A 140,924-nucleotide genomic window follows, 5' to 3' on the forward strand; every position below is an offset into this window, starting at 1 on the left:
TAGTAAATAGATGTAATATTGGCCTTTTAATTTATTAAATGGATGTAACAATATATTTGAATGTTACATGTAAGTAAATATATTATCAGTCATTACACCCGGTTTTTCCAAATGCAATGATCTACCAAGTTTTTCTTCGCATGGTTTTGTTCTCTAAGGAATGCAATCTATGAGTTGCCTTTTGCTCCGATCCCAAAAAAGAGATTATTGGATAAATTATTTTTGTGAAGCTAAGTTGCTACATGGTTGATGTAATATTATGATAAACATTTCTACTCAGCCTTTTCTTCCTGCACATTTTTCTTCATTTAGTTTCATAACCACTACTTAAACACAATAAATTGGTGATTATACCCATTTTGGCATTGGTAATAGCCGACAAAGTTCAACTAGAAACGAATTGAAGATTATCCTTACTTGAAGAGAATTGAAAGTGGTCTAGTGGCTAAGGTTGATGCCCCCAATAAGTAGGCTTATTAATCGGACCATTTGAGTCGGACTTAAACGAAACCATCCTTGACTCATATGGTAAGTGTCACTTTCGGATATCAAGTTATAAGTTTTGAGTTGATAAATGCGAAATTCATAATGATCAACGGTCAATACATCTTGCTTGTACTAAAATTTGTTCTTCTGAATCTTTTGACATAATTTTGTATATTTAATATTTCTTGTATATATCAATATATTATATATTTAGATTCAATGAAAGGTTAGTCTCATCGAACTTTATCTCAAACCAGATGAGTTGAGTTTACCGATAAGGTCTTGGGTTCATAACCCTTTTATTTCTTCTCTGCTTCTTAAATCTCACTCCTTTTCTATTAAAAAAAATAAAAATAAAACAAAAGAATTGAAGGAGTTCTCCAAATATAAGCAAACAACGGCTTAGTTTCCAACCATGTAAAAACAAAAGTTAAAAAATTTCAACGGACACCTTGAAGGTAGTTGCTCTACGTAATTTATCGCTACCATAATATATTCAACAACCCTCTAATTTGAGTCATTTTTCCAATTTAATTTTACTTGTCCAAAGATTCACTTTTGGACGTCTGATTATGGTAGTGTTTTGAAAATGGACTAGGCCGATCAGTTTTTTAGGCTGGTTGAACCACAAACTGGCCATTCTTCTAGTTCGGTTCAATAGTTAATCTAAAAATTCAATCAAATCGATTAAACTCGATCAAAAATCGAATGAACTGGTAAAAATTGAGAGGGTCAACAGAATTTCGCTACAAATGAGGTTGAAGTCAAATCGATTAAATCGCAAATGGAAAGCTCTTTTGATCGCTCCTCAGTTCGGGTTTAAAAACATTTACGGGTATCCGAAGTGCACCCACAAGACAAACTCGCAACAATTTACTTGCATGGATATCGCTACGACCATAATAGCATATGCGTGCAATAGATATAAAATTGTCGTGACTTCATCAAATCCTCTTAATGCTTCACCACTTGAAGGCTAATCAAACGATAAATTTTGCACAACAGTCCAAAACTAAGAGTTTTTGAAGAGTGTGGGATACTCTCTCATATTTTCCATTGGCAATTTCTTCTCGAACCACGTCATGATTAATTCATCGCTCAGTCTTTTCCCTTCGATTTCCACATAATCAACGATGTCACGTTCACAAGTACGAATTTTCACTTTCAAATAAAAAGCAAAATTTTCTAGTTTTGCACGCCACCTTCCCCCCCCCCCCCCCCCCCCCAAAAAAAATGGTCCATAGAACAAATTATCCATGTGCAAGAACACCATTTTAGTGAACTTTTGAATGGAAATGTTATCTTTGACATCTGACCAGTCAATCTATGGGCAGAATTATTAATATCCCCAAGTTCAGGAAGCAAACTGTAAATAACCATGTTTTTATGTGTGTGTGTGTGTCTCTATTCTAATGTCACCAGTATTTGTTCCTATATTATTTCTGAGCATTGGCTCATTGTAGTTAGAAAATAAAAATAAAAAAAAAAAGAAAAAAATTGGGATCAGGGTCAGCATACACGTGTCAACACAAATTTGCAAGATTAGATACCCAGAACCTTTTTATCTGCTGGGGCTGCAGGAGAGGAGAAGTTGTAGATCTCAGCCAGCTAATTGTTGCTATCACCTCAGGGTCCCATTAGACACAGCCAAATCCAATACCCGAATGCCGCTTGTAAAGCAGTGCTGATGTCTCCCTCGTTGTCATAAAAGCAGCACCAACCAGCAAATCCTATACTAGCCCCGTTGAATTTTGTCGGGTCTACTGCCCTCAATCATCGACTTCTTCTCGAAGGAAAGAATTCGGATTTTCTATCCCACTTCCTTCCTGTCTTACTAATTTCAATTTTTATTCTTCGTTTTCTTGCTTTAAACGGAGACATGCATATTCAAAGTATTTTACGCGTTGGCTTTGCAAGTAAAATTATGCAAGACGACGATAAAGTAAAGTGTTTGGATTGCATTTTTTATGAAAAAATTACTATAGTGATTTGATGTATGTGAGAAAAAAATGTAATAGAAAAATATGATCACGAAAAACGACGTAATTTTTCGACGAAAAATTGCAATCCAGACAAGGCAAATTTGAAATACGTTTCGGCGTATGACGTTACAAGGAGTGAGATAGAGGGCCGGAGATGATTGACGGTTGAGACGAGAATTGGAAAAGAGGAGAAATATTTGTTATGAGATGAGTACTATTACACGGCATTGAGAGAGTGAGTGGGACTACATTAAGGACTGGGACAGGTTCTTCCCCCTTTCCTCCTGCTGGCTCTGATAGAGATATTCTGGAGGAATAATTTGTTTTCTGATTGAAATCTGATATCCCTTCTTCCTTTCCTGAACAAGTGAAGCATCACAAACAACAATCAGTTTGTAGCTGTACAACATTTCCCCAGGTGGGCTTTTTTTGCTTCTTTCTTATTCTTCTATTTATTTCTAGTGTACTTGAGTAAAGGGTATCTGAGCACTTGATTTGCCAAATTTTCTATCTGTGTTTGTTCCTTTTTTAATCATTTGTTGATTCAACAAACTTTGTAATCAATCATTATCTTAATCTTAGTCTCTCTCTCTCTCTCCTCTCCCTCTGTGTGTTTGACTTTCACAGACACAGGCATATAATATATGCCTTCACAATATGGTACCACTAGTTAGCTGTGTTGCATGTTTTGAATGATGTTGTTAATCTTGCTTCTTTTGGTAAGTCTGCACTACTAACTCATCTATCATTTCTAATTTCCTTAAGTGGAATGATTAAGTAGTATAGTAGTAGTAGTAGTACTTAGTTAATTATTGTTTCTTGATTGTGGTCTGACCCTCAGCTGTTTTATATTCATTTCTTGACTTCAATTTGTCCTGCTCTTTCTTGCTTATTAGCTGTAATTTGGAGCCATGAATCCTTGCTTTCCGGATTGGAATTTTGGGGTTGAATTCCCAGAGCCCATTCTGAAGAACAAGCCCCTGGGGTAATTACTAATCAATTCTTCAAAACTCTGCATGCTTGGAGCTGATTAATTCAAGAAAGTTGTTTCTCTAACATGAGTTTGTGAAGTTGCTAACAGTGCTTTAGTATACTGCAGAATGGACAATGAGCTAGTGGAGCTGTTGTGGGAAAATGGACAAATTGTGCTGCACCCTCAATCTCATCATCACCACCATCCAAAACCAGGGACTGCTGATCAACAAGAGAATCAATCTAGGCAGGTTGACAAACACAACCATGATCAATCAGTGAGCAGAGGCAGTACAGGGGGTGGCTCTTGTCAAAATCAGGTTACTAGTTTGATTCAAGATACTGAGACAGTCTCTTGGATTGATGATCCCTTTGACAAGGAATTCACCTCTGACTTCTTATCTGAATTTCCAATCTCCAATCCAGTTGAGCAAGGTCCACATGAGGATGATAAGTTTAAAAAATTTGGCATATCACAAGACCTCCACAACCATCCTGTCCAGTTACCCAATGATAAACCTTCTGATGTCATCAACTCATTGCCTCCAGGATTTCACAACTTTGATTCTGCTCAGCCCAATCATTCCCATTTACCAAGAGCTGCTAACGCTCCTTTGTCTGCCAAGGCAGATTTGAGATCCTCAAGTGATGGAGTTAGCAATAGGACTTTGGGAGGTGAAGCTAGAGAGTATTCTTCCGCCAAGACGGTTGGCACCAGCCACTGCGGCAGCAATCTAGTAGTAAATGATACTGATACAAGCCGAGTTTCGAGTGGTGGGATTGCTAATCATAGAGGTTTTTCAGGAGCTATGGCCAAGGATCATCGTGTTGGGAAAATGAGCTCTCAAAGCGACGGACTTCAAACAGATCAGACAGAGGAAACAGCAATTACATCATCTTCTTCTGATGGATCTGAGACTAGTTTTGGGAGAACATGTAACCAATCAACTGGTACCAATTCTCATAAGAGGAAAAGCAGAGATGCAGAAGATTCAGAGTGCCAAAGTAAGGTAAGCAAGCTGTGTCAATTTTTTAACTGTATTTCTTCAGCCTAAAGGCCTTCTTTATATGGTTAAAGATCAATACCAAGTCGTCTTGCATTCATACTCCAGGCCGCTGAATTGGAGTCAGCTGCCAGAAAGAAACCAGCAGTAAAATCTGGGAGTTCACGCAAAAGCCGTGCTGCTGAAGTCCATAATCTCTCTGAGAGGGTAGGTTACACCAGTCCATGGCTTTGCTCCATATGCAATGACCTGAATATATTCTAGAAAACACTTACAGAATGTTAATATCTTTTCTTCAGAGACGGAGAGACAGGATCAACGAGAAGATGAGGGCTTTGCAGGAGCTTCTTCCCAAGTCTAACAAGGTCTGAAGATTCTTCTTTCTACTTTATATGGTTTCTGCTGATTCGTGCAATTTCTGGCAGCTTGATTAACTATGTCTTATCTACCTTAAACTTACCTCTAATAGTTTCATCGGCAAAGATTCATGGGGCATTAATTAGGCTGAAGAAACAAGATATGCTTCGGCTTTTCTAAAATTGCATTAAGAAGTTATTTCTAAACAAGAAGTTTAACTTTTGCGATCTGTATTTTAAAGTATGCTATATACCAAAGGATGCACCTGAAACTAGCTTTTAATCTTGAAAAAAAGCTACGACTAACAACTGAGCTGTGAACTTGAGAAGTGCATTATGAAGTACAACTGCACAGGGCACAAAATCTGTATCAAGTTTGAACTAGGTGGTGCAGTAATGACATCCTAGAATAAAATTAGTCCTAATAGCTACTTTCTTTTCATTGAACAATGAATGTAAGGCGTGCCAAACAAGATGAGAGAATTTTCTCTCACAGTCGAGCACTTCATCCCTTAATTTTAGTTTCTACAGATTTCTTATGCTTCCAATTTGCCTCATCTTTTCCAGACAGATAAAGCATCGATGCTAGATGAAGCTATAGAATACATGAAATCCCTTCAGCTACAACTTCAGGTATGCAAAATTGCAGCATATATATAGCAGAAGCACATTTAATAGTCAATCACTGCACACTCAAGCTACTACTCTGTGGTCATGGTTTGATCAGATGATGTGGATGGGAAGTGGAATGGCACCAATGATGTTTCCTGGTGTCCAACACTACATGCCCCGCTTAGGGATGGGAATAGGCCCACTGGCAATGCCTTCCATTCACAGCCAGATGCATCTCCCAAGGCTGCCGCTGCTTGATCAAGCGACAATACCAAATCAAGCTGCACTATGCCACCAGACCACAATGTTCAATCCCATGAATTATCATGCTCAGTTGCAGAATTCCAAATTATCTGAGCAATATGCCAATTACATGGCATTCCACCCTCTGCAGAATGCATCACAGGTTTTATTACATTCTTCTTTAACTCTTGCTCGTTAACTGAAGCATTTGGGTTGCGCAATGCTACAATGCTCAGTATCACGTATCAACAGGATATCTGTGACGGCTCATATGCTGTTGTTTTGTGGCATTGCAGCAGTTAAACGTTTTCGGCTTCGGTTCCAACACAGCACAGCAACATAATCACTCGTTAGCCCCATCTGGCAACTCAAATGGACCCTCTGTAGGATGAGCTGCAGCTGATAATGCTAACTCCGGAGCAGGAAATACATTAATTATGCTGATGGATTGGTGACCATTACATATGAATATGTACAGATTAGGTCTACATAGATTCGAACACTGAAGCTGGGAGATATTTGCTCATCGCATGATTTATTGAAGAATGAGAAAATGCCTCTCTATGTTTCTTTCTTGTTCATTTTCCCCCTCCAATTACATCAATCTATTCAAGGTCCAAGAGGAAAGTTACTTCATGGTTTGCAATATTCAAAGTAGTTGTAACAAGTGCGTACAAAACTCAATTTAACATCGCCATTGGAGCAGTGTTAGCATTTTCCACCCTTGTACATTGTCCTTCCTTCAATATCTCTCGAATGCCTGACAACCAAGTTCACAGGGTTCTCCACTTTCACTTCAGTTTTCAGGAGCAAGACTTGGCTAAGGTTGTTAATACGTAATAACGATATGTTACTACTTAGTAGTATAAAAGTTGAATTACAATTTTGGTCCCCATATTTAGGGTCTGGACCAAGATGTTCCCTTTTATTTTACGCCAAGCAGGCTTTAGTCCCTTGTCTTTGAAAATTGAACAAATTGAATTCACCAATGATTGACTGGACAAAACCAAGATCATGTTCCCAATCTTTGTAAATGCAAGACTAATTAATAGTAATCAGATATTAATTTGAGCAATCAACTAACAAATAGACCCATTAATTGCGCCACCTGAGAATGACCTTTTTTTTCCGTTTTTTTTTTTTAATTTAGCATTATCTCATTCTAAATAAAATTAGAGAAAGGAATTTTCCTGAAAAATGAGCTTCAACATCATCTCTCTTTTTTTTTTTTTTTTTGTAAATACAATTAACTAGACACAATGCCTTAATTACCAAACGGTTCAGCTAATTTTTGCAGGTTGTATAAAAATATCCTTGCCAAGAAATTCTGATAATTTTCTTAATATTATTTGTATGCACGTTGAAAATTGAAATAGATAGATCTCCCTACAATTCAAGTTGCAAAAGCGTAAATAGATATTCCCACCGTTCAAGTTGCGAAAGACAGATCCACTTTCATTCCATGTTTGCCACTATACCCATTTTCTTTCCATGATTGCTTATCTTTCCCATTTCCCACTTGCATGTGAGATTTTATTTTTGCATCTCCATTAATGACCACACAGGTTTTCTTTAGTTGTATTGACATCTCAACTTCAATGACCAAAGCATATTAGGAGAATAAGGTTAAGTTGATATGCTTGTTGAGACTTCAGGAATTAGAGATGCTGCATTTAAATTTCTTTTCTGTCTCTCCACTTCTTAAATTCCACGTTTCTTCTACTAGAAAAAAGTATAAAAAAGAAAATATAGATTTGCTTAAAGTATAATTGTATAAGAAAAAAAGGGGGCACTTAAACGTAACCTTATATATATATATATATCTATTTGAGCAAAAAGAATTCGATCATTGAAATAAATTAGGAATGAGAAGTGGAAAGTGCAAATACCTCAAATATTCTAGTAATGATTCTGTCATGCAAAGCCCCGTTTGGCAAGTAAGTTTTTTGGGTGTTTGTCTAAAATTTTACTGCAGATTACTGTAGAAGTTTTTTAAAAAAAAATTTTGAAGTGTGTAAATTTTTGAATATTTTGAAATGCATAGTTTAAAAACTGTAAGAAGTTTTTGAGGTTACTGTAGTTAAAGTTTTTAAAAAACTTGTAGCAGGCAAACTTAGCAAAAAACTCAAGTACCAAAGTACATTTTCCTTTTCGATCTGACTTTATTTTTAATTTTTGGTCCGACATATTGGTCTTGTATTCAAATTATTAAATTGATGTATATGAAGAAAGTGGCTTTATCACCAACAGTGAGATTCCAGACAAGAATGTGCATTGTCTATGTTAAACAAATAACAATGGGTTCCACAAATGGATATGGAACTCAAATGGATAACACATTCAATATCAGGCATCATTAGCCACTCATATATGGTGGGGCACTGCCAAAACTCTTGAGACTGTGTACATCCTTTCCTTCCATCTCATTGTTGATGTTGAAAGGTAGAAGGACAATTTTCTTGTTCAGCTCTTTGTGTTTTTTTTTTTTTTTGAATAAATAGGTGACAGATATGGATGTTTCAAGACGGCCATCCCAATTACGAAAACATGTATTTAATGTGCTTTGATCCGATGACAGTTTCCCTATATGTGATAAGATAGCAAAAGTGGAATAATTCTCAAGTGAATCATTCTAGCATAAGTTTGTTAAAGTAATTCTTATATATACTAACAGTAATTGTACTGATTCAGCTGATTGTATGACATATATATATACATATACATACATAATTGGAATTTTAAATTCGAATTTACATTAGTGGCATGCATCCAAATCTATCAATATATGCATTGTCAGTGTATAGAAAAATAATATAATGTACTAATGTAACGTATATATTTCATTGAGAGATAGAATCTTTAGGTACGTAGATGAGTAAAATGTATAACTATGAAAGATAGGTATAGTATGGACAAAGTAATCATACATTTTTTAGTAGTAATGATTGGCTACTAAAACTTAAGATACATTTTTAGTAGTGATGGTGAATTTGGATTCAAGAGTGGAATTCAAATGAATGAGCTTGAAATCAATAGATTTGAGATACATGCTGATTCATGTAAATTGTTTGGCTAAAAGAAAAACCCAAAATAGATAAAAATTTACAATTGACGAAATAATTGGGACGAAATAATTGGGTAAAAAATGAAAATGTTAGGGCCGGATTCATATCAAATTTTGCAAATTTCTTTTTCATTTTTTGCAGCTTCTGTTCTCTTTTCCTCCAGCAACAGCACTGGCCACGGTCACTAGCAGATGTAAAGGATTTTTTTTTTTTTTTTTTTTGGTGAGAATCCAATTGAAATCACTTTAAAACATTAACAACTTATGTAATTGAAGAAATTAAATTTTGCCCCATCAGAAGATTTCAAAAATCCTTTCACATCCCCTTAAAATATTCAGCACACACTTATATTCTTGTAAATTCTAGACTTTGAGGCCCCAAATTTCAACTTTTGGTTCCACCCCTATACATGGTAATAAAATTTACTCTCTCAGATACAAAATTTTGTATACACTTGAGAGTTTTACACAATACACAATGGGACAAATACCCAAATCTATTTCTTGATTTGGTTTGTCTACTACTTTATTGGCGGATGTGACTCGACAACGAGGACAAAACCCTATCTAATATTCTATGTTCCTTGCACTCGAGATCAATGGTTGAGGGAAGAGATGTAGAGAGGGGTTTGAGTGTAAGATTTTGAAATGAGCCAATTTGGATGGACATGAAACACACAATTATGTAGACCATTAGAATTTCTCCAACTATGGGACGCATTTCAAATCTAAATTCGTCCTAAATAATCCCAATGATACGAAGAGTTTTGATGAAGGATTTAAAATCCAAATTCTTCGATCCGAGCGCAGCCTAAAATTAATTTAGGCATTAAAAGTTTGGAATTAAATTGAGGGCACAGTTTTCACCAATTCCACTAGCCCCACGATTAATTTTGATGACAATGAAAGAGCAAGAAGCTCATCCTCCAAATCATCATCTTAGGAGCGCTTGGTTCAAGCCTAAAAATTGGAATTATAATTGGAATCACGTCCAAAAATTCAGTATCGAGTTTGATCAAGAGTATAATTACACTGACTAGTGTTTGGTATATATTTATCAGGTTTTGAAATCAACTTATTTTTATTTTCTTATCTTAATTTTTTTCTTCTTTCCCTTTTCCTACTTCCTTCTTCTCAGCCCTTAAGTATTCATGCTTCACCAATTTCTCTTGAACCACCACCTGATCAATTTCAACGAAAGAGCAAGAAGGTCATCCTCCAAATCATCATCTTTTTTTATGGCTTTTGCTGATGAATGGAATCGCAAAGCTCATCATGGCTGATTTTACCAATAAGCTAAAACATGAATACTACAATTCATCAATACCCCTTATTGAGCCTTTGTCATTCATTTACAGACCCCCCAACTCTTCTGACAAATGCAGACAGTGGCCGTCTAACTTGTATAATTACTCTTACACCCCCTCTATTTTCATATACTATGTGAAACTTGAAAAAAAAATTATTTAAGCCAAAAATAGCCACTAAATATCCTTAAAGTTGCATTCATCATAGAAGAAGAACGAACAGTTTTTGTCATGGTGAATCATATATACATCCCCATTTTTCCACTCAATTATTATCAAGAATTACTATTTCCCTCCGTTTTTTTTAAAAAAAAAATTTCCCCTAGTTATCTCAACAATTCTTCATTTATAACCAAAATTGATTATCTTAATTTTCATGATAGGCAGGCAAAGTATAAAAACATGGAGAGGTGATCACTAATATAATTCAAGTAAAACCAAGTTGTTACTCTCATTTTGCTGATGTTAAAGCATCATGGTCTTCAACCAATTAAGTGCTTCATAAAATACGCAGACATGTTCCACAACATCTATACTATAGAAGATCAGTGTATTGATAGATGGATAATCTGACTTACCTGATTTGCATGTAGGAAGATGTCGGGCATTTCTTGATCTTCCTCCATGAATAGATTATCGGAATCAGATTCTATCTGTGTCATCTTCTTTCTCTCGTGCAAGTTGCAAATCGAAAGAACAAAATAAATATACAGGCCAAGGGAAACTAAAGAAGGATATGTAATAGCTTGTCGTGAAATAAATTGCATGCCGGAGATATGGTGAGACTCCAAATGCAAGCAAAACCACAGGATGTACGAGGTGGTTCAGTTAAGTGCAGTTCGGATCCTCTATGCCACTGTCCGATGTCAAATTCAGTATAAAAGTGACACTGAATTACCACTGAAAAAGTAGCACTGAGGATCCCGTGTGAGTTAAGTGCGCTTCCTATACCTTTTCTTGAACTGCATTTTACAAGTTCCACAAACTCCATATCAGGAACTAACATGTGAAAAGAATGTGAAATTCTTAGAATGGCAATCCTTTAATTTTATAGAATAACACAAAAGTTCATCCTGGAAACATCAGTTAATGTTGATTTGCTTACAGAAAATTTTTCTCAGTGACAAGTTGTGGTGGAGATTAAGAGTTAAGACAACGCTCACAAAATGATCCTTCTGACCGCAGGAATAGCTCTAGGTGGATTTAACTGTTATTGCTGGGCTCTCATTCTTGTTTGGATTGCGGTTTATTTGTCAAAATATATTTACTTACGTCATCATTACAATTTCCAACACACCTTTTTATCTTTTCAATTACCTTTTTATCTCACATACATCACATCACAAAAAATGTTACAGTAAAAATATCTCTAATAATTCACAATCCAAACAACAGTTTGATATGCAATTAGATATATAAATAAGAAAAAGCTTATGCAATTCTTACTTGCAAATGGTAGCCTCTTGTTTTAACTGGATCTGCTAACAACATCATACTTCTTGTGCAATCATAAAAACCAAAAAGAAACGGAAAATAAAAAGATGTTAACACATGCATTAAGAATTTTAAGGTTCGGCTAAATTAATACTAACTATTAAACAGTATAAACAGTGTTTGGATTGAAAGCAAGAGAAGGAAAAGACTGGACTATAATGAAAAATAAAGAAAAGGAAACTAAAGGAATGTGGATTTCGTTCATTTTATTTGAATTAAATACGGTGAAAGATATTGGTTGGATTGGGGAAGAAAAAGAAAGAAAAATTAATATCATGTGTATAATTTAACAATGCCTAATTTGTAAACATATTTTAGCATCTTACCTTCCTTTAGTCTCCATTCTTTTTATATTCATCTTTTGTGTTATCGGGAAAATATGCAAGATAATAATATGCCAAAATGAACCAAACAATTTTTGCTTGCTCATTTTGGATTTTGGGGGGGGGGGGGGGGGGGGGCGGAGGGGATTACAAAAACCCCAAACTATAAAAGGAACGCTTTGTAAATAATAGCAAACTTCTTAAATATAGTTAAAAATTTCAGATATAATTAAATAAAAGAAAGCTGTGCTTTGGTGATAGAGTGGTATGGAGATTATGTTGAAGACAAATTAAATTAGTGATAAACACGAGTAGGAATAAAATTAGAACATAATTTTAGTTTCTTCCAAATTTAACTATACCTGATATGCACATAAAATTAAGTCAACTTGAAAATGAAAAAAACTAAAAATTTTAACATCAAAAACAAAACTTTTCTTTAGAAAAACTAAAATTTTTTAGAAAGTAATACTAAACCACCATAAAAAGGAAAAAATTTAAATTAGAACATCAAAAACAAACCATTCTCTCTAAAAGGTAAAATAATTGAAAATTATAACATAAAAAGTGAAGGCTTCTGTCTAGAAAAATTAAAAGTTTTTGAGTTATTGAATGTTGTAACTCAAGGGAATTTTGTAGCTCAGGGGTTTGTTATTTATAAGTTAGAAGTGTTAGTTTTTTATGTAGTAATTTTTAATTTTCTCCTTTTTATGTCGACCTAATGTCATTTTTTCAAAAAGTTTTTAAATATTTTTTCAAGAGAGAAGTGATTATTTTTTATGTTATAATTTTTAAATTTTTTTTATTGAATTAATGTCATGTGCATTTTAAGTATAGCTAGATTTGGAAGAAATTGAAGTGATATTCAAATTATATCCCTAAAATCTATTTTTAACTATCATTTTGGGACTAATTTGCCTTGTTTTTTTCAATATGAGGGAGTTACTTGCTTCATTTTAGTAGGGACAAAAAAAAATTTTTTTTGCCAAAATGTGAAGGACGAAACATATCATTTTCCCCTTAATGTTTAACTGCATTTCATTGCCATTTTGGCATAATTATTTTGATATTTTGTTTTTCTAGTATTACTAATTCGTTGATAGAACACTCTAGCATACTTACATATATGAAAGTGTAATTCCTCGACTTGATCATGCTTAGGAATATAATCAACATATTTTTTGTCACAAGAATTTTGCTCCCAAACAAAATTTCATATCAATAGTTGTTTAATTAATTTCTTCAACGCAAATGTGCATTTTTTTCTTTTCTTTTTTTTTTTGTATGAAACATTATAAACTTTACAATTTCCCGGTCTTAAGTACACATACAAACCCATATTGTGTGTTTCTGCCTCTTAAAAACATGTACATGTATGTTGAGAATAAGTGCCAGGCTATGATGGGTAGAACTAGGAGAGACCAGTATGGGATTTTCTTGAAAACTGACTCTCCAACCTCTTTATAATTGAGCATATTCTAATAGATATATGACCAACGATTAGAAGCGGTCAAGAAGATTCTGCTAGAAAAATTTTGAGTCTCTCTAATCTGAATATCTGCAAATCCAAAATTTATAGGAACAACTTTTTTTTTTAAGGGTAAAAAACAAAAAAGTCCCCCGTGGTTAACCTAATACACAGAAAAGTCTCCCATGGTTTCAAAATATACAACATGACCCCTCATGCTTTGAACTAAATTGTAAAGGTGACGGAATCCGTTAAACTTAACGGAAATGGACGAAATGACCAAAATGCACTGATATAATTAAGCAAAAGACAGCTCAAAAAATCATTTGTTTTATTCTCTAAGTAGAGAGAATTGAGGGTTAAGGGGTAGAATAGGTATATTTGATAAAAATTAGGTATAAAAAAAAAATTTTAGGTTCCAATAAGTCATTTCCGTTTAGTTTAACGGATTCCGTCACCTTTATAATTTAGTTCAAAGTATGAGGTGTCGTATTGTACATTTTGAAATCATAGGGGGCTTTTCTGTGTATTAGGCTTACCACATGGGCTTTTTTATTTTTTACCCTTTTTTTAAATAAAAGTACTTATATTGAACTGTGTGCCAAGAATTTATGATGGTTCGTCTAAAAAATGGTTTGGCATTCCACATTTATTTGAAAATGGCAAAACCAAGGTAAATATATCCCTTCATTAAATAATTGCCTCATCCATCTATGTGGAAATAAATGCTCAAAATAAATAAATACAGGTGTCTAAAAGGGGAAAAAAAAGACTCAATTGGAAAAGTTGCACTAAAATATAATTTCAAAGTTTCTAAATCCTAAATTAGCTTGTCCCCTAAAAATCTTGAGGTAATTTGAGGGCCAAACTTTCAATCAATCTCTACTTGCCCTTCAATTTCTGTTGATGTTAATGAAAGAGCAAGTGAGTTGGCTTCTTGAAGCTGAAAGCCTACAAATTCAAGGTTGCTGCTTAATCTATAGCTGTTGGTATGGCCAATCTATTATTCAACTGTTGACCTTCTTTCCATCATCCTTTTTGCTAGTCAATGAAAATGACCGCGGACTGGAGAGTCAATATGCCCTTTGCACTAGTTTTAGCTTAGCCTCTAAACTTGGCGATATGCAGCAGTGGAGGAGAAAAAATGTACTGGTAACAAAAGGGCTGTGGTTGGTCAGTACTGGTGACATTACATTCTGATTCTTTAGCTTTACGATTTATGCAAGAGAAGTTTTCCCTAATTTCTTCTGTGGCGACGCCATATCGTAGTTTTTTGGCTGGTAAAAATTTGAACATGTTCTGTTCTGACAAGAACTAACAAGCAGCACTCTTCTCTTGCTGAAACATCCCTCACAGGGTTGTAACTTGAAAGCAATACAATTTACACCCCCTTAATCAAGCATGACATCCTGTTAACCTTAGTCAACCTGATTCAAATGATATGAACAATTTATATTCACCATGAAATCCAACTACATGATATTTCTTATGTTTCAAAAGTTGGCCTAGATTTAATTGTGCATTTGCCTTTCAATGGGTTAGAACTCGCTCAATTTAAGATCTTATGTTCGTTGCCTGAAATCTTCAACATAACAAGAATACGAAGAGGTGGGGATTATTGTTCAGTGACACTAACATATGTTAGGAACAATACAGGTCTCTCTACGGGTCTGGGTGCAGGACTAATATTGGCAGCAATTGGATTTTTACTTTACAAACGACATCAGCTAGCGCATCAAGGAGGCAAAGGATCGGCTTGCTCGGGAGCGTGAAGAGATTCTCATTTCTGGCGGTGGCAAATATGCAAAAATATTTAGTGGGAAAGAAATAAAGAAGGCAACAAACAACTTCTCAAGGGACCGTCTTCTTGGTGTAGCTAGGAGGCTATGGCGAAGTGTACAGAGGCATCCTTGCAGATGGAACGGTTGTTGCTATCAAATGTGCCAAGCTAGGGAACACTGAAGGGACTGACCATGTTCTTAATGAGGTCAGAATACTTTGTCAGGTCAATCACAAGAGTCTGGTAGGCCTCCTTGGATGCTGTGTTGGGCTCGAGCAACCGTTGATGGTTTATGAATATGTCCCAAATGGAACCCTTCTCGATCATTTACAAGGTTTGAACAGGAAACCCCTAGCGTGGACTGCTCGTCTCAACGTTGCTCACGCGACTGCTGAGGGGCTTGCTTACCTCCATTTCTCTGCAGTTCCTCCAATTTATCACCGTGACGTCAGGTCTAGTAACATTCATGGTTCAAAGTCGCGATCGCGGTCGCGGTTGCGATCGCGGCCTGGACCGTTTCACATCAGTTTCTGCATATCAGTCGCGGTCTCGGCGAGAAGCGAATTTTTGAAATATTTAATATTTTAAAAATTATAAAAAAAATATGATAAACAAAAATAATTAAAAATTAGTAAAAATAATAAAAATTCAAATTGATTCGGAATGACTCGGAGTGACTCAGCCGGTTCAACTTTTCATGGTGACGTCTCGACCAGTCACGTATCTTGGAAACGTTTCGTTGCAGTCTCGTTTCAAACTAGGCCGAGACGAAGACGACTCGGCCGAGTCTTCGAAATATGGTAACATTTTGCTTGACGACAAGCTAAATGCAAAGGTTTCAGATTTTGGGTTATCTCGTATAGCTCATACGGATCTAAGCCACATATCAACGTGTGCACAGGGAACTCTCGGATATCTCGACCCTGAGTGCTACAGGAACTATCAGTTGACGGATATATAAGAGTGATGTCTGCAGCTTCGGCGTCGTGCTGTTGGAGCTCTTGACATCTCAGAAGGCAATAGATTTTAATAGACCGGAAGATGATGTAAACCTGGCAGTCTATGTGCAGAGGTTGGTGGACGAGGAGAAATAATGGATGCAGTTGATCCAATCTTGAAGCAGGGGGGCAAGCGCCTTGGAGCTTGTTAAATGGGTGGGCTTGTTGTTGGAGAGCCTGGGCCGGCCTGTGAAAGGCCGCCATTGGAGAAGACGCGATGGCCCAGGATAATTGCATTCTACTAATCGGAGTGGCTGGGGGAAATTTGGATTGCGTCGGATATGGGCATCGTTGCATTTGATTCAATGGAGTATCATCGTCTTTGAGGGTCAATGTCAATTTCTTACAATTAGTTGGTGATCAATGGCCCGATGAATTTTATCTCAATTTGTCTTTCCTCCATTTAGCCGTATATGTACCGCTAATACATATAAGATTTACTCAAAATTTAAATATATTTCTTAAAAATATAAGAAAAAATCGTTCAAAACGTCCCTCACATTTTGTAAAATAATTTTTTTCGTCTCTCACTTTTAAAAATATAATTTTACGTCCCTTACAACTTCGCATTGGTCAAATTTGGTCCCTACTTAGGTTTCCTACTAGTTTTTTATCGGAACGCACCACGTGCCTTGCACATAATCATATTTTAATGGCAAAATTATCAAATAAAATTTGATATAATTCGATTCATAATCCCTCACATTTCATAAAATAAATTTTTTCGTCTCTTACATTTCAATGAGGGATGAAAAATTCATTTTGAAAAATATGAGAGATGGAAAAATTCATTTTTTGAAATGTAAGAAACCGAACAATTCATTTTGTAAAATGTTAGGGATGAAAAAATTCATTTTGTGAAATGTGAGGGATTATGAATCAGATTATGTAAAAATTTGATTTGATAATTTTGCCCCCTTAAAAAATGATCACATGCAAGTCACGTGATGGATTCTGGCCAAAAACTAGTCGGAAACTTAGGTAAGGATCAAATTTGGTTAATATGAATTTGTAAGGAATTTAAAATTATATTTTTAAAAGTGAGGAACGAAAAAAGTCATCTTGTAAAATGTGAGGGACGTTTTGAACGATTTTCTCAAAATATAATAACGAGAGGGTGATAATGATTGATGACAAAACGTGCATCGTAAAAAGTTATCTATAAACAATGCACATCTTCTATTTTGACTGCCAACAAACTTCGAACCTTAAACAGTAGTTTCATTCATGAAAAAGTCGGAGCTGCGAAAACTGCATAACATTGCTTGACTGCAAAGATTGTTGGCTGCTGTACTTTTTCTCCCTCTTTTCATATATACCTCCCAGTACTCTAAAGTTTCTTTCCAAGGAACTTTCGGCCCAGATGACGTGTTTGCCGTGTGATTCATTATTTTCTCCATGAATTCTTTTTTTTTTTTTTGGTGTCATTTCTTTATTTATTCGGGTACTTGATGTTAATAAGTTTTGAAATAAAAGATAGGGTAAATTACATTTTATCCCCTGTGATTTATCTTTTTACATAACTCCTATGGTTTCAAAAGGTATACATAACTCCCTTATGGTTTGGATTAAAGTGTCAAAGTAACGGAAATAGTCATTCGTAACGGAACTTTTAAAAATATCAAAATTACCCTTATAAATACATGACATATTAATCCCGTATGATTTTTATATTTTATCATATAACCCCTTTATGGTTTAATATTTTACCATATAACCCCCTTATGATTTTCAAAATATGCACATAACCCCCCTTGGTTAATACATAAATTTCAACTTTATATAAGGGTAATTTTGACATTTTAGGTGACGCCGTTATGAATGATTATTCCCGTCACTTTGATACTTTAATCCAAACCATAAGGAGGTTATATATAACTTTTGAAACCATATGGGGTTATGTAAAAAACGCTAAATCACGGGGGGTAAAGTGAAATTTGCCCTAAAAGATAAGAAATTTAGGTACTCAAGCCTTCTTCATTTCTTTTTGTTTTTTAAAGAAAATTTTGGGTTCTGAATCGACCCATAATAGGCAAACATTCATTGCTTTCTTAGTTTCTTTTCTATGAAAACCTTTAGTAATTTATATTGACGAAGATGCTATGGTTAGAAGTACTTAAATCCACCTAAAGTTTTGTCAGCAAGAGAAACGTTAAGAGCACCTGCAATCTGCAATCTGCAATCTGCATGAGCAGTGGCCGCCGTTTCCTGCGCATCTGCCATGGTGGACGCCGCCGCAACCTAGCATATTGAATTGGTGCAAACCAAAACCAACCAGCGGCTTGATAAATTGAGTCTGGTGGGCATAAAAAAAAAAACAAAAAAAAAAAACCCGCTTTGCTCTAGGAATATGGAGGAGGGTGATTGACTTGTTCTTCGTTCAAAGGAGACGTGAAATGAAACGAAGAAGGAATAGTAATATAATAAAAAATGGAACAGAAAGTGGCACAAAATTTAGAACAAAATATTCGTTGCGTTTTTCTAGTCTGACTGTAATTGTGAATCTCCATCCTTCAAGTTTTCTACGCTGTATTTTAGGTCTCAATAAACACAAAAATGGAGGTGTTCTTGTGGGAAGGAAAGCTGGGAATTCAGGATTAGCATGAGGACGGCTGGGCCATACATAGGGTTTGTTTGGATTGTAAGTTATTTGGGATTATTTGAAATATTTTTACTGTAACATTTTTTGTGATGTGATGTATGTGAAATAAAAATGTGTATTAGAAATTGTAATGATGATATAAGCAAATAAAACTGGGTAAATAATGCACAATCCAAACAAACCTATAGATTTAATCATTTCCAGAGAATCCAAAGCAAATTAATGTCAACGTCAGATTTGGAACATGGGGTGGATGACGACACGGCCCTCCCTTGAATGCTCCCTCCTCAGTCCTCCCCCACTAAGAAATAATTGCAAACCATCATATTAAATATCTAAAAATAAATAAATCAATAAATACGTAGATTTGATCCGTTGCAATTAATTATGTACGCAAAAAAAATTTTTTTGGTATATTTTGACTTAAAATATGGGACTGCGTTTGGATTAGCTGTTTTTTGGGGTATTTTTTAAAAAAATTACTATAGCGGATTTTTTATAGTATATTTTGAAATATTTTTAGAAAATACTTTGAGATATTTAGGAGTAAAAGAGTTTTTAAAATATATTTTGAGATATTTTTTAAACATTAAAAAAATTTAAACTACTTTTTAGAGTATTTTTTAAAAATTTTAATAATTTTTGAAAAACTAATTTTTGAAAAACTCAGCAATCGAAACAAAGACTTCCAAGCTCAGGCTAAAAGCTCCAAACTTTGGTTAAACGATCAAAAACACTAAACTAACCACCAAGTCCTTAAGGTATGATAGGGTGAGAGATGAAGGGTTCTCTAAAAAATTCAGATGGTGTGTAGTGTACTCGTATGATCCGATAGTGATTCACTCTTCATTGACTCCCTGTAGGTCTAGTTGGTCCTCCCCTTAAATTAGAATAGAGTAGAATTATATAAATCAAGAGTCTGTTTGGTTGGAAGTAAAATGTTTTTCTTGGGAAAATATTTTCCGTGAAAGTAATTTTCCATGAAAATCATTTCCCTTTCATCATTTTCAGATGTTTGGTTAGTTAATTGAAAATATTTTCTTACTTCATTTTTCTGGTGTTTGTTTAACTTTTGAAATATTTTTACTTTTATCTCTATATTTACTTTCTACACATTATAACTACATACTTCTTCCCATGCAAAATAAGAAAATTTATCTCATTGTTTAACTTTAAAAAATCTTGGAGAAATGTATATATGAATAAAAAATATCTTCTTAAGCAATAAACAAATTGCTGGCCATTTAGTGTCAAATATCAATCACATGCAATGCTTATTGTGACATATATCTTGCACTCTCACTGCTGAAAGTTCTCTAGAAAAGAATGTCCATATTATACATAATTGATTACTAGCATAGGATGAGTAGGATGAAATTTTTTTTTTAATTTTGAATATAATAGGGGGAGGGTTGGATTGGGTTGGGTTGGGTGGTATGGGGGAGGGAGTGTAAGGAAGAGGTTTTGGATTGTAAATATTCGGCTCTGTTTGGATTGTAAATTATTTGAGATATTTTTACTATAACACTTTTTGTGATGTGATGTCTGTGAGATAAAAAGGTAATTGGAAAGATAAAAAGGTGCATTGAAAATTGTAATGATGATGTAAGTATATAAATTTTGGCTAAGTGAACTGAATTTCTGGTCTAGTAGCAAGTTAGAAGAGCATTTCTGTGGAAAGCACTGATTTTCCGTCGACTTCTATTGCGTGAGGATACATTATAGTCTTTCTTCCATCATTATTCCATCATTATTCCTGTGGGCTGTGGTGTAGTGGGATATTATTATTGTTTCTTATCTCTTGCCTGTTTCTCAAATTTTCTGCTTCCTCAAACGAGAAAAGGCTCAGAGGTATTTCACTGCCAAATTTTGCTATTTTTTCTTCGTTATTTCCCCTCATTTACTCGTGGAATATTCTTATTCATGCCACTTTTGCTTTCGCTTTTTTAACCTTTCTGTGTATTTAAATTTCACTGCTAATTTTTCCCCCTTTTATGTTGTTAGTTTGTATTAGTATTGTAAATGCACTGTGTTACAATTTTTGGTTTAGCTTGAATTCGAAACTAATCAAACAAAGGATAGTTGTTTGCGTGCATATAAGATGTTTGTGAGAAGCCTTAATGAAAATGTAAATACGAGAGCCTGATGGAACAAGAATTCTTTTCCTCCCCGGCTGTCGTTCCAAAATCACTTAACCAGAGAAAAAATGTCCAAATCAATCCAAAGAGGGAGAAAAAGAACAACAGCCAACAATCTTTGCAGTCTCTTCCAATTTATGCTTCGTGTCAATCTTGGCATATAAACTGTTGTGAAGTGCCCACAACTTTAATCTTGGAGGTCAGAATGAGAAATTTGATATTGCTTTTCGTATACACATGTCAATCTGCAGTTCTTTGCTCGTGCATGCTTCTCTTCTTTGGCAGTGATATATATATATGGATGGGAGTGGATTCACTTTTGAATGAGTTTATCTTCTCCTCCTTGCATAGTTCTCTGTTCACATAATGCGATAACCAGGAGCATATCATTTCAGGATGAAGGCACTTATTCTTGTTGGAGGCTTTGGCACTCGTTTGAGGCCACTGACACTAAGTGTCCCTAAGCCACTAGTGGATTTTGCTAATAAACCAATGATCTTGCATCAGGTATGTCACTTGAAAATTCATTTTTGCATTCATATTGTTGTTGATTATGTTGATGCATATAAACTTCCAGCATCAGTTCCGCTTCAAAGCCGTCAAGTATATTTCAGGTTTCACTCTGATTTGGCTGTTTTGAAGCCTGAGCATGCTACATCATATCCTGGTTTCTGTGATCAGATGTAGAACATGTGATTTCAAACTCTTTGTTCAGATATCAAACACAACTGCTGTCGATGCATGCAAGTGCTGCATGTTCACAATGCAGGTTTATAAGTTAGTGTAGGCCTGCATGTTAATCATTTCAGTTTTGGTGATTTCAGATTGAGGCTCTTAAGGCTATCGGAGTGACTGAAGTGGTTCTTGCAATCAATTACCAGCCAGAAGTAAAATACTAGAAGGCCTCTGTCATTTGTGAATTTTATGATACATTTACTAAGGAAGCACTAAACTGAACGAGACTTATTGTCATAGGTGATGCTGAATTTCCTGAAAGACTTCGAGGCAAAGCTTGGGATCAAGATCACATGCTCACAAGAGACTGAGCCACTTGGAACTGCAGGCCCCCTTGCTTTGGCTAGGGACAAGCTGGCAGATGGTTCTGGCGAGCCATTTTTTGTTCTGAACAGTGATGTTATCAGTGAATATCCACTCAAAGAGATGATTGAATTCCACAAATCGCATGGGGGTGAGGCTTCCATTGTGGTAACTAAGGTAAAGTTCTGCTACTTAAACTTTTCCTGGCTTTGCATGTCTGAATCGCCATTGGATTTTCCGATTTCTGAGTTCAATGAACCACACAGGTGGATGAACCTTCAAAATATGGGGTTGTTGTCTTGGAAGAATCGACTGGACAGGTGGAGAGGTTTGTGGAGAAGCCAAAACTATTTGTTGGCAACAAAATTAATGCTGGCATTTACCTTCTGAACCCTTCTGTTCTTGATCGAATTGAATTAAGGCCCACTTCAATTGAGAAAGAAGTGTTCCCAAAAATTGCAGCAGAGAAAATGCTTTATGCTATGGTTTTGCCTGGGTTCTGGATGGACATTGGACAGCCGAGGGATTACATCACTGGCCTGCGATTGTATCTGGATTCCTTGAGGAAGAAAGATGCCTCAAAATTGGCTTCTGGAACTCATATTGTTGGAAATGTTCTTGTGCATGAGAGTGCCAAAATAGGAGAGGGTTGCTTGATTGGACCTGATGTTGCAATTGGCCCTGGATGTGTGGTTGAGGCAGGTGTTAGACTGTCACGCTGCACGGTAATGCGTGGAGTTCGCATCAAGAAACATGCCTGCATCTCAAGCAGTATCATTGGCTGGCACTCCTCAGTTGGGGAGTGGGCTCGTGTGGAGAACATGACCATTTTGGGAGAAGATGTTCATGTTTGTGATGAAATCTACAGCAACGGCGGTGTAGTTTTGCCCCACAAAGAGATTAAATCAAGCATCTTGAAGCCAGAGATTGTTATGTGAAACTGTGTTGCTAGCTCTAGGTGATGGAGACTTCATATTTCTCATATTTATGTGTTCTTTCCCCACCTTTTTTTTTGGCTCCTCTTCAAATGTAAAATTTAGCCAGAGCAAGTTTGAGTGAATTGAGCAATTTGGTGCAAGGTTGATTTCTGTTGTGAAAGGAGACGAGTATAGGTCACTGGTGCGAAATATGTAATATTTTCTGTATGTAGAAATAAATTATTGGTTGTTGGAGAACGAAAAGCAATTTTAGCTTTCCGTTAAACTTTCAATATGATGCTAGCATTGTGTTTACCGACCGTAGTTTGTCATCCAGGAGTTCTGGCAGGGAATATTTTTTGGTTCCTGCTCTAACAAGTGTATGCACTTTGTGGAAGGGCAATGCATGCACTAATCCGCAGGAGCTGCATTTCCGGCATTACTATCAATATTGAGCCTGCTGAACTAAATAATGTCCATCTGCTCGTTGATAATTAAAAGGGCAATGGATGTACCCTTCTCTTTTCATGATTTCATGCACTTCCGATTCTGTCGGTGGTCTTGTCATGAGATATGGATAAAGCAGATTCAGCAAGGACACTCTAGGATTCTTATCTGAACTTGATATTGACTCCTCAACTTTATGTCCACAACCCTTTCAAGGATGGCCAGGCCAATACCGAGGGGGATGAGAAATGGGGTATTTTCTGAATCGTTGGGGCGGGTATGCATTAGTTAATTCTTGTTTAAAAATACAAAGCACTGAATAACACAAGAATAATATGTCAGCGGCTTTGGTAGTGCCAACATCTGCGGATGGAGCTCTGATTTCTTTGATACCATCTGCGTCATGACCTGCAAATGGGCATATTGCTTCTTTTACTCTCTCTTCTCATGCTTCCTACTTTGACACTAACTGTGATTAGGCAAATTGAATCCTAAAATTGAAAGAGAGCTTGATATTCATGATTTCCGGCCTGAAGAATGGAAGTCACTCGTGCTAAGACTGCTATTCTTACCATGTCTTCACTCCCATCAACTATTATGGCAGACATCTTAAGAGGGGCATGTTTGTTGGTTCGTGCAGAGAATTATTGAAAGGTGAATGCTAGGCATCATTCAAGTCACGCAGCAGTTTACATCTCTTCTATAAAATACAATTCAGGAAACAGGTTCAGAAGATGGGCACAGTTCAGGAAACAGGAATTTGGTCCTCGTTGCCAGAATTTAAAGATTTACAGTGTTTAACAATTCTGGGTCCGGCACGGCCCTTCATACATGTACTAAACTAACGAAGAAGCATTATCGTCTAGTGAACTGCAAAAACAAGTACATGCTGAATCCACTTTAAAATTGGGGAGAAACAGCGTTGCTGTGGGAAAGAACCCGATCAACTTGATCATATTTCTACCTCATCCAGATTTATTCAACTAGTCAAACCCCCTGTTTCCACCCACTCGATGGAGAAATGGAGGGACCCAGATTCCAAAGCGAAGGACCATCAAGCTCCAAACAAGACCATTGACAGAGAAAAAGAGATAAGCTATTTTCCATAAGCTGTGTCAAAATTATATTTACAATCGGAAAAATTGCGCTGGCATGTGGCTGTGGCAAAGAGTGGCAAAGGAGTCAAGCTGAAGCAGCAAGCAAAAACATGATATTGCAAGGAGAAACCATGAAACAAAAGCCAATCCTACGGATATCTGAAACATGTCACAGGATAGTTTGGTCTCGGTTCTGCAAATAGTGGCCTTTAAATATTGTGTATGTCATTTTCTGATCCCCCACCTTTCCCATTGAATGTATAAGAAATTAATGTGCTCAAAACGAAAACAAAAAATAAATTGCATGAGAGTTTCTTGTGATTTTATCCCCTTGTTCTTCGGGCAGAAGGAGCCTAAATTACAAAGCGTTGCCAATTTGGACCACCATTTCCAAGAAAGGACAGGAGATTCACTCCTTCTGTGATCTTACTAGTTTGGAAGATGGATTTCCTTATGATCTTCTGGGCTTAGGAGAAGAATTTGAATTGCTTTTGCAAGAAATCAGCAAATGTTACGCGATCTTCTCAGATTGCTTAGGAAGGCAGTCTATTAATTCCCCGGTAGATAAATATGGTTATGGAGTTCATGAACTCTCTTTTGGAGAATCTAGCAGATTTTGTTTACTGGCAAGAACTTGGAAATCATGTATTACAACTGATCAAATCCCATGAAGAGAAGCTAACATTCTTGAAAATCTTCATCCGTTTTGCCACACTGCATGGCGTTGAAGATAAGCCATTGGAACCTTTATTGACTCACATTCGAGCTGTGTCTGTCAATGCAGCATACCTCTCTTTTCTGTGCCAATGTGCTGACCAATCCAATTACGAACAGTGTCTGGAAATCCAGAATTGTATTTCACAACTGTTGCAGGAGACTATTCCGACAGAACCCCAAGTCCATGAGACCTGTGTTCAGGCCCTGATTGCTTGCAAGTTATCAAGACAATCCTGTGGGAAGTCAAATGAGCATATAGTGAGAGATTTCATCAATTCTCTCCCGTGTAACGATTTCTCTGAAGGATCAATTGCAAATGCTTTATGAGAGACTCAGATCCTTGAGAACCATTCTCAAGGAGAAGCCAAAGATGATTGATGGGAAAATGGATGATCACACTGGAGCGGTGACCTGTGATGTAGGACTTATTGTTTGCTCTCTTTAACCTAAAGCAATGAAAGATAGATTTGTCAAGGAAATGGATCGTGTCTTCTGATTTATTGGGATTTATTGATTTTTTCTTCTTGAAAATATGAAGGATCTGACAAATCCAGAGGCTGGTCATCAAGTTGCTATATCAAATTATCCAATTCAAATGATCCAGAAAGAACTTGCTTTCTTGCGCTCTTTCCTGGGGAAAATTATGGACTTGCGCAATGAAGATGTGGAGCTCCAAGCACTTTGGGATCGTGTTGTAGAGGTACCATACAGGGTAAAGTTTCTCATTGACTCCGCAATTGCTCGAGATATTCTAGATTCTTCTTCAATGTCATTTGACTCCATTTTACAAGAAATGAAAATCATCAAAGCTGAAGCTTTGAAGATTTCTGTTAGCAATAGACTTGATGCCAAAGCTAAGGAATGTACCGAGAGACTCAATCACATGCCATTACAGGGAAGTAAGCCACCAGTCAATGATCCGGTGGTGGGATTCAAAGATGAGGCAACATCAATAGTCAATCGACTCACCAGAGGAGCACTCCATTTACAAATTATTTCCATTGTGGGGATGCCAGGACTTGGTAAGACAACTCTAGCTAAGCTAACAAAGTCTACAACGACTCTAAAGTGATGTCCCTTTTTCATATACGTGCTTGGTGTTCTATTTCTCAAGCATATCACATGACAACTCTGTTACTTGAAATATTGATCTGTATTGATCCCAAGCTTCCTGACGACTTTTGTAAGAAGAGTGAAGAAGATCTGGCTGAGGAAGTCAGAAGACGTTTGCTAAGGAACAGATATCTCATTGTATTGGATGATATATGGGACGTTGAAGCATGGAACGGATTGCGTGCCTCATTCCCTGATGATGCAAATGGAAGTAGAATTATCATGACAACTCGACGTCATGATGTTGCTCCCCAAGATAAGCTCGACAAAGAACCTCTTTCTCTTCGTGAACTCACTCGAGATGAGAGTTGGGATTTGCTGCAAAAGAAGTTATTTTCCAGAAAAGAGTTGCCTCCAGAATTATGTGAACTTCGTATGCAGATTGCGGAAATGTGTCGAGGACTACCACTGACAATTGTCATTCTGGCTGGAATTCTAGCAAATGTGGACCAAGGTAGCTGGAAAGAAGTCGTTCAAAGTTTAAGTTCAAGCACTGTTTCCAGCACAGAACAATGCGTTGCTGCATTGGAGCTGAGTTACAATAATTTACCAGATAATCTGAAGGCGTGCTTCCTTTATTTTGGATGATTTCCTGAAGACCATGAACACTATACCAGGAGGTTGTTTTGTTTATGGGTTGCAGAAGGAGCCAAAAATTCAGTTCAAGAGCTCAGACGATGTGGCCAATGATTACATGATGGAGCTTATTAGCAGAAGCTTAGTCATGGTTTCCAAACAAAGATCCATTGGTGGAGTCAAAACTTGTCGCATTCACGATTTGTTACATGAGTTTTGTGTGACAAAAGCCAAGGAAGAAAAACTTTTGCATCAGGTTCGCGGGTACGATGAACTGTGTACTTTTAGTGCGCCACACTACCGACGCCGCTTGTCCATTAACTCTTAAGCCAGAGCACTTTTCTGACTCAAGGCTATTTTCTCCCACTGTACGTTGTCTGTTATTCGTCGGTCATGGTGGAAAGCAGCCAGGTTCTGGAAATGATATTTCATTCATTTTTCGTGTCTCCAAACATGTTAGTGTCTTAGATAAATATAGGTTCTTCTTTTCCTAGTGAACTAAAATTGCTTGTTCACTTGAGGTACTTGGCAGTTCTGGGGTGGATGTGGTCCATTCCATCACCAATAGCTGATCTCTCGAACTTGGAGACATTTATCATGGACAGATATGAAAGATCTGTTGCACTGCCACATACTATATGGAATTTGAAGAAGCTAAGGCATCTGCAATAAAGGGCAATAGGCTTGATGTTGGTTGTAAATTCACTCCACTTACTCGTGTGGAATATCAGATTGAGTTTCGTTTCTCTTCAACAATCAACAAGTTGACTCTGTCTGGCTTTCGCTTGCCATGGTGCAGAATATCAGAACTTCGAAATCTCCCCAGTCTTCAGGTTCTCAAATTACTCGGGGAAGCCTTCGAGGGAAAAACTGGAACATGGAAACAGAGGAATCCCTAATGTTAGATTCTTGAAAATGTGGGAATTGATTTTTCATAAGGTGCATATAGCCCGCGCACTCAATACAGAAGAGGAAAGAAAATTTTTCCATCTTTATTCAGTTATCAAGAATCTTATTTCACCAATTTCTTCCCTGATCAATCCCATGCATTCTTTTTTGCCTGCTCTCATTTCATTACTACTGAATCATCACGGGTTTTCAATTAAGTAGTTTACAAGACACACGTGCATGTTTTACAACAACAACTATAAAAGATCTGTACGTTAACAGATGGATGATCCGACCTGCTGCTTTGCATGTCTTGATCTTCCTGGAGGACTAGTCGGTCTATATTGAAATCAGCTGCTATCTGTGTCATCTTCTTTCTCTTGCAAATTGCAAGAACATATGAGATAGGAGAACATTGCGAATATGTAATGATAATGCTCAGAGAACGAAACAGTGATCAGAAAACTAACATTCTCTAACGGAGTAGGAGATAATAACCCAAAGTTCATATAGAGCAATAAGAATTAAGCAACAATTTCTGTTCTTACACTCTTTTTACCAAAATTGGTAACATATACAGTAGAATAGATAGCTAACACAGGATTTATAAATGTTGTTGACTGAGCAGACAGGGAAGAAAGTCGATTTACTAGGTAGGCCTGATTTCTTTCTAACACAAAATTGAACACAATTTTCTATCAGATACTAATCCAACATCAATTCTACCTCTTTGTAAATGTCAAATGCTTTCATAGTCTCCTTGTGCATTGTAAACAATTATTGCAATCAAGCAGCGGGTAATATTATTGTGAGAGAGCTAAACACTTATTATTAGCACCATATTATTTGAAGCGCAAATCAATATTATGAAACAAACACTTATTTCAGCAGTGCAATTACTTGTACAATCCAAATACTTATTACAAGCACAATATGTCATTTGAAAGAAAACAAGCATAGCCAAGCAATACAATCCAAATACTTGTTACAGGCACAAAATTATTTGTTTATGACACTAATTGAGCAAAACAGTACTCATCAGCCATGAGATAAGTGTTTTTGCTCTTATTTAAGACTTCTTGTACTCATCATACTCCACGTGATGGACACTAATGGAGCTGAAGTTTCCATCTTTATTTGAACAATGTGTATAGATCTGCATGCCTGCTAGCTATATATTGCTCCATCAATCAAGGATAATAATCATCATCATCATCATCATCATCATCATTCTTGATCCACAAATTGGCAACGGCATTTCCCTGGCAACTCTTTCTTTCAGCAGACAATCGGGCTGCCAGGCTGCAATATACAAGAAGAAAAAAATTATTATTACTACAAACTGGGGAGTAGCCTTTTATGTACTTGCTGAATATGTTTGTTAGATGAGTGCTCTAATCCAGCAGATACAAAAAATATGATATATCATAAAACATACTCCTTGAGTGCCTCAGCATTGGTCATCGGCTGCCCGTCAACAGGTTCATACTCTTCTTTGTCTATATTCATCGTGGTGACATTCTTATTGAGCAGCTCTTTTCCCAACTCTTTCAGGTGCTGAAGGTGCTTTGGGTCAGATTCGTCGAATGCCATATCGTTCTTATCCAGACCAGGATACTTATAGGATAATTCAATACAAAACATTAGATAAATGTAGCGGATAAGCACATTTGAGAAATCAATTCATTTGGAGCACAAATCAGCTAATGCTCTTCTTTTCTTTTTATTGGTTTTGGTTGGGGGGTTTGGGGGAAGGGGATGGTAGACAACTAGCATGTATGAAAATTGAACTCAAGTTGCTCGTATTTGCAAATCATACTACAATGTAAGACTTTAACATGAACTTTTACTAAATGAGAATTGACAAGCTACTCATTGAAAGTGCAAAAATATCACTCAGTGTTAAATGTCCAGTGAACCATCAGAAATAGCAAATGGCTGAAGCAGTAGAGACACGGATCATAAATAGGATTGGCACTGATAAATTTCACATACCTGGATCCGAAGATAGTTTTTGATTGGTGTGATTCCCAAAGCTTTAATTACTAGGGACATATAGACGTCAATCATTTCATCATTGGCACTCCTGAGAGCATCAATAATGGGGGTGGAGGAGAAAGATGGTGCACCTAACCAGGCTAATATTCCCCAGTCGTCAGGATCCATAACATCAACACTTTTGTCACCCGAGGCTCCAGTTCCTAGTGAAAGAACTATAAACTTGGAGAAGTCGAGGCTTCCATCAGGACTAAGAACTCTTTTCTTCTGATTCACTACCGCATCACGTATAGCTAGCAGAGTCTTTAAACAAAAAAATTAATGGTCATAGGCAGAAAGAAATAAGCCACCAGACACCAGTTGTTAACATCCAAGTTCTGTAACTAGTATCCTTTTAGTTATTAAAAGGCAACACCAAGCAGTACTGGATAGTATAAACTTACTGGATTATTGGCTGCCAAACCACCATCAACCATGCAAAACTTGTTGAGGCCATTAGTAAAGGGATGTGGAGGGAGATAGGTTGGAGCTGCAGATGTACTTATGCAAGCATCAGAGAGTTTAAAATTCCAAGACTCATCACGTTTTGCCTGTCTGGAGGAGAAAACAAATGGTTGGAAGCGGAGGACATCATAAGCTGGGATGACAACATTGGTGATTGTGTCAGTGAGCTGCTTCACTCCCATCAGACCCATGATTTTGCTACGCAGATACTTTCCATCATATTTGGGAAGCAAGAATGCTTTCTCAAAACGAGTAAGGTAATTCAATAAGAATGTAGGGAGACCAAGCTTTTCTACTGCAAAGCAGAACCATTGAAATAGCAAGGTGATTATTGATATATTTCCACTCATATCTTCATCATTCCTGCAACAGCAATTAATTGGCAAGATAACTAAGTAATTCTATACTCATTCTTATTTAATTAATTAATAATGATTCATGTTTATGTATATGAGTAGTTGTTATAGTACAAAGGTTTTGCTGCAAGTTTTGTTGGTGCCTCTTGTTCTTTGGGGAAGATATGCTGACTCTCCTTTAAATAAAAGTCAACAACTTCTTGGGCAGTAAACAGGGGTTTGCGTTTCTCAGGATCATCACCATCAGGCGTGGTGAGCATTGCACTTATAAGGCCTCCTGTGCTTGTCCCTGCAATGATGTCAAAATAGTCTGCAATCCTAGCTTCTGGTCCATCAAGGTTCTGAAATTAAGAAAACAAATTAATAGCTAACACATTCAACATGTCTCAAGCAGGGATTATGATACAATTGTGCATGAGAGAACTGAGATAGACAAACTACCTTGAGCTCATCTTCAAGAAATGCCAGGATGGTTGCAGGAATAATCCCTCTCACACCTCCTCCATCGATGCTTAAAATTGTGACTGCACTAGCACATTAAATGCATACAAGAATGTAACAAAATACTAATCAACTGTAATTGCTTTTTTTTTTTGTAAAGTGAACCACATTCTTCTCTCTGTTTGAACTAGAGCAAAAAATTAACATATGCAGACTTTGTGTACATTCGGCACAACAACTATAGCAAACAGCAAACATAGGCAGCATGGAGTGGTCTTCTAGCAATGTACATTCATGAGATCACCTGATGATTTGGCAATTACTTGAGAGTAAATTCTGCACCATGCATTTTGAATTCTTGATGCAACTAATAATTGTTACAGCATATGTAACATCCAATTTATGCTGTCATTCTATTCCTCTACATTGATTAACACTATAGATTGCAGAAATAAAAACCCAGGTATGAGTATGACCATGTGTGAATGTCTATAGCTTACCACTTGCCATGATGACTGATTTCTTTCTGGATAGCGACTGTGGTACTAGGTAGCTTGATGAGTTATATGAGGGTAACTTTGCCTCTTATATAGGAAAAATGGGAGAAGTCCTATTGATGCATTTAGTAGGGAAAGTGGAAAATGATAAAAGCAAGAAGCAAAGCATGGGAACAGATAAAAGCAGATAATTGTAAAAGTAGGAAGCTAGGAAAAATGATAAAAGCAAGAAGCAAAGCATGAGAACAGATAAAAGCAGGTAATTGTAAAAGTAGGAAGCTAGGAAAAAATGATAAGGCAAGAAGCAAAGCATGGGAACAGAAAAGAGCAGAGAATTGTAAAAGTAGGAAGCTAGGAATGAAAAAAAATTGAAAGGTAAAAAAGATGGAACAAAGTAGAAGCCAAGCAAAGGATGAACTTAAGGACAAGGTAGATATAGTTCTTGTAGTTCCCTTGGGCTATACATAGCAAGGCAAAAGGATGGAGACCTCCATGAAATTGTAGTAGCAATACAACAACCAAGACAGATTATAAAGCAACATTGATATTTGTATACTGGAGAAGCACTCATTCATAAAAACATCTATCAAGCAAGACACCAAGCAAAAGAGCCTCTTCTGATCTTGCAATATCTAATTCATTACTCAGTTGATGATGCTTATCCGGCAAACAAGCTGGATTTTCCACCTTTATCTGGTAGAAAATGTAGTGTCCTTAATTGGTTGCTAGTATTAGCATGGAAGACCAGCAGTCTGCCTTGGCAATTCTTTTTCTCAGCAGACAATTGGAATAGCAAGCTGCATGCATCAAGAAGCAACAGTTGAACTCTTTATTTACATTAACTTGAAGCCTATACAATTTCGTAGCCCTACAAGGTCCATCCAATAATTAGCATAAATGAAATCAATTGCCTACTTTGTCTGATTTTATTCCCCCATCAAAGGGGCCAAGCTGCTCACATCCCATTTACTCAAGTTTACCTGTGTATGTTTATGATGTGTCACAGTCGCCTAATAAAACATGCAAGAAAAAGAAAGACACCCCTGCTCAAAAATCACAAGAAAAAATGGAAAACCACTAATGGCCAAACGGGTGGAGAAGCAATCGTCACTTTCCTTAATCTGTCTATGATTTTTCTTCCAGCAAAATGGAACAAAAAGAAAGAAAAACTACTAAGAATACTTCCAATAAAGAAAAAGAAAAGGCCTATCACAAGGTTTCTGATACAAGACAGAACCATCCTTTTTACACAATATATCAAACAGATAAGAATAGGATTCAAATATCATCGAAGCAAGAAATTAAAAAGAAAAAAAAAAGATTCACAGAACAATTAAAGAAGGAGTAACACTTGAAAGAAACAAACCAAAGCAAGAATAAAGCAAGATTCTGAGAAAGAATCAAATGAAAGAAAAAGTACAAATCCAGACAACTTCATTCATGCTTGAAACAATTTAAGATGAAGAAACAAAGAAAAAACTTATCTGGTAGGAATTTGTCATATCTCAGGAACACCCAAGAACTGCTTTCCTGCCTCTCCCCGCACTCAAATTGCAGGGATTGAACAGAAATTCTGTCGTTGCCCGCCAAACGGCTACTTTTCCTGCGTAGGTCCATATGCGCTTGGCCCAATTGGGGATCCCCTGTCCATATTGATCGGCAGCATTAGACAAAGCCCAGTCCAGCCCATAAAGAAAAAAACAAATCATTAGACTTTAAAGTTCCAGCCCAACAATTTTTGACTGGGCCCAAGTGTTTTATATTTTTCATTCCTTGTTTTGTATACTTTGGTTTGCTGATGGCATGCTACAACTCTCTTTTTTTTTTATTTCGAAACATGCCCCGACTCGGACCACTTAGGACATGAGCCGACACACTAAATCAGGGGATACGCCGCAGCCTCTCTAGACACACCCAGATTAGATAGGGGGGATTCAAGTTTAGAAAAACATTCGAATCCAGAATCTCATTCAGTCCACGAGTCCGTTTTACAGCTAGACTATCCCCCTCCTGAGAGCTTAATAGACAACTCTTGCCTATTACTTTTCTAGGTCTTTCTTTTTTATTCTTTAATTATCCCTCTGTTTTAAATGTATATCCACCCCCTTGATTTGTATATATTTTTCTGTATCTCTAACATTCTTGACGATACAAAATTAAGAATCGAGAGAGTTATAGGATATCTATAACCTTCAAAATTCCAATTACAAATTGTCATGCCTATGCATATTTTGCTAACTTCCTTCGGTTACTCGACCGGGTCAATTCGACCAAGTTTCTGGTTCTAGCTTAAGCATTGTTAATTTTTTGAGAAGGATCCACTTGTTTGTATGTTGCTTCAAAGGTACTCGATGATTGTTTGGCTAATCTTTCTTGTAATGCTATTATTTTCCCAATCTGTCTAGTTAATTACGTAGCAGAACCAGTATCTAATCCTTAAATCATACTTTGGCTATAGAGAGCTATTTTTGGCACTAAAGTGAATAGGAAATAAGGGTGACTATGGACTGGGACTACAAAAAATAAGATTTGAATTTTCTATGATGATTCTTGAAATTCCATATGCAGTGCGTGTTTTAAACAGCAAATGTGGCCACTAAATTTTCACATCATCTATTCCACCTTCCTTCTTAATCCCCAATTTTTGACAAGTCTTTTTGGTGGATGATTATGCCTTAAATACGTGTTTTGGATAGGAGGAAATTTTTATTTTATAGATGGAGAAACTTTAATTTGTTTGACATAAAAGAAATTGGCTGTCAAATCCTCTCAACCTAATAAGCTGAAGAACTACATAATATTGAATTGGACGGGTACTAGGAGCGAAGCTAAATGAGTAGCTCGACTCAAGCTTGCAAGCTACTCAATCGGTGGCTCGTTCGAGCTCAAGCTCGAGCTACTCGAGAGTAATAGTGAGTCGAGTTTGAGCCTGGAAATAAGATACTCTAGAGCACATCGAGTTCTATCGAGTATCGCATAAAAAATTTTAAAAATAATAATATGATAATATTATAATACACATATGATGAAGAGATGAGTGGAAATATGTCAATCAGAATGGCTGTCAATTCCTTCTTTTATTTAGTTTTTTTTTTCATATTAGATATATCCATAATATATTCTATATATTTTCTGTCATTAGTGCAGCATTTTTTGTTAAACAAATTATGCTAAACGATTTTCAATTAATTTATTATTAATATTGGCTTCTGCTCTATAAAAAAGAAAAAAAAGGGCTTAGGGATGAGATTATTCATAGGATGAAACACTCATCAGAATTAATATTCTCTAGCGACAATAAGTAACCATTTATTTTCTTAAACTATATTCGTCAAAGTAGGCAACACTGATGCCTAATACATCCCTTACGGGCTATGGCTGTTGTTTTTGAGCAGATATACTGAAGAAAGTGATGGCCAGGGTTTTATTGAGACAACATTCGTGACAAATTGCTCAAACATTAAAAAATCAAGAAGAAAGTAATTATTTCCCGTAGACTATTTTCCATGCTAGACATTTTTTTGAGGCGAGCAATTTACTTCCAGCCCTGATATAGCAAATTCTGAAATGTAAGATAACAAGATGGCAGTCTTAACTTAACAGATAGCAATTTATGGGGTGTATCTGATTCCAGCAACGGGGAGAATTTGAAATGCAAGATGCAATGTGAAAATGTGATCCAGATCCAAATTTCAACCCAAAGAAGAAAGAAACTGGAGTACTATTATTCAGCAGTACATGAATCAGATTCAGAACAGTTATTACAAGCACAACATTGTTCTTTGTGACCATAGTTGAGCTAGACGGTACTCATCAGCCATGGCCCAAGTGTTTTTGCTGCTATTTGATGGATATATATGCTTCGGTATATGGTTAAAGTTTCCATCTTTATTAGCCAGAAAGTGCTTGCATGGGGATGCACGGCTGCCAGCCATCTTTTCCTTCGCGACTTCTCCTTTCAGCAGCCAACCTGCAATTTAATTTACAAGAATCAAGAAATTAATCATCACTACTACTACTATATATGCTAAAGAGCATCCAATATCCGATACATAATTATTCAAAAATTGATCAATAAACGTACTCCTTTATTGCCTCTGCATTGGTCATTGGAGGGCCTTCAGCACCTTTCTACCTTCCCGTGTCCGTACTCATCTTGCTAACATTCTTAAAAAGCAGTTCTTTTCCCAGCTCTGCGAGGTGCTGGAGGTATTTCGGGTTCGATCCCTCCAATGATGTGTCATCCCTATTCAACCTATCATACTGATATATATAACATTCAACCCAAAACATTAGACCATAAACCCCACCAGGTTGGATAGCGAAGAGATGTCAATGGACCAATCGTACCCGAAACACCTTGAGCACCTGGCAAAGCTGGGAAAAGAACTCCTCACTAAGACTTGTTGAGATGCCTTGAATTAGATCTTCAACCCCCGCTGGTGGCTAAACGCTGTGGTACACTTCTGTTTACATCAAATCAACGAAAGTGGCTTGGTAGATACTAAGATGATGGTGGCGGCAGCAACACAAAACCAGTGTAGTTGGCCGTTTTTTGGCTGCTGATGGCCAAGAAAGAGAGGAAGGTTTGATGGCAATGGAGGTGGCAGGAATTGAGAGAGGAACCTATGAAATAAAAGAAAGAAGCAGCCTGAGTGGACGGTTGATTAAAAATGGCAAAGATGCTGATAACCAGCTTGCATTTCGTCTTGTTTGATATTGTCATAGAAAATTGAAAATTGATTAAAGAAATGGCTAGTGAAAGACAAAGCTTACGGTATATATTAGTTACCGTGTCTGTTTTATTTTGGGTCTTATTTTGGGCCTATTTTGGGTCCAGTCTGTTTGGTTGTATATATATACACCCTATTTTAATTTGTAAATTATTCCGATTACAACCCTAATAAAATCTGATTTCCCCCAAGTTGTTCTTGTCTATTCTTGTTTGTTCTTCTGTTCCGCTGCATCTGTTATAACAAGACTATTTCACCGATGAGTACGGATACAGGAAGGTATGAAGATGCTCATTGTCCGCCAATGGCCAATGCTGAGGCACTCAAGGAGTACGCTTATTGATTAATCATCAAATAATCCGTATATGATATTGGCTGCACTTCAATAGAGTAGTAGTAGTAACCATTTCTTGCTTCTTGCAAATTTGCAGGTTGGTGGCCGGATTGTCTGCTGAAAGAAGGGAAGACTGTTATTGATCTTCCACTTCAGGCTAAAATAGTTATCGTTAATTCAATTGATGGCGAAGTAAATAGCTAGCAGCCATGCATTTCTATGCATGCACTTTCTGGCAAATAAAAAATGAAAATTTTAGTTGTATGTATAAGCATCCAGCAGGACCAGCACATATAAAAGCAAAAACAATTAGGCCATGACTGATGAGTGTTTAGCTCAACTAAGTTCACAAAGGAAATGATATTTGCATTCCCAAATTAGTATCTCACACTCCAATCCACTGAGTAAATAAAATACTAGCAAGAAGTACTAGAAGTTAATTTAGGAATGCAAATGTCATTTCTCCAAATAACATTGTGGGTGCATGTTCGGATTATACTGCTGAATATTAGGTGACGTTTGGTTCGCACATTGGAATCGGATTCGGAATCGGATATCCTGGGTTGGGAATGAGGTCATTTATTCCAATACATCTGTTAGGTTCAGGTACCTGGAATGGGTATCATTACTATAGTTGATGTTTGGTTCGTCAACTCTTTCGGAATGGAATATAATAAATTTCCAATTTTAACCCTACCTGTAAAATTGAAAATGAACTTGTCCAAAGGTTTCAAAAGAAAAATGTATAGACCTTATCAATAATCTTGTCATATAATTAATAATCTTGTAATCAAATCTGTGTTTGTGGTTGTCCCAATGAAATATCTGGCTGTCTCTTTTTATTAAATAAAAGTGCTATAGTTTATTTATTCAACTCAATGAATTGTTTTATATTGTAGTTAGAAAAAAGTCATAATAACAGTGCAATAAGGAGCAGATAAAACCATGTTGTATTATATTAATCACTTGTGTAGTACATAGCTATGAAATCCGACAATGGATTTGAAACCAAGCTATAAAATCCGGCCATGGATTTGAAACCAGGTTAAGAAATCCTGTCATGGATTCGAAACCAGGTTATGAAATCCAACAATGGATTCAAAACCACATCATTGAAACCACAATGAAAGTCATTGGCTCTTTGTAAATGAGATATAAGAAATTTTCACTAATTAAATATATTAGTATAAATGTATTAGTAAATTTAGTATAATTAATTAATAATTTCTATTAGTAAACATGTATAACTATTAGTATAATTGATAATATCAATTATATTATGTAGATTAATATACATTGTATAATACATATAACTAATAATCACTATTATAAGTTTGTAACTAATTAAATTAAATATTATATATATAATTAAATATAATTATACAAATGTTGTAAGATAAATATATAATTATAATTATATAATACATATAAATATTACTTATACTAATATTTTATATAATTATAATGCATATTAGATATTAAATATAATCATTATATAATATTATATTCATAATAATAAATATAATTATAATTATATAATTTATTAATATTATATACACATATATACTATAATTATATGCACATATAATATATATTTATAAATATACATATATAATATAAATACATTATTATATAATATTAATAAATTTATAATATATTATATAATTATAATTATATTTAATTAAATAATTATAATATATATTTATATAATACATTATATAATTATACTAATATTATTATATAATATATAATTATAACTATTTAATATATGGAAATATTAATTATACTAATATATTATATGATTATAAAGTATATTATATATTAATTATAATTTTTAGTATATATTATTATATTTATAACAATAAATATAATAATTATTATATAATATATTATTATATACACATATATATTATAAATATATGCACATATAATATACATTTATAAATATATATAAATAATAAAATATATTATTATATAATATTAATAAATTATAATATATATTATATATTTAATTATATTTAATTAAATAATTATAATATATATTTATATAATATATTATATATGTGTATATAATAATTATACATATATTATATAGTTATACTAATATTATAATAAAATACATAATTATAATTAAATATTATAATTATAATATATATTATATACATAATTATATATGTATGTATATAATTATGTATTAATTTTTTAATGAGTGGCGGGACGGGCCCCATTTCTAAATGAGAATCAGACTTGGTTTTTGTCCAAAACCCTCCAAATTACTAGGAAATTGAGGGATTCTAAATTTTTAGATATGATTCCAAAATCCCGATTCCGATAGGAGTAATCCAAACAATAAATATGGGGTTTATTCCAATTCTCCATTCCAAAACCCTTTTACCAAATGCTACTCCGACAACCGATTTTAATATTGCATCTTGAACTTCAGTTTCTCCTCCGACAAGGGATTTTCTGTCACCCAAGTTTCTATTACATGAGTGTATCTTTCCGCTAGGCTTTGTGTATACCAATATTTGTTGTAAGAATTACACCAAATGGTGTGCAAATTACACTAAATATTTGCATACGCTAACTCAATAGAAAGATGCACCAAATATTACAATATTTTAGAGGTAATTTACCATAACTCTATAGCAAATACCGTGTGTAGTGGGGGCAAATAACACCTTAATAATAGTATCAAACACGTCTCAAAATCATCATTTTCATCCGCAACGGATCTTCTGTCCCATACTCTGTGCCACTCTCTGTCCTATTTTTTATTATATTGCTATTTATCCTTCACAAACATCATGTTTTAATTCCTTATTATTTCCTTATGATCCAATAACTATTAATTGAGTAATACACAAAATTTAACAAACTCAAAAAATCAAAATGCATAAAAAATGAGATTTTTTATGAATTTTCTGCTGTATTTTTAATTTTCTATTATACATTAGATTTTTGAAACTGTTGTATTTATTTTTTATTCAATTAATAGTTATTGGATCATAAGGAAATAATAAGGAATTAAAACATGATGTTTGTGAAGGAGAAATAGCAATATAATAAAAAGTGGGACAGAGAGTGGCACAGGGTGTGGGACAGAAAATCCGTTGCGATTTTCATCCCCACTTTCTAAGTGACACACAAATTTTTGCACTTTTCGTGTACTTGTGTATCAGTTACACCAGCAATGTCTTCAGTCCTAACCATGGTTAACCTGACGTTCTGTGACCAGTGGTACTAAATCATATACTCCCTTCGTCGCATGATTTGACAGGTTTTTGTGGAAACCACTTTTAAGAAACAATTTGATCATTGTGTTTTGATGTGGTAGATTTGGAAGAATTTTACAATAGTGCCCTCACATCCCAGTTTTACAAATTATCACCAAAAAAAAAATTTACTTTTTTCAATTGAAAAATAAAAAAAAATTAACATAATATAGCGTTGTAAGTAAAATTTCGTAGAGCATGACTTTTGTGTGGGTACATTCAACAAGCAGAAAAGTACGGGCCGCAAAGGATGGTGAATTGATTTTCCTTAGAGTATTTTAAGTGTATGGTCCCAAAAAAAAATAAGCATTCATTAGCGTAGAAAGGTCAATCGTGCGAAGGTATTCAGTCCTAACAATCAGTTTAAATGAACATTTAGGTATTTACCTAAAAAAAAAAGATAGTCACATACTCCTGCCATCCCATAATTTGATAGGAAACCTGGAAAATCAAGGTTTTAAGAAACCATGCGATCTTTTGTTTTATGTGGTAGATTTGAAAAATTAAGAACATTGTCCTCACATTCAAACTATAAAATTATGAGAACAAAATTTACTTTTTTCCAAATAAAAATAAAAAAATCTTGACATGATATAGTGTTGATTCTTTAAAGAATGACGCTTATTTGGTGCATTTGAAAGTGAAAAAAAAAAAAATGGACACAGGAAGCAAAAAACAATGGTGTCTCTTTTCTTTTTCTTACTTTTTTTTTATAAAGAAAAATTTAGATGGATTCGACTCTTGTCACCACCACGGATCAAGGTGTGCCTCAGGAACGCTTTTAGAAATTCATACTAATCGCTCACCAATACAGTCTTCACATTGACAGTCCTTACATTTTCCAACACACACAAAACCTTTTTTTTTTGTTAAAAAGTGATCCATCCTTGACAAACTGAACCAACTTATATTAGCAATCGTATCATTTTCCTAAGGGTTATTATCACTTTACTCCCTTAAACTATATCACTGCTATCAGTTTACCCCCTAACATTATCTTTTAGTCACTTTACCATGATAAGTAATTCAACTCAACATATTAAGAAATTTTGGACAAAAATACCATTTTATTTTATAGCATTACTACATTGTTATTGTCACTTTATTCGTTTATATTATAGTGATACAATCACTTTAGTTTCTAACATTATTTTCTAGGCATTTTACCTCATCGTTAATCTAACTAGTATGGTCAAAAAATTTAAATATAGTTACCCTTTTTTATATATAATTAAAAATAAAAAAGTTGGAATGGTTATTTTTCCTTTTTCCACTTTAAGAGATCAAAAAACATAAAATAAAAGGGTTTTCTCAAATTTTTTTCACACTTATTAATACTCGAAAAAGAAAAAAAAAAGGGAAAAAAGGAGACAAAAATTAGATTTTGCAAAGAAAGAAAATAAAGAAAAATATAACATTATCATATTACTTTAAGATTATCAAGATTAGAATTGAAATTTGGTAGTAAACATAAAAGTGAAATAATTTTAAAATAATAAAAGTATTCAATTCTTTCTTATTTGTAATTTTTAAAAAAAGAATTGAGCTCTCTCTCTCCATCTCCCCTCTCCATCTTTCTATTTTTTTCAATATTAATAAGATTGCCAAGAAGAAAGAAATGAATTCTTTGACTTTTTTTCTTGATACTAAAAAGGAGAAAAACCACTCTAAATTTTTTATTATTTTTATTATGCAAAGAGGAGGGTATTTGCTTCTAAAGTTTTTTAACTTATTAAGTTGGTTTAATGGTAAGATAAATTGTCTAAAAAATAATTTTATGAGATAAATTAATAATGAGACTATAGTTTATGGGTCTAAAGTGATAATCATTTTAAGGTTTAAACATGTCTTTTCATTTTAATTAACAAACTTTGTTAAGTTTGACGGTTAGTCTTGGGGGTAAAGTGACTAAAAAATAACGTTAAGGGGAAAATTGATAGTAACACCAAACGTTAAGTGGGTAAAGTGATAATAACCCTTTTTCTAACGTGATACTTAGGACCAGATTAAAAGTATGTGGTCCTAGCAGTCCCCAAAAAAAAGGGTAGTTGGTTCGAACAAAATGGCTATCACATCACATTTTCACGCTTCGGCCGCGTCTTCAAGTGGGCCGGCGGTGTCTGACCATAGTGGGTCATACGAAATTGACTTCATGATTCAGATATGGATCTAGCTACAGCACAAAGAGGTCCGGCTTCCGCCTTTTGGCCTCGATCTAGTGGCTTATTTCTGTCATTGTCTCCCTTTAGGCCACTACTTTCGAAGGGGAAAAAAAAAAAAATATATATATATATATATATATAATACTAATAAAGAAACACCCATTTTTCGTAATAGTTAGTTTAATAAGAACAATAGTGAGATAATTATAAAAGCTTAATTAGACTCTCACTCATTTTCATTCTAGAATAAATATTTTCTTTACACGATCAAGTGTTGATTAGTCTCTATTCACATTTGGCACCTTTTTTTTTTTTGTTTCTTTAATGCATGTGTCACACATTTAGACACGCTCATGCACAGAAATATTATTATACAATCAACCTTTTATCCCTATTGAGTAGAAAGAAAAAGAAAAGGAATCCAAAATTCTGTGTCAATGGTGTATACACTACTCTCTTTGAAAAAAATGTACATAAGTAATTAAGAGGTTGACACACTGACAAGTAAAACAGGGAGAACATGCATGTAAAATAGTGTGTTTGGATTGTAAATTATTTGACATAATTTTGTGAAAAAAGTACTATAGAACTTTTTTATATGATGTATGTGAGATAAAAAAGTGATTGAAAAATGTGTTGATGATACAAGCAAATCAATGTGTGTAAATAAGGTGTAAATAAAGTGTAATTTTTTACGATTCAAACACCCTTGCCTGTCTATTTGGTTATCAAGATCTGCAAAAAAAAAAATGTACATAAGTAATTAAGAGGTTGATACACCGACAAATAAAATATGGAGAACATGCATGTAATTCATGGTCTAATTCGTTATCAAAATTTGCAAAAAAAAAATTCTAAATTTTATTCTGCTTGCTTCATAAATACAATTTTTAACCACATTTTTATCTCACATATATCACATCATAAAAAGTTCTACATCATTATCTCAGATAAATTTTTCCAAATAATCTCCTATCCAAACGTACATAATACTTTCCACATTGTATATACTAGTTTCTAGTGAAAAATATTAAAGGAAAAAAAAAAAGAAGAAAGATTGTGATATTAAAGAATAGCACGTGAAAGTGTAATTTTTTACGATCCAAACACACTCACCTGTCTATTTGGTTATCAAGATTTGCAAAAAAAAAAAAATCTAAATTTCAGTCTGCTAGCGTTATAAATACAATTTTCAACCACTTTTTTATTTCACATATATCACATTATAAAAAGTTCTACAGCATTATCTTAGATAATTTTTTTCAAATAATCCCCTATCCAAACGTACATAATGCTTTCCACATTATATAATACTAGTTTATAGTGAAAAAGGTAAAAGGAAAATTAAAAAGATTGTGATCTTAAAGAATAGCACGTGATGAATTTGGATCCTTTTTTGTCAGCTCTGTTAAAAACAAAGAAGCTGTCCCTTCCTGACAAGTTCTACCAAAAAATCTTACACAGACATATTCAACCACATGCTTTTGCATTTTTTCAATAGCTTTCATCAGAGAATGAGGTAGCCTGGTACACTAGTTTTGTCGTTAATTTTGAGGACAAACTGCTAATTCATCCAATGCTTCATCAGACGCGTTTTAAAACTCCAGAGATTTTTTTTTTTTTTTTTTTTTTGCAAAGAATTGGAATTCACATGTCTTTGCTTGATTCATAAAATTTTAGTTTTACATAAACCCTACAATGTTCAGGTGCCCTTCTTTTATAAGTGAATCAATTGCTTCTCCATCGTAATTAATAGGCAAAGTGGTTTTGGCATCGCTCTTAGTGGGAGAAAGCTCAAGAAATTAATTCAAGAACAAGTAGAAAAAAAAAAGTTATTTGAGTTCTAATAAATAGAGGAAAACAATGCATAAAATTTTGTATAACAACGTTTTCCTGAAGTTCCTTCTCACAATTACATGTATTCTCATTTCACTTTCATCAATCTTAATTTCATTAATAGAGGAGTAAGGTTGTGTTTGGATTGCATTTTTCATGAAAAAATTATTATAACGATTTGATGTATGTGAGGAAAAAAGGTAATAAGGAAATATGATTACAGAAAACGACGTAATTTTTCGACTGAAAATAGCAAAAAATAGGGTGTCTCGTAGAGTTAAATGACACAGAAAAAAATAGTTTACATATAGAATAAGAAATAGGGTGTTTTTTTAACGGGATTAATTGCAATTAGCCCTATTTATGTTAGTTAAAATGTTTTTACACCTAATGCTAAAAACTCTTACAAGATTTAAGATGTAAATTTAAGTGAAAATATGGTGAATTTAATTAATCCCTTGAAAAGATTGAATTCCCTCTTTTCACATCCACCTTCAATGGAGGGAAGCAAGCTGTCTAGTCAATTGTCCTGTATTCGCCGGGCCGCATGGCTCGCCTGGGTGGTTGGCTGTTATTTTCTCCTTTATTATTCAAGTTTTTCCTTTCATGCACAGCAAAGTCACAGTCTTGATTTGTTAGCCTTCCAATCCTAATCAGTGACCATAAAGATTTAGTCGGTGACTGCCCACAAACCACGACCCCACGTTTTTTGATTTTCTTTTTGCCCTACAGTCCAACACAGGTATGAAAAATGGCCACAACAGGATATATTATATCACAAAATTGGTTTTCTAGCTTTTTGGTTCGTTCTCAAATTCCTCGGTTTGGGCGGTGAAAACAGAAAATACACACAGAGATTCTAAAGCATTTGAACTTAAAACTTGTCAAGTTGGGAAGCTTTCGATTAATAGTTTTCATCGCAAAGCTAAAGAATGATCCACCCCGTGGTTTGCCAATACAAATTTGTTCAATTAGTAATGACGGATATATTTCTTATAAAACGTTTTGTTTTAAAATCCTATTGTCGATGTTAAGAAGATTGTGTTCATATGTGATCTACAAGAATCTCTATACGCGACATATGGTTCTGAGGGCACATCCTGATCTGTGATGGTGATCAAAATTGAACACATATAAATTTTTTTTTCTTTTACAAAAACAAAAAGAAGGATCAGTGGTCTCACCGGTCCATTCTAATCTATTTCAGAGTCAAATGAACAATTCAAACTTTTATTTTTACACCCTACTTCAAAATCTACTTCAACTTGTTTACATCCTTCCTAAATTTATTTACACTGTACTCCAAAAGTTCAACACAATTGGTTCAAAATGGGCAGAAGATCAAGATGTTGCATTACAAAATTGAAGGCTTTCGTCACTAAAGTAAGACCTTTTTGTATTTGATAACGTAAAAGGAGGCTGTATTAGCCACTCAAGACCTAACTCCTACGTCATATCACTACAAGAAAACTGACTTTTCACGACGCCAGAAATATGCTGCAAAAAGTCCAAAAATCGCCGCGAAAACCTTTTTGCGGCACAAATGCGACGGAATTAAATTGTGTCACAAAAGTAGCCGTTACAAAAGAAAACGACACAATTTTTCAACATGTCGCATGCATTTGCATCACTCTACTTGCGGCACAAAAAATGCGCTACAAAATATCCACAATGTCATGCGACAAAAACTTGCGTCGCAAAAAAGTCACCAATATAAAGACCAGAAATCAAAATTTTCATGGTACAATAATTATCATGCTCAAATATCCTAAAATCGAATATTATAACAAAATATAGTTCCACAATACACTAGAATAAAGTACCATACATTGTTTTAGTCAAATTCTACAAACTTTATCATTTAATATTGTTCGCTCCAATTACAAGATATTTCATATATTCCAAAATGTGCTTGTCTTCAAAAGTACAACACTTCATCATACATCTCTCAAAAACATCTTCATATCTCCCAATCCGCATGCTTCCAATGTACGGTGCTGTATTTATTGTTCATTGCTTTGAATGGGTTAAATCCATCCGCTGCAAGTCCAACACGAACATTGCGAGGATCACTAGCAAAGCTTGGGTGCCGGTCATTAAAATGCTTCCAAGCTAAAGAGTCTGCCGGATGCCTCAATTTTCCATCCTTGATGCGCTCCTCTTCATGCCATCTCATTAATGAAGCAATCTTTGATGACATGAACAGCCTTTGGAGACGTGGTTTCAAAGGAAAATAGCGAACAAGCTTTGCTGGAACTTTGTTAGCTTGTTCACTTGAATCATCAGATTGTTTTACAATTTGCTTATACCTAGGAGTTCCACACTTTCTGCAAAAGGTTTCATGTTCTGTCTCCTTCCAATAAATCAAGCAATCATTGGGGCATGCATGAATTTTATGGTAGCTAAGACCCAAGTCTTTAACAATTTTCCAAGCATCACGATAAGAGCTTGGAAATAATTCATTCTCAGGAAAAACTTCCTTGAGAAGCTCCAGTAATATTGTCATTGAGTTGTTGCTCCATCGACAAAGAGACTTGACATGCAACAACTTGATGACAAATGATAGAAGAGTAAAATTTTTACATCCAGGGTATAACTCTGTTTCGGCATGCTTCAGCAACTTAAAAAACTTATTAGTCTCTTCATCACAGGCTCCTCTAAGTTCTTCTAAATTTATGTTAGAATTCTCTTCAAGTGTTCTTCCAAGTGTTTCGTGTATCAATTCATTCATGTCATCATTTTCAATGCGCCTAAACACTCCATTGTTCATATTTTCTTGATTGAAGTCCCATGGATCTTCACCATGATAAATCCAATTTGTATAAGTGGTCAAAAACCCCTTCATTGTTACATGTGCACGCACAGTTTCTTCCTTTCTTCGTTCTGAGTTTTTACATCGCCTACATGGGCAATATATTCTACTCCCAACCTCCTTCTTTTTGTAGGCAAATTTAAGGAAGTCATTCAGACACTTTTCAAAGTACGGATTATTGACTCGGTCTTCAATAAAGATCCAAGACCTATCATCCATTCTACAAGAAACAAGATTGAGAAGGCAAGAAAAGAGACCTTATAAACAGAATTGAAAAATAGCAAATTTATTAACATGCAAAAAAAAAAAAAATAAAGTGCAGCATGTGCATCCCAGTTTGCTATGCTCATAGTGGAATGCGATGTTAACAGTTAACCCAATTTCTCAATGCCAAAAGAATGTGGTGAATTTATGTCAATATGCAAACCAGTGTTTTGTTTGCAAGAAAAAGAAACATAGATAAATCAGGGGAGTTAGATTGTTTTACAAATTCCTAATTGCAAGAAACACTTACATGAAGAACTTAGTGAAGGCTGCTTCAATGGGCCCTCTGAGAGAGGCACTTCCTCAGGGATTTGAAATCACAAAGCTGAAAAAGGAGGATATGAGGCCCGTAACAGTGAAGGTAATTTACAGCACATAGAGAAAATTAAAGAACAGAACCTATCTAGGAATACATAAATCTCGCTGCACTGCCTCCTTGTACAGTTTAAAAATGGAACTTTAATACATAAATTGAGAGCGAATCAAATTATTCATTTGACAGTTTTAACCATATACCATTGTCAGTCTGCTGTAATCTGCTACAAAATTACCACAGCCACAGCAAAAGCTACAAACAAAAATGATTTAAAATTGCCTATTACTTTCACTCCAGAGCTAGTTTACTCCTTTGTTAAAATTGCCTATTGCTTTCATTCCAGAGCTAGTAATTCAGAAATGAATCACCTACCAAAAGCTGGACAACCAAGCAAGTTTTCCTGTCCATTTATACTCTCCCCTGAACAACGACCCATATGTTGCTGCAAGCCTGTAAACCTTGACAGGACATTACAGTTATTTTGATGTTACATAAATCTCCAAATTCTTCTCTGTTTAATCTGAACATATAGTTGCGCCTACATGACTGAGCACTACCCAAAACAAAGGATATCATTAAAAATGAGGAAAAAAAAAAACTACACTACTTACCTGTAAAGTATTTAAACATTCACCAAGATGAAGTAAGGTTCATCTAACGCCTTTCAGAATCTAGATATTCAAATCCTCAACTCTTTCCACAATTGTCACATATTTTTTTGAAACATTTTTCTTAGTGTGAAAAATATTTCAGTCATATATCACAATAATTGTCACCTTAATTCACCAGATTCAGGACTGAATCAACAAATAAACTGTCAGGACAACTTTTTCCTTTCTCCAGGAACCGCGTGTAGGAAAAAAGACAGGGTAACCACTCCCCAGAAGAATTAAGCGTGAATCACAAATTAGAGGAGACCGCTCGACAACACAATTAAAATCGAAATTCAAAATTCTCCCAAACAAAAGCAAGTTGCTAAGAAACATGATCCGAACTCGAAACCCTAACAAGTCTCTAGATGTAAAAAAATCGATTAATTAAAAAAAAAGAAAAAAAAGATAGCAATATTACCAGTTGGAGCGAGACAGAGGAAAAGGAGTGAGTAGAGTAGATAGATCTGCAATCAAAAGTTCTGTAGGAAAAATAGCTTGGATTTGGAGTGCGGCGGAGGATTCCAAAGAAAAAGAGATCGCTATGTGCTAATGCGTGCGAGGAGGACTGATTTTGGGGCCGGAAGAGCGGCTACCCTGCCGCTGGTGCTGGGTGGACGCGGATCGAGTTGGCCCAGATTTGAGCTGGGGAATATGATGAGTAGGGACTGGCGTTCTCCTTCACCTTTTACTTCATCGATAAGGAAAGCGAATAGGAAGACTTGCTATTTTCTGGAATACATTCTATTATTATCGAAAAATAAGGGAATGTTATTCAATTTTATTATCAAGAAAGGACATGTGACCTGAAAATATCGATACCTTTTTACAAGGGATCGATATGTGGATTGTGCTAGGAAACTATCTTTTATGGGTTTTATTAAAACTATGTCGTTTTTATGTAAAAATTAGGAACCGTTGTGAAATTTGCAGCACAAATTGAAATTTGCTGCTTATTTACCGCACTTTCTCCTTGTGTCACAGCAAAAGCGTTGCAAAAAGCCCGTTTTCTTGTAGTGTATATTTGTAGTGTTTTCTTACGTTTATGTTCAGCACTTTTCACATAGAGTTATGCTGAAATTTGTTTTTTTTTTTTCACAAGATAAGTTCCATTTGCATTCGTTAAAGCTTATAAAATAAAGGGTTATTATCACTTTACCCCCTTAACGTTTGATACCATTATCAATTTTACTCTTAACATTATCTTTTAGTCACTTTATCCCCAAAACTAACCGTCAAACATAACGGAATTTGTTAATTAAAGTAAAAGACAAGTTTAGTCCTTAAAGTTATTATCACTTTATCTCTATAAACTATAGTCTCATTATCAATTTACCCCATAGAATTATTTTTTAGACAATTTATCTCATCATTAAACCAACTTAGCTAGTTAAAATACTTTAGAAGAAAGTACCCTCCTCTTTATATAATAAAACAATAAAAAATTTAGAGTGGCTCTTCTCTTCTTTAGTATTAAGAAAAAATTCAAAGTATTAATCTCTTATTTCTTGGCAATCTTATTAATATTAAAAAAAAATAGAATGATCGGGAAAGGGAGGGATAGGGGGGAGAGATAGAGAGAGAGCTCAATTTTTTTTAAAAAATTACAAATAAGAAAGAATTAAATATTTTTATTATTTTAAAATTATTTTATTTTACTGTTTACCACCAGGTTTCAATCCTAATTCCAACAATCTTAAATTAATACGATAATGTTAGATTTTTCTTTATTATTATTATTTTTTTGCAAAATCTAATTTTTTGTCTCCTTCTTTCCTATCTCTTTTTCTTTTCCTAGTATTAATAAGTATGAACAAAGAAATTTGAGAAAATCCTTTTATTTTTATATTTTTGGATCCCTTAAAGTGAAAAAAAGAAGAATAATCATTCCAAATTTTTTTACTTTTAATTTTATATATAAAAGGGTAAATATATTTAAAATTTTTTGACCATACTAGTTAGATTAACGATGAAATAAAATGCTTAGAAAATAATATTAAGAATTAAAGCGATTATATCACTATAATTTAAAGGAATAAAGTAATAATAATAATATAGTAATGCTATAGAATAAAAGGGTATTTTTGTCCAAAATTTTTTAATATGTTGAGTTCAATTACTTATAGGGGGTGAATTGACTAGAAAATTATATTAGGAGATAAACTGATAATAATGATATATTTAAAGAGGATAAAGTGATAATAACCCTAAAATAAAATACGCGGAGTAGCTAAAGCTAGTCGTCATCAATGAAAACCCTCTAGAAAAGTTGAAATTGCAACGTACTTGTCAAGTGGCTAAAACCCTTTCTCTTTCAGTTTTGACAATTGAATGCTATTAGTACGTACGACAAAGAAGACAATTTCGAAAAGTAACCTTTGAAACCTATATGAACCGGAAAAAAACTGTCATGGAGATGATGTTGGCATAATCTTACTCAGTTTTTAATAAGGAAGATATGAGATTTAAGAAACAAGGAGAATGACGTATGGGATTAAAATTCAAAACTTTTGCGTCTTGAGGCATCAATCCAAGCATATTCTTCTTACTCAACAAACACAAATATGCACAAAAAGAACAAGAGAAGGACCGCAGAAGAAGTTAATAAATAGGATTAGTTGATAGTTTTCTTGACCTGATTAAATATTGTTCTAAAAACATCTGTTTGGATATTTTAGTTTTTCAAAAAGTAGTTTTTCAAATATTAATTTTTTAAAAAGTACTTTAAAAGATATTCTAAAAAATAATCTAATTTTTTTAATATTTAAAAAATATTTCAAAAAATATTTTAAAAATTTTACTATTCTTAAATATTTCAAAATATTTTCTAAAAATATCTCAAAATATACTCTAAAAAACTCTGCTACAGTAAAATTGTTCAAAAACATCTCTCTTTACTGAGTGAAAAATGATTTTGATATCTTGTGCCTTTTTCTTTTTATTTTAATATATTTTCCATTTTCGAGTGGCGATCGAGGAGGACAAATTATCTTCTAAACATGTACAAAGTTTTGGAAGGAGCTGCTTTCAAAAACTTATTTAATGCTAGTAAACTCTAACCGGTTTTTTTTTGTCTTTGCTGATTTATCTGTACAAAAATGCTCTTGTATTATTTTTCTGAAAGCTCCACAATCCAATCAGAGAGTCTCGAGTCTCTTGACATTACAAGCTTTATGCCGACCCTGTCTCCTCAGCTTCTCTATTTGACTAAGTCATTGCTCTTTTATTATTATTTTTTTAATAACATTATGATTGCTCCGCATGAAACTCGAACCCATGACTTTTGAGTCACGAGGCGAATAAGCCGTTACTCTTATATACATATAGGAGGTTTTTTAAAAAGCACTTGTTAACACACCTAATATTTACATAATTTATCATATATATATATTAATAATTATTATCCTTTCTTGTGTTTATATACTTTCTCTGTTTAATCTTGCTTACTCTGTCTTATATCTATTTATTTTTTCTAATTAATTTTATATTTTCAAAAATATGACACCCGTTACCCGAAATATATATATTAACGAGCGTCATATGTGTACCCGTTAGACAGACAGATGCATATATAGTAAGAAGAAAGACAGGTTGAAGATAAATATTCTTCTGCCTAGGGGCAGTGAAAAATTAAGAAGCACGAAAATGGATCCATAACTTGTAAAGGTACACAAATTCATGTATACCCTAACCAATTATAATACCTAATGATGCTCCTTAACTCGATCCACTGCCTTAATTTTGACTATATTCATTGTGTTGGCACTGAAAGGTACCTATATATTTGTGCATTTATTAGTCCAAAAAGCTTTATTTATATATATATATATATATATATATATATATATATATATATATATATATATATATATATATATAAAAGACACAAGAAAACTGTCACGTAATGTATCATGCAGTTTTTTTGGGTACACAAGTCAGCTTGGGGATAATCATTTGCGTCCAATTATCGACACCCAATCCTGCTACTTACTGGCTTTGGGAGGCAAAAAAAAAGGAAAAAAAAATTCTGAATTTGAAACTTCTCACTTAAAAAAAGTAGAGAAAAATGCAATTTTGGTATCCAAATTTTGACACATGAGCAATTTTAGTTCCCAAACTTTGGACAAAAGCAAATCTGGTACCCAATCTTTGAACTTTTAAACACATTTAGAACCTTCGATGGATTTTTTTCAAATTGCAATAGAAAAGAGTCACATGATAGTCACATGTTCACCAACTATTATATAAAAAAAAATACAAAAAAAAGTTAAATTTAGTCCTTAAACTAAGTATTTAGTGTTAGAAGAATACTTTACATTTTTTGACATATTTTATAAAATAGTTGCCAGAAATGTGACAATCACGTGACTTTTTTCAGTTACAATTTTGGAAAAAATCGTTAAATGTACTAAATGTGCTCAAAAGTTGAAAAATTGGGTACCATATTTGCTTTTGTCTAAAGTTTGAGAACTAAAACCGCTCATACGTCAAAGTTTGGATATTAAAACTATATTTTTCTCAAAAAAAGTATTTTACATGTTAATTTTTGGATTGAAAAAGCACATATAGAGTTCTACCCCTAATTAGGTACACTGACGTGAGTGGATTTGTGGCATACGTCAAGCATTGCATGGAAAGCAACTAATGAATCACAATTAGTCCTTTTTAGGTTTAATATATGATTTGTTAAAAGTTACTCTTATATATGATAAACTTGTGTGAGAAAACATAAATAGACCCACACCCACCTCATAATATGCTAGTCAATCAAAAGAAAGTTACATGTTTTCTGACCCAAAAAATAAAAATAAAAATAAAGAAAGCTGCATGTTTATAGAGGGGACAGCAATATGTCCAACCATGTTTTGTGACTCTTATAAAATATCAAAGTCCATCCAACCAAAAAAAGGAAAAAGGGTATGTGTATGTCCTTGTCTGATACACATGCAAAAGAGGTTTGAATGTGTAAGTCCTTGTCCAAGATCAATTGGTGAAAAGATAAGGTCAATTAATATGGTTAGGTTGGTTGCAAATGCTTTCAAATCACTATTGGTGACAGATATGCTTTGTGATAGTTGTTTAAGGTTAGGCAATTAAATTATTTTTTCTTGCCGTCGAGTTGAGGGTTAAGGATTCAAATCTCAATTGGAATGGCCAGGGTGTGGAGAGGGTCGGGAAGGTTTTGAAAAAACAAATAAAGTTTGTTAGTTAAATCAACGGTTTGGCTAATGGTTTCTATGTATTAACTTTTTGAAAAATTGTATTTAATTTGAAAAAAAAATCTAAATGTAAGGGGTATAATAATTGCCATTGTGTGTGTTAATATGACAAATTATTACAAAAACAAAAGGAGAGAAAAGATAATAAAAAAGGTAATTTCATCAATTCACAAAAAGAAAAGGAAAGGAAAATATAATAAAAAATGTAACTTAATCAATTCCCAAAAGACAAAAGAAAGAAAATCTCAAAAAAAAGGTAAATTAATTAATAACTCCCAGGAAGAAAAAGGGGAAAAAAAATCATAGAAAGGTAAGTTGCTTAATACTTCCCATAAGGAAAAAGAAAGAAAATTTCATAAAAAGGTAGAAATTTCTGTTTCCTTCTTAGCCAAAAACAGAAAACAAAATGGAATATTACAAGCTGTACCAAATATTCCCCTTCTGCTAAATTCTTACAACCAGTTTCTGGTTAAAAACTAAAAATATAAAATATAAAACAAAGAGGAAAAACTCCACAAAAAGGAATCCAATCAAGTGCATCCACCACGAAACTACCGGTCCACAGTAGTCCACGACGTACCATATCAGAACTCCTTGGACCAACCTGTAATGCGTGTGGCCCAGCCCAATAAAAAAGTCTATAAATACATTAAGAGCTGTAAATCCATTTTCCACCTGCCAGCTTTCAGTTTTTTCAATTTCCATTCGTCTTCTCCGCGTCTCCCTTTCTCTCTCTGGACTGCTCATTCCTCCATTACCAGGCAGAAAGATTCTCTCTCTAGAATTAGAATCACCGATTACTGAAGAAAAGGAGAAAATAGCAATCGATTGAATTCCGAAGTTCTGGAATTTGGATTATTATCCTGCTCGATTGCTGGTTAAGGCGTGATTAGGAGTGGAATTAGTAGAGAGAGAGAGCTGAAATTGGGGTAGGTTTGGAATACGCATGAGGAGGTGTTTGGGAAATAAGCTTCATCAATCATTAAATTCTAATTCTTATTCGAATCGCTCCATCGTTTATTCGTTTCTTGTGTTTTTTCTTCATTATTCTCCTCAATTCGGTGTTTTCCTCTTTTTCATTAATGATTTTATTCTTCATTCCATCTCCTTGTTGTCCCTGTTATTGTTAAGATTCTCTAAATTGAGGTTGTTACTGAGTTTAAATCGTAAGCTTTCGAATTGTGAATTTGATCGCGGATCATCTGTTATTCATGGACTCAAGAGACAAGAGGAGTAATCCCCAATTGCAAAAAGGTCTGTTTTTTTTTCTTTTAATTCCTTTTTCTGATTCTTCTTTTAAACTTTTTGTTCCTTTTAAGGTTTTGGGTTCAGTTTTGAGCTTATAAGCTCATTTTATCTGTTTAACTGTGTCATTTTTTTTTGTTTTACATCATAATCAGTTTAATCTGGATACTGTTTACTGGCTTTTCAGCTCTAGTTTAATCTATAGTATACGTGTGCTTTTTTTAGTTAAACGAAGAAAAGAGATTTTTTCAAAAAAGTTTATTAGTGTTTTTGTTGATTTTTGCCATGCTACCGACGATTGGAAAGAAAGAATGTTCAAAGAGATTTCCGTAGAGTAATTAGAAAGTTATAGTAGCTCAATTGGACTAAAGTACCCAAAATGACCCTGCTCCAATCAAAAAGATAAATGGTAAAAAAAAAGACGACTCTTTTCGTGAATGTGAGTGGTAAGAATCACAAGATTAAGATGAAAGGAAAATCCTTTAGTTGTGGATTTTGTACCATAGATCATTCCGCGAGAGCAGGAGGGACTGGACCATATTCAGTACTTTTATGATCCATCTGTTTTTAACAGTCCATGAGTTTAGAGTTGAATGGGATTGGACAAAGTGTTAACCAACCACACACACACCCCACCACCACCCCCCTCGGCCCCCAACAAAAAAATAGAGAGGAAGTAAATTTGGTTTTTGAGTGCATCTGATATGATAAAATCTATTGCAAGGCATCAGGTTATTTCAGCTCCGGGTCTAGAAATTGCTAGTTATTTAGCAAATGGAGAGTGGATAAGCTATTCATGAGTATGGACTTCTTGTGTCCTCGGTTCACTTATTAAGCTATGCAGTACTTAAAACAGTTGCAGGGATAGAGATGTTGTATTCTCATTGCTGCTCTTCATACGTTAGTTTCTGTTGCATGTCCACATCTAGGCATGTTTGTTACTATGTTATATCATGTACTATACAGCCATGCAAGCAAGACACTGGACGTGAATATAATGCAACATGCACTTCTCTTGCTGGAATGATCTGCATTTAAAATGGTAGTGCTTTAGATAATAGGTGGTACAAATGTCAAGGAAGGATGGTGGAATCAAAGTGCTTAATTTTGGAAGTTGAGTGGAGTCTTAGGTGTACATGGTCAATGTAGTTAAAAAATTTTCTGCGCTCTGTGAATTCGGTGGCTTGAATGTGACCTCTCTCTATCTGGACTCTTTTATGAAATTTTATGGCGATATGATGAAAAATACCTGCATGAGATACTTATGAGTGGTTTGCAAATCCTGTCTTGTAGTAATTATCTTACTCTGTCTTTATTTCTGTGTAGCTCTTTGCTATTCGAATGTGGAGAGAAGGCATGCATCATCACCATCTGTGATAGTCATAGGTGGTGGCTTTGCAGGCATTGCAGCTGCACGAGCTCTTTATGATGCTTCATTTCAGGTTGGAAGGACAATATATGTTTATACCTTTATTAAAGGTATGATTGCTGTTTATAATGCTTATAGAGAATGTATGTGTTTGTAGGTCACTGTGTTGGAATCTAGGGACAGAATCGGTGGTCGAGTTCATACTGATTACTCATTTGGTTTTCCAGTTGATCTTGGTGCATCCTGGTATGTAGAACCCCCCCCCCCCCCCCCCCCCCCCCAAAAAAAAACAAAAAACCAAAACCTGTTCAGGAAAAAAAAAACTGTATCTTCTCTTCATATCTTGATCTTTTGGATGCATTAGACAGATATCATTTGCTTTTCTTTTCGGTTAAAATTTCATTTTCTTATGCTAGGTTACATGGGGTGTGCAAAGAGAATCCACTGGCACCTGTTATAGGGAGACTAGGATTACCTCTCTATCGAACAAGTGGTGACAACTCAGTTTTATATGACCATGATTTGGAGAGGTTTGCATTATTGTCCTTTCCTTTTCAATTTGCATATTCTGTACGCATTATATGTTGCAGAATAACAGAGATTTTGTTGTAAAGTAATTGATCTTTATGGATTTCCTTGCGACATGTCATTTTAGATAAGCTTAACGTAACAATATACGTATTGGTTTTAAGCCTTTGACTAAGACATCTAAAGTTTCTCCTTGCGGTCTGCATATTTTGATACTTGGCACTTGATTCAATCTCACTTGCCCTTTCCTATTTAGTCATTGCTCTGATGGAATACTGCACTTGGTTCAGGTAGTATGAGTTTCATTCGATCCCTAATTAACAGACACCTCATAATAGAATAAGGTTAACCATAACCACAAGAAGAAGCTGTTATCTTTTTCCTTTTTACTGCCTTTTGAATTTATTTATCAATTCTTGTTTCATGACTATCTTCTATGCAATATAAGGTGATTTTTTTTTATTCAGCTATGCGCTTTTTGATATGGATGGAAATCAAGTTGCACAGGATTTAGTGTCAAAGGTTGGACAGATATTTGAGAGCATTCTGAAGGAGGCATGTACTTTCCCTATTTCTCTTCCATCCCTATTTCTCTTCCATAGCTTTTGGCTAATTGAAATCGTTTTTGTTACACATCAAAATATCACCAACATTCTTTTCTTGTGCGCATATTTTTTTGTTGATTTATGCTGTCGTCTTGTGCAGACGGACTTAGTCAGGCAAGATTTTAGGGAAGATATGCCAATATCTCGTGCAATCTCTATTGTTTTCGAAAGGAGGCCAGATTTAAGGTTGAACTCGAAATCCTTGTACTTTAAATGCTTTTATTCTTGGTACAGTTTATTAAAGCTTCTAATGCATAGTGGTACAGGTTGGAGGGGCTTGATTATAAGGTATTGCAATGGTACCTGTGTAGAATGGAAGGCTGGTTTGCTGCAGATGCTGATACCATATCACTTAAATTCTGGGACCAGGTTAGTTTCTTCACCTAGTGCTTTAGCTGTATTTTTATGTGGATGTTTCTTCTTCTTTTGCTGGATCTCAGGGGTAGGGAAGGATTTGGAAGACAGAATCTCTTTTGCGAATGACTACCTATGTGTTAAACAATGGTAAAATGACACCCTGAACCTTGACTTGTTTACCTTGTATTTCGTATTTGCAGGAGGAGTTGCTTCCTGGTGGACATGGACTTATGGTCAGGGGTTATCTTCCGGTTATAAATACCCTTGCCAAAGGTCTTGACATTCGTTTGGGTCATAGGTAATTGACATAATTTCTTACTTTACCATACCATATTTCCTTAATTTCTTGCTTGTTACTCCCAATAATCAAGCAGTTAGTCAATTTTTTTTTTCTCCTAAAGGGTTACAAAAATTGTAAGACGTTACCATGGAGTCAAGGTAACTGTGGAAGATGGGAGAACTTTCGTAGCAGATGCTGCTATTGTGGCTGTCCCTCTTGGTGTTCTTAAATCGAACCGTATCAAATTTGAGCCGAGATTACCAGAGTGGAAGGAGGCAGCTATCAATGACCTCGGAATAGGTATTGAGAACAAGATAGTTTTACACTTTGAGAAGGTGTTTTGGCCAAATGTAGAGTTCTTGGGAGTGGTTGCAGAGTCTTCTTACGAGTGCAGTTACTTTCTTAATCTACATAAGGCCACTGGCCATTCCGTCCTTGTTTATATGCCTGCTGGGCAATTGGCCCGCGACATTGAGAAAATGTCAGATGAGGCTGCTGCTAGTTTTGCTTTCATGCAGCTGAAGAGAATCCTTCCCAACGCTTCTGAACCGGTAAATTTTGCAACTCATTACTTATCTTATGCCCATGTTCCTTTGCTTGCTTATAGATTCTTTTATTTTTATGTTGATTCTGTGGTCTAGCTTCTGTGATTACCGCGGCATTATGACTTGTATTTACCTTTTTTTTTGTTCTTTGGGAGAGATGGTTTTTTTTTTTTTGGTTTTTTGTTGTTTGGGGGGGGGGGGGGGTTTGGAGAGCCATGTTAATATGATCTTTTTCTGACCTGAGTTGAACATTTTGGCACAATATATAATTGTTCTGGGCTTAAAGTGTCTCCTTTACGCCCTGAATATTTACATTTTGTGTTTGGTTGGTTCTGTAAATAATTCAGCCTGTTCCTTCAAGCTGGTACAATTTGTCAGTATTGTGGAAAAAGAAAGCTGTTATAGTAGTCTTTGAAGCTGCACTTCAAGGATTCCAGTGACATTCTTTACCATTTTTGTAATTATTTTCTTTTCCTCTATGTCAAAGAAAAAAGGGTAGTTACTCAGATGTACTAAGTATCCATTCTATTGTCGAGAATTTCGCATAAAAGTCCCCTATTAGGGAAGCTTGAATGGTTATCATAGCAAGATTTCTCCAGATGTTTAAGTTGTCTTCCTTGTCTGTGGCTTAGTAACGTTCTCACAAGTAATTGAACTTGATGATAAACCTGACGTGGGACATCTGAAATTTACTAGGCATCTGGGTTTCTTTCGAAATACTTCTGCTGTTGTCACCTTCATGCGTGGATATTTGAGCTCTAGCAAAGCAAATACATGAAAACAGTCGTAAATGAATTCTGCAATAGGTGTTAACTTCATATTAGGAATGACATTTTTGCTGGTAAATTTGCAGATTCAGTACCTTGTTTCTCATTGGGGCGCAGATGAAAACACACTGGGCTCCTACAGCTATGATATGGTGGGTAAATCCCATGATCTGTATGAGAGGCTAAGGATCCCTGTGGATAACTTATTTTTTGCTGGGGAAGCAACTAGTTTCGAGTACCCAGGTTCTGTACATGGAGCATACTCAACTGGTCTAATGGCTGCTGAGGACTGCAGGATGCGTGTCTTGGAAAGATATGGGGAATTGGATATACTCCATCCAGTGATGGGGGAGGACCCGCCAATCTCCGTCCCATTGTTGATCTCCCGAATGTAACAGTTTTTATTCGGGTTTAGAAACCGTTTACATGTTCCAACATGTGAATTGGCCTGAAAAATATGTGCTGCCTGCTTTTTGAGAAATTAGGGAATCCAAAAAAAAAAAAAAAAAAAAAAACTAGGTTTCCTAATGAATGATAAAAGCGGCAGTTAATATTCGTGTGGTCGGTCTTCCTTGTGAGTTTGAATGAATAAAGTTGTATTGTCGGGACATTGAAAAACAACTTTGGTTGTTATATAGCCTATAGTACTCTGTCATCTGGTCTATGGAAACTTATTCAGACACTAAAAGTTGTAGAGGCTTCCATCCACTCCACGCTACGGGAACGTTAAAGTTGGAGGCGCTTTGTAGATGAACTGTCTGGTGTATTTCTGGAGAAAAGAACCTGGTTAGCTTTGCTTTTCGGATACTTTTTCGATGCTTGCATTTGCTTTGCTGAAGTAGGGTAGTCAGAGCAGTCATGTCTGATCCCATGGCGCATTTTGTTGCTCAAATGTGGATCGAATGAAATGCCACATGCATTAATTCCAGCCCATATGAAAGTCATACGTTCATTTTGTTCATTGCCAGCATCAAGCAGGAATACCACAGATATGCGCCTAAGCGTATTACGCTTTGCAAGTTTGACAAATAGTAAAATTCTCTCCTGTTGGCATGTTGAAAAGAACTGTATCAATACAAGTTTAGTTACAAAGAAATATTACTTGTTTACAAGACACAGAAGACGAGGGGGGAAAAAAAGCCTCCCATTTGCATGTGTACTGGTATGCAATTCTTTTATTTAGGACGGAAAAGGTAATGTGAAATTTCCTCTGTGACGAAGAAATTAATGAAGAGAACAACACAAGGGTCAATTTTAAAGGTTCACTGATTCTTATAGGTATAGAAATGGAGTGAAATCTTTTTACGTACCTAAAGGCCTTTGAGTTGAGTTGAGTTTAGTTTCCAATGTAACAAATGTCACTTAAATCTGAGTTTTTTATGTCAACATATGACCAAATATTAAAGTATGACAGTGCGTTAAGCCGAATCCAATCCAAGTATCCGCAAAGAATCCGATGACGGATTCAGGGGATGGATTCGAGACAGAGGTGAGTTCCAGTTTTAGTTCCCATGTTCTATTTTTACCTTAAATCATCTCTAAGCCTCCATAGTCATCCAAATACATAATTTTGTACCCCATAATTATATTATTGCTTAATAATTAAAATTAATGTAGTGAATTCAAATCATTCAATTTCTACCAAGATTTTTCATCTCTTGAAACAGCCAAAAACTCTCTTAAAGTGCATTCTAGGCAAACACTCCGTCTCCAACCAAAATCAAGAACTAAAAAACATCTCAAAAGTATAGCCTAACAAAAGATTCAAGAAAACCAACCGAAAATCCACCATACCCAATATTCAATTCATCTTCAACCCAACATCCAATCCAAATTAAATCACAATTAAACTAATTAGACAACTAAACTTACTTTGATTAGATGGTGGAACGCAACTTCCTAAGTTCCCCCTAGCACTTGGGTTGGATTCCTTTAAGCTCAACCTTGGGGGATCAAAGAAGAAGAAAAAGATTCTTAGGATTAGGAATAATTTCAGAAACTTTCCTTAAGGTTTCTAATAATATTTCAAAAATTTCACTTAGCTCCCTTATTTTCAACATTTTAATTCAAAATATACTATTAAATTATTCATTTTAAGAAAGAGAACATAGTTTCTTTCCAACATTACCCTTTGGTTGTCTTACTATTACAAAATAAAAAGTATATTAATCAAAAGTTAAAAATAGAGACAAAAGTATGATGACGTAAATACAAAAAAAGAAATTTATTTAAAATGTTTTCAAACTAGAAAAACATTTTTTTTTGGTCTTTTTTAGGACTCAATTTTTTTTTTGCTACAATAGGGGGTTGATTATTTTGGTAGAAGAGTAGATTTCTGCCACTAAAATTTTGTAATTTAGGTGGTTGATTATGATTTTAAAACGTTAATGCTGGATCCACCTTTATTTGTTTGATATGCGAATTAGGTGCCTATTAAGTTATCATATAAAGAAATCTTTCCTTTTATGTAAGCTATTTTGAGTGAATTTAAGAAATTTTATATATTATTTAGCATTTTCATTTTTTTTTATCCAAATCGATGGCTTGGAAATAAAAAAAAAGGAAAAGTGTTTAAAATTGCATTTATAACTTATTTGAGATGGCTAAAAAAATTAATTTGAAATGCTCTCAAGATGCAGAAAAAAGTTATTTCATTTATATAGTATTATGGATGAATTTTATGTGTTTTGTAAATTATTCATAAGTTGTAAATTTTAAACATCTTTCGTCCAAATTATAAAATAAATTTTCTTAAAGGATCTCCCAACCCCACAAAAAACTTATAATTTTCCATTAAAGAAGTAAATTGATAAATTTTCAAACACCGAGGGATTTCAAATGAGTTTGTCATAACAATTAAAAGAATATAACAAAAGGATAATTTCAAAATTCAAATTATCTATACATTCCAAATATGAGTTTTTTAGTATCATATTTTGAATGGGGTTGATAATGTTACAAAAGTTTGAAAATAAGGGAGGCAAGTGATATTTTTTAAAGTTTAAGCGTGCTAGGAGATGTTGTCAAAGACCTCAAGGGAGGTTTCTGAAATTATCTCTTAGGAAAATTAGAGAAGAAGAAGAAAGAGATGAAAGAAAGAAATGGCAATTTCTTGATTTAAGTTTTTTCAGATTTTGATTATCAGATCTGCAATTTCTTGGATCTATTCGACAAATCTTATCACGATATTTGGACTTGAAACAATTAATCAACAGATTTGACAGTTGGAAGCATACACAGATGTTCATGGAGCTGAAAAAAGTTTATCTCATTTTTTTTAAATTTGAAGCTTCATAATGTAATTTTTATTTATTCTTTTGTTCTTAAGATATGTAGTATCTATTCTTCAAACCTACTCTTTGATATCTAACTTGTGTCATTAGTGCAGATTTTAATGAATTTATGATCTTTTATAAAAATAAAAAAAAAATCTCGACAGCACATAAAACAAAAGGGTTATTATCACTTTATCCCTTTAAACTATATCATTATTATCAATTTACCTCTTAATGTTATCTTTTAGTAATTCAACTCAGCATGTTAATAAATTTTTGACAAAAATACTCTTTTATTTTATAGCATTACTACATTGTTATTATTACTTTATTCCTTTAAATTATAGTGATATAATCACTTTACTCTCTTCTAGATATTTTACCCTATCCTTTATCTAAAAAGTATGTTAAAAAATGTTTAAATGTATTTACCTTTTTAAAAATATAATTAAAATAAAAATTTGGAATAATTATTCTTCCTTTTTTTCACTCTAAGATTCCAAAAAAATAAAAATAAAAGGGTTTTCTCAAATTTTTTCAGACTTATTAATACTTGGAAAAGAAAAGGAGATAGGACAGAAGGAGACAAAAAATTAGATTTTGCAAAGAAAGAAAATAAGAAAAAATATAATATTATTGTATTACGTTAATATCCTTGGGATTATGATTGGAATTAGGTAATAAATAGAAAAGTAAAGTAATTTTAAAATAATAAAAACATTGAATTTTTTTCTTGTTTGTATTAAAAACAAAGAATTGAGCTCTCTCTCTCCCTCCCATATTTTTCTATTTTTTCCAATGTTAATAAGATTGTCAAGAAGAAAGAGATTAATGTTTTGACTTTTTTTTCTTGATACTAAAAATGAGAAGAGCCACTCTTATTTTTTATTGTTTTTATTATACAAAAAAGAGAGTACTATTTTCTAAAGTTTTTTAACTTAGTAAGTTGGTTTAATGATAGAATAAATTGCCTAAAAAATAACTTTAGGGGGTAAATTGATAACAAGGTTATAGTTTATGGTGGTAAAGTGATAATAATTTTAAAAAATAAACATGTCTTATCACTTGAATTAATAAATTTCTTTAAGTTTGATCGTTAGTTTTGAGGGTAAAATGACTAAAAAATAACGTTAAGGAGAAAATTGATAGTGACGCCAAACGTTAAGGGGGTAAAGTGATAACAACCCTAAAACAAAATTAATACTATTCAATTAGAATCAAATGAGTAATAATCTACCACAATTTTTTTTTTGTATATTTAATCTGTCACAATAATCTGCCATAATGCCTAAGTCACAATGATGCGAGATATGGGATGCATATGGGCCATATTTCAAGTTTCAAGTAGTTCCAGTTTTTGTTAGTAGCTTAATAGTTTATTTTCAACATTTCTAATTAATTTGATAGGAATAAACTTGATCCAAGATCTCATGTTGAGTTAGATCCAAATTAATTGTCAAGCCCATTAGTTAATTGGGTCATTTTGTTAGTTATTTCCTTGTGTAATAATTGGCTAGCAATAAGTCTTTTAATTCGGCTGTGAGTTAGTTGGTTTAGGTTTTATGTCTTGTAAAGTTATAAATATAGCCCCGTGCAACATTTTTTCCGTCTTCCCTTTCTCCCACATCGGTCCAGTAAGGGTTGAGCGATGAGAGTTTAAGTCCCCTTGGTCCAACTTGGAAGTCAGCAATTGTCTTTTGAGTTGGATTGAGGATTAAGGTTTAAAATTTCTTCCTCTCTATTGTTGGAAAGAAACAAGAGTCATGGAGAGTGGTAATAGTAAGGGTGGGCAAAAAAACCCGTTGGCCTGAAAACCCAACGAACCCGATCTGAAAAAATAGGATATCCGATCCGATTTTTCTTAATGTGGTAGATGAGGGTTGGGTACCCACAAAAAACGAATACGGATACGGATCAGAAAAATAAAAACCCGTGGGTACTCGGCCCGCGGGGTATATTATATAAATCTTAAAAAATTAGGGATCATTTTATAATTTTATAATTTGTAATCCTAAATGTAAGTAAAGTGGCTCACAGTTTCATATTCTAATATCATATGATCCCCCTCTGCTCATATTGTTTGAAGAAAGCAAATATTCTCGGTGAAACCTGAATCAAATGAACAAAATGAAGAAAAATTTGTGAAACTCTATCATAAAAATTGTTCATCCCTTTGATAATTTTCATTTTTATTCTACCTCTATCGATCTTTCCTGCAAATTTTTCATCAATTCAATCAAAAGATTTGTGTTTGGAGTTCCAATTTTCTGTTAGCTAGATAATTAAAACGTTCGTGTCATTTATTTATTTGATTTATTTTATTGTAATTATGTCTCTTAAATTTGTCTATTTTATTTTAGTGCAAGAAATTTATTTTTCTTTTTCATCACCTTTAATACCATAAGGTCTATTCCAAAGATGTAAGGAAATTGGGAAAGATTTTTTAAGCTTATTTTGGTTATATTTTCTCCAAAAATAATTAGCTCTGTTCAATTCTTTTCCGCATTTGATTCCACAGTCGACTCATTTGGGATGCAGTCTTATACCATAACATCCTTAAGGAAGTTGGGAAATTTGCCAAATACTTATTATCCTTGTCTTTGTTGTGTTACAGAAGGATGGAATGTATAAAAATGATAATGTACTCAAAATTAACATGAAATTTCGTTTTGTCTATTAGATATTATAATTCTAATATGTACTAGATTTATGAGATCGTTTTAATTGTTGGATGAAATATGTGAGAATGGTGATGTATGGACTTTGTTTAATATCTTTATCAATATTAATTGGAAACATGTTTTTTTAATTGAAAAACATGTTGATATTAAGTGCAAAGCAATTTTTTTTATTGAAAAATATATTTTTTTAGGGCGGGTACCCTATGACCCACCTTTTTTTTCGGATACCCGAGTAGCGGGTACCGGAAGATATTAGGAGCGGTTTAGGGTCACAAAATGGCTGATCCGATATATTAGGATTCGGTCAGCCAAATCATGTTAGGGGCGGGTACCCGACCCGTGCCCACCCCTAGGTAATAGCTAGCGTTAGTTTGAATGTTTTCCTCTCCCCTTTCTCTCACATCGGTCCAATAAGGGTTGAGTGATGAGAGTTTAAGTCCCCTTGGTCCAACTTGGAAGTCAGCAATTACCTTTTGAGTTGGATTGAGGATTAAGGTTTAAAATTTCTTCCTCTTTATTGTTGGAAAGTAATAAAAATTTCGAGTGAGTTGTCTCCTTTTACGGAATTTCTTGACGGAACTTAAGTTTTATCTTAAACTCTATCAAGTATTTAGTTTGGATACTTGTGGTGTTTAAGGTAAGATGATCACATCATTTTATTTTTTCAAGCCAATAGCTAATCCCCTAGGTTTCTTGAGACGGTTCTCTTTAGATCTAACAAGGTAGTTGTTATTTCATAACTTGTTCAAGATAGATCTTTACTCTGTTTGGTACGAACCTGATTCTCCAAGGACCGGATCACACAACATATAGCTGTAAATTTTTCTGGGTCCTAGCTATGTGCTTCCGTCCTAGTACAATACCACGGATGTCTTTTAAGTGTCAAATGAACAATACATACGCTCAGGGGGATATAGCAATTTTATAAAAACTAACTTCTTCCTACTGCACCATGGTTGGTAGATAGTTGCTGCAAAAAGCTGTCCTCTGCACTTGACAAACAAAATTTTGTTGGAAACAATAATGTTTAATCATCCACTTAAGCTTCCTGTCCCAATCCTGTACAAATCCATAATACGGGCATGCAAATAACAAATGAGATAAAAGTTTCAGTGGCATTAAAGCACACAGCTCACACATAGGATTAATAGCCAAGCCTCATGAACACAACCTGTCTTTGGTGCTCAAAACTTTTCCTACAAAGCAAGCAGCAGAATGAACGACTGCCTTAAGTAAGACACCCCACAACTGAGTGTCAAGAATTTTATTGAGCAATTGCACTCAAAATAGCAAATTAAATAGCAAGCTCAAGGGTCATTATGTCAATATTGGTAAATTGTCATATTATCACCAAAACCAAAACTTAAAACTTGGCCCAATTATCTTCCAATATTTAAATTCTAACTGACCCTAGAATTATTATAGAGGTGATAACATTATTTTTACCACATAACGGTCCAAAACAAGTGGGCATTAGTTAGATAAGTTTTATTGCATGAAAACCCATGCCTTTAAAATTATACACTCTTGATGAAAAACCCAAGTGGATTTTTTTTTTTAAAGCTTTTTCCTAAGCATTTTTTGGTCCCTGATTTGTTTGTTTTGCAAATTTCTGGGCATTCATTTTCTTTTAAGATCAATTTTAAGACTTGTTACAGTGGTCAAAAATATAACTTGACCACTTTGCTCTTCTTAAGATGGTTGGTAAAAGTTGGGTGACCAAGTTGATCTAAAAGTAAAGTTAAAGGACGACAATGTCTCAAATTGAAGTTAAATGACAAAAAGTGGTTCAAAAGAAAAAATTAGAAGACTATTTGGGTGATTTGTTTTGAAAAACCTTGGCTTGCATTTGCTTGAAAAGTTTGGGAGCTAAGCCTTAACTTGGCCGGCCAGAGCTTGGGTTTGAACAAAAGACTCGATTTAATTATTAGCGTGTGTATGTCAGCATCGACGATGGATAACTATGACGATGGATAAGCAAATAAATGTCTTTACCCTTTGAATCGTCATATTTCCGACAGCACAGACCCATTCTTCTGTACTTGCATTAGCCAATTTTGTTAAAAGCAAGTGATATTTGAACAATAGGGGAGCTTTACCATTCAAGATACCATTTTGCACTACCACTAATAAAACAATACTGTTAATCATCTGAATTTGAACTATAATGAATAAATTGGTTTCTGTAACGAATAAATTGGTTTCTGTAATGAATAAATTGGTTTGTATTTCTCCTTTTTGTAGAGAGAAAAGGTTTCTATTACAAAAAAAAAAGAATATTTGGTTTGATAAAATTTGAGGAAATCTAAAAAATAAACCCTAAGATTTGAGGTAGGGGTGTGAATCGGAATCGAAATCAAAATCGTTAATTCGGAACTTTGAAATCGAAATTTTTTGGAATTTTGGTATCGGAATTTTCGACTGATTTCGATTTCGAATTCACTAACTCCGAAATCGAATTCATTCCAAATTCAATTCGGAATTCGGTAAATTCCGATTTCACCGAATTCATGAATATTAAAATTATTATTATTATATAAATGTTATATTATATATATAAAAAATATAAAAATTATTATTTTGATTTCCAATTGATGGCCGCAGCTCTTGCTTCAATTTCCTGTGGATTTTGTTCATCAAATATGAAATAATTTTCCCACTCTAGTCAAGGGACAACGGAGGCTCTGGTTCGCCTAAAAATTGTGAGATCGATTAAATTTTATCTTTTCCTTTTATTTATTGGTATTCGCATATTTCTCGATTGCAGTACTTATGATTATTTAATTTACTGGTTGTCTTGGATCCGGATAATTAATTAACTTGATAATCTATTGTCAATTAGGACATTAAATCCGTAATTGTTTAATTGCCTTGAATTAGTGACAACTGACATGATTGGATTTGTGTCAGGGGAATACGCTGGCTAATCTAAAATAACCATGGTAGTGTGTTATTTGGTTAGAATAGGGCTCCTCTAATATGTAAGGCAATTGGAAAATTAAATCTTACGGGCGTACCTAGGATTATTTCCTAATTAGAGCTGTGATTAACGGGCGTACCTTAATCACCGACACAGTAAGGAGGGGTTGACTGCCATCGCTTGTTTGGTAGTTGTAACCTATTTATTGATAAATAATTGGAATTGCCTTTGCTTCGATGATCAATTAGGTGCACCATTGCTGAAGTTATTTCTTGACTGGAGCCTTAGTTATCATTCATTTGATTTTAGTAACTTGTTATTTAATTTTTAATAGTTTCTTATATTTTATTTGAATTTTTTTGATTGTCATCTTCTGCACAAAAACACCCCCTTTATTACTGTGGATTTGAAAAGAAACAGTTACTCCCAATCCCTGTGGATTCGACCCTGCTTACCACTATTTGCAAAAATTAATTTTAGTTGAGCAGGTTTTTATTATTGTACAGGCCCGACACCTGTCAATTTTTGGCGCCGTTGTTGGGGACTGGTGCCTAATTAATTTGTTTATTTTTGAGTTCATCTTGTTTTCTTTCTTTTTTTTCTTTTTTCTTTTTTCTCTTATTTTTTTTTATATATAGTTTATGGCTACTAACATTCTGTATTTTGGTGATAGACTGGATTTTATTTTTAGAAGGGGTTATGAGACTCATGTTATTTCTAATGATCAATTGGCTGTTGCAAATTGTGGAAGTTATTTTGCTTCAGATCATTCAACCGACATACCTCGCATTTCAAGATGGCCTAAGTGTTCCAATCGATACTTTTGGAGATTTTTCACCTCAATATCAAACGTGGTATGACTCTTATTCAAACGGGTATGATCAAGGATGGTGGAATTATTTCAATTTTAATTATGCGACCAGGCCAATGGGTTTTCAACAGCAAGAGTTTCAACAGCCATCGTCCATGTCAGGTATGTCTCTTGAAGAAATGATTGAACTACTAGCTGCTAATACATATCGATTTCATTAGGAGATACAAGCGATGGCGGATCAAGTGCAACTAGTGACATCCGGGATGGCGGATCAAGTGCATCTATTGACATCCAAGATAACGCAATTATCTTTTCACATGAGTGAAAAATTGCCCTCATAGACCAACATCGACCTTGAAGAAAATGAGAGTGCAATTATCCTGACAAGTGACATGGAGCTACAAGAGTCTCAAGAATATGGATCTAAAGATGCAATTAAAAAGGAATTTGAAGTGCAAGAAATGAGACCCCAACATCAACTCGTCCAAGTGAATGAATCCAATGAACAACCTCCAAATGCGGTGACATCTTCTCCATTCCTTAATCAATATTCTCCTGACTCTTATTCTTCAATTCCTGTTAATGAGATTGACTTTATTATACCAGAAAATTTTGAATTTCATGACAGAAATAAGTTAAGAGTGGCAATGGCAAAATATCTTGAACCAATAAATGCGCGTGATGGAGGAGTGAGTGAAGAATCCAGATTATTGCTGACTTATTTAGCGCCATTTACTAGTCCATGGAGGACTGTAGCTCGTGTGCTCAATGATTATTCTATTTACAAGGGCTATCAGGACTATATAGAGGATGAAGCATTGAAACGAGTCATAAGATTTTATCCTCCCTGAACAAACATGACAATGTCTAGCCAAAGACATTAAAGAAAGGCGCTCATTGGGAGGCAACCCAATTTCTTTTAGTTGTTTGTTCGGTTTTGTTTGTTAGTTTAAATATGTTTTCCTTGAATTTGACTGATTTCTGGCTTCAATGTTCATTTTTGATGATTTGTAGGTATTTCTCTGACTTGACGCGCCTGCGTCAAGTCGTAGGGAGAGCTCATGGTCAGAAGGGTTCTTGCCCTCATGACGTGCCCGCGTCAAGCCAGCTAGAGAGCTCCTCATTCCGTGCCTTTGTCACGTGCCCACATCACATTCGCGGGAAAGGTAAATATTCAAAAAAACTCAAGAACGGTTATTGATTTTCTGTTAATCTCTAATTTTGAATTTCGAAAATAAAATTTGCAAAAAAATAAAATAAAATAAAAATTAATTAAAATTTTTTTTAAAATTTTGATTCACCATAGCTTAGATTTCCAAAGTACAAATTTTTATTTAATAAAAAAAAACCGACCGCACAAAAAATTTGAAAAACCAAACTATTTTGTTTTTCTTTTTTTTCTCTTTTCTCTTTTCTTTCTTTCTTTCTCTTTCTTTCTTTTCTATGTTTTTCTTTCTTTCTTCTTTCTTTCTTCTCCCCTGTTCTCCTCTGTGTCACCCGAAGCCCTTCCATCGCCGCCACCTCCTCATCGGCCGCCCGTAGCCCAAGGCTGGCCACCAAGCGCGCGATCTCAGCCTCGATCGCTCATCCATCTCGCCACGCAAGCACGGGCCGCCTCCTGGCCACCACCTCGCCGCCGTTCCTCTAACTCGGGCAAGCACCGCAGCTCCCTTGCGCATCTCTCTCTCTTTCTCTCCCGCGGCCGCAGCTGCCAACAGCCGCGGCAGCCCATCGCGCGGCTACTTCGCGCGCCACTCTCTCCCTCTCCTCCATTCCTGCTTCTTCCCTCGATGACCCATGGAGGTATTTGTAACTCGGTCCTCAATTGTTGGTAGTGTTAGTTGTTATTTTGGTTTATCAGTGACTTGGTATTGGTCGTGTGTGATTTCTTTTCCGTTGTTTGCTACACCAGTGGTATTGGTGGGATAATTGGACCTCAATTGGGTACCTCTATTTGGTTGGCTGAGTTATTATTGTCAAATATCTAAGCTGTCATTGTTGAAATTACTGATTCTGAGTTAAGGCATTAACTGGCCAACTGGAGCCATTTGTTGAGATTTTGGGTGGATAGAGTTTTGCATTTGCTGGTTGAATTGAGTTATGATGTCTCAGAACTTGGCCGCGTACTTCCATCACATCGGTTTCCCTCTACCGTTCCTGGCTACCCCTTAGCCACTTGAGAGGGAAGTTTCGTTGTCCTCTCCGCTTTAAATTGCTTTATTTCCTCCATTGAGGACAATGTAGGATTTAGGTGTGGGGGGAGCAGTTATGGTGCTAGTGTCTTTAGTTTTGAGTTTTTAGATTTTTTTTCTTTATTTTTAGTTTGTTATTTGTCTACCTTTCATTCATTTTCTTTCTTTCTTTTTAGTGATTAGCTCGTATGTGCATGCCAAGGTTTGATATTGGATTGTTGCCTCTATTTCTACTTTTGCCAAATTTTAGTAACGAAAGTGTATCAAGTGGACGTGGTTGAGTCTAAGAATACCTCTTGGATGAATATCAAAGACTGTGTGACTTTTATAATTCTGGGTTAGCTTTCCTAGGCATAGGGAATGATTGTTGGTATTTTCATGTGAATTGGTCCGGTTATTAACCTTAGTTCTCCATTTTTGAAAATGAGGCTAGCTGATGCAAATTTTCTTTTGTTTTCTTTGTGTTATATTGAGTTTTTGTGTTATTTAGCTGTGAATAAGAGTTGACTGTACTCCGCTAGTCTTTACTACCGAGTAACCGGGGATCTTCATCAAAAGTGTCGATTCTCACGTCAAAAAATAGTAATTGCTATGAGTACGTGGTCACGTGGCGATAGGAGATGAGTAATCGGGTTCTTTCATCTGACAAATGTCGGAGTTCGTGTTAAAAGACTCCGATGGCTAGAGACTAAGTCTTTTGTTCCTATTTAAAAAAAAAGGGAAAAAAAGAAAAAAAAATAGAAAAGTGTGACAAAAAGGTGAAGGTTGTGTTAGTGTGTGAAAAAGTTAGCTTGCCGATTTGTGAATTTAATGTTGAGATTTTGGTTAATAACTGGACCATTTGCTGGTAATGTTGAGCGACCATTCCTTTTTCTTAGATTAGTTAACCTGAAATTAGAGGAATTTGTGGTTTAGAAATTAACCGGAGTGATGCTTCTCGGATTTTGATCACTGATGCTTGATATATGTTTTTCTTGGTATCTTGGCAATATGGTAGATAGAGCAATAGCCATTGTCAAATATTAGTGTTTGTTTGCTGTTCTCATGTTTGAGAACAAGCACGGTTTAGGTGTGGGGGCAAATGATAGGGTGCAGTTTTATTATTTTTTTATTATTAATTTTCCCTATTACCTAACTTGATGTGGATTAATTGCTGGATTTTACTCACTTTTAGTATTTGGCATTTATTTCATGGAGTAGAATAAAAATATGATAACAAGTACCAATTTGACAGAAAAGGAGTGCAAGTAGCAACGCTTGTCCCAGGGGCAATTTTGGAAAAGAAAAAAATTTTGACCCTTTCTTTTGGGCATTGGCTGAATCGAAGAGGGGTTGGTTCCTTTCCCTGGGGAGCCGCCGCACATCTAGAGCAGGAGATAAAAACCAGAAATTGCAAAGGATTAGGACTATCTTCTTGTTCTTATTTAGTCTTTCGTCTTTTTGCGTAGCTGGGGACTTGACTTCCCTTCTAGCTTTAGTAGTATCTTTTCCTCCGTATGCCAGAGGAAGCAAAAACAATCAATTGCCTCCTGTAGCTTGCTTTCCTTATTGAATAGGGCGAATTGAATTCACCCATTTTCCAATTGATGGCCGCAGCTCTTGCTTCAATTTCCTGTGGGTTTTGTTTATCAGATATGAACTAATTTTTCCACTCTAGTCAAGGGACAACGGAGGCTCTGGTTCGCCTAAAAATTGTGAGATTGATTAAATTTTATCTTTTCCTTTTATTTATTGGTATTCGCATATTCCTCGATTGCAGTACTTATGATTATTTAATTAACTGGTTGTCTTGGATCCGGATAATTAGTTAACTTGATAATCTATTGTCAATTAGGGCATTAAATCCGTAATTATTTAATTGCCTTGAATTAGTGACAACTGACATAATTGGGTTTGTGTCACTAATGGGGGATACGCAGGCTAATCTAAAATAACCCTGGTAGTATGTTATTTGGTTAGAATAGGGCTCCTCTAATACGTAAGGCAATTGGAAAATTAAATCTTACGGGCGTACCTAGGATTATTTCCTAATTAGAGTAGTGATTAACGAGCGTACCTTAATCACCGACACAGTCAGGAGGAGTTGACTGCCATCACTTATTTGGTAGTTATAACCTATTTATTGATAAATAATTGGAATTGCCTTTGCTTCGATGATCAATTAGATGCACCATTGCTAAAGTTATTTCTTGCCTAGAGCCTTAGTTATCATTCATTTGATTTTAGTAACTTGTTATTTAATTTTTAATAGTTTCTTAGATTTTATTTGAATTTCTTTGATTGTCATCTTTTGCACAAAAACACCTCCTTTATTACTGTGGATTTGAAAAGAAACAGTCACTCCCAATCCCTGTAGATTCGACCCTGCTTACCACTATTTGCAAAAATTAACTTTAGTTGAGCAGGTTTTTATTATTGCACAGGCCCAGCACTTGTCATGCACACTCCTAATTTGAGGTGCATTTGCATTTGGCACCAGATTAGTTAAGAATTTTTCCCACAAGCTTCTTTTCAAGGCCTCCTCGTGCACAGTTTCAAGACACAATCTCTTTCTCCGTCCTTGTTTCTCACAAATACATAATACCTTCTCTAACACATTTCTATCTCTCAAACATATATTTTCACATATAAACACATACTTTCCCTCTCACACATGCAAGCTTTTGAAAACTAATTCAATGTAAAATTAAAGTATAATTGTATTAAACTATATACTGCATATTGATAGGATTTTTTTAGGCCTTATGGAAAAGAATATCTTTACTCCATTTTCAAAGTTCAATTCATTATCAAACACATATAACTTTAAAAACTGAGTAAGTTAAGGTTGAACACTTAGAATTTCAATATTCAAATTTCATACTTTAGTTTTCAGTTTAACCCACCCCAAACAATTATGAATAAAAGCAAAATAAACACATAAATAAATAAAAGAATTATGTATAAATATATAAAAAAAAGTTGAATTCAAAATGAATTAGTTTTCAGCAATTCATGAAATGCTTGTGCAACTCAGTTTTTGATGCTAGAATTGAAACTAATAACTCTAAATTATTGGAAGCTGTGTCTTGGAATGTTAGTATAATTCTGTGCTTGAACATGACTCCAAACACTGTTGAGATTTGCAGGAAAGAGGAGGGTCATTTTAAGACTTGGTACAGTGATTAGAAATATAACTTAACCACTTTGCCCCTTTTAAGATGGTCGGTAAAAGACCGACGAGCAAGTTGATCCAAAAACAAAAGTCAAAGGATCACAATGTCTCAAATTGAAGTTAAATGACAAAAGGTGATTTGAAAAAAAAAAGTTAGAGGACTAATTGGGTGCTTTGTTTTGAAAAAGCAAGGATCGTCGTCAAATTACCTTTAATCCATCGAAAAATTCGTCTAATAAGAAAATTAAAAAGCTCCGATTTCTTGAAACTAATCTAAAAGATGCCGCGAAACAATATTTAATACTGTAGTTTGTGAGTTGTCCAATCTCTCAGTACCTGTTCATGCAAGAGATAACGCAAAGCACAATATATATTTATCCTCCAACATTTTATTTAATTTGGGAATTCATAACCCATAGTTATACATATCTGGCAAACAACCAGGATTACATTTCATCTCTCAGCAGGTAACGAGAGGAACTTATTCATGATTAGATGGCTTGGAACTTATTCATGGACTTTCTACCATAGGCCATAACATCAGAATTAACATAAGACCTGATTTTTTCACTGGAATGATTTAAAAGAAGGCAATAGTATTTGCCCTGAAGCATCATGATCCCTCCATATTTGGGAAACCACTCCACAAAGAGAAGAATCTCACTGACTAGCGGTACACATGGGATGTAACCGTCATCGTCAGAATCTCCTGTTAATCCCAGGAATAATGTAGTATTATATTTGTCTAGATAGCAAGACCATGCAATCCAACTTCTGATGAGGGGAGACGGACTTTCTGGACTGTATTCACATGAAGGATCACCGAAAAATTGCACCCACACGTAGTCAAAGACGCCAGTTTTGATAGCAGTGTCAAGATAATAGTCAGGAATTTGACAAAGTGGTGCTGCAGATAAGTACACCTTTCTGTCAGGTGTGCTATAAGCCGAGAGTGCCTGGGCGAGAACATCCAGACTCTGGTTTGATTCGCTTTGGATACGGAAGTCTATTCCATCTACAGTAGCATTGAGAGGACCATGGCCTGCACTATTATTCAAAAACTTGTTCCAGATATCATCTGCAACTTTCTGAGCATCATCAGGAGAAAGATCAGGCCTCCCACCAAGGGAAAGAAATACTTTGATGCCTTGGCCCTTGCAGAAATCTATCATAGGACCTAGGGAGGCGCACTTATCCGGGATGCTCGGATTGCAATGGTCATCTATGCTCAAGACTGTTTTGCTACCCTCGAAATTTAAGAAGGCGATAGCCACGTATTCATAGATACCAGTACCATTGAGGCATATCTCGGTCAGGTTTCCAGCATGAGGATTTTGGCCCCAGTAGAACCCAATTGCGCCTTCTGAGGAGCTGATCAAGGATGAAATCATCAGCAGGGGTATTATTGCTAAGAAGAGGGGTCGTAAACTAGCAGCCATGTTGAATATATTTTTTAGTTGTTTTAGGGGTTTTGCAGTGGTGATTTTGGCTGCCGAATGACGGACCATTTATAGAAGAGTTCGTTGTAGGTGCCAAATGCAACATGTGCCAAATAATACTTATTCACATTCTTACTAAGCTTGAAGAATAGTTACTATTCAGCATCACCAGACACTCTCTCAAACAAAAACAAACAAAATTCAACCGTAAAAATTCGGAAATTTCAGTCTCTGAAACAAAAACAAACATACATAGCAAACTCGAATTTCTAGCATGGAAGCAGCAGAGAAGACTAGACTCTACATTATTCTACTAGTATATGTCAAGCCTGCAACAAAATTATTTTTTGGTGGAGAAAGCAATTACTTAGTCAAATATAAATTCTAAATCCTTCATATAAAGATCAAAAAAAAAAAAAAAAAGGTCCTTCACATACGTTATGCATAAAAAATCATTAATATATACATTATCAATGCAAGAAAAATATTTGCATAAAAGAACAATTCATGGCTTCGAATTTTCATTGTGAAAATTAATTGAACTTTTATAAGCACTTATCATAATCCACGCATACAGTCCTACATTTTGACCTATGAGTATCCAGTTGCTAAATTAACCTTTTAAATTGAGAATCTTGCCATCGCAAGGATAATCAACCATGATAGAAATATGTATTTGCATATATAATGTTTAGCGATAATTTCAAAAACATTCCCTTCTACCAATTATTGGAAACTCCCTTGTGGTTTTAGAAATTAAATGCACTTAATCCCCGTTCTAGTGTTAAATTCCTTCGGGGAACACTTGTTCAACGCAAGCAATCAATTTTACCACCCAGAAGGAAAAAAAAAAAGGTTGAGAATCATATGAATCAGTTAATCCATGTTAATGAGATATAAAGTGGTAGGAATTTTAAGCACAAATTGATTTGCGAAAAACCAAGATCCGAAATTATTTTAATGATTGGAATTTTAGTGTTGGTAATCTGTTCCTCCATTCTTTTTTGTTTTCTTTCTTTGAGTACAAGAGAAACAAAGAATCTACTGTCTTGCTGGGATGCCGGGATTGGTGAGGGATGGGGAAAGTGCAATGGGTTTTGAAGAGTTGGATTGGTATTAAATCGGTAGGAATGTGTATACATCAAGCACAGCACATAATCCAGTGCCTCTCGTTTGACTTTAGTGCATCCTAATCGTTCAATTAGGAGTGAAAAGTACATCAAAATGATCCTACAAACGTCAGCATCTGCTCTATTTCTACTCCTCCTATTCTTTCCATATGTATATTTCCATACGCTAAAAGAAATGGCCTCCAAGTATGACATTGGTTTTCAATAAGTAAATTACATGCATGTACTCTGTGCCTTACATAAACTTGTGTAATGAGGCCTATATGCACAATTGAATATATCACAACAGAAAATGCTTGACCATTCTTGAAATACTTTCGAATGACTTGTTCGTCATGCTATATGTTCATTAAATACCTAATTTGTGTTTGTTTATAAAAACAAGTAGTCTGTAGTGCTTTTGTCTATGTTTCTACAATCTATGTATATTTGGGATTAAGGTGATTAATGACAATTGGATAATATTAAAGTTGACCAAAATACAATTTTAATTCATTACGTAATATTTATAGGTATTACTATGCCAAATGAAATGAAAGTTGTGACAAAGCTACTGATATTTTTTTGACCACGTATTTAATCATTAGGGTATAAGTTTATTATTTACAAAAATAATTAAGGAAGGGAAAAGATACGGTGGTAACAAGTTCTTTGACACCACAATTGTAAAACTTGTGCCAAAAAGACATTTTTGCACATAAATTTGGAACCCTAATTTTTTTCTTTTTCGCTCGCAGCAAAACCATTTTTTTTTTTGTTTCTGTAGTGTACGCTATTTTAGCTGTCAAATTTAACACATAATTACTAGTATTCATTCTTACTCCTACATCTATAGTTCTAAGAATCCTATAGTTTTTGATGTAGTAGTTATGTTCACTAGAAAAGTATCAGACCATTCTTATAATACATAGTTTCCCTTAAAGTGCTAACATTTTATAAATAAATTGGAATAATTTTGTAAAAGATATTTTGCTTTTCCACCAATATATTCAAAAGAATTTTGCACATTCAAAAAACAAATAGAAAAAAAGACAATAGCATGAGTATAAAGGTGAGCATTGCACAACGTATCATATCATGAGTTTAGGTATGATTTGTTTAAGAGATCAATATTATTTAGTCCTTCGGTGATATCTTATGCATATTGATTTCCAACAAATGAAAATATAATTTAGCATATGCTACTAATCCATTAATAGAAATTTTAGTTTGAACAAAATCGATTGAGCAAATATTTTCTTTTTTTTTTTTTAAAGAAGCTTTCATTTATTTTGTTACTTAGGTTAAATGTTACCTTTGGATAAAGCAATGTTAATGGAACTTCAACTATTGTTAATGACACCAATTTTACATTGTTAAAAGTTGGTCTAGAGAGTAAAGTGTGTGGTTGGGCAAGTAGGCCACCATCATCTAGTGGTAATTTTTACTTAAAGATGCAAAAAATTTTCCTTTTCCTTTTAGTAAATTTAATTTAAGGAAAAAATGAAATTTATCAAATAATAAGTAAAAAATGAATTTTATCAAATAACGAGCAAATTTGATTACTCAAAGCATAAATTTCTATTTGTAAGTAAAATTTACTATTTACAAGAAATAATTACCTATTTTATTGAAAAACTTGCCAACACTAATATTAATTATTATAGTACAATATTTGAAAGCGTGCTAAAAAGCCTTGTGTGTTGCCAAAGTCAATAGGAACCTGCAATTGCAGGTTGCCCCACTATCGTTACCATAACTATCGGCACTGTAGCATTGCCCTTTATCTTAAAGGTAGAGATTTGATTAATGATAAAAAAGTTTAATGTGGCAATAACTTATATTAAATGACTAAAAAAATTTCACTTTGCTTCATATTTTTGTGCCAACAGGTTGGAACATGTAAAATCAGATTTATGCACATTTTCTTCACGCTAGATTGCATATTTTTTCTTCTTTTAATATTGACATTGATTGACACTAACATTATCATACAACCCCGATTGTGACCATTCTTATCCTCAATATTTCGGGACCGGTCCACTTATGATTTATTTTTATTATTTTGCTAATACGATGTTTCGATTGGCCAAGATCGCATTCTCTTTCACTATTTTATTTTTGGACCAGTACACTAACATATCTAACAGAATTTTGGGAGCAGTCCTTCCTATGCATTCTGTGTTTTGTAAAATTACTCAGGTTTTAATTTCCTCAACTTGTTCTACACCGTCATGCCTCTCATTTATGATATCCAGCCATCATTCGTCCAGCGTGGATTTGAGGTTGTTAGCTATCATCCATCAAGATGTTGAAGGATGGAGGAGGATTCCGAGGACGAGAAAGCTGGAGTCCCGTATGGATTAAATATTTCTTAGGATGCCTTTCACAAAAAATTTTTTTGTTATAGTATTGTATTCTAAAATCTATACTATGCAAATATATTATACAGTGCTTTAGAATTTAGAATTTTTGGGGCATTTTTAAAAATTATTTATTATTCCTCCCTTTCCTCCTCGTTCCGACACTTCCTCATCCCATCAATCCTTACCCCCCAACCCCACTCCTACCCATGTGGCCTAGGTTGGTTAGCCACAGCAACCAGACCTAGTCACAAGAAGAAGGAGGAGCAGGGTAGGTAGGGGTAAGGAGGAGAAGGGGAGAGGAGGAGGGAGGACGGAAGACGGATTTTAAAGGACATGGATAGGAGGAAGGAGGAGGCCTGTTTCTTTTCACATACTACATATTTTTCCTTTTCACGTACTACATATTATAAGTTTTTGTATGTAGATTTTCACTAAAACATTGCTTCACACTACAACAAAAATGGCCTTTAACGGCATTTAAAAGTGTCAGTATAGATAATCTAACCTGACACTTTATCTATCCTCACACCTAGGGCGAGTGTTGTCCCTTCCAATGTGGGGATAGACTCGTACTATTCAACATGTCAGGAAAACTATGCTGTTATAATATCCCATCTGCCAACAAAAATCCCTTTTCTTGATAATTGAAAGTGTCAGGATAGGTATAGTACAACATTAGAATATCGAATTCTATGCTGGCACTTTTAATTGTCAGGATTTTTTTTTTTTTTTTGAGATAGAAGCAACCTGCAGGTAATGCTCCCTGCTATACATTCCGTCAATCAGAAACCCAAAGGACTTTTAAAATTATCCCAAAGAACAGAATGCATATAAGATAATATGCTATGATGCAAAAATCTAGAAACATCAAACTTGAGCAGTACTGTGATTATGAGAACTGAAAATGCCAACTCCCATAAGCAAGAGGAGATTTGTCATCATGTTTCATACATCAAAAGCAGAATGCAAATGAGACTAAATGATATACAAGCCAACACACAGTGGAAAATCTCAGAATAAATGCAAGCGCACTTTGTTTATAGCAATAACAATTCGCACTCCAGCTGCTTTGGCATGAGCAATGGCCTCTTCTGTTTGAGGTCGAATTCCATCATCAGTAGCAACTACAATAACAGCAATGTCTATTACTCTGGCTCCACGAGCTCTCATTGCTCAAAATGCCTATCCAACTATTTTTACAATTATGTTAGATAATTCATCTTGACAAAGGCCTTTTAAGATATGTCTGCAAAATCTCCAAGAAGAGCATTTGACATAAAAATTTTAAAAAAAGGAAAAAAAACTTGCATGAATAAGCAGTTAAAAGTTAGAACCAGTGCTACATCATTAATTACCTCATGTCCAGGGGTGTCAAGGAAAACACAAGTCTGTGGCTTGCCATCAAAAGGTACTTGTACCTTGTATGCCCCCATGCCTTGAGTAATTCCACCTGCTTCAGATGCTGCCACCTACAGTAGGTTGTCTAAGATTTAGTTCCAAACTATTCAAGTATCATAACATAAGACAGAATAAGGTACTTCTTCTAAAGTCATCAAATCATAATGGCATTACAAATAATGTACCTCAATGTGAACATCAATAAAAATAATCGATTCATACCTTGCTTTTCCTGATGTAATCCAAAAGTGTGGTCTGCCAACCCAAAAGAAACCCAGTAATATATTAGCTAAAGATTGTTATGGGACAATAAATCTAGAATGACTCTCCTAAAGATCAATTAACTGGAAGCACACAAAATGTTCATAGGCAACAATCAAATAACAAAGAAAGGTAAAATTATTTCATGGGATGAGATCATAATGACTTCAAAAAAGATCCATTTGCTATGGAAGACTAATCCAGCTGTAAGAAAAATAAGCGCAGCATCAAGGAGTACAACATTAATATTGATGATCGATAACGTATCATTTATAAGCAAAATACTGAAAATGAAACTTGGAATGACTATATCTAGACATCGCTAGACAAATCCCAATTCTCTTGATAAGGGAAGACAAGCTAATAATGTACAGCTAGATTAGTAATAATTTAATAGAGAGCCAAAACTTAAGATGGGCACCTGAACTATGTCATAGATTGGCGTGATGCCAGTCTAAAACTGAGTTGATCTCAGCTCTTTCAAACAGGTCTGCTAGGTACCTTTTTGGTATGAAAAAGCACAAGTGATTCGAGTATCAGTTTTTGGTTTGATACCTTAGAAGCCAATAGGCATCATAGTAAGACTTACATTTAGCAAGTGGCTATGTAACCATTTTCTGGTCCTCATGTGTTGCAGCCTGATGATGGTACCACCTTTGATTGTATCCCCTTGTTGGGCGTTGGTATCTGGTACGGGTCTAACAATCTGCAAGCCAAGTTTAATCATACCTAAACTTAGAAAATTATGATGATCTAGAAAAAATAGATACTAGAAAAAGAAACATACCCAATAGCTGTTTGAGTCATCAACGTTGGGAAAACCAGTGACGGATTGCTGCCCACTACCAGAGCCATATGGTACATCATGTGAATGCAGCCTAAACTTTGTTCTCTCATGCATCAACTTGATCACTGACCCATAAGTAATCTACCAAAATCACATATGCCAAACAAAATAAAAATGACTTAGCACAAAGCCCCATTATACAACTGGTAGTAGGTCTAATATAAATTTTATTTTTGGTGGTTTGACACCCACCAAATTTTGGCGCAAAAAAAAAAAAAAAAACCTTTACCATGCCTTTTGGATTTTTGTGGTTAGCCTTGATAAGTAATGGCTAGATTTTCAAATTTAACTATTGTTATGGTTTTAGATGATAATATGTTAAGTATGATATGGTAAAATTTTAGGATGACTCTCTGGTAAATATTTGAGATTTTGTGACTCTTGCAATTTCTTTTGGTTAACTTTTCTAGGCATTGTAAATATTTTTCTGACATTTTTGTGTGAACTGGTTCAACGATTAATCTTAGTTCTCCATGTTAAGGAAATGAAGTAGGCTTGCATGGTTTTAATTTTACTTGGGTGTTTATTTGTGAACAATATTCGGCTATACTCCGCTGGTTATCATTGACTAGTAAACAAATTTTGGCCCAACCACCAAAATTAAGACCAAATAACCACAAATAAAATGCATAATTATATCCCCATCAAATTCCCCCACACCAAGACAATGCTTGTCCTCAAGCATTTCAAACTTTAAATACACAACCAAGCGAGCAAACATTCTGCAGCAGTTGAATTCAAAACAATGGCTATTAATCAAAGCAACTATTGCCAATGTATAATTTAGATAACTGTCAAGTACTGATGACAAATTTTACGAGATAACTCTCCAACTAGCTTTTGAAACCAACGACTCTTTCAAATCCAGACTAACTAATCTAAGAATAGAAAATATTCAACCAACATTTTCTCAATAACTGGTCCAACTATTAAGCAAAATCTCAACATAAAAACTCATGGATCCGCAGGCAATACAATTATTCACATACTTTCATGCTCGTATACTCTTTTTTTTTTTTCATTTTTTTCATTTTTTTCGTTTCTTTTCCCTTCTTTTTTTTTTTTTTTTGTTTTTTCTTCTTGAAAGAAGTGCTTAGTCTTGAGCCATTCAAGTCTTTTGACGCGAACTCCAACATCTCTCCAATGCAGGAGCCCGGTTACTCAACTTTAACCGCTTAAAGACCACATACTCATAATTATCGCTGCTTTTTGACGCGAAAATCGACACTTTAGGTGACGATCCCCGGTTACTAGTCAATGATAACCAGCGGAGTATAGCCGAATATTGTTCACAAATAAACACCCAAGTAAAATTAAAACCATGCAAGCCTGCTTCATTTCCTTAACATGGAGAACTAAGATTAATCGTTGAACCAGTTCACACAAAAATGTCAGAAAAATATTTACAATGCCTAGAAAAGTTAACCAAAAGAAATTGCAAGAGTCACAAAATCTCAAATATTTACCAGAGAGTCATCCTAAAATTTTACCATATCATACTTAACATATTATCATCTAAAACCATAACAATAGTTAAATTTGAAAATCTAGCCATTACTTATCAAGGCTAACCACAAAAATCCAAAAGGCATGGTAAAGGTTTTTTTTTTTTTTTTTTTTTTTTTTTGGGAAGAAGGAAAAGTAGTCAGAAGGAAAAGCTAGACTACTCCCCCCACACCTAAAGTCTACATTGTCCTCAATGTAAGAACGAAAAGTTGAAGTCAAGTGAAGGGAGCAAACAAAACTTCCCTGAATGAATAAAACCTGCAGCAAAACACCATGGTAGAGGAGGTGTCAGGGACTGGCAGCGTGGAGTCTCTGACGATGATGTGGTGTAGCGTTGCTTCAGATGGAAGCGGGAGTTTGCAATCTAAGCCTGTGTCCCCAGAGTGGACTAGAGTTGCTGTAAGGCGTGCCCACGCCTTACAAGGCAGAGTCTTCTGCCCAAGCATTTCTATGGTGTTCAAGAGCATCACTTATAAGGCGTGGGCATGCCTTGTAAATCCAAGTCTCCTGCCCAACACCAAAAACAACACTTGCAATGAAACAAAACAACCCAAAATCAACGAAAAACGAAAGAGAACTATAACAAAAAATGGAGGCCTTGGGTTGCCTCCCAAGAAGCGCCTTTCTTTAACGTCTTTGGCTAGACGACTCCACCGTGAGTAATTAGACATAAATAGGATCTATCAAGTGTACCTCTTCCACAGTGCCAATGTCTGAAACATCAACAAACAGTTTTAAACGATGACCATTAACCGTAAAACTCTTATTAGTTTCTAAACTCTGGATTTTAACCACACCATTGGGAAAAATATTGACTACCACATATGGTCCAATCCAACGGGATTTTAACTTACCTGGCATGAATTTCAACCGTGAATTGAACAAGAGTACCTTTTGTCCTGGGGAAAAGTGTTTCGTACGCAATAGGCGGTCATGAAACTGTTTGGTACGCTCTTTGTACAAACGTGCATTGTCATATGCTTCAAGACGAATTTCCTCTAACTCCTGGAGTTGGAGCTTCCTTTCTTTGCCATCTCTATCCGCATGCAAATTGCATTGCTTGACTGCCCAGAATGCACGATGCTCAATAGCCACAGGTAAATGACACATCTTACCAAATACCAACCTATATGGGGACATTCCAATGGGCGTTTTATACGCCGTTCGATATGCCCACAAAGCATCATCCAATCGCAAGCTCCAATCCTTACGGTTGGGGTTAACCGTTTTCTCCAATATGCTCTTGATCTCTCGATTGGAGACCTCAGCTTGCCCATTGGTTTGAGGATGATATGTTGTACTCACACGATGGTGCACTCCATATTTTCTCATGAGAGCTGCAATGGTGCGATTGCAGAAGTGGGTACCTTGATCACTGATGATGGCTCTCGGCACCCCGAACCTACTAAAAATGTGGGATTTGAGAAATCCTACAACAACTTGAGAATCATTAGTCTGGGTAGCCTTCGCTTCTACCCATTTCGATATATAGTCAACTGCTAACAGAATGTACAAAAATCCAAAAGAGCTAGGAAAAGGTCCCATAAAGTCCATACCCCAAACATCAAACACTTCACAAAATAACATAGGCACTTGAGGCATTTCATCCCTATGAGACAAACTCCCAAATTTTTGACATTTTTCACAGCTTTTACAAAATGCATAAGCATCACGAAACAATGTTTCCCAATAAAAGCCACAATCAAGGATTTTTCTAGCAGTTCTCTTAGGTCCAAAATGGCCACCACATGCATAATTATGACAATGAGCAAGGATAGAAGGAGTTTCACTTTCAGATACACATCTACGAATAATTTGATCAGAACCTATTTTCCACAGATATGCCTCGTCCCAAATATAGTATCGAGAATCATGGACTATCTTATCTCGCTTACTCTTACTCATGCCAATAGGGAATTTATGACTGACCAAAAAGTTCACAATATCTGCATACCAAGGTTCCTTACCTTTGAGATAGAAAAGATGTTCATCAGGAAATACCTCAGATATGGGAACTGCTTCCTCTTCTCTTATCAACCTGCTCAAACGGTCAGCTACTGAATTATCCACCCCTCTCCGATCCTTGATCTCCCAGTCAAATTCTTGCAGCAAGAGCACCCAACGAATGAGTCTTGGCTTGGACTCCTTTTTTGACAAGAGATACTTCAAAGCTGCATGATCAGAGTAAACCGTTACTTTTGACCCCAATAGATATGATCTAAATTTCTCAAAAGCGAAAACAATAGCTAGAAGCTCTTTCTCCGTGGTGGTGTAGTTGCATTGAGCTGGTGTCAATGTTTTTGACGCATAGTATATCACGTGACTGCACCTCCCACTCCGTTGTCCAAGCACAGCTCCTACGGCATACTGACTGGCGTCACACATGAGCTCAAAGGATAGCTTCCAGTCTGGGGGTTGGATGATTGGTGCCGTGGTCAACATACCCTTGAGTGTGTCAAAGGACAATTTGCAATCATCTCCAAAGTTGAATGGCACCTCCTTTTGAAGCAGGCGAGACAATGGTTGAGCAATTTTTGAAAAATCTTTTATGAAACGCCTGTAAAAACCTGCATGGCCTAGAAAACTACGAATATCCTTGACATTAGTAGGGTAGGGTAGACTAGTGATCAAATCAATTTTAGCCTTATCTACCTCAATACCCCTTGATGAAACAACATGGCCCAAAACTATGCCTTCCTTAACCATGAAATGACATTTTTCATAATTAAGAACCAAGTTTGTTTCAATGCATCTTTTCAAAACCTTTGTTAAATGGTCTAAACACTGATCAAAAGAATCACCGTATACTGTAAAATCATCCATAAAAATTTCAATGCAATTATCAATCATATCAGAGAAAATACTCATCATGCATCTTTGAAATGTTCCAGGAGCATTACACAAACCAAAAGGCATACGGCGATATGCAAAAGTTCCAAAAGGGCAAGTAAAAGTAGTTTTATGTTGGTCCTCTTGAGCAACAATAATTTGATAATATCCAGAGTAACCATCTAAAAAGCAAAAGAAACACTTACCTGCCAACCTCTCAAGCATTTCATCAATAAATGGGAGTGGAAAATGGTCTTTCCGAGTTGCGGCATTTAACTTCCTAAAGTCAATGCACATTCTCCACCCATTTTGCAATCTCATTGGCACTAACTCATTCTTTTCATTTTTCACCAACGTGATTCCAGTTTTCTTGGGAACAACATGGACTGGACTTACCCACTGGCTGTCAGAAATAGGAAAAATAATTCCTAATTCTAAGAGTTTGAGAATCTCTTTCATCACCACCTCCTTCATTGCGGGATTGAGCTTGCGTTGATGCTCTCTCACGGGTTTTACGTCCTACTCCAAAAGGATGTGATGCATGCAAATGGATGGATTGATGCCTTTGATGTCTGCTAACGTCCATCCAATTGCTGGTTTAAATTCCCGTAAGACCCGTAAGAGCCTCTCTTCTTGCAACGCAGTTAAATCATTGGCAATGATTACAGGCAAAGTCTGATTATCTCCCAAGTAAGCATATTTCAAATGCTCGGGCAGTTCCTTCAATTCCACATTAGGTGCCTGTTGAACAGAAGGTAGAATTCTTTCATTAGAAGTGGGTAATGGTAGAAAAGAATTTTCAAACCTGCTTGGAAGCGGATGTAGTGAATGTAAAGACATGATAGCTTCTTTGACTTCCTCCTCCTCCATGTCGTCCACTTCCAAATTGGTCTTGCCTTGTTGTAAGACAAAGTCCAACTTGTCCCCCATGAAATTCTGTTCAAAATTCTCTTGCACAATGGTGTTAGTCATGCCAACAAAATTTACAGACTCAGTATCCATAGGATGCTTCATTGCATCAAAAATATTGAAAGTGACCTTCTCTCCATCAAATTCCACAGATAAAGTCCCTTCATGTACATCTATTTTAGTCCTTGCTGTACTCATGAAGGGTCTACCCAAAAGAATCACTGCTGAATCAGTAGAGTATTCATCATGCATATCAACAATGTAAAAATCCACAGGAAAAATGAATTCATTGACCTTTACTAGAACATCTTCAACTAGGCCCTCAGGGTAGACATTAGACCTATCTGCTAGTTGAATGATTACCCTAGTTTCTTTGAGGGGTCCTAAATTCAAAACTTTAAAAATTGAAAGAGGCATGACATTTATTGAAGCACCTAAGTCAAGCATGCTTTTTTCAATTCTGTGATTGCCAATTATGCATGGTTTAGTAAACATACCTGGATCCTTGCATTTCTGAGGCAATTTCCTTTGAAACATCGCTGAGACATTCTCTCCCACCTTCACCTTGTCATCCAGACTCAACTTATTGCGATTAGTGCATAAGCCCTTCAAAAATTTAGCATATTTAGGCAATTGCCTAATAGCATCCAATAGAGGAATATTGATCTCCACTTTCCTGAAGGTGTCCAAAATCTCTTGCTCAGGTTCTACCTTTTTGGCTCTTGTAAGCCTGCCAGGAAAAGGAGGAGGAATGTCAACTTTCTTTGAGACTTCAGAGGATTGTTTCTCATCTTCCTCTTCCACCTTCCTAGGCACTTCTTCTTCTTCGGCGTGGGCACGCCTAGGAGACTGTACCTCCTTGCCACTCCGTAATTGCATTGCACTGGCATTCTCCTTGGGATTAGGAACTACTTGAGATGGTAACTTCCCTCTATTGCTATTTTCCAGGTTGCCCATGGAAGTTGCCAATTGAGACATCTGTGCTTCCAAATTCCTAATGCTAGCACGAGTCTCTTGTTGAAATCTGTGAGATTCCTGCTGAGATCTTTGAGCCTCTTGCTGTAATTGACTCGTGCTTTGGGCCAGTGACTTCACCATATCTTCAAGAGACATGTTTGAATTGGAAGTGGATGGTTGTTGCACTGGTGGTCGTGGCTGGAAATGTTGTTGAAAACCAGGTGGTTTTGAAGCATAGCTAAAGTTAGGATGATTTCGCCACCCTGGGTTGTAAGTGGGTGCAAAAGGATCATTCTTTCGTGGTGGTGGTCCAGAAAAATCTCCCACTATGTTGGCTTGTTCAGGTGAATCCTCCTGGAGAGTTGGGCACATGTCAGTCATGTGTCCGGGAGCAGCACAGATACCACAAGTCTTCACGGACTGTAATTGCCCCCTTGCCATTTGACGAACCAGAGAGGTAAGCTCAGATAGTTTACCCTCTAAGTCAGAGTGATTCACTTCATTGACCCTTTTTATTGCTCCATCAGCTCTCACTCCAAATTGTTGGGAATTTTCAGCCATGGTGGAGATCAATAACGTGGCTTCGTCTGTGGTCTTGTTAACCAGAACACCGCCACTAGCTGCATCTAACATGCTCCTATCCATGGGTGATAATCCCTCGTAGAAATATTGTATTAAGAGCTGGTCCGGGATTTGATGATGTGGGCAATTGGCACACAGTTGTTTAAAGCGCTCCCAGTACTCATATAGAGTTTCCCCATTCGCCTGCCTAACTCCACATATTTCTTTCCTTATATTGGCGGCTCTAGAGGCAGGAAAAAATTTCTCGAGGAATCTTCTCTTCAATTCTTCCCACGTAGTGATGGATCCAGACGGCAGGTAAAATAACCAATCTTTAGCCTTATCTGCCAAAGAGAAAGGGAAGGCTCTCAACTTGATGTGGTCCTCAGTGACTCCTTGAGGTTTCATTGTGGAGCACACCACATGAAATTCTTTCAAGTGTTTATGTGGGTCTTCACCTGCAATACCGCGAAAAGTAGGAAGTAAGTGAATAAGACCAGATTTAAGCTCAAATGCCTCTTCCGTGTTAGGAAATGTAATGCATAATGGCTGCTGGTTCACGTTAGGAGTTGCCAACTCCCTCAAAGTTCTTGGAGCTGCCATTGCTACTCGGGGAATATGCACTTCTTCTTGTTCAGATTCACTTGATGAATCACTGAAAACAAACTCTTGCTTAGATTCTGAAGGTGACGTTGAATCTTGTTGCTTACGCAACTTTGCCTCCTTGGTCAACCTTCTTGCAGTCTTCTCGATCTCTGGATCAAATTCTAATTCTCCTGTACGAGAAGATCGAGGCATAAAATAAAATTAAAAAAAATAATAAAAATTAAAATTAAAATAAAAAAAAAAAAATAATAATAATAAAAATAAAAATAAAAATAAAAACTAAAGCCTGTGCAATAAGTCACTTCAAACACCAGTTCCCCGGCAACGGCGCCAAAATTTGGTGGGTGTCAAACTACCAAAAATAAAATTTATATTAGACCTACTACCAAAACTGAATGAGTATAGTGGTGAGTAGGGTCGTCTCCTCAGGGAACAGGTAGGCAAATCACACAGAAAAATGGGGGGGGGGTTTTCTTAGCAGTAGTACCAACTAATTAAAAAGGAATAAAAACTGAAATTTAAAGTTGAGTAAGATAGCAGGAACCAAATTACACAAATAACAATTAATTAAAACAACCTAGTCAAGGAATTAATCTTGGCACTGAAGCACACAACTGATCACAGATACAAAAGACAATTCATATACTCACGAATAAACTGGTTATAGTGGTCAAGTGACGCGCCCAACCACCAATCTTTCCTTAATTTTATGGTAGTCAAGAGACGCTCATAAACTACCCTCTTGTGACTAGACAACCCCAGAAACGCTCACAGGATTTAATGTAGCCACAGCATTAAGAATTAGAAAGACCCAATTCTAGATGACAAACACACATGCGGGTTTATTTAGGCTAGATTAATTATCCCCACGATCCAAATTAGACCGCTTGCGAGGCGGTGAAATTGTCTCGTTTGCCACTAATCAAGATGTTTAAAGGCTATGCGCCAACATCCTAATTGGCTATCAATTAATTAGACAATCGAATAATAGGCCTAATTATCCAATAAATCTAAACAATAATAATTCAGGGAAAAATAGAGAATAATCAAATACCCATGAACATATAAATTAAAAATAAAACAATTAAAACAATCTCACAGTTATGGTGCTCCAATCCTTGATTTATTCCTCAACTAGATAAAAGAACTAGCCTTGCCGCATAATCATGAAGCAATTCATAGTTTTCATGATGTTTTTGCTGAACCCACGACGAAGTGAAAAACAATCCGGCCGCTAAGCGACTAACAATGATAAAGCAAAAGCCGAGAGAAGAAAAGTCCAAGACGAAGATGCGAAAACGAAAAAAGGTCTGCCGGCGTCTGACGGCTAGGGAACAAAAATAAGAAAACTAGAGCTAATCTCTCAATTCACAAACGTCAAATCCTTTTCTTTTGGTCTTTTCCGCCTTTTGTAGCCGCCAGTAGTCTTCAAAGGGTTAGGAGGCCCACAACTTTTGTTTTAAGGTTCCAATCCAGTGCTTCGGGTTCACGTGGACCATGGTCCGTCTTTCGGTTTTGTCCACCTTCTAAGGCGTGGCCACGCCCTGAGACGAAAAGTCTTCTGGAAATTTACCTCGCGAGATCATCTTTCATGCCTACCACCTACAATTAACACAAATACTAATTATGAGCAGAAATCCAATACTTTGCATACTAAACTGCCAAAATTAAGACCAAATAACCACAAATAAAATGCATAATTATATCCCCATCAACAACTATTAGAACTCAAAGCATCATGCACCATTTTTTATTTTCGCCACACAACAGAAACCTCAAACTATAAAACAGGAAAAGTTAGTAATTTTGTCCAAAAAAATTAGTAAGAGAAGAGATGATTGAAATAATTTTGTCATAAAAACAGAAAAATTAGTTATTGATTTTATTTATCCATCATGTAGAGATTTGATTAATAGTGAAAAAATTATTTATTTTGTTACTTCAGCTATTGTTAATGACACCAATTTTACATTGATAAAAGTTGGTCTAGAGAGTGAAGTGTCAGTGACAAGAATTGCTAAAATATAGCTTTTTTTAAAAAATTTTGAGAAAGTAAAAAACTAAGTTCCCAAAATATTTGACTTTTTTTTTGACAAGATATTTTTTTTTGACAACCTATTTAAGGACAAAATATTTTTTTTGACAACCTATTTAATCATTAGGGTATAAGTTCATTATTTACAAAAATATTTAAGGAAGGGAAGAGATACCAATGTAACAATTTCTTTGACACCACAATTGTAAAACTTGTGCCAAAAAGATATTTTTACACATAAATTTTGAACCCTATTTTTTTCCTTTTCTGCTCATAGCAAAACCATTTTCATTTTTTTTTTGTTTCTGTATTGTACGCTATTTTAGCTGTCAAATTTAACACATAATGACTAGTATTCATTCTCACTCTTACTCTTACATCTATAGTTCTAAGAATACTATAGTTTTTAATGTAGTAGTTATGTTTACTAGAAAAATATCAAGCCATTCTTACAACACATAGTTTCCCAAAACGGAGTAACATTTTATAAATAAATTGGAATAATTTTGTTAATGATTTTATGCTTTTTCACCAATATATTCAATACGGCCACTTTTAAAGATGTAGAGGGACAAAATGAGCCTGATTTTGCCCTCAAAGCGACAAATACATCTTTAAAGCAGTGCAAATATAGCTTCAACACGAGTGTGATTTACCATTGCAAGATTTTTAAGCATGCAGAAGGATCTCCTCTATCTAATACGAACCTGAACAAGATATTATTCCATAATCTGATCAAGATAGATCTTTCCTCTGTCTGGTACGAACCTGATTCTCCAAGGACCGCATCACACAACATATAGCTGCAAATTTTTCTGGGTCCTAGCTATGTGCTTCCGTCCTAGTACATACCGCGGATGTCTTTTAAGTGTCAAATGAACAATACATACACTCAGGGGGATATAGCAATTTTATAATAACTAACTTCTTCCTACTGCACCATGCATATTTGGTAGATAGTTGCTGCAAAAAGCTGTCCTCTGCACTTGACAAACAAAATTTTGTTGGAAGCAATAATATGTTTAATCATCCACTTAAGCTTCCTGTCCCAATCCTGTACAAATCCAAAATACGGGCATGCAAATAACAAATGAGATAAAAGTTTCAGTGGCATTAAAGCACACAGCTCACACATAGGATTAATAGCCAAGCCTCATGAACACAACCTGTCTTTGGTGCTCAAAACTTTTCCTACAAAGCAAGCAGCAGAATGAACGACTGCCTTAAGTAAGACACCCCACAACTGAGTGTCAAGAATTTTATTGAGCAATTGCACTCAAAATAGCAAATTAAATAGCAAGCTCAAGGGTCATTATGTCAATATTGGTAAATTCTCATATTATCACCAAAACCACAACTTAAAACTTGGCCCAATTATCTTCCAATATTTAAATTCTAACTGACCCTAGAATTATTATAGAGGTGATAACATTAGTTTTACCACATAACGGTCCAAAACAAGTGGGCATTAGTTAGATAAGTTTTATTGCATGAAAACCCATGCCTTTAAAATTAACATTTCCTTCCCTTTTATTTAACTTTTGTTTGTTTATACACTCTTGATGAAAAACCCAAGTGGACGTTTTTTTTTTGTTTTAAAGTTTTTTCCTAAGCATTTTTTGGTCCCTGATTTGTATGTTTTGCAAATTTCTGGGCATTCATTTTGTTTTAAGATCAATTTGAAGACTTGGTACAGTGGTAAAAAATATAACTTGACCACTTTGCCCCTCTTAAGATGGTTGGTAAAGGTTGGGTGACCAAGTTGACCCAAAAGTAAAAGTCAAAGGACGACAATGTCTCAAATTGAAGTTAAATGACAAAAAGTGGTTCAAGAGAAAAAATTAGGAGACTATTTGGGTGATTTGTTTTGAAAATGCTTGGCTCGCATTTGCTTGAAAAGTTCGGGAGCTAAGCCCTAACTTGGCCGGCTAGAGCTTGGGTTTGAACAAAAGACTCGATTTAATTATTAGCGTGTGTATGTCAGCATCGACCATGAATAACTATGACAATGGATAAGCAAATATGTCTTTACCCTTTGCATCTTCATACTTTCGAAAGCCCAGACCCATTCTTCTGTACTTGGACTAGCCAATTTCGTTAAAAACAAGTGATATTTGAACAATAGTGGAGGTTGACCATTCAAGATACCATTTTGCACTACCACTAATAAAACAAATACTGTTAATCATCTGAATTTGAACTGTAATGAATAAATTGGTTTGTATTTCTCCTTTTTGTAGAGCGAAAAGGTTTCTATTACAAAAAAAAGAATATTTGGTTTGATAAAATTTGAGGAAATCTAAAAAATAAACCCTAAGATTTGAGGTAGGGGTGTGAATCGGAATCGAAATCGTTAATTCAAAACTTTGAAATCGAAATTTTGGTATCAGAATTTTCGACCGATTTCGATTTCGAATTCACTAACTCCGAATTCAATTCGGAATTCGGTAAATTTCGATTTCATCGAATTCATGAATATTAAAATTATTATTATATAAATGTTATATTACATATATATAAAAAATATTATGTATATATGAAAATGAAATAGGAATTTTCGAATCACCAAATTCAAAAATATAAAAATTATTATTATAATATAAAAGTTGTATTATATATATAAAAATATGAAAAATGGATTTGAAATTGAAATCGGAATTCTTCAATTTCGAATTGTGAATTCGAAATCGAAATTTCCGATTTGAAAAATCCCATTACCGAATTCGACCTGATTTTGTCGAATTCGAAATTATATATTCTGATTTCCATTCCGAATTATCGAATTTGAAATTACGAATTCAATTCGAATTTAGTTGGTAAATCAGAATTTTTCGATTTTGCACACTCCTAATTTGAGGTGCATTTGCATTTGGCACCAGATTAGTTAAGAATTTTTCCCACAAGCTTCTTTTCAAGGCCTCCTCGTGCACAGTTTCAAGACACAATCTCTTTCTCCATCCTTGTTTCTCACAAATACAGAATACCTTCTCTAACACATTTCTATCTCTCAAACATATATTTTCACATATAAACACATACTTTCCCTCTCACACATGCAAGCTTTTGAAAACTAATTCAATGTAAAATTAAAGTATAATTGTATTAAACTATATACTGCATATTGATAGGATTTTGTTAGGCCATATGGAAAAGAATATCTTTACTCCATTTTCAAAGTTCAATTCATTATCAAACACATATAACTTTAAAAACTGAGTAAGTTAAGGTTGAACACTTAGAATTAATACAGCGAACACTAGCTCTAGATGATATAGAAAAATCTTAGTGGAGATTTTTGAATCAAAATTAAAAGAATACAATCATTTTTTTTTTTGCGATAGAAGCTTGGCGGCTAGGGTTTTTAGGTACGGAAAACTCGCTACCCTGTGCATGGCGGATCCTAAGCCGCCGGACCTGGGTGGTGGCAATGCCAGAAGCTTTGCGGCGGTTGTGGCGGGCAGGTCAGCTGCTGCAGTGGTCCATGAAGGCATCGGCGAAATTTCTCTTTACCGTGGGGAACCTGCGCTCCGTCTCTCGAGGCAGGAGATGATGACCTTGGCTGCGCCTTACCGGAATGCTTTGGTGGGGAGGTTCCCGGCTTTTAGGCCCTCAATGGAAGCTGTACGCAAGCTCTTTATTTCTCTCGGCCTAAAGGGGGAGTGTGCCGTGGGACTGCTGGACCATCGCCACATTCTCATCCGACCGGCCTTGGAAGAGGACTACGCCAGGTTGTTTGTGCGCAGAACATGGTTCATCCAAAACGCACCAATGGTTGTAGCCAAATGGACGCTAGACTTCAAGAGTAACCAGGAGCCTTCGATTGTTCCAATCTGGGCTGCGTTTCCTGGGCTACCTATTCCTTTTTTTGGGAAGAACCAGACTATCAAACTGGCGGCCACGCTTGGGCGCGTCCTCAAAGTGGATTTGGCAACCTCAGATTTGCGCAGGCCGTCTGTGGCAAGAGTTCTAGTGGAGATGGATGTATCCAGAGAGCTGGCTAAGCGAGTTTACATTGGGATGATGATTACGGCTTTTGGCAATCGGTGGAGGTGGAGAACTGGCCAGCATTCTGCAAGTTTTGTGATCGTGTGGGTCATCAGGAGGATGTCTGCTTCAAGAAAAACCCGGGCTTGAAACCATTTGGAAGCAACCGCGAGAACCCACGCTGGAAGGGAAAGGGACCAGAGCCAACAACTCGGCGGATATATCTGGAAAAAGGACGGGACAATGGCAAGGGGGTAGCAGACCCAATTCGGGGCGGAGAGTCGCAGGAGCAGCTGGGCAGTTCTGATGCGCAGGGGAAGACTACGGACCAAACACTTGTGGTTGCAGGGCTGGATCTGCATCAGACGATCCGCACGCCTGGCCCCGAAACTGAGGCGTTTGGGCAGGTTCCCACAAACGTTCGGTCTTGCGGGGGGGAAGCGGGGGAAAAGGACAACGACAACGATAATGGGATGCCACCACTGCTATCGGTGGTGGCCGAGATGGAGTGCCACATGCAGCAGCCTGCTGAGATCCAGTACGCTGCTTCGGAGTTGCAGACGGCGGTGGCCCACAAGGAGGCGTGGCCGACTGCTGGACAATTGTGCGCTGGTCCAGAACCACGCATGCAGCGGGAGGAAACCAGGCCTGGTGCGGCTGCAGTGGTGCAGTCGCGGGCTATTGTTGATATCGGGGGTCTCACGGTTGAGCTTCCATGCGAGTCCAGTCAGGTAGCAGAGTTGGGGATTGCAGGAACGGTGGCTGGGCCAACACAAAGAGAGCAGAATGCAAGTAAAGAGGTAGCAGATAGGGACCAGAAACGGCATTCTACTGATCTGCGTGGGGAGCCCCGGGGGTCAGTGAGTGAAGGGGAGGAGGAAGAGGAGACGGATAGCCTGGATTCGGGGAGTCACACGTGCATGGGGGACACCGTGCTCAGGTTGAATATTGACCAGTCCAGAGTGATGGATCACGGCAACAAGCAGACAAAAAAGAAAGGGGTGCGGGTTCCGGGCCCGTCGGACAGGCAACTTTGGTCTGCGGTAATGCACTCTCAAAATTTTTCTCTACCTTTACCCCATGATTAATGGTCTATTTTGGAATATAAGAGGGGTTGCGAAACCGCCCAACCTACGACGATTGCTAAAGTTAATTCGTATGCACAATTTAATGTTTGTTGCAATATGTGAGCCCAAAATGGATGTATCGCATATTGATTTAATTAAATTAAAATTACCTTTCGATTTGGTAGTCGTGAACTTGTCGGCTGATATATGGGTATTTTTTAGTACTCCACTAGTGTGTTCTGTAGTAGGTAGTTCTTCACAGCATGTCACGGTATCGGTCCAACATCCTTGGATGGATGGGTCCCTGTGTTTTTCGTTTGTGCATGCCAAATGCACCTTGGAGGAGCGGAGGGTGTTGTGGCAAGACTTAATGGCCAATAAGCCCAACTCAAGGTCGTGGTGTATGTGCGGAGATTTCAATGCCATTGCGGACCCGAGTGAGAAGCTCGGAGGTCGGCCTTTCGTAAGATCTGAGGGGTGGGAGCTACTGTCATTCATGGAGGAGGCCGAAGTGTTTGATGCAGGGTTCTCGGGATCCAATTTCACTTGGTGTAATAACCGGAGAGGGCACACACGAATCTGGAAGAGACTGGACAGGGTGCTAATCAATGGCGAATTTACCGAGAGTGCTCCGGCTATCTCGGTGGTCCATTTGGCCCGTCATCCATCAGATCACGCGCCACTGAAGATCTCGCTGGTGTCGCGAATGGATCACAAGCCTAGGGCATTTCGGTTTTTAAATGTTTGGACGTCGAATCCAGGACTATTGGATGTAATTCGCCAGGCTTGGGAAACAGAGAGCTTTGGATCCCCATTAAAGATACTGTGCTCCAAGCTACTGCCTACCAGGCGGGCCATCCAAGATTGGAACAAGGGAGTTTTTGGGAATGTGTTTGAGGCTGTTAAGCGGGCGGAAGCGAATGTGCTAGCAGCAGAAACCCGCACGGAGCAGGATGCTTCGATCGAGGTGCAGGTTGAGCTGAGTAAAGCTCAAGCTGAGCTACGACACGCGTTGCTAAATGAAGAAAAGTTTTGGAGTCAGAAGGCTAGAGCAAAGTGGCTTCGATGCGGAGATCGGAACTCAAGATATTTTCATGCAACGGTTCAGCAACGGAGGGTGCAGGGTGCGATTCATAGAGTGAAGGATGGGAATAGTGTATGGGTTAAGGATGACGAGGGGATCGCCAATGAGGCTGTGCGGTTCTTCTCGGATTTGTTCTCAGGCTCCGGGGGGTCAGTTGGTGATTGGGAGCATTTAATCCCTACTATGGTGACACAGGAAGACAGGGCAGCTCTTGATGCTGATCCAACTAGGGAGGAGGTGAAACGGGTGGTATTTGAGATGGATGGGGATAGTGCTGCTGGCCCTGATGGCTTTACAGGTCAGTTTTTTACTTTCGCATGGGATGTTATTGCGCAAGATGTTTATAATGCTGTATTGAGTTTCTTTTGTAGAGCGGAGTTGCCTCGCTTTGTAACATCCACATCCATTGTTTTAATTCCCAAGGTGCCAAGCCCCCAGGACTTTTCTAAGTATAGGCCGATTAGTTTGTGCAATTTTTTCAACAAGGTGCTGTCTAGAATTTTGTCGGACAGGTTGGCAAGTATACTGCCCAAGATTGTGTCTCCGCAACAGACAGGGTTTGTCAAAGGTAGAATATAACAAAGAACTATCTCCTTGCTCAGGAGCTTATGTCAGGGATTAGGAAAAAGGCTAGGGGGGGAAATGTAGCGTTAAAACTCGACATGGCAAAGGCGTACGATCGTGTCTCGTGGATATTCATTGTCAGTGTGTTGCGCAAATTTGGATTTGGTGAGAGATTCATTGACATGGTTTGGAGATTAATGTCGAATGTTTGGTTCTCTGTCATCATTAATGGGGCATCATATGGTTTTTTCAAATCGAATCGTGGGATCCGTCAGGGAGATCCGCTGTCGCCAGCCTTATTCGTCATTGGCGCGGAGGTGTTATCCCGGGGGCTCAATAGCCTTGCTGCACAGTCGGGATTCTTGGGTTTCACGGTACCCAGGGGTTGTCCGCCGGTCATCCACATAGCTTTTGCGGATGATGTGCTTATATTTGCTAATGGGTCTTCTAGATCTTTGAAGGATATTATGCGGGTATTGGAAATGTATCAGCTAGCCTCTGGTCAGTTGGTGAGTGTTCAGAAGAGTGGATACTTAGTGCACCCGTCAGTGTCGCCTGCCAGGCGGCGGGTAGTTGAGCGGATTACTGGCTTCTCTAGGCAGCATTTTCCAGTCCGGTACCTGGGTTTCCCGCTATACATTGGCAAGTGCAAATCCTTGTACTTTGGGGAGGTGTGTCACGCTATTTCGGCAAGGATTCTCTCTTGGCGGTCTAAGCTTTTGTCGCCTGGAGGCAGGTTAGTGCTAATCAAGCATGTCTTATCGTCGCTTCCGATGCACCTCCTATCTGTTGCAGTTATTCCGGTGGCTACATTCAAGAGTATTGAGCGAATCTGTGCAAATTTCTTGTGGGGGTCCTCGACCGAGCAGATTAAGCATCACTGGATTCGGTGGTCTCAACTTTGTTATCCGGTGAAGGAAGGTGGCGCTGGCTTCCGGCGGGTTCGCGATGTATATAATGCCTTTTCTTGTAAGCTTTGGTGGGGTTTGCGCACAGAGTCATCTCTGTGGGCAACCTTCATACGGGCAAAGTATTGTAAAGGAATCCACCCTTGTCAAGTGGTTAGTTCTCAGGCTGCCTCACCAACTTGGAGGCGCATGGTCAATGTGAGTCACCAAGCGAAATTGTGCATGGTATGGTTGCTTAATGATGGGACTTGTGATTTTTGGAATGATAATTGGTTGGGGAGTGGGCCTCTTTTTCTTAGGGCTTCGGTGGTTCCGGGCCTTTCGTTTTCTGATGTTATGGTCAATGGCACCTGGGATAATTGTCGGTTGTCACAGATTCTGCCGCCAACCATTGTGGATGAGGTGATGCATTCACCGGCACTGAGTGGAAGGGGGTCAGACCAAGTGATTTGGAGGTCGACGCAGTCAGGGCTCTTCACTTTGGCATCAGCCTTTTAGGAGGTCCACCAAGGTCGCAACAGGTCACTGGTGTTCTCTCGCATATGGCATGCTAGAATACCTTTGAGAGTGTCCTTGTTCATGTTGCGTTTGCTCATGAGGCGACTGCCTTTGGATGACGTTTTAGGGGAGCTGGGGTTCCAGTTGGCGTCAAAGTGCTTCTGCTGTACGTTTGTCACAGGAGAGACACTGGAGCATGTGTTTTCTGCAGGGCAGCTTGCATTGGAGGTTTGGGCGTATTTTCAGAACATATGTGGTATTGGCAGTTCGCACGATAGCCTCCGAGCACATTTGTTTGATTGGTGGATGTCCCCTACTCCAAGGGGCAGGCAGAGATTCGTATATGACATTGTTCCAGTTTTTATCTGCTGGAACATTTGGAAGGCGAGGTGTAGAGCGGTTTTTGAGGGGGCTAGAGTTCGTGTAAAGGAGATATGTGAAGCGGTCTTCCAAGATGTCAAATCGGCATTTGAGATTCAGTTTAGCCTGGCCGCCCAAGTGAGCGATTTCTCGCTGTTCTACGAGAGGATAGCTCAATCGACTGATCTGTATGAGTTCAGGATTGTTCGGTGGAGGGCAGGGGGTCAAGCAGATTTGCTGCTCAATACGGATGGTTGCTCTAAGGGAAACCCGGGAGCAAGTGGTGGAGGTGGCATTCTTAGAGACTCCGATGGGCAGTTATTGGTTGCTTTCTCGGCGTACCTGGGGGAGGCTACTAGTCTTCGTGCTGAAGTGTTGGCCATGTTGAAGGGTGTTCAGTTGTGTCTTGGAAAGGGATTTATCCCCAGGATAGTGCAATCGGATTCAATGGTATTAATCGACATACTCCAGCAGCGATGCCTATGTCCTTGGTCTGTCAGAAGAGAGGTGGAACAAGTCTGGCACCTGGTAGAGGGGGTTCGGTTTGAGCATTGTTACAGAGAGGCGAATAAGGTTGCTGATATTTTATCCAATGTGGGGGTCTCTCATCCGCAAGAGCTGGTTAGAGTTTACTTTACTGAGCACGCTCTCCCCTCGGTGGCCCGGGGAGAGTGCCGGTTAAATAGACTTGGGGTGCCATCGGTTAGGCGTGTTCGGGTAGGACGTGCGTAGGTGGTAGTAACTGGGGCTCTTCCCGGTAGTTGCTGTATTCATGATCTGGAATGAATAAAAGTTTTAAAAAAAAAAACAAAAAAAAAGAACACTTAGAATTTCAATATTCAAATTTCATACTTTAGTTTTCAGTTTAACCCACCCCAAACAATTATGAATAAAAGCAAAATAAACACGTAAATAAATAAAAGAATTATGTATAAATATAAAAAAAAAAGTTGAATTCAAAATGAATTAGTTTTCAGCAATTCATGAAATGCTTGTGCAACTCAGTTTTTGATGCTAGAATTGAAAATAATAACTCTAAATTATTTGAAGATTTGTGTCCTGGAATGTTAGTATAATTCTGTGTTTGAACATGACTCCAAACACTGTTGAGATTTGCAGGAAAGAGGAGGGTCATTTTTCTTTGATGTTTGGTTTGAATGATGAATTGAAGTTTTATATACAAAACTAGGATTGGCTTCCCACGCAAGGCGTGGGAGCTTTAGACCTGTTAGTAAGTTTCGCCGCCATGCAAAAGTAGGGTTGAGATCGTTAGTGAAAGTAATAATTTGTTGGTCGGCTTAAGTAAGACTGAGCCTATTTTTCTTAGAAGCTTGGTGCGTAATTTTTTGGAGTTCGACTTAATTGTGGTAGCTGGTCTAAAGAAGATTTAAACCCTTTTTTCTCCTCATCATACTAACTGTCGTAATATGTTATCGTGTGTTGAGAAAATGTATATATTCGAGATTTATGTGAAATACATCAAAAGATTTTGGAAACTAAAACTTCAGCAAAAATTTGATATAACTGGCGAACAAGCAACAGCTGAAGAAAGCGGAAGCATAAGTTTCTATTCTATTTCTCATGCCAATATGCCTATTGCATATCAGAATTCTGGATTTTAAATAACCAGTTTCTTGAATTTTGCAAATGTATGTGCTGGAAAAGGAACAAGCTCATGATCTGATGCGGTACAGACTCATACCGGAACTTTACAAATCACTTAAATTGAGAATTAAAACTTTGACACGTAAGTTAAATGAATAAATAGATTTAAAATATTCAAAAACAACCACAAAACAATTAATTCTTACTACGTCTCATCAGTGCTTCAATGTCTTCATTTAACATCACATTGTCGTGCGCCATCTCAAAATTTGTGATTGTTTTCTCTTTGATCAGACTTCCTTAGATTTATCTACGATAAGCAAGGTTCATGTTTACACTAATTTATAGATAAAAATAGCAGACATTTCTCGTACTACATTCTCGAAAATACTTCAACTGTAACATGGTTAAGGAATGATCTCTTGAGTGTTGCAGGATAAAGCTTTGCATCGAGTTTTACTGTAAGAGAATTCCAAAAACAAAAGGTACTCTCAGACGGTGACGAATGTTGAGGGAGACTGACTATCTCTTATATATATATTAGAACCTAAAAAAGGAATAAATGTAAAAGAAGAATTATTATTTCAAGTTTTGTTTACAATTTATTCGACAAAATCAGTGTACAAAGATCAATTTTTTTCTTAATTTGGTTGGTGATCGTCTCTAATTTAGTTGAGGATTGTGTCCAATTGATATGGAGACAAATGCTCTAATTGATATGGTGACCACTTTCCAATATGAATAAATCATGGTTCAAAACTTCCTGCTTGATTACTCTGGGCTAGTATTTTGGATGGACACAGTATATCCCCTAGCACAAGTTTTGCTACGGTGCTCCTGAGTGCATGTGATAGAAAAGATGCATAGAAAAGTAAATGCATAGTAAATAGCTAAGTATTGATAGAAAAGATGCTTAGTTAGCATGCAAAAGCAATATACATTAGTTGATAAGAGTAGCTATATACTGATACAAAAGATGGGGTACTGCAGTACTAAGACAAAAGAGGAAAGCAGTAGGTAATTCAAAAGATATGGCACAAGATAGTAAAGCACGACATGATTCAAAAGGAAGAGCAAGACATTCTATTTGTATATTCTACAGCATTAGTCTTGCTTCTTGGATGATGTAACGCGTTGTTTCTTTGTGGGACTTTTTGCAATTTTGAGTGAGTCAAGGAGGTTGCTGTGAAGCGCTTCTGATGTAGCTTTTGGTGGAACTTGAGTAGAAGCTTGAGCAATTGCAGGTGAAAGGTCAACTGTTAGTAATTTAGTAGAAGTTTGAGCAATTTCTTCACCTGCCTTTGTGCTTTCATGTGGAACCATTGGTTGGTTTTCGTTGATTGGTGGCACTGCAATACGCGTTGGATCAATCTTGTGGGCTATGATAGCAGTGCATCTGTCATTGTTGAATGTGGTGTAGTTTGTTGTTGCCTTCTTCAAGAAACAAACAATGGTAGTTTTGTTGATTGATTCTTCAATGATGTCGCAGAGCATAGTATTCTGTTGAATTGAGTAGACATTCAGAATAGAGGTTGTTTTAGTGATTGTAGAGGAAGGATTGTATTGTGTATACCTGATTTTGTTCTTTCTGGAGATCTGTTATGCTGAAGGGGAGCAGTTGTTCTGCATCTTGTGCATAAAGGTCAAGTGTGAGAGTTCCTGAGTTGTCTGTAAGTTGTATTGTTAGCTTGCACCTGTTGTTGAGTAATGTGTGAGTTATTAGTTGCTGTAGTATTGAGTAATTAGTGTTGGAATTGGAGATATTGAACCTTGTGACAACGTTGATGTGCTTCTGGCAAGAGGTACAAATGATTGGCCAGTTAGGTTGTGATCTGAGGGACTTGTGACACTGGGGACAAGCATAATACCACAGCTTTTGGCTCTTGTCTAGCAGTGTGGTTCTTCCTTGTACCCAGTATGCTTTTTGTTGCGGAAAGCTCAGAAAGTCTTTGATTGTAGTTATATCTTCAGCATCAGGAATTGGAAGCAGCTTGGCTCTATCGAGAAAGGCTCTTTGTGTTTTGAGGTTTGCAATGATAGCTTGATTTTTTGCTGCCCTGTTGATTGTATATATGAGTAATGAACGAGGAAGGATAATAATCACAATAATCTAATTATTTACCATTGGTTTAGTGGCACAGATTCTTCGAGGGGTGGATTGATGAGAAGTGTTGTTGTAAACTTGGTGGACATGTTCATAGCTGTGTATTTGATTTGTTAGTATAACTATTGTAAGTATAGTAGTTTGTTGTGCATGCAGTAGAGTATAGTAAGGATTGAAAATAATACCATGGTAAGAAGTGACTTTTATTTTGATGGCTGCAAGTATTGGTTGAGTGTGGATTTTGTCAGCCAATATTTGTCCTTCTTCTGCTTCGTAGTCGCCCCACAGAGTCAGTGCTACGGGCATAGAGCTGTATGTAGTTTTGTTAGCTAGTGTATATATAATGGTACAGTTGTTATCACTGATACAGAATGAGTATATTGTTAAGTCTTACTTCTGATCGATCAGCACAACTTCTCTAGTCGGGACTTGTGTTTTATTGCTTTTTGGTTCAACATGGATGACGATTCCTATCACATCTTGTTTCAGAATACGTAGGTGAGCATTAATACATGTTTCATTAACATTCGGCTAAGGCTTACAATAAGCAATAACCAGTTCTAATAGCTCGAAGAAAAAACACAGGCAAAAAGTTAGAAGGACAAAAATGCCCCTGTAGAGAGCAGATGAAAAAAATGAGTTTAGATGCTTACTTATCTCGGTGTTGTCATCTATATGACGGTGGAGCTTGTTGAAAGAGGTAAATGTGAAGATAGGTGGGAAAGCTGGTGGCTCCGGTTCATCTACTGCCTGGACAACTGATGAATTGTCTATTATCCATGTACATTCGTTCTCCTTAGTGCAGTATCTTTCATCAGTATATTGAATTCTAGCATTTGAGATGATGTATCTTTTTCCTGGGATGAAGAATCTTTTGAAGAAGTTGATGTCTGAACCATAGATGAGGGCATTTAAGCTGTTTCCCTGTTTCAAAATATTGATGTAATAGTATTTATGTATGCAGTTAATAGAATAGTAGGTGAATGAATTTTTGTACCTCGGTGTCAAGGAGTAGCATCTTTTGATATGGATTCCCTGCTTTAGAAGTTTGTCGCTTTAGTTTTTCAGCAACTTGGATTATTGCTATCCAATTTTTTGTTCCTGGCTTAAGATTGTTGAAAGTTAAGAAGCTGCGGTCCATTGTTAAGCTGCATCAAGAGGTATGAAGAGATATAATTACAAGACATATATAATAGCAGAAGGTATCAAGAGATATTTGGAATATGAAGAGGTATAAACTTACAACAATTGAGTGTAAGTATTAATTTGAGTTTTGACGTTGGTGTTCATGAGTATGAAGGATTGAGCAGTATGTATATAAGTTTAATGGTTTAGTTGTAGTTTACATACCTGATTGTAGAATCCAGCGTTGCAGGTGATGAGAGAAAAGGAGAGGGAGGAAGCCTGCTTTTTGAAAAGGAAGTTAAAAGTGATAAGAGCACAATTGAAATGACGTAGTTGAAGTGATTGACTTGTCGTGGCAGATGTAAGGTTGGAGTTTAGTTCAATCACAAGTAATCATCCGTGCATTTGTTTTGCTCATATTTTTTAGCTTGTATTCGGTGGAAGATTTATCTAATGGAAGGAGTTTAGTTGTAGTTGATTAATAAGTATATTTGCTTGAATTTAGTTGTGTTTGAAGTGTTCAAACAATTTTCTAGTTTGTACTCTAATAGTTATCAGCTTTTACATATTCCTAAGACTTTCACATGTTTTGACTGTTTTTTCTCTTCTTTTGGTGTGGTTATCTTTTAGGTGTTAGAGTTGTGTAGAACGTTTTATATATATGATATATGATATGTGTAAGCATATCTGTGAGGATAAGAACGAGGGAATATAGAGAGTGAGAGACAGAGTGATATCTGCATTTGGTTGTTGTTTTGTGCAAAGTTTGTTTAGATGGCACGTGCAAATTCTAGGTTTCCAGCTGTTCAACCTTATTATCCAGAGATAGACGATGAGATAATTGAGTTAGCAGGTGTACGGGGAGTAGCTTATCCCATGGAACATGGATGCCGTAATCGACTGGCTGAACTTGTTGCTCGAGTTCAGGTTGCAAATGTTTTGCTGAAAAATGAATTATGTGACTTGTTCAAAGAGTTTTATAGGCATGATGATTGGAGTTCAGTTCTGGAAGCTGCTCTTAGAACTGGAAGAAATTATCCGGTTCTGCAACTGGTTGCTAGAAAAATGAGGCTTGAGGTACTGGAAGAGAAGTATTTTCATCCTAGTCCACCGTCCACTGATAGTTTTGGTAATCAAAGTGATTGAAAGGTAGCGTACACTTTTTAGAAAGCATTAATATAGATTGGTTATTGTTGAACTTGTTTTGTTGATGATAATAACTTATAGTTAATAATTTTGATTGTTTAGGTTGTCGTGGCGAGTTTCAGAGGGAGCAATATGAGTTATTGAAGCTTTTTTGAGTGCTGTTTGCTGGAAATCTTTCAAACTGAAGAATAGCAGGGGCTTATGCTGTTTTGTAATAAATTAGATCTATGAGTGTCTTATTTATAAGTATTGTATTGTGAATCTTGGATATGTTTGTAGTGTTTTTATGAGTTTTCAAATGAATGTGTGTTGCGATAAAAGATATATGTGAGAATGAGATTTATAATGATTACAAATAGGTAGAACCAGGGGAAAATTGTTTTGCAGAAGTAAAAAGATGAAATAACGATAGTAAAATGAGTTACATAAAGATGAAAGTTTTGACAAGAACAAAAGCAAAACAGATGGAGTATTTTAGACAGATAATAAAAGGTTGGAGCAACAGATTTTGAACTGGACTTCTAAAGTACTAATTTTGCGCTGTTGCTTCTTCATGTTGGTTCTGAACATTCTCTCTAGCTTGATCTGCAAGTTCCTGCAGCATTTGTGAGGGTTGATGTGTTTTTAAAGCAGCTTCAAACGTTGGTGTTCATGCAGGTGTGCTGTAAAATGCTCCAAACAAGTTTAGTATTTCATTTTTCAGACGAAAAAGTTCAAGTGTTTGTTTATTATTCTTAGAAATATGATGGTTGACAAATTCAAGGACACTTGGATTTGTTTAGATGTTGGTGAGTTCTATATTTTCTAACAGCTGCTGGGAGATGGTATTGTTCGGGCTACAGGCTGAATGGTGAGGGTTTGGGTTGTTCATGATTTGGGATAAGAAAGTGTTTATGGAATAGCAGTTGTTGTTGGCTTATGTTGTTTCGTATGCTGGGAATGTTATGTATGTATTTATAGATGGAAATTTGTACGTGTAAGAGCTTTGTTTGAAATTAGTTAGTCGTGAAAGTAATTAGATATGATTCACGTGTGCATAGTATTGGTTTGTTTTTTTTCTACGTCTTTTACTTCAAAACGTGGAGTTGAAAATGTCCAGAAGTATTACATGTCAGTCTACTGCAGTTTACACTGGAGTAGATTAGACTCATGCATATGTTGTAGGCTTAGAGGTCCAGTAGGCTTTAAGGTTTTTTTTTTTAAATTTGATTTAAGATTAATGTAGAGCTATTCAGACGTCTTCAAGCTTTGAATATTGGTTATACAAAATAAATAGCAGCACAGAGATTCAGTGAAAAGCAGGGTTGTAAATTCAGAGGATATGGAGTTTAAATTGTTACGAGTAATTATTGCACGGGTGAGTAAAGGGTAAGAGTGGAACAAAACGTGTACTGCAAAATTGATGCAAAACTGATAGAGTGCGCTCCTTGTTATAAAAGTTTAATAATAATGTGTATGGTGCTATAAAAAAAGGTGAATAATTGACAGCTTACTGTACATTTGTGTGGTGCTAGGATACTACACTCGACGAGCTCAAATTCCTCTTTTCTCGATCTTCACTGCAATGGTAGCTCAACCCACGTCCGTCCGCCGCTGATCTTCCTCATCATAAATTAACAAGAATAATATACTCCACTCTTTCTCTCTCTCTCTCTTCAAAATCCCCAATTTTTGCATTTAGGGTTTCACAAATCGTCATTTTTGTAATCAGCGGCCAACATAATCAAGCATTGCGAAGAGCTTAATTGTAGTTGTAAGGAGAATTATGAAGTGGGATTTGCGATGCCGCGAAGACAAGAGGAGGGGTACGACGACGAGATGATAACGGCGGAGATTGTATTTCATTGATGATTTGGCGGAGACTTCTTTAGCCTTTTCGATTTTTTGGAGGGTTTACCAGTCGAATCTTAATATATAATATGTATATATAAGGTTAGACTTGCATTTTTCCTCTCTCGACTTTCTTCTATATATTTTTTTCGATTTTTTTTCCTGTGATTTTGGAATCTCACCAAAATTTTATAACAGTAGGAATCTCACCAAAATTCGTCATTTTTGCTGACTTTTTTAAACCCTCAAGAAAAGGCATGACCAGTTGCCGTTGAAGCAGTTGTTGAAAGATTATGGCGGTGGTAGTGGAAAGAGGAATGCAAAGAAGAGGTCGGGGTCTCATTTTTTTGAACTTGAAGCTAAAGTTGATAGTGAGTAAGAAGAAGAGGAGGAAGGCGAAGATGGTCAGAATCTCATTCAATTTATTTTGTGTGAATTCTTCCTAATATTTGAAATTTACTTAATTATATGTATCATTCACCATTATTAACTGTCAGAATTTAGAGTTACTGTTTTGCGGAATATTTGTGTGGAAAACTGGTGATATTTGTGTGAAATGAATTATAGGAGAACAGTGTGCATGAGTTTTATATGGGTTGATGATGTTCATTGTCCATCCAAAATTTTATTTTTTTCCCTTTGGGTCTATACTTTTTTCTTCAAATTGATGTCATATAAAATTTTTGGATGGTTTTTGAGCATCTTCCGCTATGGATTGAAATGGGGCAGATGTTTATAGTTAAACGCTTTGTTGTTAGTGAGTTGAAATAAGGTCTGAACATTTGTTCTGTGAATCTGAAATACAATCAGAGTGAAAGGAATATTAGCAGCTTAGGATTTCGGTTTAGAAATTTAAAATTTGTTTTCTGGTACACTGGAAAGCCAATGTAATGTGTTGTATTGTTGTTTTCCAGCTTATCATTCTAGTGTTGGTTTTTCTGAGAAAACACTTTACAACATTTTGAAACTTGATGTATGAAACTCAATGAGTGGATGTGGGTAAGAAATTTGTCAATTGAATAAAGATGGAGAAAGGAATATGTGAGCTTTCTCTGACTGTGCTGTCCATGAATTGGCTTTCCTCCATAACGTACAGTGATTGCAATGTGAGTTTAAGTTGGATAGATTCTGTTTCTTCACCTCATTAAAGTTCCAAACCAATTTGGGTTGTGTAATCTCGGCACATTGAAATTGAAGTGTAAAGCATGTCCGCTAACAATATTTGAGAACTGAATTTGTAGTTAGATTTATCTTAGCATGTGACTGATGTGTGCATTTGGTGTTGACTCATTGCAAATTGTCAATCTTCTAGGGTGATGCACAATGGTTATTCATTGCAAATTGACTCATATGTTTTTTTGCTACTTGCGTTAGGTGGTGTTCATAAAAACGGCTGTAGGAAGTATCACAGTTGAAGTGCCAGAGGACATGCTAAGGAAGTATATGAGTTGATTCGAGTATCAAGATTGGTTAAAAAGAGTAAGAGCAACAACTGCAATTACTTTGTTATGTTTTTTGTTTGAAATCAGCTTTATTGTCACATTCCTTTCACCAGTGATGCTAAAACTGTACATATGTTGTTAACTGTTCTGATTGTTATCGAGAATAAATTTTTTCAATTGCTATCTGTTAAATGAGGCAAAAAATTGGCTTACTTGAAATGAATTAGATAGCCAAGTAGGTAGACACACAGTTGACAGGAATAAACTACCTCAATGTAGTGACAGTGGAATTATTGGTTTCAGTGGCCTGATGTCAACTATATCTGATCTGAAATGCTTCACCAATGATATGGTTTCGCTGACATCAGTAGCAGCACATGACATGGCAATCGCAAGTGCTGGAATATAATGAACATGTGAATTATATGATTTAGAGAGCAAGGAGGTGATTTGAGCAGTCTGCATTTTAAGGTTAGCTACTCAATCAGATAGATTGATCAATATCTGTATTCTTATCAATTGTTGTACAAGAGTTTAAAAAAATTTAGAGCAAACGCATCATATGAAAAGTTGTTTGGAGAAGCAAAGTCTTGATGTCAAATTTTTATAGCTCAGAACATAAATCATAAGCAAGTAGCAAAACTGAATGTAAGAGTAACTAAGCAAGTGGTAAAACTGGAGTTGGGGTAACATTGGCACTGAATTCTGATGCAGCAAAATGCATTAGCTGTTGAAGTTTAGAATAGTCGTTAAAAGATGACAAAAAAAATGTCTAGGTGAATTTTGATTAGAATATCATGAAGAATATCTTGATTAGAAGTTTCTAATGCTGCCAAAGTGAGACTAAGGTAGCTACTAAGTTGAATAACCTGTGGGAGACAATTTTTTAAAAAGGTGGAAAAGCTAAAAGTCTGTACTCTTGTGTTCCTCAGCGTTAAGAAGGTGCCCCTTGACTCTGTACTTCAATTGCCTTTGGATATCTGCAGGGCATTATAAGTATCAGTTTTGAAGACACACACACACTGAATCTTGTGTATAGGGTAAAAACAAAAAGTCTTATGAAGTAATTTTAGTTTAGCTGGCACTCAGTCTTCGTAACCTTAAAACTTTAGTACCATCTTTCCATTTTTGTATTTACTGTTGAGTTTTCTTCACATGTGCTATGCTTAAACTCTAAATAATCAGGAAAAATGTAACATCTGTATTGAAGACAGGCTTACTATTTGAATTGAGAAGCAAATTGGGCAATTTTCTGTCTCCACTGATTTGCAGTGGTGTTGATACCTTCACTTTGGAAAAGATTAGCTGGTCTCTCATAGTAGACAATAGTCTGCTCCAAATTCTGTTTTTACTCATATAGTTCAGCAATTTCTTAGATTCAAATAAAGGAATCAATAGCTAACAGTCAAAAGGAAACATAGATTAAGAAATAAAAGCAGATATCACAGCCATCATGACATGATAGAGAGTAAATATATAGCATCGTAGGTTATGAGTTCTGATAAGTTGACCAATAGTCTGTATGTATTCATGTTACAGTATGTCAAAAAACTTTAGATGAGACATGAAAACTTTACATATGAATCATAAAAGTATCAAATTTATCTAAAAGACATTCTGTTCTTTCACAAAAGAGAAATGAGCTTGAAGAATAAGATGGAAGATGACTACAGAGGCAAAGTTTGTAGTATTTTGTGGACATATCGAGCCTTGCAATTTCCAAGAATAAATTCACGGACTGCTCCAAGGAAGATATAGACTATGTGAAGAATAAAATTATCAGCCATCGACAGTTCGTAAAATAAAAGCTCTATAATCTAAGTGAAAAGATGATGGCTTAAATCCCAAAATGGGATTGGATGAAAATCAGACGAAGAAAGGAACAAGAATATCAAAACAGATAAAAGCTAGGCTGGAAATTAGGATTAAAAAGAAATTTCATTGCATTTGTTAAGTGCGGTTGAATTTGCAAAGCAGATGGGCTGGAATTTTAGCAGTACTTATTAGCAAAAAAAGATGGGATAAAATTGGCTGATGAAGAAACCAACTGATAACATGAGAAAGAAAGCAGGCATAGGAAATAAAGTTTAAGACAATATTTAATCTATTTTTTTGGTGTTGAAGTATGGACAAGTTCCTAAAAACATCATGTAATCAATAACTAAAAACTAAGACTGATCTTCAATTTAAGCTGAAACAATCAGCCACCAGATGAATGATTGTATTGAGTGATAACTGACAGCTGTAGTCTGAGCTCAAACAATGTGTCAAAACTGGTAAGAGACCAAACCTTTAATGTTTGTCTTCTTATAGCAATGAGCAGCATCAGCATAAGCATTTGCAGCTTTATGTTTGCTATCCAACTGTGATATCAAAATTACGAAATTTAGTACAGCAAACGAGAACAGCTACAGAATTGATACACAAAAATAGGAGGTAGATAAATCCAAGCAATCAACAACTTTTGAATACTTACCTTCAGACGATAACTTGCCAACTTGACATACATAGCTCAAGCTTGATCCCATGAAAGACTCCAAAAATCAAAACTAATGAGAAACAGCAGCAGAATTCAGCTTAATAAATTTACATAGACTGAGTCAATAAATGTAAGTTAGGAATTACAAATCACAATTATCAGCCACTTCAAGAATTTGAAAGGCTTGATTTCCATTTACCAAATATGAAAACAAAGAGAAGGATGCGTATTTCTTGACAAGCGAAGAGAGAAATACTGAAATTTATTTTTTGAATCAACTTAATTACCAATACATCAAGGCAACCGCTTTTTTTTATTCAATAAATCTAGATTCTTGAACTAATAAATTAGAAATAACAGTTGCGCGTATGCAGTGTTTCTGATATTATTTCTAAAAATTAGAAATCATTAACTAATGTTACAATCTTATATCTAAAACTTCCCAAAACAGCTATTTGTGTGTTCCAGGATGCCCTTCAATTTGCACTTCAGTATTCTTTAGAGAATTAAACATCTCCAGCAAGCACCAATTAGCTATAATCATAAGCCTACCTTTTGAACTGTAAAGTAAAGAAGTCAAAACAATTAACAAATTGCATTTACCTGTAATTCACAATTAAACGTTAAACCACCTCTGCTTGGCAGCTCAGATCAAGGGCTTGAATTTGCCATGTAAATGTTTCCTTGATTAATCTCTTCCAATTCAGTAACCTAAGGAGTAAAACTACTATTATTTAAGTTTGATTTTAAAAAAATTGTAAATTTGAAATCAAGCGAAAAAAAAGAAAAGAAGAGAAAACATGCTTGAGACAGCCATCGAAGGCTATAAGATGAGTGAACAAATGAAGTTTTTTGGTGCGGAAAAGCCATTGGTACAATGAAACTTTAATCTCTTCTATCTGCATCTTCAGTTTTTGTTGAAACTGTGGCACAGACTTCAAAATGGTGTTGAAATCATTGCTAGGAAGATGATTCAAGTATATCTGATATTCTGGAGATTTATGGCTTAAAATTTTCTGTTTGTTGTCCACAGCTTTGATGAGCTCAGAAACTGCCAGAACAGTTTTGATGAGCTCAAGTATGGAATGCTGATGCTTTTGGGGATGAGGCTGCAGTAGAGATCAGTAATGGCCGCTTCTGTTATTAGCTTGGTTGTTAGTATCACCTTTTGCTGCATGGTCGAAATTGAAGGTAAATGAATACTAATCAAATTGTTGTCTTTTTTCTTATAAGCCACCAATAAAAAGGGAAAATATTTGCATGCAAAGATTGTATCAAGATTAAAGCTTGGTGCAAATTTTGAAGTTAGGAAGTAATCCCAAGAACAAAAAATATTGTTCAAGGATTATATTAAATATATAGAGAAGAAGAAAATTAGATGTAAAAAGAGAGTAGAATTTATTTAGGATAAGTAGATAACCTGAACCAATAAGGAGCTATTAGTAACAAATAAGGATGGTTTCTGTCAATAACTCGTATTATTGCTGTTAGATACATATTACATTTTTTATTATTATGCAGTGTAAATTGTATAAGAATTGCAATGTGAACTGTATACAAGTCTGTCCAGACAGTATTCCTTTTATTTTTCATAATCTATGAGCATAAATAGTTTCCTTTGGATCTGTGTGGGAGACATTTCTTTTAGAATTTTGATTACATTTCTTTCAGCACAAATAGCTTGGTGTTCATTGTTTACAAGGTCAAATGCTATTTGAAGTTGCCAATAAAGCATCAATTTTGTCTTCTGTTCTTTAGAGTTTGTCAAATACAGTAGCAGTGTCTTTTGGTGTATCCAAAAGCATGAGAAGCTGACATATGCTTAAACAATCAGGCAATGGCAGTTTTTGCATCTACATTCTTTAGAATTTGGAATAAGGTTAACAAGAATGAATTACATAGATATAATTACCTGATGCTGATATTTTCTAGAGGTGATAGAATTGCGAGAGACATCACTACAATTGTGTTGGTTATATACCTACAGGGAAACTAAAAAATGAGATAATGAGAAAAAGTTGAAAACTGTAGTGTAATCTAGCGTTTCAGAAGTTTATATACATTCATGTACAGCTTCAGTTGATGTGATGGTTAAAAAGAAATGCATACTTAAGTTATATAAGATCAATGACACTTTACACTCCAAGATTAGTAGTTATTCAACCATGATTTATTTTGTTATAAGTACAATACATAATAATACTGAACAAATTTAGAAGGCAGAACTGAACGTAATATAGCACTTAGAATAGTTTAGACATAATCTAAATCTTCTGATATATTGAATAGAAACTCAAGTTCAAAGGTAGAGAACAATGAGTGATTTAGTTCATCTAAATAACAAAAGATCTGACAGGGGAAACAGAGATTTGTTATAAATAATGAATGAATACATAAGTTGGTAAAATGACTAATATATTAATGAAGCAGATGAGTACTCTGTAGAAGTGAGGTTTAAAAGAAAGATTTGGAGTTTTAGATCTCAACCTGGGATCATAGTTATTGCTTTTAGAGAGTTAAAGATACAGGAAAAGCATCTTTGAATCTTTGAGGCTAGCATTGCAGCTAGTTGTCTCTGAGTCTCATCAAACTCTTCATCTTCATATACAGTCTCACTGCAAAATCATAAACACTGAGCAATGAATTTTTTGAATATAGAATTACAAGAATGAGTAATATTAATTCATAATCAGTGTTCTATACGTACAACTACAAGAATTAGTAATGTTAATACATAATGAATTTTCTTAATATATAACTATAAGAATGAGTAGTAAGAGCAGTATCATGAGAGTTTAGCAATAACTAATATTGGGGTATAAAAAAGATACTCTGTCAATAAAAGCAGTAATTATTTGTACGAGTTGTAAGAAAAAGGTCGACTAAGACATTGCAAAAACAAAAATGGCCCTAATGAGAGGAGATCAAATGTAATGAACACTAACCTTTGTTTTTTGAATATCTCTTAAGGACATTTGTCAAAGTATAAGGTAGCTAAAAAATGAAGCAGCATTTGCGAAACATTTAACATTATTTGCATTAGCAATGAAGCATAAGGTTTACTTAATGCTATATCTTAATACAAGATTTTTCTTATTACATATACTGACACATCAGTTGGCTGAAAAATTGAAGCAGTATTGAAAAATAAGTATTTTTTTACAAAAAAGTTAAGCATGAGTTGTCAGTGAAATCTGCTAAGTATAAAAGCAAGTGAAATCTGCAGCAGTGTACAACAAATAATTGGGTGTTAAGCTTTGATTAGTGCATATATATAACTGTGTAGAAAAGGTAGGGGAAATAAGTGTAATGAATATGAATCTCACACTCTTATAATCAATAATTATGAAAGGTGATGATTTGCAAGTTGTAAAATATTTTTGTATACTATGTTATTGGTAGCATAGTCAACTGTTGGATCAAAGGAAGAAGGCTGTATAAGAATCTTTACACAATTGCTGCTTTTTGCTCTTGATAAAGCAACATATAGTTGGCCATGTGAAAAAACTGGTTCACGTAAGTATATACCAACAAAATCTAAGGTTTGACCTTGAGCTTTATTGATTGTCATTGCAAAGCATAAACGCACTGGAAATTGAATTCTTTCAAATGACATCGGGCAATCAGGATTATTTTCTATTCGGAAACATATTCTATGTAAAAAGACTTGTTTGCCTTTGAATTCTCCAGCACTTATAACTGCATCAATAATATTGTTAGTCAAAGATTTACATATTAGCCTTGTTCCATTGCATAAACCTTCTGGGGGATCAATGTTTCTGAGAAGAATTATTGGGCAATTTGGTTTTAGGATAAGGTTGTGGGGGGGAAAACCATTGGGTGTTAAGCTGTTGAGAAAATCTTCAAATAGGCCTTGTTCTGAAATGTCAAGTGTTTTATCACGACTAATATATTCTTGAGTCTCACCTGGAAAAATGTTAATTAACAAGTTGTTTAACACATCAACAAATTCATTTTTTGTAGTAAGGATTGCTCGATTTACCAATGAAAAATCATCCTTGGAAAAAGCACTTAAATCTGGGTAAACTGTTTTGATAAGTTCAAAAATTGATTCTGTTTCACTTTTGTATGGTATTAGTAGTGGGAGAGGGATCTTGACTTTTAACTCTTGTATTGCTGGTTCTAGTCCATTTCCTATTCGGAGAAGGTAATCTGTAAATTCTGGGTCTGATATTGCTCTCATATTATCTGTGAGGTATAGTTTATGAAGTTGTGGCCAAATGTATGAAGTTACTAAGCTAGCTTGTACAAAATCTTCCTTTGAACCTTTAGTGACAACAGGGAGAACTTGTCTAAAGTCACCACCAAAAATCATAACTTTGGAACCAAATAACTCAGGAGAACCCATTAAATCTTTTAGTAGTGCATCCACACCTTCTATACCAGTTTTGTGTACCATTGGAGCTTCATCCCAAATGATAAGTTTAGCTGCTTGAATTAGTTTAGCAAGTGCACTTTGTTTACTAATTTTACACATATTGATTGAATTCATATCAATTGGAATCTTGAATCGAGAGTGCGCTGTTCTACCTCCTGGTAATATTGATGCTGCAACTCCACAAGAAGCAGTAGCTAATGCTATAAAGCCTTTTGATCGTACTTCAGCTAATAACGCTCGATAAAGAAATGTTTTTCCTGTGCCACCTGGTCCATCTATAAAGAAACATCCTTTTTCTTTAATGTATAATGCCTGCATTATAGTATCAAAAGCTGCTTTTTGACCAGGATTGAGTTTAGTAATTGACATCAAGTCATCCTCTGAAACTTTAATCTCTGTTTCACTAATTGTATCTCTTGCATCTGTGTTTGAGTCATGGAATTTTAGTACTCTTGGCACCAGTCCATAGCTGTTTATGTTACGACCCATAGATTCTAAAAAATTGCTTATTTGATGCAGAACTTTAAATTGAATATCATTTTTGGTTAAATTTGGGACTCTATTGTAATCTTCAGACAATGATTCTTCAAATTTCAGCCATAGGGTTCTTGGATTTGAGGGGGTAAAATATACCAACAATGTTGCAAACAACCTTCTTAGGCTATATGGCATATGATAAAGGGCAGCTTCTTCTAGACATTGTTCTTGTGAGTTATTTGATTCTAAATATCCTCTAAGTGCAGCTGCTTCGCGAAATGTGGTAACATGTACTCCATTTACAGTCTTTAAATCATCATAAGAAGTTGGACTTTTAACATGCAGTAAAAGGAGTCTTAGGAAGTACCGTTCACCTTCTAGGGGATTTGCTGCAACAACTCTGCCGATAGAATCTTTTTGTTTTCTAGGTTGCCAAGATTTGGAACTTGGATACCACACAAAATGCTCAGGAAATTCTTTGTACGTACATTTGAGACTTTTTGCAAAATCATCTGTAGCATTCATTCAAAAAAATTCGGTGAGCATAATTCTTTTTGCAAAATTGTTACTTAATATATTGTCAAGATTATCATTTGGTCGAAACAGCATAGATTGAAAGTTTTCTAGGTGAAGCTGAAGTTGTATTACAGCAGGCTGCATTTTATAAAGATGAAATCTGTATATTCTCCACATTGCTTCAGGTGCACATACCCACCGTGCTGACTGATATTCTTTGATTTCATCAATAGCATTTGCTCCATCATCTGAATTCACTTGAAAATGTATCCTTGCATGGCCTTTGTATATATACTTATACACATACTTGACAGCTTTAATCGTGGAGCAAATTTCTACATTTATATGGCAATTGAATTTAGCCAACAGATAAGCATTGTATGGCACTACCCATCTGTTGTCTAAGTAGTGTCCCCGAACCAAAATTTTTTTCCCATCATTCCTTCTTCTGTATGTTGGATACGAATTCTGAGAATGTGTAGTTTTTTCTGCCCATGCTTTTGGGTAATTGTTCTTGCAAGACTTCTTTGATGCACCCTGCATACATACATTATCAGGTTTTTTCTTGCCACATGGTCCATGCATCATATGTTTCTTGACCATTCTAAACAGATGCTCATTTTGTGCTTCATCGGGTATTTCTGCAGAAACTATACGATCATAATCTTCTGTTGTATATAATTTGAAAGCGGGCTTCAGAATAATCAAAAAGTGAGCATGAGGCAGACCGCGTTTTTGAAATTCTATAACATAAGTATATGCTGCTACTTCTCCAAATATTTGCTTCTTGAACAGCTCTTTTTTTCATAATTTCTAACTTTGCATGAAACACACGAGCAATAAGATCAGGCCTATTTTGTGCTTTATCTGATTGTAACAGATTTTCTTTAATCTCTGGCCATGATTGATTGCAAGTCATGGTTATAAAAAGATCTGGCTTTCCAAATTTCTGAACTAAAGCCATAGCATCAAGATACCTTTTTTTCATATCTCTAGGACCTCCAATGAATGATGTAGGCAATATTACTCGCTGTCCAATTTGAAATCCATTTTGTTGCCCCTGTATTACGCTGTCCATAATTCCTTGTAGCTGCTCTCGACGTATTTGCTGTTGTCTACTTCGATAAAAATCTAGTCTTTGTGTCTCTATTTTAACATACATGTCAACTGAATATTGTTGCAAAGCTCTTCCAGCATTTAAAATATTTGGCCCAATTTTTTTTTCTCATCTGAAATTTATATGCATAATACTCTCTCATGGATACATATTCCTTGGAGTTTTCATATGCCTTGTAAGCTGTAAGATTTAGAATATTTGTCAAAGAAGAGATGACTGCAATTGAATAGAATAATATATAATGAATGGTATAAATGTGTTACCTTTTTCTTCAAGATCAATCATTTCTTCTGGTGACTTAAAGCTGGACAATGTAGCTGTACATGACTGTTTCGTAGTTTTTCTTTTGCGCTTTTTTGGATTGCCTCTTCCTGATCTTTGTATACCCGGATGCCATCCAATTTCTCCAAATGGAAAAAGTAGTGGATACTGAAGAGGGTCATAGCAGCCGTAGTAGTATTGAATGCGGTGACTGTGTCCTTCTTTTGTATATATCTGTATGTGTCTAGAATAACCTTGATTAGCATTGTCTCCTTCAACCCATAAAGCTGCAACTTGAGATACAGTGGGTTTATTAAACACTCGCTGGTCGTTGTCGGAGTGAGATTTTAATACTATCTGATATGAGTCCAGGTTTGGAACATTTCTCAAACTCCTAAAGAAGCAAGCATATGGATTGTCTTTCATTACTTCCATTAGCTTCACTACAATTCTTTCAGTCAGCCTTTCTGATATTGCTAATCGATTCTGAATTTCATGTTCTGTGTCATGGAAATAAAGCTGAAGATACATTCCTGATCCTCCATGCGGTATTAGTTCATTGATGAAATGGTGTGTTTGACCTTGTATCTTGAATGTATAGATTCCGTTAGTCCTCTTGCAAAGGGATTTGTCATAGTGAACACCAAAGGAAGTAAATGCAAACATGTTATTATAGGTCCTGACATAGGTTCGGAAATGTATAGCTTCTTCACTCTGTCCAGTAAAAAGCTCAATTAATATATTAGGTAACTTATTTTCATGGAGTAGAACTTCGCCATCAGAACAGCAAAAGTTTGCTGTCTCTGAGTAGAATTTTTTCGCTCCACAATATTTACAATCTGATGCATCAGGGAGATGGTCTGCATTATGGCTAATGAAATTCAGAGCTTCTACACCAGCTGCATTTTTAGATACTGTACAATAATAGGAATACAAAGCATTTTTATCACTATGTTATGTGCATATGAAAGAAATATAAATAAATATATAGGAATGACACCTTTGTTTTGCACTCATACCTGATCTCCTTTGGCTTGAGCTTTTGCCTACAGAACAATAATGTGGCTACTCAGAAGGTAAAAACGATTATGCTCCTGATCAGAGTATTTAACTTCTGCAACATTTTCAGATACATTTTAGTTATACATACCTTTTGGATGATTTTTGATAGCATTAGAAACATTGGTTTCCACTGACTGACTGCCTACTGTCATTGATATACCTGATTAAGCAAATAAGAATGTGTGAGAACGTAAATCAAATTCAGTGACCAAACAACACAGGACAAATATTTGTAAAATTAGGATTAAGGAGTTCAACCTGCAAGATCATCAACTGTTTCATGCAAGAAATTAGAGCAGCTATCACATATAGGAGGATCATCTAGTAGATAAAAGCATAGAAATTGTTATATGAAACATAGATTGATAAATATGATTATAACAAAATATACCTGACACATATGAACAAAACATACCTGACACATTTTGTTTATTGATTCTTCTGCATTTATAGATGGGCGAACCTATATGAACATAAGATCAAATAATACATTATAAACATAGAAGAACAAAAAATATATATGTTTAAATGTCAAAAATTGCTTGTGTAAACATAGAATACAGAAACAATTTGTGTAGGCATACCTTGTTCAGCTTGCCTTTTGATTTAGCATTGGTTTTACACAGAATTACTTTTGACAGCTATAGATTGCTGCAGATTAGATTAGGTGTTCCTTCACATCCTTAAGATCCTTTAGCTTATCAGTTGGTTCTCATAAGCAAGTTTAATATCCGTTGATAATTAGCTCAAAATAAAATTTTTTTGGGGAATTCTTGAATAGTGCATGCATGAGAAGTAGCTAAAAACTGCTTATCCACTATGTTATTGTTCTTTTATTGTTGTTTTCAGCTTGCCTCTTGATTTAGCATCGGTTTTATACAGAGAATTACTTCTGACAGCTACGGATTGCTGCAGATTAGTTTCTTTGTCTCCACCCTGTTGCAGAAGCTGTTTAATAGCAATACTCTGTTGGTTATTGTGCTCATTATTTTGCTGTAAGTTGCACCCAACTGGAAGTTCTTTTTCCTAGAAGTTTTTTTTTCAGAAGTAACTTTTTCTCCTCTTTATTTATGAAGAAAGTAATTTAGAAGTATAAGTGAGTGATTGTAGCTTGTTTTGCTGATCGTTAGTTGTTACAATAATTCTACCTATCTCAACGATAGATTAGGTGTTACAATAACTCAAAAAAATTTTTTTTTGGGGAATTCTTGAATAGTGCATGCATGAGAAGTAGCTAAAAACTGAATCAGTTACCATTAGTACCTTTCCTTGCTTTCCTGTTTTGATAAGAGTTAGAAGTATAACTGGGTGATTGTAGCTTGTTTTGCTGATCGTTAGTTGTTACAATAATTCTACCTATCTCAACGATAGGTTAGGTGTTACAATAACTCAAAAAATTTTTTTTTTCGGGAATTCTTGAATAGTGCATGCATGAGAAGTAGCTAAAAACTGAATCAGTTACCATTAGTACCTTTCCTTGCTTTCCTGTTTTGATAAGCTTCTCTCTGTTTAGCTTGACAAGCTTCTTTTTCTTCCACTGATAAGGAAGCATATTTTTCTCTTGATCTTTGGTTGCGAATAATGTTCTTATTCGTTGAATATGCAGGTGCATCGGTTGAAGCCATGGTTTACAGTTTATAGCATGAATAAAGGAAGCAAAAGCTAGCGGATGAGTTGAAAATACATGCAGTTTAGTTTAGATATACAAGCATCACCGATAGAACAGGAAGGAGATGGCTCAATTTTCTAGTTTACAACAGCAAAACTAAAAAGCTACTGTAAAATGACTATGTTAGACATCAGCTGAAAATATTTAGTCTATTCAATGACTATTTTGAGGGAGGAAAATGTAATTAAACAAGACAATGAGCTGGCCGATAGAAATAAACATCTGGCTGATAGAAATAAACATCATGTCTCATTAATGCTGCTTGTTAATGCTGCACAACAACCAATGTTTCACTAACATTCGGCTAAGGCTTACAATAAGCAACAACCAGTTCTAATAGCTCCAACAAAAAAATGTAGCTCAAGCAGACGGCTTGACAGACGGCTTGATGGTTGGTTGAAATCACAAAAATACCATCGAGGAGAGCAGATGAAAAAAATGAACAGTAACCTCAAAACGTCTTCTTATATATGGCTGAGATAGAAATAAACATCATGTCTCATTAATGCTGCTTGTTAATGCTGCACAACAACCAATGTTTCACTAACATTCGGCTAAGGCTTACAATAAGCAACAACCAGTTCTAATAGCTCCAACAAAAAAATGTAGCTCAAGCAGACGGCTTGACAGACGGCTTGATGGTTGGTTGAAATCACAAAAATACCATCGAGGAGAGCATATGAAAAAAATGAACAGTAACCTCAAAACGTCTTCTTATATATTATAAGGATAAGGGCAAATGGCCCAAATAGTCTTCCAATTATCCTATTGAGCCACTTTTGGTAATTCAACTTTAATTTGGGTCTATATCGTCTCTTAACTTTTATTATTGGATCAATTTAGCCTATCCACTTTAAATTTTGAGGAAATGTTGTCTCATAACTACTAAGCGTTATTATTGGGCCACGTTAGTCATCTAATTTTTCAGGTGACCAGGCTTATAGAGGAGAAAAGTCACTACTACATATCACGGATAAAAGGAAAAAAAATGCTTACAATAAAAAAAGTTGCCCGTAAAGTAAATGTTTAGCAAATTTCTGGGCACTCATTTTTTTAAATCAATTTCAGACTTGGTACAGTGGTCAAAAACATAATTTGACCACTCTGTCCTTCTTAAGATGGTGCGTAAAAGTTGGACGATCAATAGCAAGAGTCAAAGGATCACAATGTTTCAAATTGAAGTCAAATGACAAAAAGTGGTTTGAAAAAAAAAAAGTTAAGAGGACTAATTGGGTGCTTTGTTTTAAAAAAGCAAGGATCGTCGTCAAATTACCTTTAATCCATCGAAAAATTCATCTAATAAGAAAATTAACAAGCTCTGATTTCTTGAAACTAATCCAAAAGATGCAGCGAAACAATATTTAATACTGTAGTTTGTGAGTTGTCCAGAACTCTCAGTAGGGGCGGGCAAAAAAATCCGAAAACCCGAAAACCCGAAAAACCCGACCCGATCCGCACCGTAAAATAGGATATCCGATCCGATTTCTGTTAGCGGATCAGATAGGGTCGGGTACCCTAACTATTCGGATTCGGATACGGATAGTAAAAGTAAAAACCCGCGGGTACCCGACCCGGGGGTATAATATATAAATATTAAAAATATAGGGGTGATTGTATAATATTTTAAATTACTATTAACCCTAACCTAAATCAATCCATTGGTCTTCAGATTACAGCCGACACTTCCTCTCCCTCAGTTCATTTTCTCCTTCTCCTTCTCCATCTCTTCAACCTTCAGCCGACAATCGACATCTCCTTTAATTTCTCTATCTCTTCAATTTTGTCAAGTTGAACTCAAGCCTGCAAGCCTCAAGCCTCAAGCAGACGATTCAACAGGGACTTTCGATTTCGATTTCTCAAGCCAACGCCGACCTTCAGGCTTCATTTGCAGGTTTTTTTTTTTTTTTTGAGAATGCCGATTGAGCAAATATTGGAGCAACTAATAATTAGACATCTCTTTAGGGAAAAAAAATTAGAAAATTCAACCTAAAACAAGGTTTTAGGCAGAATGACAGATTACCGAATGTCTAAACTAAGAAAACCAAAGATGTGCCCACTACCCAGACATTATCGACCTTATCTATTTTTAGCATCGCATTTTGATGCTTTGTAGTTTGTATTTAGGCATCTTGTATAATATTGATTCAGATTTGGGCAATGTGAGGTATCAAGTTTTCTCCTAATTTCATATTGCTAAGGGTTGATTCCGTGAGGTATTTAGACTTTGGATTGTGATTGTATTATCCGTGGGCATTGTGATTCCGTGGGCATTGTGAATTTTTTTCTCCTTTTTAGTGTAAATTAATTTGTGTGCTCTTCATTTGCTCTTGTTGTCTTGCTCAATTCCTTTTATTGCTTTTGTTGTGCTTTTCTTACTCTGATTGGTTGCTGATGCAAAGGAATATCGAATACATTTGTAACTGATGATTTAGTAATGAATTTAAGTTGGAGTCTAAAAAAAAAAAAAAAGATGTCCAAGTGAGTTTTTTTTGGGTAGGGGCGGGTACCCTATGACCCGCCCCTATTTTTCGGGTATCCGAAAATCGAATACCAGATAATAATCGGAGCGGATTAGGATCAAAAAATTAGTGACCCGACATGTTAGGGTCGGGTCAGCCAATTGTCGTTCGGGGCGGGTACCCGACCCGTGCCCACCCCTAACTCTCAGTACCTGTTCATGCAAGAGATAACGCAAAGCACAATATATATTTATCCTCCAACATTTTATTTAATTTGGGAATTCATAACCCATAGTTATACATAACTGGCAAACAACCAGGATTACATTTCATCTCTCAGCAGGTAACGAGAGGAACTTATTCATGATTAGATGGCTTGGAACTTATTCATGGACTTTTTACCATAGGCCATAACATCAGAATTAACATAAGACCTGATTTTTTCACTGGAAAGAAGGCAATAGTATTTGCCCTGAAGCATCATGATCCCTCCATAATTGGGAAACAGCTCCACAAAGCGATGAATCTCACCGACTAGCGGTTCACATGGGATGTAACCGTCAGCGTCAGAATCTCCTGTTAATCCCAGGAATAATGTAGTATCATATTTGTCTAGATAGCAAGACCATGCAATCCAACTTCTGAAGAGGGGAGACGGACTTTCTGGACTGTATTCACATGAAGGATCACCGAAAAATTGCACCCACACGTAGTCAAAGATGCCAGTTTTGATAGCAGCGTCAAGATAATAGTCAGGAATTTGACAAAGTGGTGCTGCAGATAAGTACACCTTTCTGTCAGGTGTGCTATAAGCCGAGAGTGCCTGGGCGAGAACATCCAGACTCTGTTTTGATCCGCTTTGGATATGGAAGTCTATTCCATCTACAGTAGTATTGAGAGGACCAGGGCCTGAATGATTACTCAAAAAATTGCTCCATATATATTCTGCAACTTTCTGAGCATCATCAGGAGAAAGATCAGGCCTCCCACCAAGGGAAAGAAATACTTTGATGCCTTGGCCCTTGCAGAAATCTATCATAGGACCTAGGGAGGCGCACTTATCCGGGATGCTCGGATTGCAATGGTCATCTATGCTCAAGACTGTTTTGCTACCCTCGAAATTTAAGAAGGCGATAGCCACGTATTCATAGATACCAGTACCATTGAGGCATATCTCGGTCAGGTTTCCAGCATGAGGATTTTGGCCCCAGTAGAACCCAATTGCACCTTCTGAGGAGCTGATCAAGGATGAAATCATCAGCAGGGGTATTATTGCTAAGAAGAGGGGTCGTAAACTAGCAGCCATGTTGAATATATTTTTTAGTTGTTTTAGGGGTTTTGCAGTGGTGATTTTGGCTGCCGAATGACGGACCATTTATAGAAGAGTTCGTTGTAGGTGCCAAATAATACTTATTCACATTCTTACTAAGCTTGAAGAATAGTTACTATTCAGCATCACCAGACACTCTCTCAAACAAAAACAAACAAAATTCAACCGTAAAAATTCGGAAATTTCAGTCTCTGAAACAAAAACAAACATACATAGCAAACTCGAATTTCTAGCATGGAAGCAGCAGAGAAGACTAGACTCTACATTATTCTACTAGTATATGTCAAGCCTGCAACAAAATTATTTTTTGGTGGAGAAAGCAATTACTTAGTCAAATATAAATTCTAAATCCTTCATATAAAGATCAAAAAAAAAAAAAAAAAAAAAAAGGTCCTTCACATACGTTATGCATAAAAAATCACTAATATATACATTATCAATGCAAGAAAAATATTTGCATAAAAGAACAATTCATGGCTTCGAATTTTCATTGTAAAAATTAATTGAACTTTTATAAGCACTTATCATAAACCACGCATACAGTCCTACATTTTGACCTATGAGTATCCAGTTGCTAAATTAACCTTTTAAATTGAGAATCTTGCCATCGCAAGGATAATCGACCATGATAGAAATATGTATTTGCATATATAATATTTAGCGATAATTTCAAAAACATTCCCTTCTACCAATTATTGGAAACTCCCTTGTGGTTTTAGAAATTAATTGCACTTAATCCCCGTTCTAGTGTTAAATTCCTTCAGGGAACACTTATCCAACGCAAGCAATCAATTTTACCACCCCGAAGGAAAAAAAAAAGGTTGAGAATCATATCAATCAGTTAATCCATGTTAATGAGATATAAAGTGGTAGGAATTTTAAGCACAAATTGATTTGCGAAAAACCAAGATCCGAAATTATTTTAATGATTGGAATTTTAGTGTTGGTAATCTGTTCCTCCATTCTTTTTTGTTTTCTTTCTTTGAGTACAAGAGAAACAAAGAATCTACTGTCTTGCTGGGATGCCGGAATTGGTGAGGAATGGGGAAAGTGCAATGGGTTTTGAAGAGTTGGATTGGTATTAAATCGGTAGGAATGTGTATACATCAAGCACAGCACATAATCCAGTGCCTCTCGTTTGACTTTAGTGCATCCTAATCGTTCAATTAGGAGTGAAAAGTACATCAAAATGATCCTACAAACGTCAGCATCTGCTCTATTTCTACTCCTCCTATTCTTTCCATATGTATATTTCCATACGCTAAAAGAAATGGCCTCCAAGTATGACATTGGTTTTCAATAAGTAAATTACATGCATGTACTCTGTGCCTTACATAAACTTGTGTAATGAGGCCTATATGCACAATTGAATATATCACAACAGAAAATGCTTGACCATTCTTGAAATACTTTCGAATGACTTGTTCGTCATGCTATATGTTCATTAAATACCTAATTTGTGTTTGTTTATAAAAACAAGTAGTCTGTAGTGCTTTTGTCTATGTTTCTACAATCTATGTATATTTGGGATTAAGGTGATTAATGACAATTGGATAACATTAAAGTTGACCAAAATACAATTTTAATTCATTACGTAATATTTATAGGTATTACTATGCCAAATGAAATGAAAGTTGTGACAAAGCTACTGATATTTTTTTGACCACGTATTTAATCATTAGGGTATAAGTTTATTATTTACAAAAATAATTAAGGAAGGGAAAAGATACGGTGGTAACAAGTTCTTTGACACCACAATTGTAAAACTTGTGCCAAAAAGACATTTTTGCACATAAATTTGGAACCCTAATTTTTTTCTTTTTCGCTCGCAGCAAAACCATTTTCTTTTTTTTTTTTTTTTGTTTCTGTAGTGTACGCTATTTTAGCTGTCAAATTTAACACATAATTACTAGTATTCATTCTTACTCCTACATCTATAGTTCTAAGAATCCTATAGTTTTTGATGTAGTAGTTATGTTCACTAGAAAAGTATCAGACCATTCTTATAATACATAGTTTCCCTTAAAGTGCTAACATTTTATAAATAAATTGGAATAATTTTGTAAAAGATATTATGCTTTTCCACCAATATATTCAAAAGAATTTTGCACATTCAAAAAACAAATAGAAAAAAAGACAATAGCATGAGTATAAAGGTGAGCATTGCACAACGTATCATATCATGAGTTTAGGTATGATTTGTTTAAGAGATCAATATTATTTAGTCCTTCGGTGATATCTTATGCATATTGATTTCCGACAAATGAAAATATAATTTAGCATATGCTACTTATCCATTAATAGAATTTTTAGTTTGAACAAAATCGATTGAGCAAATATTTCTTTTTTTTTTAAAGAAGCTTTCATTTATTTTGTTACTTAGGTTAAATGTTACCTTTGGTTAAAGCAATGTTAATGGAACTTCAACTATTGTTAATGACACCAATTTTACATTGTTAAAAGTTGGTCTAGAGAGTAAAGTGTGTGGTTGGGCAAGTAGGCCACCATCATCTAGTGGTAATTTTTACTTAAAGATGCAAAAAATTTTCCTTTTCCTTTTAGTAAATTTAATTTAAGGAAAAAATAAAATTTATCAAATAATAAGTAAAAAATGAATTTTATCAAATAACGAGCAAATTTGATTACTCAAAGCATAAATTTCTATTTGTAAGTAAAATTTACTATTTACAAGAAATAATTACCTATTTTATTGAAAAACTTACCAACACTAATATTAATTATTATAATACAATATTTGAAAGCGTGCTAAAAAGCCTTGTGTGTTGCCAAAGTCAATAGGAACCTGCAATTGCAGGTTGCTCCACTATCGTTACCATAACTATCGGCACTGTAGCATTGCCCTTTATCTTAAAGGTAGAGATTTGATTAATGATAAAAAAGTTTAATGTGGCAATAACTTATATTAAATGACTAAAAAAATTTCACTTTGCTTCATATTTTTGTGCCAACAGGTTGGAACATGTAAAATCAGATTTATGCACATTTTTTCACGCTAGATTGCATATTTTTTCTTCTTTTAATATTGACATTGATTGACACTAACATTATCATACAACCCCGATTGTGACCATTCTTATCCTCAATATTTCGGGACCGGTCACTTATGATTTATTTTTATTATTTTGCTAATACGATGTTTCGAATGGCCAAGATCGCATTCTCTTTCACTATTTTATTTTTGGACCAGTACACTAACATATCTAACAGAATTTTGGGAGCAGTCCTTCCTATGCATTCTGTGTTTTGTAAAATTACTCAGGTTTTAATTTCCTCAACTTGTTCTCCACCGTCATGCCTCTCATTTATGATATCCAGCCATCATTCGTCCAGCGTGGATTTGAGGTTGTTAGCTATCATCCATCAAGATGTTGAAGGATGGAGGAGGATTCCGAGGACGAGAAAGCTGGAGTCCCGTATGGATTAAATATTTCTTAGGATGCCTTTCACAAAAAATTTTTTTGTTATAGTATTGTATTCTAAAATCTGTACTATGCAAATATATTGTACAGTGCTTTAGAATTTAGAATTTTTGGGGCATTTTTAAAAATTATTTATTATTCCTCCCTTTCCTCCTCGTTCCGACACTTCCTCGTCCCATCAATCCTTACCCCCCAACCCCACTCCTACCCATGTGGCCTAGGTTGGTTAGCCACAGCAACCAGACCTAGTCACAAGAAGAAGGAGGAGCAGGGTAGGTAGGGGTAAGGAGGAGAAGGGGAGAGGAGGAGGGAGGACGGAAGACGGATTTTAAAGGACATGGATAGGAGGAAGGAGGAGGCCTGTTTCTTTTCACATACTACATATTTTTCCTTTTCACGTACTACATATTATAAGTTTTTGTATGTAGATTTTCACTAAAACATTGCTTCACACTACAACAAAAATGGCCTTTAACGGCATTTAAAAGTGTCAGTATAGATAATCTAACCTGACACTTTATCTATCCTCACACCTAGGGCGAGTGTTGTCCCTTCCAATGTGGGGATAGACTCGTACTATTCAACATGTCAGGAAAACTATGCTGTTATAACATCCCATCTCCCAACAAAAATCCCTTTTCATGATAATTGAAAGTGTCAGGATAGGTATAGTACAACATTAGAATATCGAATTCTATGCTGACACTTTTAATTGTCAGGATTTTTTTTTTTTTTTTGAGATAGAAGCAACCTGCAGGTAATGCTCCCTGCTATACATTCCATCAATCAGAAACCCAAAGGACTTTTAAAATTATCCCAAAGAACAGAATGCATATAAGATAATATGCTATGATGCAAAAATCTAGAAACATCAAACTTGAGCAGTACTGTGATTATGAGAACTGAAAATGCCAACTCCTATAAGCAAGAGGAGATTTGTCATCATGTTTCATACATCAAAAGCAGAATGCAAATGAGACTAAATGATATACAAGCCAACACACAGTGGAAAATCTCAGAATAAATGCAAGCGCACTTTGTTTATAGCAATAACAATTCGCACTCCAGCTGCTTTGGCATAAGCAATGGTCTCTTCTGTTTGAGGTCGAATTCCATCATCAGTAGTAACTACAATAACAGCAATGTCTATTACTCTGGCTCCACGAGCTCTCATTGCTCGAAATGCCTATCCAACCATTTTTACAATTATGTTAGATAATTCATCTTGACAAAGGCCTTTTAAGATATGTCTGCAAAATCTCCAAGAAGAGCATTTGACATAAAAATTTTAAAAAAAGGAAAAAAAACTTGCATGAATAAGCAGTTAAAAGTTAGAACCAGTGCTACATCATTAATTACCTCATGTCCAGGGGTGTCAAGGAAAACACAAGTCTGTGGCTTGCCATCAAAAGGTACTTGTACCTTGTATGCCCCCATGCCTTGAGTAATTCCACCTGCTTCAGATGCTGCCACCTACAGTAGGTTGTCTAAGATTTAGTTCCCAACTATTCAAGTATCATAACATAAGACAGAATAAGGTACTTCTTCTAAAGTCATCAAATCATAATGGCATTACAAATAATGTACCTCAATGTGAACATCAATAAAAATAATCGATTCATACCTTGTTTTTCCTGATGTAATCCAAAAGTGTGGTCTGCCAACCCAAAAGAAAACCAGTAATATATTAGTTAAAGATTGTTATGGGACAATAAATCTAGAATGACTCTCCTAAAGATCAATTAACTGGAAGCACACAAAATGTTCATAGGCAACAATCAAATAACAAAGAAAGGTAAAATTATTTCATGGGATGAGATCATAATGACTTCAAAAAAGATCCATTTGCTATGGAAGACTAATCCAGCCGTAAGAAAAATAAGCGCATGCATCAAGGAGTACAACATTAATATTGATGATAACGTATCATTTATAAGCAAAATACTGAAAATGAAACTTGGAATGACTATATCTAGACATCGCTAGACAAATCCCAATTCTCTTGATAAGGGAAGACAAGCTAATAATGTACAGCTAGATTAGTAATAATTTAATAGAGAGCCAAAACTTAAGATGGGCACCTGAACTATGTCATAGATTGGCGTGATGCCAGTCTAAAACTGAGTTGATCTCAGCTCTTTCAAACAGGTCTGCTAGGTACCTTTTTGGTATGAAAAAGCACAAGTGATTCGAGTATCAGTTTTTGGTTTGATACCTTAGAAGCCAATAGGCATCATAGTAAGACTTACATTTAGCAAGTGGCTATGTAACCATTTTCTGGTCCTCATGTGTTGCAGCCTGATGATGGTACCACCTTTGATTGTATCCCCTTGTTGGGCGTTGGTATCTGGTACGGGTCTAACAATCTGCAAGCCAAGTTTAATCATACCTAAACTTAGAAAATTATGATGATCTAGAAAAAATAGATACTAGAAAAAGAAACATACCCAATAGCTGTTTGAGTCATCAACGTTGGGAAAACCAGTGACGGATTGCTGCCCACTACCAGAGCCATATGGTACATCATGTGAATGCAGCCTAAACTTTGTTCTCTCATGCATCAACTTGATCACTGACCCATAAGTAATCTACCAAAATCACATATGCCAAACAAAATAAAAATGACTTAGCACAAAGCCCCATTATACAACTGGTAGTAGGTCTAATATAAATTTTATTTTTGGTGGTTTGACACCCACCAAATTTTGGCGCAAAAAAAAAAAAAAAAACCTTTACCATGCCTTTTGGATTTTTGTGGTTAGCCTTGATAAGTAATGGCTAGATTTTCAAATTTAACTATTGTTATGGTTTTAGATGATAATATGTTAAGTATGATATGGTAAAATTTTAGGATGACTCTCTGGTAAATATTTGAGATTTTGTGACTCTTGCAATTTCTTTTGGTTAACTTTTCTAGGCATTGTAAATATTTTTCTGACATTTTTGTGTGAACTGGTTCAACGATTAATCTTAGTTCTCCATGTTAAGGAAATGAAGCAGGCTTGCATGGTTTTAATTTTATTTGGGTGTTTATTTGTGAACAATATTCGGCTATACTCCGCTGGTTATCATTGACTAGTAAACAAATTTTGGCCCAACCACCAAAATTAAGACCAAATAACCACAAATAAAATGCATAATTATATCCCCGTCAAATTCCCCCACACCAAGACAATGCTTGTCCTCAAGCATTTCAAACTTTAAATACACAACCAAGCGAGCAAACATTCTGCAGCAGTTGAATTCAAAACAATGGCTATTAATCAAAGCAACTATTGCCAATGTATAATTTAGATAACTGTCAAGTACTGATGACAAATTTTACGAGATAACTCTCCAACTAGCTTTTGAAACCAACGACTCTTTCAAATCCAGACTAACTAATCTAAGAATAGAAAATATTCAACCAACATTTTCTCAATAACTGGTCCAACTATTAAGCAAAATCTCAACATAAAAACTCATGGATCCGCAGGCAATACAATTATTCACATACTTTCATGCTCGTATACTCTTTTTTTTTTTTCATTTTTTTCATTTTTTTCGTTTCTTTTCCCTTCTTTTTTTTTTTGTTTTTTCTTCTTGAAAGAAGTGCTTAGTCTTGAGCCATTCAAGTCTTTTGACGCGAACTCCAACATCTCTCCAATGCAGGAGCCCGGTTACTCAACTTTAACCGCTTAAAGACCACATACTCATAATTATCGCTGCTTTTTGACGCGAAAATCGACACTTTAGGTGACGATCCCCGGTTACTAGTCAATGATAACCAGCGGAGTATAGCCGAATATTGTTCACAAATAAACACCCAAGTAAAATTAAAACCATGCAAGCCTGCTTCATTTCCTTAACATGGAGAACTAAGATTAATCGTTGAACCAGTTCACACAAAAATGTCAGAAAAATATTTACAATGCCTAGAAAAGTTAACCAAAAGAAATTGCAAGAGTCACAAAATCTCAAATATTTACCAGAGAGTCATCCTAAAATTTTACCATATCATACTTAACATATTATCATCTAAAACCATAACAATAGTTAAATTTGAAAATCTAGCCATTACTTATCAAGGCTAACCACAAAAATCCAAAAGGCATGGTAAAGGTTTTTTTTTTTTTTTTTTTTTTTTTGGGAAGAAGGAAAAGCAGTCAGAAGGAAAAGCTAGACTACTCCCCCCACACCTAAAGTCTACATTGTCCTCAATGTAAGAACGAAAAGTTGAAGTCAAGTGAAGGGAGCAAACAAAACTTCCCTGAATGAATAAAACCTGCAGCAAAACACCATGGTAGAGGAGGTGTCAGGGACTGGCAGCGTGGAGTCTCTGACGATGATGTGGTGTAGCGTTGCTTCAGATGGAAGCGGGAGTTTGCAATCTAAGCCTGTGTCCCCAGAGTGGACTAGAGTTGCTGTAAGGCGTGCCCACGCCTTACAAGGCAGAGTCTTCTGCCCAAGCATTTCTATGGTGTTCAAGAGCATCACTTATAAGGCGTGGGCATGCCTTGTAAATCCAAGTCTCCTGCCCAACACCAAAAACAACACTTGCAATGAAACAAAACAACCCAAAATCAACGAAAAATGAAAGAGAACTATAACAAAAAATGGAGGCCTTGGGTTGCCTCTCAAGAAGCGCCTTTCTTTAACGTCTTTGGCTAGACGACTCCACCGTGAGTAATTAGACATAAATAGGATCTATCAAGTGTACCTCTTCCACAGTGCCAATGTCTGAAACATCAACAAACAGTTTTAAACGATGACCATTAACCGTAAAACTCTTATTAGTTTCTAAACTCTGGATTTTAACCACACCATTGGGAAAAACATTGACTACCACATATGGTCCAATCCAACGGGATTTTAACTTACCTGGCATGAATTTCAACCGTGAATTGAACAAGAGTACCTTTTGTCCTGGGGAAAAGTGTTTCGTACGCAATAGGCGGTCATGAAACTGTTTGGTACGCTCTTTGTACAAACGTGCATTGTCATATGCTTCAAGACGAATTTCCTCTAACTCCTGGAGTTGGAGCTTCCTTTCTTTGCCATCTCTATCCGCATGCAAATTGCATTGCTTGACTGCCCAGAATGCACGATGCTCAATAGCCACAGGTAAATGACACATCTTACCAAATACCAACCTATATGGGGACATTCCAATGGGCGTTTTATACGCCGTTCGATATGCCCACAAAGCATCATCCAATCGCAAGCTCCAATCCTTACGGTTGGGGTTAACCGTTTTCTCCAATATACTCTTGATCTCTCGATTGGAGACCTCAGCTTGCCCATTGGTTTGAGGATGATATGTTGTACTCACACGATGGTGCACTCCATATTTTCTCATGAGAGCTGCAATGGTGCGATTGCAGAAGTGGGTACCTTGATCACTGATGATGGCTCTCGGCACCCCGAACCTACTAAAAATGTGGGATTTGAGAAATCCTACAACAACTTGAGAATCATTAGTCCGGGTAGCCTTCGCTTCTACCCATTTCGATACATAGTCAACTGCTAACAGAATGTACAAAAATCCAAAAGAGCTAGATGATTTCAGCGTATACGGGGATAGTTTTGAGGAATGTCTTGACAATCTTGCTTTAATTTTAAAAAGATGCATAGAGACGAATTTGATACTTAACTGGGAGAAGTGTCACTTTATGGTAGATCATGGCATTGTCTTAGGGCACGTTGTATCGGCTAAGGGAATAGAGGTAGACAAAGCTAAAATAGATCTTATTTTTGCTCTACCTTACCCCGTATGTGTACGGGAAGTACGTTCTTTTTTGGGTCATTCAGAATTTTACAGGAGGTTTATCAAAGACTTTTCAAAGATAGGAGCACCCCTGTTCAAGTTGCTACAAAAGGACGTGCCATTTGATTTTACTGGTGAATGCAAGGTAGCATTCGATAAATTAAAGGAATCGTTGACATCGCCACCTATTATTCAACCCCCGGATTGGAGCCTTCCGTTTGAAATCATGTGCGACGCGAGTGATTATGCCGTGGGAGCTGTGTTGGGGCAAAGGATAGGAAAGACGGCGCACGCGATCTACTATGCATCGAGAGCATTGAATGGAGCCGAACTCAACTACTCCACGACGGAGAAAGAATTACTCGCCATTGTTTTTGCACTAGAAAAATTTAGGTCATTTATTGGGTGCAAAAGTAATTGTTTTCTCTGATCATGCAGCTTTGAGGTACCTGTTGGCGAAGAAGAATGCAAAACCGTGGCTCATCAGGTGGATCTTGCATCTACAGGAGTTCGATTTAGAGATCAAAGATAAAAGCGGCGCCGAGAATCTGGTGGCCGATCATTTGAGCCGGTTGCTCACGAATAAGGAAGATCTTCCATTAAGAGAGTCATTTCCCGAGGAGCAATTGCTAACCATCGATTCGTCTGCACCATGGTATGCCGATATTGTAAATTTTTTGGTAACGAATCAATTGCCCGCAGGTTAGCCAAAGGCTAAGAGAGATAAGTTGAAGAGTGATGCCAAACATTATATTTGGGATGACCCCTACCTGTGGAGGCAATGCTCGGATCAAGTACTTAGAAGGTGTGTAAGTGTCGATGTGTTTCATTCTATTTTCACTTTCTGTCATTCGTTTGCATGTAGATGGCATTTTGGTCCAAAGCGGATGGCTCGTAAGGTGTTAAAAAGTGGTTTTTATTGGCCTACTCTTTTTAAGGATGCATATTTGTTCTGTAAATCTTGTGATAAGTGTCAAAGGGTAGGGAATATCTCTCGTAGAGACCAAATGAGTCAAACCCCCATATTATTTGTTGAGATTTTTGATGTCTGGGGCATAGATTTCATGGGTCCTTTCCCCTCGTCCTTTGGTTTCTTATATATTATACTTGCTGTCGATTATGTTTTCAAATGGGTGGAGGCAAAGGCCACCCGGACTAACGATTCGAGAGTGGTTGCAGAATTTATCAAATCTAACATATTTGTCCATTTCGGAATGCCAAGACCCATAGTCAGTGACAGAGGCACCCATTTTTGCAATAAGACGATCACTGCTTTGTTTCGTAAGTATGACGTGCTCCACAAAGTGTCCACTCCCTACCATTTCCAGACGAATGGTCAGACCGAAGTATTGAATAGAGAGGTTAAGTCAATTCTGGAGAAGATGGTGCGGCCTGATAGAAAAGACTGGAGTTTGAAGTTGGAAGATGCTCTCTGGGCCTACCGCACCGCATACAAAACACCGATTGGGATGTCCCCGTACAGGTTAGTTTTTGGGAAACCTTGCCACCTCCCTGTGGAATTTGAACACAGAGCGTTCTGGGCGCTCAAGCTGTGTAATATGGACTTTATGGAGGCTGGAGGACATAGAAAGCTCCAATTACAAGAGTTGGAAGAGCTAAGAAATGAAGCCTATCAGAATTCAGCCATTTATAAGGAGAAAAGCAAAGTCTTCCATGACCAACAAGTCTCAAGGAAGTCATTTGTCGTAGGGCAAAAAGTCCTACTTTATCACTCGAGACTCAAGCTTTTTCCGGGTAAGTTACGCTCGCGTTGGATTGGTCAATTTGTTATTTCTAATATTTTTCATCATAGTGCAGTGGAAATCCAAAGCTTAAAGACGGAGAAGAAGTTTGTAGTCAATGGTCACCGTTTGAAACCCTATTATGAAAGATTTAATAGTGAGCAAGTGGAGGTTATATTCCTTGATGATCCAAATGGAGAGGTCTAAACAATTGAAGGCCATGTCTAGCCAAAGATATTAAAGAAAGGCGCTGCTTGGGAGGCAACCCAAGGATTACAGTATTAGTTGTGATCATTTTTCATTACTTTGCAATTTTTTCAGTTCTATTTTTCTATTTTGATTGTTTTTGTGGTGATGGACAGAAGACTAGGGATTCCAAGGCGTGCCCACGCCTTGAAGGGGGTACGCCAAGTCAACCGTTCGAAGTGGAGACTAGCAGTTCCAAGGCGTGCGTACGCCCTGGAAGGAACTCTTTTGGATTTTGTAGAGATGCGACGGTTAGAAGACTACAGCCTCCACGGCGTGCCCATGCTTTCTAACCCCTCCGACAACGAAAGTAAAAAAAAATTTGACCAAGATCCTACTTTTTCCACTTTTCCTTCTTCTTTGACTGGCCTTGTCCTATCTCTTCCCAATTTCTTTTGTCTACGCTTCAACACTCCTTCTCCCTGTTCTGGACAAGCCGCCGCCGCCGCCCTCTATCATCGTCCGCCGCGGCCGCCTTCCTCCTAGCCACGGTCTCCCCTCTCTTTCTCTCTCTCTCTTTCTCTCTCTCGCCCTCAAGGGCAGCCACACGCCATCCCACTCTCCCATTGGCAGCCGCTACCCATGCCACCACCAGCCGCGTGCCGCCACTGACTCTCCACCACATCCGGATCAGGCAGGTCCGTCCTCCTATCATGCTCCTCCTGTTTGGGAATCCCATTACCAAAACCTCCAGGATTCCTTCGATGAGCTAAGCACACAGGTGACGCGATTAGATGGCCGTCTCGCAGCGCTACAGGTCTTCGCCCGTATTCAGGCAGAAAATCAAGCAGCTTTCTATGCTCACATTGGATTCCAGCCGCCACATCCTCCGCCTCCTTAGGATCTCACCGCACCTTCTCAGGAGTCAGGGAAGTTTCGCTCCCCTTGACCTTGCACTTTATTTGGTTGTTACATTGCGGACAATGTAGATTTTAGGTGTTGGGGGGGGAATGGTTGCTATTATTTCTTTTTACTTCCATTATTTCCTTTTATTCAAAAAAAAAAAGAGAAAATATGGGAACAACCAGAAAAGAAGAAGGAAAAAAATGGAAAAAGAAGAAAAAAAAAGATGGGGTGTAGTTAGTTGACTTTATTTCTATTGCTTCGTTTCTTAACTGCTAGAGCATGCTGCTATGATGAATTGTACAATCATGGTGCATGGGTATGTGGTCAGATATACTAGCTGTGCATTTTGCTTCCCTTGGCAATATCGTTGAATGTTGAATATGTTGGACCTGACCCATTCTTGTAACTTTTGGGAGCTTTTGAGCCATGCATGAGCACATTATTCTTGTTTGCTCTATTTTTGTTTGATTGAGTGGGTATCACACATGGTATTGGCATTCTAGAACTTGCTACTTTATACATGTTGAGACCACATTTTGTTGAACTGGATGCATTTGAAATGATAAGGGCATTTAGCATTTACTTTCCTTTAACTCTATAAAAACATGCCTTTATTTTGTCTCCCAATAGTGAACCATTTTGAGCTTTTATCCCTCTCCTTTGTTTGTTAGCCATGTTTGATAACTCAAAACCTTTTTAGACTTTCTTACTCACCCTTGTGTCGTTAAGGAATGTCTGAAATTTCATTGTTTGTGCAAGGCAAATAGATCTAGGGTCGCAAGTGTTGTTAGAGTAGAATTTGTATGGTGCCGTTTCTGTGCATCTGGAGCAAAAAAAGGGAGAAATCGGCAAAAAAAAAAAAAGCTGGTGAGCAGGAGACTCTACCTTCCAGGGCGTGCCCACGCCTTGCAAGACGTCCTCTCCAAAAAAAAAAAAAAAGAAAGCAGCAGCTCGTGAATAGAAGACTCTGGCCTACAAGGTGTGCCCACGCCTTGCAAGCCGCTTGCTCAAAAAAAAGAAAAAAAAAGAGAAGAGAGAGGAAGAAGGGGACGAGTTTCGACACTTGCACAGTGGAAATAGCAAATGAAAATGCCTTGGTGTGACATTGCCCCGTTAAAGCGTTGTGGTTATGTAGGGAGTATCAGACATTTTTTTGCCATATTACACCCTATTTTTACCTTCTTATCCCGCCTTTTGCCTAAACCCCATTACAACCCTATTAAAGTCCCTTTGATTAATGTGTTTAGTTCACTTTTGAGTGGTGGAGATGTGATAAATGTGCAAGCCTATGGTAATGCCATTCCGTGATGTTGATTTGAGCGTTCCTAGTATTCATACATTTCCTTTGAATTACCACCTGTCCGGTGTGTTCTAATTTTGGCAACATTGTCAGGATGAAGGGATGCTTGTGTTAGTGAAAAATTCTGCATAACCCTTGCTCTCTCGGTTGTACTTCTGAGCTCCGAAATGCTTGAGGGCAAGCATTACCTAGGTGTGGGGGGATTTGATAGAGCGGTTATTTGGCACATTTTGCACTGTTATTTTGTCCTAATTTTGGCTACTTACTGTGCTAAGTATTGAGGTTTTGCTCATATTTCATATTTGTATGAATTATAAGTGGTTGGTGTAAAAAGTGATTTCACGAGGCAAAATTCCAGAAGACTCTCTATTTCATGGCGTGACCACGCCAGAGAACGAAAGAGGTATATCAAAAGGACGGACCCGCAAGATTAACATGAGGAAACCAAAGGTGGTCCACGTGAACCAGACACATGGGATCGGACCCCCTGAGACAAGGCCTTAACCTTTTGTGGATTTCTCCTGCGGCGGTTACTAAAGATATAAGAAGTGCCAGATTTGCGTACAATCAAAAAACATTAGCTTTAGTTTTCTTTTTCTCCTTTTTGTCAGACGCTTTTCTTTGCTTTTGTTTTTCTTCGGCAGCAAATTAGGGAGCCAGATTTACGTCCAATCGAAACAGTAGCTTTAGTTTTGCTTTTCCCAGGCGCTAGACATCTTTCTCCCTTTTGACTTTTAACTCTTTCGCTGGGCAATTTCTTCGTGGCCTTTTGCTTTGTGATTGCGGCTCCAAAACGAAGGCGAAGTCAGGGCCCTCTCGATTGTTCCTTCAATTAATTTACCTTCCCAATTCTTCGACAATTAATTGAATGAATTCAATTAAATCACGCGGGATTGACACGATGAGGAGCGGCTAATTTTCTCTTCTATCCAAAGGTTGACGCGAGGGCGCGGTTCATAGCATCTGTGAGATCTAATCAAGCTTTCATTATTTCTTCCAATTCGTTACTATTCATGCTTTTCCTGAATTAATTGTTCATGGGTATTTTATTAATTGAATATCAACGGCCGGGTATTTAATTTAATTTGATAGCCTACCGTCACGTTAATTAAATTGAATCCGTAATTATTCGTTTAGTTGACAACTAGTGACAGCCACCATAATTGGCTTTATGCTGGGGAAACGCAGGATCTAATTTAAATAAACCCTCTTAGCGTGTTTATTGGTTAGGGTTGGGTTCTTCTAGTTTTAATGCAACTGGATAACTAAATTCCTATGGTCGTATCTAGGTTTGTTTTCTGGTTAGGGAAGCAGTCAATGGTCGTACTTTGACTGTCGAAAAAGTAAGGAAGAATTGGTTGTCAGAACTTGTTGATAGCTATAACCAACCTAGTGAATGAATGAATGAAATATCTTTGCATTGATGATCATTTGATTAGACCGTGCCTGAATAGTTGATCCTTTGGGTAGAATTTTATTGATTGCTATTTTTACTAAATTGAACTTGTTGAGTTAGCTCTTGAATTTTATTTATTTTATTTTTATTTTCATCCCATTAATCATCCCCCAATTTTATTCTATTGACTTAGACAGAAACAATTTCCTACCCGTTCCCTGTGGAATCGACCATACTTGCCATTGTACGCAAAATTAATATTTTTATAGACAAATGTGGTATATCAGATCAAGCAAACTCTTCGGGAACAGGATGAATCAAGTAACCCATTGCACACCTAGGGTCTGCTCCAGTACTTGGATTTGTTCTATAATTAATTGTGGTAGTAATTAGGACTTTTTAATAATTATTATTGCACATGTTCGGCACCTGTCAATAAGTAGCATATGCTAAATTATATTTTCATTTGTCGGAAATCAATATGCATAAGATATCACCGAAGGACTAAATAATATTGATCTCTTAAACAAATCATACCTAAACTCATGATATGATACGTTGTGCAATGCTCACCTTTATACTCATGCTATTGTCTTTTTTTCTATTTGTTTTTTGAATGTGCAAAATTCTTTTGAATATATTGGTGGAAAAGCATAATATCTTTTACAAAATTATTCCAATTTATTTATAAAATGTTAGCACTTTAAGGGAAACTATGTATTATAAGAATGGTCTGATAATTTTCTAGTGAACATAACTACTACATCAAAAACTATAGGATTCTTAGAACTATAGATGTAGGAGTAAGAATGAATACTAGTAATTATGTGTTAAATTTGACAGCTAAAATAGCGTACACTACAGAAACAAAAAAAAAAAAACGGTTTTGCTGCGAGCGAAAAAGAAAAAAATTAGGGTTCCAAATTTATGTGCAAAAATGTCTTTTTGGCACAAGTTTTACAATTGTGGTGTCAAAGAACTTGTTACCACCGTATCTTTTCCCTTCCTTAATTATTTTGGTAAATAATAAACTTATACCCTAATGATTAAATACGTGGTCAAAAAAATATCAGTAGCTTTGTCACAACTTTCATTTCATTTGGCATAGTAATACCTATAAATATTACGTAATGAATTAAAATTGTATTTTGGTCGACTTTAATGTTATCCAATTGTCATTAATCACCTTAATCCCAAATATACATAGATTGTAGAAACATAGACAAAAGCACTACAGACTACTTGTTTTTATAAACAAACACAAATTAGGTATTTAATGAACATATAGCATGACGAACAAGTCATTCGAAAGTATTTCAAGAATGGTCAAGCATTTTCTGTTGTGATATATTCAATTGTGCATATAGGCCTCATTACACAAGTTTATGTAAGGCACAGAGTACATGCATGTAATTTACTTTTTGAAAACCAATGTCATACTTGGAGGCCATTTCTTTTAGCGTATGGAAATATACATATGGAAAGAATAGGAGGAGTAGAAATAGAGCAGATGCTGACGTTTGTAGGATCATTTTGATGTACTTTTCACTCCTAATTGAACGATTAGGATGCACTAAAGTCAAACGAGAGGCACTGGATTATGTGCTGTGCTTGATGTATACACATTCCTACCGATTTAATACCAATCCAACTCTTCAAAACCCATTGCACTTTCCCCATTCCTCACCAATTCCGGCATCCCAGCAAGACAGTAGATTCTTTGTTTCTCTTGTACTCAAAGAAAGAAAACAAAAAAGAATGGAGGAACAGATTACCAACACTAAAATTCCAATCATTAAAATAATTTCGGATCTTGGTTTTTCGCAAATCAATTTGTGCTTAAAATTCCTACCACTTTATATCTCATTAACATGGATTAACTGATTGACATGATTCTCAACCTTTTTTTTTTCCTTCTGGGTGGTAAAATTGATTGCTTGCGTTGGATAAGTGTTCCCTGAAGGAATTTAACACTAGAACGGGGATTAAGTGCAATTAATTTCTAAAACCACAAGGGAGTTTCCAATAATTGGTAGAAGGGAATGTTTTTGAAATTATCGCTAAATATTATATATGCAAATACATATTTCTATCATGGTCGATTATCCTTGCGATGGCAAGATTCTCAATTTAAAAGGTTAATTTAGC

The 140,924-nt window shown here is 35.9% G+C and overlaps 10 protein-coding genes, 1 long non-coding RNA gene, 1 other non-coding gene and 1 pseudogene across 19 annotated transcripts; 5 read left to right on the forward strand and 8 right to left on the reverse strand.

Moving 5' to 3' along the window:
- The first annotated feature begins 2,652 nt into the window (after nucleotides 1–2,652).
- On the forward strand, nucleotides 2,653–6,376 carry LOC113690434 (transcription factor PIF4). Of its 5 annotated transcripts, none has more exons than XM_027208338.2 (8): nucleotides 2,653–2,886; nucleotides 3,365–3,453; nucleotides 3,568–4,450; nucleotides 4,553–4,651; nucleotides 4,744–4,809; nucleotides 5,368–5,433; nucleotides 5,528–5,818; nucleotides 5,955–6,376. In XM_027208338.2, the coding sequence occupies exons 2-8, from the start codon at nucleotides 3,380–3,382 to the stop codon at nucleotides 6,045–6,047; spliced, it is 1,572 nt and encodes a 523-aa protein (XP_027064139.1). In that variant the 5' UTR covers nucleotides 2,653–2,886; nucleotides 3,365–3,379; the 3' UTR covers nucleotides 6,048–6,376. The 5 variants fall into 5 exon arrangements, with proteins under 5 accessions (XP_027064139.1, XP_027064137.1, XP_071906494.1 ...); XM_027208336.2 differs by having other exon boundaries at nucleotides 2,659–2,886; nucleotides 5,952–6,376; XM_027208337.2 differs by lacking the exon at nucleotides 2,653–2,886 and adding an exon at nucleotides 2,918–3,187 and having other exon boundaries at nucleotides 5,952–6,376.
- Nucleotides 6,377–14,844: 8,468 nt separating this feature from the next.
- On the forward strand, nucleotides 14,845–16,309 carry LOC113690628 (wall-associated receptor kinase-like 20; annotated as a pseudogene).
- Nucleotides 16,310–20,403: 4,094 nt separating this feature from the next.
- Nucleotides 20,404–23,099, forward strand: LOC113690879 (mannose-1-phosphate guanylyltransferase 1-like). The gene is made up of 5 exons (XM_027208988.2): nucleotides 20,404–20,542; nucleotides 21,225–21,336; nucleotides 21,654–21,716; nucleotides 21,805–22,044; nucleotides 22,134–23,099. Exons 2-5 carry the CDS (start codon nucleotides 21,226–21,228, stop codon nucleotides 22,803–22,805), a joined length of 1,086 nt encoding a protein of 361 aa, XP_027064789.1. The 5' UTR covers nucleotides 20,404–20,542; nucleotide 21,225; the 3' UTR covers nucleotides 22,806–23,099.
- A 5,387-nt stretch (nucleotides 23,100–28,486) lies between these two features.
- LOC113690788 (patatin-like protein 3) lies at nucleotides 28,487–32,046 on the reverse strand. Its single transcript, XM_027208861.2, has 7 exons — nucleotides 31,422–32,046; nucleotides 30,922–31,004; nucleotides 30,595–30,821; nucleotides 30,064–30,487; nucleotides 29,618–29,923; nucleotides 29,061–29,239; nucleotides 28,487–28,924 (listed from the first exon to the last, which is right to left on the reverse strand). The coding sequence occupies exons 1-7, from the start codon at nucleotides 31,429–31,431 to the stop codon at nucleotides 28,813–28,815; spliced, it is 1,341 nt and encodes a 446-aa protein (XP_027064662.1). The 5' UTR covers nucleotides 31,432–32,046; the 3' UTR covers nucleotides 28,487–28,812.
- A 13,468-nt stretch (nucleotides 32,047–45,514) lies between these two features.
- On the reverse strand, nucleotides 45,515–48,647 carry LOC140007606 (uncharacterized). 3 transcript variants are annotated; one of them, XM_072050396.1, is made up of 3 exons: nucleotides 48,222–48,647; nucleotides 47,523–47,600; nucleotides 45,515–47,159 (listed from the first exon to the last, which is right to left on the reverse strand). In XM_072050396.1, the coding sequence occupies exon 3, from the start codon at nucleotides 46,787–46,789 to the stop codon at nucleotides 45,719–45,721; it is 1,071 nt and encodes a 356-aa protein (XP_071906497.1). In that variant the 5' UTR covers nucleotides 46,790–47,159; nucleotides 47,523–47,600; nucleotides 48,222–48,647; the 3' UTR covers nucleotides 45,515–45,718. The 3 variants fall into 3 exon arrangements, with proteins under 3 accessions (XP_071906497.1, XP_071906495.1, XP_071906496.1); XM_072050394.1 differs by having other exon boundaries at nucleotides 47,523–47,608; XM_072050395.1 differs by lacking the exon at nucleotides 47,523–47,600 and having other exon boundaries at nucleotides 48,222–48,646.
- Nucleotides 48,648–53,692: 5,045 nt separating this feature from the next.
- Nucleotides 53,693–59,336, forward strand: LOC113690593 (polyamine oxidase 2). Of its 2 annotated transcripts, XM_027208574.2 has the most exons (10): nucleotides 53,693–54,273; nucleotides 55,591–55,706; nucleotides 55,791–55,879; nucleotides 56,050–56,163; nucleotides 56,629–56,716; nucleotides 56,867–56,952; nucleotides 57,033–57,135; nucleotides 57,324–57,421; nucleotides 57,525–57,954; nucleotides 58,802–59,336. In XM_027208574.2, the coding sequence occupies exons 1-10, from the start codon at nucleotides 54,231–54,233 to the stop codon at nucleotides 59,108–59,110; spliced, it is 1,476 nt and encodes a 491-aa protein (XP_027064375.1). In that variant the 5' UTR covers nucleotides 53,693–54,230; the 3' UTR covers nucleotides 59,111–59,336. The 2 variants fall into 2 exon arrangements, with proteins under 2 accessions (XP_027064375.1, XP_027064374.1); XM_027208573.2 differs by having other exon boundaries at nucleotides 53,923–54,273; nucleotides 56,629–56,952.
- Nucleotides 59,337–74,242: 14,906 nt separating this feature from the next.
- LOC113690638 (acidic endochitinase-like) lies at nucleotides 74,243–75,190 on the reverse strand. Its single transcript, XM_027208631.1, has one exon. It carries the CDS (start codon nucleotides 75,188–75,190, stop codon nucleotides 74,243–74,245), a length of 948 nt encoding a protein of 315 aa, XP_027064432.1.
- Nucleotides 75,191–86,025: 10,835 nt separating this feature from the next.
- LOC140007667 (uncharacterized) lies at nucleotides 86,026–88,731 on the reverse strand. Its single transcript, XM_072050630.1, has one exon. It carries the CDS (start codon nucleotides 88,729–88,731, stop codon nucleotides 86,026–86,028), a length of 2,706 nt encoding a protein of 901 aa, XP_071906731.1.
- On the forward strand, nucleotides 88,064–88,170 carry LOC113691241 (small nucleolar RNA R71). The gene has a single exon (XR_003448649.1). It is a non-coding gene; the product is annotated as a small nucleolar RNA R71 (small nucleolar RNA).
- Nucleotides 88,732–101,748: 13,017 nt separating the features above from the next.
- LOC140007669 (replication protein A 70 kDa DNA-binding subunit D-like) lies at nucleotides 101,749–103,889 on the reverse strand. Its single transcript, XM_072050640.1, has 7 exons — nucleotides 103,746–103,889; nucleotides 103,402–103,672; nucleotides 102,934–103,077; nucleotides 102,767–102,845; nucleotides 102,513–102,701; nucleotides 102,218–102,338; nucleotides 101,749–102,144 (listed from the first exon to the last, which is right to left on the reverse strand). The coding sequence occupies exons 1-7, from the start codon at nucleotides 103,887–103,889 to the stop codon at nucleotides 101,749–101,751; spliced, it is 1,344 nt and encodes a 447-aa protein (XP_071906741.1).
- Nucleotides 103,890–111,221: 7,332 nt separating this feature from the next.
- LOC140007670 (uncharacterized) lies at nucleotides 111,222–120,227 on the reverse strand. The gene is made up of 12 exons (XM_072050642.1): nucleotides 120,074–120,227; nucleotides 119,018–119,065; nucleotides 118,861–118,923; nucleotides 118,691–118,762; nucleotides 118,560–118,586; nucleotides 117,543–118,454; nucleotides 117,428–117,495; nucleotides 116,295–116,855; nucleotides 114,159–115,952; nucleotides 112,683–112,751; nucleotides 111,647–111,879; nucleotides 111,222–111,330 (listed from the first exon to the last, which is right to left on the reverse strand). The coding sequence occupies exons 1-12, from the start codon at nucleotides 120,225–120,227 to the stop codon at nucleotides 111,222–111,224; spliced, it is 4,110 nt and encodes a 1,369-aa protein (XP_071906743.1).
- Nucleotides 120,228–123,097: 2,870 nt separating this feature from the next.
- LOC113690639 (acidic endochitinase-like) lies at nucleotides 123,098–124,036 on the reverse strand. The gene has a single exon (XM_027208632.2). It carries the CDS (start codon nucleotides 124,034–124,036, stop codon nucleotides 123,098–123,100), a length of 939 nt encoding a protein of 312 aa, XP_027064433.2.
- Nucleotides 124,037–128,348: 4,312 nt separating this feature from the next.
- On the reverse strand, nucleotides 128,349–128,978 carry LOC140007400 (uncharacterized). Its single transcript, XR_011814710.1, has 2 exons — nucleotides 128,860–128,978; nucleotides 128,349–128,686 (listed from the first exon to the last, which is right to left on the reverse strand). It is a non-coding gene; the product is annotated as an uncharacterized lncRNA (long non-coding RNA).
- Nucleotides 128,979–140,924: the final 11,946 nt, after the last annotated feature.

The sequence above is a fragment of the Coffea arabica genome, chromosome 5c (genome assembly GCF_036785885.1).
Source record: "Coffea arabica cultivar ET-39 chromosome 5c, Coffea Arabica ET-39 HiFi, whole genome shotgun sequence".
Lineage (NCBI taxonomy): Eukaryota > Viridiplantae > Streptophyta > Magnoliopsida > Gentianales > Rubiaceae > Coffea > Coffea arabica.

What these genes read in the sequence shown, in the direction of transcription:
- LOC140007669 (XM_072050640.1), bottom strand. Translation starts at nt 103,889, where the DNA reads ATGGACCGCAGCTTCTTAACTTTCAACAATCTTAAGCCAGGAACAAAA. An exon ending in TGCTACTCCTTGACACCGAG is followed by an intron (nt 103,673 to 103,745) that starts GTACAAAAATTC and finishes ATTTTGAAACAG; the next exon opens with GGAAACAGCTTAAATGCCCT. An exon ending in AAAAGTCACTTCTTACCATG is followed by an intron (nt 102,846 to 102,933) that starts GTATTATTTTCA and finishes TCAAATACACAG; the next exon opens with CTATGAACATGTCCACCAAG.
- LOC140007670 (XM_072050642.1), bottom strand. Translation starts at nt 120,227, where the DNA reads ATGGCTTCAACCGATGCACCTGCATATTCAACGAATAAGAACATTATT. An exon ending in CAATAAACAAAATGTGTCAG is followed by an intron (nt 118,924 to 119,017) that starts GTATGTTTTGTT and finishes TTTATCTACTAG; the next exon opens with ATGATCCTCCTATATGTGAT. An exon ending in CTAGAAAATATCAGCATCAG is followed by an intron (nt 111,880 to 112,682) that starts GTAATTATATCT and finishes TCTCTACTGCAG; the next exon opens with CCTCATCCCCAAAAGCATCA.
- LOC113690639 (XM_027208632.2), bottom strand. Translation starts at nt 124,036, where the DNA reads ATGGCTGCTAGTTTACGACCCCTCTTCTTAGCAATAATACCCCTGCTG.
- LOC113690638 (XM_027208631.1), bottom strand. Translation starts at nt 75,190, where the DNA reads ATGGCTGCTAGTTTACGACCCCTCTTCTTAGCAATAATACCCCTGCTG.
- LOC140007606 (XM_072050396.1), bottom strand. Translation starts at nt 46,789, where the DNA reads ATGGATGATAGGTCTTGGATCTTTATTGAAGACCGAGTCAATAATCCG.
- LOC113690434 (XM_027208336.2), top strand. Translation starts at nt 3,380, where the DNA reads ATGAATCCTTGCTTTCCGGATTGGAATTTTGGGGTTGAATTCCCAGAG. An exon ending in CTGAAGAACAAGCCCCTGGG is followed by an intron (nt 3,454 to 3,567) that starts GTAATTACTAAT and finishes AGTATACTGCAG; the next exon opens with AATGGACAATGAGCTAGTGG. An exon ending in TCCATAATCTCTCTGAGAGG is followed by an intron (nt 4,652 to 4,743) that starts GTAGGTTACACC and finishes TCTTTTCTTCAG; the next exon opens with AGACGGAGAGACAGGATCAA.
- LOC113690593 (XM_027208573.2), top strand. Translation starts at nt 54,231, where the DNA reads ATGGACTCAAGAGACAAGAGGAGTAATCCCCAATTGCAAAAAG. An exon ending in GTTGATCTTGGTGCATCCTG is followed by an intron (nt 55,880 to 56,049) that starts GTATGTAGAACC and finishes TTCTTATGCTAG; the next exon opens with GTTACATGGGGTGTGCAAAG. An exon ending in CACTTAAATTCTGGGACCAG is followed by an intron (nt 57,136 to 57,323) that starts GTTAGTTTCTTC and finishes TCGTATTTGCAG; the next exon opens with GAGGAGTTGCTTCCTGGTGG.
- LOC113690788 (XM_027208861.2), bottom strand. An exon ending in TTCTTGAAGATGAGCTCAAG is followed by an intron (nt 30,822 to 30,921) that starts GTAGTTTGTCTA and finishes TCTTAATTTCAG; the next exon opens with AACCTTGATGGACCAGAAGC. An exon ending in GTTTGGCAGCCAATAATCCA is followed by an intron (nt 29,924 to 30,063) that starts GTAAGTTTATAC and finishes TTTTGTTTAAAG; the next exon opens with ACTCTGCTAGCTATACGTGA.
- LOC140007667 (XM_072050630.1), bottom strand. Translation starts at nt 88,731, where the DNA reads ATGCCTCGATCTTCTCGTACAGGAGAATTAGAATTTGATCCAGAGATC.
- LOC113690879 (XM_027208988.2), top strand. Translation starts at nt 21,226, where the DNA reads ATGAAGGCACTTATTCTTGTTGGAGGCTTTGGCACTCGTTTGAGGCCA. An exon ending in AACCAATGATCTTGCATCAG is followed by an intron (nt 21,337 to 21,653) that starts GTATGTCACTTG and finishes TGGTGATTTCAG; the next exon opens with ATTGAGGCTCTTAAGGCTAT. An exon ending in CTTCCATTGTGGTAACTAAG is followed by an intron (nt 22,045 to 22,133) that starts GTAAAGTTCTGC and finishes TGAACCACACAG; the next exon opens with GTGGATGAACCTTCAAAATA.